General features: G+C 39.1%; 5 protein-coding genes across 8 annotated transcripts in view; 3 read left to right on the top strand and 2 right to left on the bottom strand.

Annotated features, from left to right (window-relative positions):
* gpib (glucose-6-phosphate isomerase b) overlaps window positions 1-3,136 on the top strand; it is a 12,014-nt gene extending 8,878 nt beyond the window's left edge. Inside the window, exons 14-18 of the mRNA XM_066684759.1 lie at window positions 445-521; window positions 1,005-1,133; window positions 1,288-1,363; window positions 1,876-1,942; window positions 2,746-3,136. Of these exons, the coding sequence (XP_066540856.1) occupies window positions 445-521; window positions 1,005-1,133; window positions 1,288-1,363; window positions 1,876-1,942; window positions 2,746-2,869 (473 nt within the window). The 3' untranslated portion in view covers window positions 2,870-3,136. The remainder of the gene's footprint in view (window positions 1-444; window positions 522-1,004; window positions 1,134-1,287; window positions 1,364-1,875; window positions 1,943-2,745) is intronic.
* Window positions 3,137-8,784: 5,648 nt separating this feature from the next.
* On the bottom strand, window positions 8,785-42,851 carry wtip (WT1 interacting protein). Its single transcript, XM_066684858.1, has 8 exons — window positions 41,449-42,851; window positions 30,908-31,009; window positions 18,336-18,403; window positions 14,810-14,872; window positions 14,336-14,466; window positions 13,862-13,913; window positions 13,707-13,775; window positions 8,785-12,255 (listed from the first exon to the last, which is right to left on the bottom strand). Exons 1-8 carry the CDS (start codon window positions 42,599-42,601, stop codon window positions 12,103-12,105), a joined length of 1,791 nt encoding a protein of 596 aa, XP_066540955.1. The 5' UTR covers window positions 42,602-42,851; the 3' UTR covers window positions 8,785-12,102.
* A 1,496-nt stretch (window positions 42,852-44,347) lies between these two features.
* On the bottom strand, window positions 44,348-49,172 carry sdr42e1 (short chain dehydrogenase/reductase family 42E, member 1). Its single transcript, XM_066685468.1, has 3 exons — window positions 49,140-49,172; window positions 47,238-47,338; window positions 44,348-46,225 (listed from the first exon to the last, which is right to left on the bottom strand). The coding sequence occupies exons 2-3, from the start codon at window positions 47,300-47,302 to the stop codon at window positions 45,142-45,144; spliced, it is 1,149 nt and encodes a 382-aa protein (XP_066541565.1). The 5' UTR covers window positions 47,303-47,338; window positions 49,140-49,172; the 3' UTR covers window positions 44,348-45,141.
* Window positions 49,173-54,905: 5,733 nt separating this feature from the next.
* On the top strand, window positions 54,906-93,396 carry nedd4a (NEDD4 E3 ubiquitin protein ligase a). Of its 4 annotated transcripts, none has more exons than XM_066684683.1 (29): window positions 54,906-55,117; window positions 56,641-56,714; window positions 59,838-59,916; window positions 60,014-60,052; window positions 64,389-64,442; window positions 75,277-75,327; window positions 77,916-77,977; window positions 78,612-78,711; window positions 80,972-81,135; window positions 81,761-81,875; window positions 82,045-82,197; window positions 83,069-83,140; window positions 83,698-83,817; window positions 84,106-84,417; window positions 84,780-84,857; window positions 84,964-85,018; window positions 85,189-85,247; window positions 85,535-85,600; window positions 85,804-86,033; window positions 86,517-86,638; window positions 86,836-86,906; window positions 87,050-87,145; window positions 87,512-87,585; window positions 87,763-87,823; window positions 89,732-89,791; window positions 89,874-89,981; window positions 90,826-90,922; window positions 91,262-91,334; window positions 91,806-93,396. In XM_066684683.1, the coding sequence occupies exons 1-29, from the start codon at window positions 55,079-55,081 to the stop codon at window positions 91,906-91,908; spliced, it is 2,787 nt and encodes a 928-aa protein (XP_066540780.1). In that variant the 5' UTR covers window positions 54,906-55,078; the 3' UTR covers window positions 91,909-93,396. The 4 variants fall into 4 exon arrangements, with proteins under 4 accessions (XP_066540780.1, XP_066540779.1, XP_066540782.1 ...); XM_066684682.1 differs by having other exon boundaries at window positions 56,638-56,714; XM_066684685.1 differs by lacking the exons at window positions 54,906-55,117; window positions 56,641-56,714 and adding an exon at window positions 63,508-64,295.
* Window positions 93,397-100,056: 6,660 nt separating this feature from the next.
* On the top strand, window positions 100,057-143,541 carry prtga (protogenin homolog a (Gallus gallus)). The gene is made up of 19 exons (XM_066684462.1): window positions 100,057-100,123; window positions 102,789-103,091; window positions 119,821-119,965; window positions 120,258-120,391; window positions 120,620-120,916; window positions 121,225-121,384; window positions 123,313-123,560; window positions 125,205-125,369; window positions 126,107-126,412; window positions 128,737-128,928; window positions 138,905-139,000; window positions 139,302-139,488; window positions 139,684-139,811; window positions 140,242-140,412; window positions 141,080-141,259; window positions 141,517-141,640; window positions 141,777-141,915; window positions 141,998-142,096; window positions 143,134-143,541. The coding sequence occupies exons 1-19, from the start codon at window positions 100,057-100,059 to the stop codon at window positions 143,539-143,541; spliced, it is 3,549 nt and encodes a 1,182-aa protein (XP_066540559.1).
* Window positions 143,542-144,179: the final 638 nt, after the last annotated feature.

The following is a 144,179-nucleotide window of genomic DNA, read 5'->3' as shown; positions in this document are numbered from 1 at the left end:
ATAGCAGGATAATGTCCAGATAATACACCTCCCACTGCGTAAACACTCAGAATACAACAGGTTAACAAACTGTTTTTACGCACTGTAGTTTGGGTTAGCATTCCTGATTTATAGATGCATTGTGTAACTTTTGGGAACCTGACTGGTGGAAATATATAACTGTATGCATCACATGGATGAAAATTTAGTCACATGGTCCCCTTCCTCATGCAGATTAATATAACCATTGTTGTTGAATTTGATGACTGAGGATGAATCTGATGATTGCAAATTAAGATGATGATTGTGGATAAAGCCGATGACGGAGAATAAATCAGATGATTGAGGATGAATCTGATTGTGAATGAATCTGTTTGGACCATTCTGATGATTATAGCTGTAAAGATTGTGGATGTGTTCTTGTGAGTGCTAAAACTATAATGCCCTTTTCACTCTGCTGTTTAGGAACTCGCATGGTTCCTGCTGATTTTTTGATTCCAGCCCAGACTCAACACCCAATCAGAAACAACCTGCACCATAAGGTACAGTCCCCGTGTAACATCCAGTGTACCCTGGGGTATGTTCAGTATGTCATTGCTGTCCAATGAAAATATTTTTCTCCGAAATTTCTTATTAAGTATTTATTTTTACATTGACTTCCATTGAATATTAAGTTTTTCTCCTTCTCCTGTATAGTTACTTGTTTTAGAGATACATGTTTTTCATTGGACAGCAACGATATCAGTGTTACTGCAACTATGTGTTTATATTATATGAATCAATTAACTGCCACTGGAATCATTGTTTTCAAAGTATAAAACCGGCAGATACATTCATACAATTGTTTTTAAAATACTAGCATTCTATTCTATAGCTTTACAGTGGCTGGATGCCAATCCAGTTATCAAATGATTTAGTGCATAGAAGAGTATATGCTGTATACAATATACAAACATATGTATACATATAAACTACATAGTGCATAATAATAGGTTTTGTGTGTGTGTGTGTGTTTGTGTGTGTAGATCCTGATTGCGAACTTCCTGGCCCAGACAGAAGCTCTGATGAAGGGAAAGACAACAGAGGAGGCCAAGAAAGAGCTGGAGTCTGGAGGACTGAGTGGAGAGAAACTGGAGAAGATCCTGCCACACAAAGTGAGAAAACACCTGGGATAACACAACGTCTACTGCCCTCTAGTGGTGCCCCTAAGGCTAACATTAATCAAGACACATACTGCCAAGACATCTTGATTTCTCTCGTTTATGAGCCTCAGTTAATAACACTTTTAAAACATCTCTCTGTTTAAAGGCGTTCCAGGGAAACAAGCCGACGAATTCTATCATTTTCAAGAAGCTGACACCTTATACTCTTGGAGTCCTTATTGGTGAGTTTTTAGACTTTATGAGAGTGTACCACTAATTTAAGGGGGTGTGGTTAAAGGCCTGTTTTTGGAGATTTATTACACTTGAATATATTTCTTAAAGGCCATGTTCACTGTTTTAATCCATTACACTTTTTTAAATAAAATTCAGGTTTCCTACAATTTGTGAGCTGGAAAAAGGTCTGGTGTTTATAAGCAGCACCAGCTCGGAAATGGGTAAACAAACTTAACATCTTGGTCGACTCCAGAAGCTCACTCGCTGTGTCAGGCACAGCAAAGAAATGTTATCTGGAGGCATTTGGACGTTAAAATGTATGAAAAGATATGCTTAAAAGATGCTGAGCTTCTGAATTAACACAAACACTGTAGGATGGGGGTGGGGTGTTTTGCTATGAGAACAGTAGTTCTTCAGAATCATCAATGTTGCTTTTAATTGCACACTCCTGATGTAAAATCAAGCCCTCTTTCTTTCTCGCTCTCTCTCTCTCTCTCTTTCCTTGTGTCTGATTCTGCAGCCTTGTACGAACATAAGATCTTCATCCAGGGTGTGATGTGGGAGATTAACAGCTTTGACCAGTGGGGGTGAGTTCACTGGACACTCTCTGCATATTTACTTTGCATTTTCAGCTTTTAGCAGACAGACACTCTTATCCAAGCAGCATGGTGGTGCTCTCACATCGCTCCAGGGCCCCAGACTTGAGCCTTACTTCTGGTCACTGTCTATGAGGTGTTTGTTGTGTTCTCCCTGTGTTTGTGTGGGTTTCCTCCCACACTCCAACACACTGGGTGTGCAGGCAGTGCGATGGCCCGAGCCTAGGTGAAATGGAGGGTCACATCAGGAAGAGAATCTGTCATAAAACCTGTGCCAAGTAGAATGTGTGGATTGTAATTATCCACTGTGCTGACGCCTAGCAGATACTTTTATCCAATGTGACTTACAAAAAAGCCTTCTGTCTACTCAGTTAGCACTGCTAGCAAGAGAAGAAAAAAGCATAAATGCAATGGACAACAAACAAGTCAGTGCTGATACTTAGAAACACAAATTACAGCTAAGACATTGCAATAAGATATTTCAAATCAAATCAAATCAAATTTATTTGTATATCGCTTTTTACAACTGATGTTGTCACAAAGCAGCTTCACAGAATTCCAGTGAGACAAAGATTTGACATGAAATGTAAAAAAATTTAAAAACCCCCAAGTGAGCAAGCCAGGGGCGACAGTGGCAAGGAAAAACTCCCTTAGTTGAGAAATAAACCTTGGGAGGAACCAAGGCTCACAAGGGGTGACCTATCCTCCTCTGGTCAATAAGTGCTAGATTAGTGTTTGTTAAAATCTGAAGTGCTTAACAAACTCTCTCTCGCTCTGTCTGTCTCTCTCTCCAGGGTGGAGCTGGGGAAGCAGTTGGCCAAAAAGATCGAACCCGAGTTGCAGGACAAGACTGAGGTCAGCTCCCATGACTCCTCTACAAACGGCCTCATCAATTTTATCAAGAAGAATTTTGCTTAATCAGACATACACACACACACACACACACACATACACACACACACACACACACACACACACACACACACACACACACACCACCCAAGACATGCTTCACAGGCCCCCTGTACTGACCCTCCCATCCCCATGGCCCAGTGGAGCATCTGAATCTTCCAGGAACTCATAAACGGGTGCTCCATTCACTTCCAGTGAGTCTGTATTGATGTGTATGTAATATATACCAAGACATTACATTTACTGGAAGAATGAAATCGAAATGAGGGCTAATAACACCATGATTAGTGAAACATCTCTGTATTGTGTTGTCTGTTTCTGTCATTTGTTAATGCAATGTATAATAAATGGCCAAAAGTTTGTGGACCCTCACTAGCCCAACATTGGTTATGCATTGAAGCTGGTCAGGAGTGTTTTTCTTTGCAGCAGGAGCATCTTCTACTCTTATGTGAAGGCTCTATACTAGATGCTGTAACATAGCTGTGAGGATTTGACTGCATTCAGCTATGAAAGCATTGGTGAAATATTTCAACTCATCCTAAAAGCTTTGAAAAGGGCTCCAGCACTGCAGAGAATGCAGTTCCACTGCTCCACAGCCCAATGCTGTTAGGCTTTGTACACATCTGGCTGGGCATGGTGACCATACATTCATGTGCAGAATTGGATGAACTAAAGGTTATAAAACTGTGTGTGCGCAACTGAACATCTCTGTCAGTAATAGATATCAATCGTTTGGACATGTAGTGGAGGTATGAACTCATGTGTATTACATCACAATGTGAAGTTCCTGAACAAACATGATACGAATGAAAGTGAAACAAATTGTTCCACTGACTGCACACAGTTGTGCCCGAAAAGCCCAAAAATATGTAGGAAATAAATCTTTAGAGCATATCAATAGAGCATTTTTTATTACTTATAAATATTTTAAATATAAACTAGGTATGTTTATTTAATTATTCCTTCATTCATTCATCTTCTGTAACCACATCATACTGCTCAGGGTCGCAGTTGGACCAGAGCCTACATGGAATAATCAAGTGCAAGGTAGCGACACATCTTGGACAGAGAACCATAGTCCATCACATGTCACACACACATACAGACAATTTCATATACTCACCCAGTCACTCGCACCTACAGACCGTTTTACACACACGTCTCACACCTGCAGAAACGTTTCACACACTCACTCAATCACACACTTATACCTGTTTCACACAGTCAGTCCATCCATCAACATTTTTACCTGTAGGATGAAATCAGAACATGTGGAGGAAACCCACACAGACACAGGGAGAACACACCACACTCTTCAGAAAAAGTGACCTGAGTATCAAACCTGTAGCTCCACCTTGCTCTGGACCTAAGATTGGTAGGCATTCAAATCTTTTTTTTTTTACAAGTCAAGGTTTTATTTATTTTATGCAGAAACCTGTGGAAAATTTAGTGGAATTAACCTCTAAGTCATAATCAGACCGACAATGATCCTCTCTTAGTTGACTAAGGGGGTAGGGTGGATTCCCCTTATGAGCACCAGGTGTCGCCAAGTTTGCTTCCTCAAAAGTTTGTACTGAGCGTTTACTGAGTTCCCACTTCTCCTTCTGTGGTCAGGGGTCACCTGTACTGTGTCCTTCCCCCCAGATCCCCAAGCTCTGTTTAGCATCAGAGAGAGAGAAATCAATAAGAAATTCAAGGAAAACTTCAGAACGAGGAAAAAGAAACAAAAAGAAAAAAAAATACATCCAGCAATTAGAAGAAGCCTGCACTGGACTCTGTGAGACTCTGTGTAAAATAACTCCACAGAATGAAGGCAGTTATGATGGAGCTCCAGGCAGATCATGCAGAACTATAAGGCGAGACTAATAGCAGACCGAATCCTTTTATTTATTTATTACTTTTACTTCAGAGGTGTATGGCGGCTCCTGGGTGCAGAGGGAAAGAGAGAAAGAGAGAAAGGAGAGAGAGAGAGAGAGAGAGAGAGAGAGAGAGAGGCTGGCTTAGAGAGCCTGTTGCCTGGCAACCAGCCTTTTTGCTTCAAACCCGACCGAGCCGCAGATATTTTCAGGCCTGTTTCTTGAGCATGTTCATCGAGCTTTTTTCAAATTCACTCTGATGTGAATGAACGAATGAATTTAGCAGAACTCTCACAAAACAGAAGCAGTATGCACACACGTGTTTGCACAGTTACAGTTTACTGAACTGCATCGTTATGGCTTTGTGAAGCATCTGTACATCTGTAATAGTCAAGCCCAGTAGTCAATGTTCAATGCCAATGACTTAAAGCCACGCTATGTAGTATATATACCTTAAAATTACAGCTTCACATCGTGATACCCCACTGACCTTTTAACAGTGAGAACAGAAACACTGTTGTTGCTACCCAGGGTTCAGGGCCGAAGAAACAACGCTGTGTATCTTTTGGAGGAGGGTAGGAAACCACTCCACTCCCACTTCCCACTTGATTTCAGGGAAGTGCTGTATAAATTAATTATCACTCTTACAAACTGTAGGGGAAGCCCTGGAGTAAAAATACCAAATCTTACCTATTGTCCCTTTAAAGTAGCTGTAAGAACCTAAGGCTGTAAAGTAAACTCCAAATACATAGAGCAGCTCAAAGGATGATTTTGCAAAACTTTTACAACTCCAGGACATCATCACATCCTGTTCGCTCAGAACCCAGACCCTTTAGCAAGAGTGTTTGCATCACACAGATCTCATTGCTTGTCACCATGGCAACTTAAACTTCCCAGTAACCAGTGTTTGTAGCATCTCTGAGTAAGTATGTGACTAATATAATAATGATGCACTCCTGATACACGGGGCATAAATGCACTATGTTTGAGGATACCGGATTGCTATATATTTTCTTTTGAAATCCATTCCTTATCCCAACCTGTCCCAAAGGCAGTCGTTACTTCAGAGAACACAGTTCCACTGTTCCACAAACCAGTGCTGGAAGTCTTTAACCCCTCTAGGCCACATTAGGCATTGAGCATACAGACCTCAGGCTGATGCACCTTTTGGCTGGAGTAGATGATTAATGTACATCCTGATTATTTACATCCTGATAACATTTAATAAAATCTACACATGAAAGTAACGACATGATTGGATGGTCTACCTGCTTCTAGCGTCCTTACCACTTGCCCATATTTGAATGCTCTGCTGTCTGTATATGTATTCGTTTGCACATATGCCCTTCTAACCTCTCTACACACAATCCAGAAATCTAGTGAACTAACTGCACAAGAACGGCAAACAAAGTTACACTGACACTTTCACCACCTCACACAGCTAAATAAAGAAGCACTCACCAAAGCTCACTTTCATGGACTCAGCAGCTGTAATCGGGCAGTGCTTGTTTGGAAGGAGAGCTGAATGGGTGGGATTTTATTGGCTGAATATTGTCACCCAAGTAATTGTAAATGACAAACATTCAATGTAAAAATGTTATTTATTTTTAGTAATTGTGGAGCGTTTCCATGGTCCATTCACCATGAAATTTTCTCATGCTGTGTTCAGTGACATTATTTTTAAACACTATCATATATTTATTGTTTTCTGCAAACTTACTCCAGCTTTAAATTGCTTAAATTAGCAGAATATAGGGGGTGTCCAGAAAGGACAGTTTATAAGTAAGCGGTATCCTTTGGCTGACTCTATACATTTGTCCTCGTTCATTCTTAAAATAAGATCATGTTGACCCTGATATACAGAGTTGATCCACATCCCAGAACTTTTATTCTCAGGCTCATGGTCTTCACTATGAATTTCCTCAGCTATATGGTTCTAGCACACAGATCCCCACGTCAGTATGTCAAGAAACAGAGTGAAACTGCATCCAGTTCCCACAGCCTGTGGAGTTACACGAAGGTCACTTCAGTACGTGGGCAGGACGAATAATTCTGCCAAGCCTTGCGGTCAGCAGTTGGGTGGTCTCTGACCCTTAGCTTGTAAAGAATGCAGAAACAGGCTCCTGCTGGGATTGGACAGTTTCTGCGTTGGAAATAGACATATTAGCCCCTCTGAAGTTTGGGGATGCTTTTGTGTCCCATATATGTTCAAGTGTTCATAGATCCTTTATAAATAGTGGATTTAGCTCACCAATTGTGGACTCTGATAGTCCACAGAAAGGCATGGAACAAAATGGGATTCAGCTGTAAATGAGCCTTAAGTGAACATACTCAATGTATACATGGACAAGAGAGGTATAAAGGCTCACAATATCAGATTTTAGAGTAATGGAACAGTGTTCTCTGAAGCAATGTTGTACCATGAGTACATTTGGGATGGGCTGGACTGGAAGGCAGCCACACATTATCGCTGTGTCTGAAATGGCTCCCTATTTTTTATTCCCATAATTATTCACTATGTAGTGTACTATTATAAGGGAAATGAATTAAGGAGGGTAGTGACTGATTTCAGACACTACCTCATGCAGGTCTAAACAACACAATAGATTATGGGTCATCTGTTATCTGCTAGTGTACAAGGGTTGTACACTAATTTTTGCAGTGCACTGTATTATTGTACTAATTTTTGGAGTGCACTGAATGTAGTCAGTTTTTGGACACTACAAAATGGTGGATTCTAAAATAGTGCACAATATATTTGGGCAGTTTTTGGAAACAGCATATATATCTTCAGTATGAATGATTGGGGCTAAACTGCTGCAGAATGAATAAGATGGATGAAAATATGTTGTTTGGTGCTCTATATGCTTTGCGTGTGTGTGTGTGTTTGTTTAGCCATAGATCCAGTTCAGCTCAGACACTAGATTAAGGCTGCAATAGGATTTTGGAGATTAAGATTATCTTCCCTATTGTCCAGCTACGTTCTGACCTAATTAACTTAGCAACACTCCCCTTTGAGTTCTCAGACAGAATTACAACCCCAATCATGCCCCCCTCCAACACTTTGAAGTTTTCTGGTGATTAAATCATAGCTGAAAATGCAGATTTTTGTCATTTTTCCTGTAAAGCTATTGTTCTGGAATACAAATATTTCTCTGGACATTGACAAAGCACAATAAAGGATGGAGGATAAAAACGAGCAGGTCTGTATAACATCTCCCCCCCTTCCAAAATAATTCCTCAGGCCACATCTGCAGCCTCCTCTACAAAGGCACATTTCACCTCCAGAGGATACAGTTGATGCTTGGTCTTGGGCTCCAGGGCACCCCACTCTATTGGTCCATGTTTTCTATTAAGAAAGAAAATACCAACCTGTTCCAATTAGGCGATCAGTGCTGGAACATTCCAGCAGATGATTGTGGTGTTTTAGCTGGTCCCTTGGGGACCGTGTTTATCGAGCGGGTGGGCAGTTAAACTCTCCCTTGCTCGGGAACTACGTGCAGGGTCTTGATTACTGCTCTGTAATAGTACCAGCTCTGATGGAGAGAGATAGCATTGTTGGGTAAACACTGATCTCACTCATACTCCAGAAACACTCAAGCACTTCTTAGAGAAAACATGGCACTGGCCATGTCTCGGGCCTAAAAATGAAGGAATGGAGCAGTTTTCATCTGCTCATATTTTTGGAATTGTATGCTTTCATCAGTTACAGGACAGTCATATGAGATGGTGTGTTTGATCCTCACCTTTGGTTCACTGTCTGTGAGGAGTTCTCCCTGTGTCTGTGTAAGTGTCCTCCAGGTGCTCTGGTCTCCTCCCACTGTCCAAACAAATGTTAGTAGGTGAATGTGTGTGAGACTAAGCGATTGTGTGAAACTGTCCACAGTTGTGGGCAGCACTCCAGACAAACAGCGACCCTGAACAGAATGAATGAATAAATTAATTCCTTTAAGCCATTTTCAATGTCAGATAGGCAGCAAAGTGTGAACACATTCAAAAACAACCACCTGGACGATCTGAAGTTAACTACAAAACCACTTTATTGAAAAAGCAGATTATCTCATCTACGGTTAAATGATATGTCCCAACTTTTAATACATTAAATAACTTTAAACTTTTTCCATGTTTAGATAAATAAATCTACTTTCCTTTTCTTATTTATGAAATATCTAGGAAATCAAAACATTGAATAATACAAAAAAAAAAAAAAAAAGTGATAAAACAGAAGGCGAGATGTGCTTTCTGACAACTACAGGAGACACAAAGCTACAGCTTACTGCCCTTTCCAACAGAAGCAGAAAAGAATACAAAAGCTAACATTGCTTATTTACAGGGATTCTAATGGTGGCCTATGAAATAGTAGTACATTTTAAAAGTGTATTAAGACATCTTGGAGAGGGAGTAAATAGCACTTCTTCCCAGCGGTACATTTCAGTTGGTCAGGGAATGATTCGAGTTCAGTGGCAGGTCTTGTGCATTTTCTTTTTTCATATTAACTATCTCAATTATATCCCATCTTCCTGGAGCACAAATCTTCTCCTCTGTAAAATAATGAGAGCTGGTAATCGTTGTCCATGTGGAAATCACTGGGCAGCCGAAGTGTGTAATAAAAGACGTTGGATGCAGTGAAACTTGCCTAAAGCCTGCTTCAACATTTCCTCCATTTCTGAGTGCCTGTGTCAGTTCAGTAGTATTACAGCAGAACCATGTGTGTGTGTCTGAGTGTATTCATGGTGAGACTGCCCCTTCAAACTCACACAACGCACATTCTAGAAAGCTGAGTTGTGTTTTGCCAACAGCACTCAAACCAAAAAAATAGGCACAAACAGTGGTCCTGCCACTAAAGCATGTGGATATGCTTGCTTCACACACACACACACACACACACACACCAAACCTGAGATTAGAAACATTTAACAGAAAACCACAAAAACCAATGATTTCAACAGAACTTGATGAAAACAGGAACAAAAAATTTGCACCTCATTTTAAAAAACACAACTCAGTAACACTACTAGAGGTGGGAGATATGGCCCTAAAATAATATCATGACATGAGTATTTTGGTGATAACGATATTTTTGGTGATATGACAACACACTAAAATATACTTTTATTAATTTCAAGAACAGACTATTACAACAAAATAAATGTTATATTAATATGAATTATATTAAATAAAATAAATGTAATATATATTAATAATATTAAAGGCTTCTTTTTCCTAACGTAATAACATGGTTTATTGTATATCTGATATTTTATAACCAAACCATCTCCATAATTCCTCCTTTTTGGACCAAATTCCTCAGAGCCACGTTCCACCATACTTCACTGTGACTAAATTACTCATTAATAGTACGTATGCTGTATTACAGGCAACTACATGACGTCGTTACTTAAACAAGTCAGAATATCACTAACAATACGATATATATATTTTTTATCATTTAAAAATTATGGCGATATTATTGAGAACGATATGATAGGGCACAGCCCTAAATGCTACCATTTCACTTTTAATAAACTTCTCTGAACAAATGAATGAATGATTGCAGTTATACCCATTTTTTTAACTTGCAACACTTTTGGCCATTTCTTGTTTCATCCACATTCTCACAGTAACAACAGCATGGTTTCTCTGTGCTGCTGTAACATTTTTATTTTTTATTTTGCAAAAGGCCTTTTTTCACAAATGAGTGGTGGAAAGTTTTCAATGGAAATCCAGGAAATCCATGAAGGTCACAGTTCTATAAAATTGAAGCAGGAGGAAAATAAAAACACTGTTAATATTGTGTAATTAACATTTACACCATTAATATTGTGTTAATACTGTGAATATTTTAAAAATGCTTTTCACTCATTTTTTCTTTCTGTTTTCTATGTTCTGTGAAACATACTGTTCATTGTCATTATAGTTTTTTCCCCTCTGTTCTGTTTCTAATCTCCATTAAACAAATGAGGATCAAAGGCAGGTAGTTTCTGTGGATCTAAGGTGAGTCCAGCACCTTTCAGCTTTCAACAGAAACTTCCAACATCAGATCCCTCCCTCCTTCATTTAAACAATCACTAGAGAACAGACCAAAAAAAACAACAACGCAGAAACAGCACCAACTTCTTCCAGACAAACCAGTGTCCAGCGTCCAACTCAACACACACAAGCATCTCAGACACATATAGATGGACTGGGACAGGTCAGTGCCAAGGTCAGAACAAACAAACGTACACTAACCAGCATCAGCCATAAACACAGTATTAGAAAAATATGGAATGTGTGTGTTGTGTATGTGTGTGTGTTAGACCCAAGTGACTATGGAATGTGCACCAAATATTTTTGTCAAACATGTGGCTATAAAGCATGTGCACACACAGACACGGTGCAACCTTGAAGGCAATGAGTGAAATCATTTCTAAGTGCGAGATTCTCAGTGAAAGGCCACTTCCAAGGTTTAAAATGTCACATTGTGTAGTTTATCTTTATTCCTTCCTCTCCATCTCTTTCTCGTAGAGTGTAGCTGTGTGGTGGCTTGTCCTTTAGATTTTCTGTTTGGAGGACTGGCTGGCAAAGTTGTCAACAGTCTTGCTTATGGAAATGTCAGTACATTAGCTGCAGATGGAGGCAAATATCATCTTGTATTAGGATTGATTACTGGCCTTTCATTGACTCCACATAAAGAGCTGGTTATGGATCCACCCAGGTCTTACATTGGACCCTTAGAGGCATTTGCATTGGTCCCATTATGGCCCTGCAATGACCCCCAAAGTAGTCTTGCATTGGCCCCATATAAGAACCTGCAAAAGCCCTGTAAAGGTGTTTCACTGGCCTATAGAGTCGCTTTACTGGTTATAGAGAACATGTACCTGTCCTGTGCTGACTGGCTGCATTGTACATTCATTGTCAACCCATCATTCTTTATTCATATTGTTCTTGTTGTCATTTTGAGTTTGTGCTCCCTTCAAGGTTTCTTCACCTTGTCTCTTGGGAGTTTTTTCTTGTCACAGTTGCTCATTTGGGCCTAGGATCCAGCTGTAAAATAGCTCAATGCAAATAGCTATGAACTGAACTGGTCCTCTACTGGCCTCCCCTTGGTCCCAACTCCATCCTATATGAGCTGCCCTCTGGGACTAGTCTGTAATGGTCAAATCTGTGTCGTAGATCCAGACCAGGCCTTAGGGTTGCATCTCAGAGAGAAGAAATGAGAAGTGTGGAGGATGGAGGGACGGAGGTGGTGACAGAAACCCAAGGAGAGAGAGCCAATCATGACTTTCTTGTACATTCACTTGTTTCAGAGAAGACGGTGGATGCTCGTTGCAGCACTGCCGCCACTTCAGGAAGAGAGAAAATGATGTTCCTCACTGAAACACAGTTGCATGGCGTGTGTGTTCACAACTCAGTGACGTGGAGAGGGTAACTGGGTGGTGGCTGGGTGGGCACAGGAGTTTTTAACCTGTGGAGATGACAGGTGTGGCACAGAAGGTGACCATCCAGTGGATAACAGCGGTGGCCCTCCTCATCGGTCAGCTGCAGGCTGCAGTCCTGCAACAGAAACAAAGATACTATAAAGGAGGAGAAGGGGAGAGTTTACAAGTTAAAAAAAAAATAATGGAAAAGTTACATGGCATTTGTTAACAAGGAAAATCACTTTGTTTATAGAAGTTGCAAGCTAAGAAAGTCTTCTCCTGTCCTGGATACATTTAAGGTGTACAGCAATAAAGATCTGAAATGGTACATAAGTCTAACCGTCTACAATATGGCAGTGTCCATTTATGAGCCTACACACAATAAAAATTCAAAAAAGAGACAGCTACAGATTTGATAGAGCCATTTTTGCACTGGCATCACAGTACACACTTACAGATGTGGCATGTTATTAATGCTATCTCTGTATACCAGCTACCAGTGTAGCTTGAGAAAGAGTTTGCACATTGTAGTCCTTGAAAATCAGGCAGTCATAAAACTAAAAAAGACAACTCCGCTCCATTATGTTCTCTTTCTGAGACTAAGAAATACATAACCTCCAAAAAGGTTGGGTTCACATTGCCTGCTGATTAAGGTTCATATATTAATTTTAAAATTATTTTGGAAAAACAACAAAAGAGTAAAATCTAATGTATAAAAAATAGAAAGCAATTTTGCATATTAATTTAACACATAAATTGTAGCTGAGATTTATATGTCTCTCCTCTTTCAAAGAGACAGGAACCAGATCCTTAACATTGCAGAAATAACTGTCCGAGTTTATTGTCAAAATAGCCCCACAGTGTGAACAGACTTCCCCTTAAGGACTTGGACAGAAATCACGCAAGTGCACATACAATGATGTCAAGCTCTGTTGTTGTCATAGTGATGTCTTTTTTTCTTCAGATACTAAACATGAACTGAAATCAAATAAACACACTAAATAAAATTATAGAGTGATGAGGGATGTTATGTATTTCACAAGAATTGAAAAAAACTGTAGTAAGACTCAGTGACTGTGGGTTTAACAGATTTATTAGGGGAGGGGGAACAGGTGAATATCACAGCCTTTTCAGCACTGGAATGCAAGGAATTGTTGTCCGAAGCTGAAATGCGTCATGCTGTTGTTGAGATTAAGCACGATTCAAAGTTTAACAAAGAGTCTGAACAGGGGGATCTGCTGGTAAATGATTTACAGGAGCTCTCACTGTGTTCATCCCTGCCCTACATACACAAACTGAACACAACAGCATGCACTCCTGCTGTTCTGAGCTCAGAGACATGCCTATAGACTTTAAAGTAAATTTGGCAGAGGAAGCATTTCCCATGTTATTTGATACAAGTGTAGACTAAAACCCCCTCAGTTATGATTATTCAGACTTTTTATTCAGTAACTACTGTAAATGATCCACTACCTAGTAACAAATATGAACATTCTCTAGTGATGAACGTGAGGATCTGATATGTGGGGTCCCACTTACAGGTTAACATGGGGACAGTGAAAAAAAAGGCACATTTTGCCTTCTTACCTCACAGTGATAGCACTCCACATGGTAGTCTTTGTCCATGGACACAACACGTATAGTCTCCTCTGATCCCTGTAAACACACACACTCAGTTACTAAATAGTGCGTGTAACAGAACAGAATAAGTGCATGTGAGAGTGTGTGTAGAGAGCACATACCTCAGCTGGAAGGATGGGTTTGTTACAGGAGGCACATTTTGGGGCAAAAACACTAGTAAAAGCAGAAAAAGAAAACAATTTAACAGATGACACTTGAATCAACCAACACCTGCAAACAATATCAAGCACAAGTCTTCAAATTATCTTTAATGCACTGGATAAGCCTGCATTTCACTTCATTACAAGTGGTGGACTCATACATTTCAACATACATATTTTATTCTTTAACAACACACACAGCTAGGCAGTAGTGATTTTTTTAAAATAAATTGAAATGGGTAAAAATATAAGCTGAAAGTTAAACGTGATATTGGTTATTGTTATATTTTTCCAAACCTCCATATTAGCTTTGGGCTTTGAGATCGGTTAGGGCTTTGTGCTTAGTAGTGTTTAATAGAGACTTATTTACTATTATTTAACAAGTGAGTGTTATTTAAGGCTGCTTTCAAGTTAGGAAGTGCCCGAAGCACTTACGTGTGGTAGTCTTTAACACAGTAGATGTTGTTCTCCATGTCGACGGTGAAAGGAACTCCATCCAATCCCTCTTTACATACCACACAGCGGAAACAGCCTGGATGATAGGACTTCCCCAGAGCCTGGAGGATCTGAACACACAAACACACACAAACACACAGACAAACACACACACACACACACACACACACACACACACAAACAAGCAAGCAAACAAACACACATATTTAAAGAGAATTATTCCGACTTAACTGCATATTGCCTTCAAAGCAATATGTAAAATATATATCTACTGTAAAAATGCATCAAAATAAGAGAAAAAAGGAGGCTGGGTCAGAAAATGGTCTCTGTGTGTGTGTGTGTGTGGGGGGGGGGGGGTTGCATTTCTATTAATTTATCTATGAGTCTGTGTAGTCTCATAAACTGTGTCTGAATGCTGAAAATGCTGATGAGCAGAAATATGATCTCGCATACCATCTCCATGATGAGGTGTCCACACACAAAGCATTTCTCTGCCGTCTGCTGGAACCCTGAGTACTGTGGAAGACACAAACTTTAGTCAGTGTTTACCTATAAGAACACAGACACATGAAGCAAAAAAGCTTGAGAACAACAATTCGCTTCCACTTCACATAATGAATGACAATATGTGTGACTTAAGGTGATTGTTATGCTATTTGTATTAATGTTTATTCCCTGTGTCTATGTGCACAATTTATGAATAAACTTTGAAGAAAACAAGCCACCTGTCTCAGTGGGAATTACCTGCTAATCACCCCTAAAAATAAAAATAATAAAAATAAAACTGCACATACTTTTTACTAATTAGCAATGGTCACATAATAAATTAAGTAAATACATAGCTGTTTAGGTAAACTGATCTGTCTCAACCTCTTGGAGGTGCAGAGTCTACAGTCTGCAGGGGTTTAAAGAAATAGTTTAGCAAATAACGTTAATATAGCTAACAATTAATACAACTACTGCAAATTCTTCAAATGATGTAACACAGACCGATAACTATCTTGTATTTATGGCTTGCAAATTCTGTTTATGGACGAACTCTTGGAAAGTATCAAAGTTGGAGAGACGAGGACAGCCTTAGGACGTGTGTCAGACAAATTTCTCTCAAGTTTCACTTGACCTCCAGAGAGGGACAATTTTACATAGGAATTGGAAAGGCTAGAACCTTTAAACCCATGTCAATACATCTCTTCCAATCTTACAAGAACCTGACTAGTTATGTAGTGATAGAGCTCAGTAGCAAATGCTTTACAATCATATACAATATGTAGTCACTAAAAGATAAGTCATCCATCAAGTGAACATCAGCTAAAAGATGACCTTTATATTCAGTATTTTCACTGATCATTTCTTTTGACAAATGCTCCCTGTAAATGGTAAACAATCCAAAAAAAAAAAAAAACTTTCCCATATCCCCACATTCAAATCCTACGGATTGTGTGGAGTTGCACAGATATTAAGCTGACAGGTTGCAGGTGTCTTAAAAAAGAGGATGACCCTGGGTGGCCATCTGCTTGCTCTCTCTGCGGGTGAGCTGCAGTTAGGCTGTGGTGCAGGGCTTTGACTCTGTTGACAGGTTACGGCTAGAATTCTATTGTTTGAATTTGTATTTTTCACAAATTTAAACACAATATTTGAGCTTGTATGTCCAGTAATAATAAAACATGAGCTTTATTCTAATTATAAAAATATTATCCCTTGTTTACCTTATGTTATTTAGCTTCAGTTAAAGCAATATTTATATAGTTCATGCCAGTAATATAATAATCCATTGTTCTTTATGGCCTGAAACCATTATGACATCAGCATTCTAAAACCGGAATTGTTTGAACCTATCCAGTGTAGGCTAAATGCAAGACGTATCCTTTATTCTAGAAAATAGAACACTGCATTGTTTAACTCTCATGGTTCCATAAAGTCTGTTGGGACCATTACACATATTGATCACACGTTCCACTCCACCCAGTTCAGCAAACACAGGGAATGCTCTTTGTAGGTGGGGGTCGAGGGCAGCAGGTGGGGTTTGAAAAAAGGCTGTCAATACCAGGAAAAAAAAACACCACCTACACCCCACCCTTCAATCCAGCAGACCATCTGTCAGACCCCCAACCCAATAATCAATTCAACTAGGAGGAGGCAGGGGACATAAACACCTACCATATGACCAGGATATCAGAGTAAAACATAACAAAGCAGTAAATACATGAAAGTGTGTCTATAAATTCCTGAGAAACTCTGGAGGGGTCCAGCAAACAGATTCAGTGATCAGTGAAAAATGCTTTTACAGAACCCAGAAAAATATTCTTTCAAAGACAGAAAAAAATACAGAAATCTTAAACATCCCTGAAAATAAAAGATCCTAGATTAAGATCTTCATTTAGTGGAATTAGAAATACATTTTGTTAGGCTTGTTGGGATTTCACTGTTTTGGTGGAATAATGGAAACAGACCAGAATAACTAAAAGCTGAGAATGTATTTTCCCATGTGTAAAAAATAAAGAAACTAATTCAAAATTTCAAATATATATGAGGCTAGTCTCACTAAGTTTAATGGGCTGCTCTTTCTCATCCCTGTTTCTGTAGTTGCGTGTGTTAGGATTGGGGGGGGCGGGGATAATTGTGGTCCGCAGAGAGACGTGGGCAAATGGGACTAAATTGTTCAGGAGGCGGAGTCCTATTCTAGTCAGTCATTACATCTGTTCTCCCTCGAGTGTTACAGAATGCGGAAAATGTACTTTATTCCCCTATCTGACAATCCATCTGTCTGTCTGTTTTAGCCTCTGTCTGTCATCCCTTCCACTTGCTCATTTGAATCAGTTTATACTTCTCCTTATCTGCCCATACACCCTCACTCTGTCGATCCTCACATTTCGTTACCCTGTGAGGAAAAATATAATGCTGACCAAAATAATGTGTTGCAAACTTGTTTTAAAGGGTCGTATACATATCTAATTAACTTATAAATCTAAATACTATTTTTTTTGTTTTAAATTCTGAGTTTGAACTTAAATTACCTATTGATAAGTCAACAGACTGAAAGACACTGTAGCCTTTCACTGACTCAACCCTGTGGTATCAACCAATCATGTAGACAGGAATGTGAGATATAAAGAGACCTGCAGTGGTAGTGTGTAAGACTCATGCAGATTTATAAGCATTTATTTGCAGTGGTGGTTCCTGCCAAATCTCTCGGGGGGCGAGTTGTTGCAATGCAATTTTTGCAATTGTTGCGATGACTGCTAAGGTGACACTGGACAATTGGCACATTGCACTGGACAAATGAATCAGGAATCTAACTGGACAGTGTCATCAAACGTTGAAGTGTATTATTTGTGTGGTCAGAAATATCATTAGAGCATTAGATTCATTAAGTATTCTCATTATCTACATACAGTATTTGTGGAGAGCTTTATCCAGGAGTTCATTATAAATATCTTTAATAAAGTTCCTTTGTCTCTAAAGCAAATCAACATTCAAACGTGGTCTTAAACAAATAAACTGCCATTGAGTTACCCTCACGGGTATTTTAAAGAGAGATCAGCTTTATCACTACAAATTCTACACATTTTTCACTCTTTAGTCTTCAGATATTTTATTTTAGGTGCAGGAGTTCAAGAATAAAGAGTATTGTTAAGTTTAAGGAAGTCGTACAGGGTTGTGCCCAAAATGAATCAGTGTCCTACTCACATTATACTTTACTTCATAGTGAGCAATGTAGGGAATAGAGTAGGGGGGGCATTTGGAACACGCCTCACCTTGCATATGACAAAAGTACATTGGGGCCACCAACTTGAAATTGCCCAAATTTAAGGATGAAAAAAACCCTAAAGCTGATTGCACTGTGATGCAATGGGGAACAATTGTCTGGCAGAGCTTGGTTAATACAGAACCATGGGCTTTTACTTTTGGTGATGCTTTGCCCCATCGCCCTAAGGAACTAACAGCCCCTGGTAGGTAGGCTCGTGGGCTTTAAACTCACCAGGAAGTCCTCCTCACAGTAGACCTTTCCATTCACGTTGTAGAACGCCTTCCCTCTCAGCCTCCTGCCTGAAGAAACAAAGCTTTACTTCAGAACAAAGGCATAAAATATATTTCATGACACAAACCACAGTCCTCATCCTGAGCCAAAAAGTGCCAACCCAGGTGTAACAGACATGATTCAGCTAATTAAACTCTTGCTGGGGGACAAGTTATGTCTTGATAGTACATGGCAGGTGTGTTACTCTTTGGGAGTAAACACTGGTTCAGTCCATATCTGTGTGTAGCCCATGCAGAAAAAGATTAGAGATAAGTTCTTTTTAGGCTATGTGTGCACTCTTGCATCAGGAGCACTGGGTACATTTTTGGAAGGAGAGATATTAGTTATAGGGGAAAACACTGTTGCTTTTTTGCAATCAGTTTCCCTTTGGGATCAATGAAGTATATTTATTATTAACTAAAGAATGCATGATGTTCTGGAACTCCAGCCCAGGAGTCAGCTTGGGAGCTGGAATCACTTTCTTGTAACTGCATAATGTTTTATGCTGGACTCAACCTCATATAATATAATATAAAACAATCAAATAATTAAGCAAACAATAGCTACATTTTGCAGGCTTTTCTCCCAAAATTTTCCTAGGAAAAGAGTCGTTACCATCTATAGATGGTACTCAACATAAGATCACTAAACTCAAAAGCACTCATCGTAAATGATATTATAAGTGATCATAAATTCAATGTTTTCTGTCTCACGGAAACGTGGGTTAGACCAAATGAATATTTAGCACTAAATGAAGCCACCCCCCTAGGCTATAATTATGCACATAGCCCAAGAATATCAGGCAAAGGAGGTGGAGTATGTGTAATTTACCAAAATACACTAGAAATAAGTCTTAAACAATGTGACACCTTCTCTTCTTTTGAGGTACTCTCCACTATTATTACAAATCCGGTCACAAAAAAGGACGCATTTTTATTATGCAACATTTACAGACCACCAGGGCCTTACTTAGAATTTCTGAAAGAATTCAGCGATTTTGCTACAAACCTAGCGGTGTGCAATCATAAAGTTATAATTGTAGGAGATTTCAATATCCATTTTGAGAAGGAAAGTGACCCACTAAAAAAGGCATTTACCTCAATCTTAGACTCTATTGGTATTACTCAAAATGTAACAGGGCCTACACACTACTGCAGCCACACTTTAGACTTAGTTCTGACACTAGGTCTTAACATTGACAAAATTAATATCTTACCGCAATCCTTAGCAATCTCCGATCATTACTTAATTTCATATGAGCTACGTTTTAGCCATAATATATGTAAGAACCCTCGCTATTCTACAAGGCGTATAATTAAACCATCTACCGCCCTACAATTTATAGAAAACCTACCAGAACTATCGACCCCAGTTCCAACTCCATCAGACCCAATGGACCTAGATGTACTAACTGATTACCTAGAAAATACCTGTCGATCTACTTTAGAAAAGGTAGCACCACTTAAACATAAAAGTATAAGACAGAAAAAGCTCGCACCATGGTATAATGATAAGACCCGTACTTTAAAACTAACATTACGAAAACTAGAGCGGAAATGGCGATCAACCAAGCTTGAAGTGTTCCATTCTGCTTGGAAGGACAGCCTTATAGAGTATAGAAATGCCCTCACTAAAGCTCGCTCAGCATATCTGGCCTCGCTGATCTCCAATAATAAAAATAATCCGAGAGCACTGTTTAGTGTGTTTTCTAGAATTACAAAAAATCAAGCAGGTTCTGAACAACTAATTCCAGCAACTCTCACCAGTAAAGATTTTATGGACTTTTTTAATAATAAAATTGAGAATATTAGACAACAAACTCAAGCCACATGATCAAATCCATCCTGGCTGCCACCCGATGTGAATGATATAAAACATAATATAACTGTAAAAGAAAGACTTGAAACCTTTTACCCACTCCCACAATTAGAACTAGAGAAGATTATCACCTCCACAAACTGTACAACTTGCACACTTGATGCAATTTCCACAAAGTTGCTCAAAGAAGTACTACCAGCTATTATTGATCCTCTTTTAACTATAGTAAACTCATCCCTTAGTCTGGGCCATGTACCCAAAGCTTTTAAACTAGCAGTTATTAAATCTATGATCAAGAAACCAAATCTTGATGCTAGTACACTGTCTAATTACAGGCCTATTTCAAATTTGCCATTTCAGTCCAAGATCTTAGAAAGAGCTGTGGCCCAACAACTTAGTTCATATCTACATAAGAATCATATATATGAAAAATTCCAATCTGGATTCAGGCAACATCATAGTACAGAGACAGCTCTAGTCAAGATAACAAATGATCTTCTTCTTGCCTCTGATCAAGGCCACGTATCCCTGTTGGTGCTTCTTGACCTAAGTGCAGCCTTCGATACAATAGACCACAATATTCTCATAGAAAGGTTAGAAAACATGGTTGGAATCACAGGGACAGCCCTATTATGGTTCAAATCTTACTTAACGGAACGTTATCAATTCGTAAAAGTAAACAATCTAAATTCAAATTATTCAAAAGTAAGATTTGGAATTCCACAAGGCTCTATTTTAGGACCATTATTATTTACATTATACATGTTACCGCTAGGCACAGTTATAAGAAACCATGACATTAACTTTCACTGTTACGCAGACGACAATTGTATATTTCAGACAAGCCCGATGACAAACACAGATTAAAGAAAATAGAGGACTGTGTAAAAGACGTGAAAAGGCTGGATGTTGCGTAACTTCCTCCTTCTAAACAGCAACAAAACAGAGGTCCTGCTTTTGGGTCCAAAAGTGGCAAGAAATAAATTATCAGATTTAATTTTAAATCTAGCTGACTTTCCAGTTAAACCTGGTTCAGCAGCAAAAAATCTTGGTGTCATAATTGACCCGGAATTATCATTTGATCAACACATAGGTAGTATCACTAGGACAGCTTTTTTACATCTTCGCAATATTGCTAAGATTAGAAATGCCTTATCCCTTCAGGACGCAGAAACATTAGTACATGCCTTTATTACTTCAAGGCTTGACTACTGTAACGCACTACTGTCAGGATGCACCAGCAGCAATTTAAGAAAACTTCAACTAGTTCAAAATGCTGCAGCTAGGGTCCTCACTAAAATTTGAACATATCAGCCCAGCTTTATCATCACTTCATTGGCTGCCTGTTAAATTCCGCATTGACTACAAAATTTTGTTATTAACATATAAAGCTCTACATGGGCTTGCTCCTGAATATCTTCAAGATACAATTTCCTATTATGAGCCTCCACGTTTACTCAGATCACAGAATACTTTTTTTTTAGTTGTTCCCAGAATTCAGAAGGCCTCAGCTGGGGGAAGAGCCTTTTCTTATAAAGCCCCCAGACTCTGGAATGATCTTCCAGAAAATGTTCGGGACTCAGACACAGTCACAATCTTCAAATCTAGGCTAAAAACACATCTGTTTAGTTTATCTTTTGGTAGCTAATGCTCCCCCATAGATAAAGGCGGCAGATCCGGGGGGTCCATGGACACAGGGAATTATAGTAAACTGAGATGCTGGTGCTGTCGTCCCGCCGCTTCTCGCGATCACTCAGGTTTGTTGACGGTGGAGCGGAGGGATGCCAGTGTTTCAGGATGCTCCCGTGTCTGTGTGTCCTTCTGGTTCTCTCCTTTTAGTTAAAGCTGTCATAGTCAGATCTGCCGGAGTCATTAGCCACACTCTGGAAATTTTCATATTTTCTACTTTACAAACACAAAACAGTTCAAAACTAATTCCATCCCTTTACATCTTTCAGAGTAAACAACTGCCCACCTGTCTGTCTGGACACTGATGGATGACTGTCGAGATCCTCCTCCACGCTTCAGACCAGCTGCCCACGCTCCAGCAACCACCAAGTGCCTTGAAGCTGTCCCTACACTGAAGTTCTCACGGACTACTAACTATCATCACCAGTAGATTGACCAGAGGAGGATGGGTCACCCCTTGTGAGCCTTGGTTCCTCCCAAGGTTTCTTCCTCAGCTGGGAGAGTTTTTCCTTGCCACTGTCGCCCCTGGCTTGCTCACTTGAGGGTTTTACATTTGTTTTTACATTTCATGTCAAATCTTAGTCTTACTAGAATTCTGTGAAGCTGCTTTATGACAACATCAGTTGTGAAAAGCGCTATATAAATAAATTTGATTTGATTTGATTTATAGATTGAGTCTTGTTTTCCATTTCCTACAACTAACTCCAACACTGAAATCACTTTCACCCACCAGAACAAAAGAATTTACATACTGAAGACATTTTCATGCATTCATGACACAAACAGAAAGCAGTTTTGCCACCTTTCCCCCAAATACAGCCTGGGACCAATAATGTACTCTGATGGACTGGCATCTTGTCCAGGGGGTGTTCCTGCCTTACACTCAGTGATTCCAGGTAGGTTCCGGAGCTACTGCAACACTGATCAGGGTGAATGTGTTTAAGACTATGAATTTATGCATTTATTTATAAACAAATAAGGTACATTTATTCATCTATACATGAATTTTTCTCTGCTCCTAGAGTTTTACCTCAGCGTTAACTCTGGAATCATTTTCATTCCTCACAAGAAATGGTTACATCCTGAGAGCAATTTTGTGTTTTCTTGGCACAAACATGTCTGACTCAGCTCAGAATGGGCCTGGCAATTACCATGGCGAGTTGAATCAGGTGTGCATGTGTTGGGGCAGAAGGAAAAGAAAACATGAAGCCCTCCAGGACTGCAGGTGAGTAACTCTGAACCACCGCAGGATGAGTGACAGTACCTTTGTTTCCATGCCAATGAGGAATGATACAGTGTGCATACTAGACAGAGACGTCAGCCATAATTCATAACACCCTACGAGAAGATACGAGAAGATATGTGGCATGTCTGTGTCATTTGTGCAATTAAGTTAAATACATTTGTAACATTAGTCAGAAAGTTAAACCACAGAAAATGAATGAGGCAATTAAATCACAGCATGTCACTGATGCGTAAATCAGCAGTTACCCAACAGCTGAAGGCATTGATGTGAATCCACACACGTGTTTTACTATAGTGTCAGGCTGTGGGGTCATACAAAGCTTTTATGTATTACATATACACTGATCAGCCATAACATTAGGACCAACTCACTTTCCATTCTCTCAGTTCCAATGACCATGCAGAAGCACTTTGCAGCTCTACGGTTTCAGAATGTAGTCTGCATACATTTTTGCTCAGTCTCATCCTTTTCTTCAATGGTCAGAGCAGGTATAATGTGGCAGGAGGATCATTATCAGTGCTGCAGTGACATCTGTGCTGTGTTAGTGTGTGTTGTGCTGGTATGTGCAGATTAGAGTTCAGCATCCACTCATAAAAGACTAAAGTGTGACCAACAGAAATTGTGCTGCAAGAGATAAGCCACTAAGCTAACATATATCTACAAGGTGGACCAATGAGGTAGGTGTCTTTAATAGAGTGGAGAAGATCCACTCTGTCACCACCACACATTTGGCTAACAAACATCTGCAGTTACCAAAAAGCTCTATGCGCTAAGGAGTCATCTATGGACAAAATAAGCAAAACCTCCCTGCTTTGTTAACTTTCAACTAACACAATTTAGTAAGGAGCGTCTTTCTCTTACTCTCCTATTTTTGTTATATACCCAACAGCAGCAAATTGTCTGAATGTGGATAGAGACCTGATGTTACACCCTCAAGCAATCTACACACACGTGCACCACACAACTTATATCTGTCTTTTTTATCTGTCCGTATATGTCCACACCAGCACACATGCGATCACACACACAGGCACGCAGGCGCGCGCACACACACACACACACAAACAAAAACACAAAAGTCTATAAATCAGTCGGAATAGTCTGCTTTTAACTGTCCCACTGAGCTATGTTTCAGTTCCTAGGGTTTGTGGTATAGACCCATCAAGTCTTTTTTACATCCCAAAATTTATGCCCTGGCCCCATTCAAAAAGAACACACACACACACACAATGCAGATGCGTGTTCAGTAGCAGGGGCCTCTCCAGTAGAGCCAAAGAATCCTGATTGGGATTTTAAGCACCAAATTTAGCATCACAGCACAATAAAACACTGCTTACACACCTGTAACAGAGACAAGACTGATAAACTGTGAAAACAGTTTCACGTGTTCTAAAATGTGGCAAGAGTTCTAAAGTGTAAAATTTTCAGCTCTCAAGATCAAACACATCATAGTTGCCACTGAGAAAACTTTCTAGTCCCAAATGTTATAAACAAAGAAAAACTATTCTTAAATTCAGACGGCAATATCTGTAACGTGTGACATTCTTGGTCACTGACATTATACAATTATAACAGTGTTTTATCCAAGATCATCCTCTGCTATATACCTCAATTCTGCATTTCTGTTTTTTTTTCTAATTTTAAGCAATTAAACAGAGTGAACTGGAAACTGAAGAAGAAATAAATAAGCACCAATACTGCATTTTTCTCACACTCAGCATATGACAAGCTTTAGGACCTGGAACTGACATCAAGTGAAGTAAAGCGACATTGGTGCATCCCTGTCTTTAATGTACATATTGACACAATTAGAGTTGACGTAGTTTGGAATCATTTCTTTTGACCTCTTTAATCTCGTCATAAATGAATGAGAATGAAATCCACAGAGGGTGCTTTGAAATATTATTTGACAATTAAATGGCATTTAGGCATTGAGCTGCAGGCAGTGTATCTCAGAAAGAGATGACAAACTGCAGGATGACTGGCTTGAAAACACCATGTAATGCTTACAAACATCTACAGGGTGGGGCTAAGAGTGAGTGAAAAGAAGAGAGAGAGCGAGACAGAGACAGAGAGAGAGAGAGAGACAGAAAGACTGAGTAAATGGGGACATTCTTTCGGCCTGAGGTCACTGGCTAGTCCCATTCACCCACCTCCATTCTCCCACCCCACGTAGAGCAAGAGGGAAAAGGGAGGGAAATAGAAGAGAGAGGGACAGGGAGAGAGAGCAAGAGAGAGAGAGATAGAAAGAATGAGAGGGAGAGAGAGAGAGAGAGAGAAAGAGAGTGAGAGAGAGAGAGAGAGAGAGAGAGAGAGAGAGAGAGAGAGAGAGAGAGAGAGAGAGAGAGACAATTTGTGAGCAAGGGGGATGGTAAAACGTGATTCTCCCGCAAGCGCCTTCAGCTTTTGTCACAGGCTTCAGGGCCATGTAACTCTCTATTCTTACTTCTTCTACTCCTCCATTGGCTCATCTTCTCTCCTCCTCTTTCACCTACATGTGTTCACAGTGGGGCTGTACCTTTCTCTGTGAGGAGGTCTAAATACATCACTACTGGAGTTGAATTCATTTAACCAGAGGAGGTTTGTTTTAGGATTAAAATATCTGTGTAATTTCCCAGAGATGGCCTGGATTGAAAGGTCATAGCCCCATAGTTCAGGCACATGCACAATTTAAGGTGGAACAGGAAAGTTTGAACAAAATAAGCACAGGAATAATAATAATAATAATAATGAATAATAAGAGCAGCTTTGTAATGTTAAGAAACCAAAAGCAGTTCTTTAGAGGTTTCCCGACATCCCAACACCACAGGGAAACCAAGCTATTATTTAACGCACATAAATAAAGAACCCAAAACTGAACCTGCACCTCATGTCCACTCATAAACAGAAGACGCTGAAATTACCATGCTTACCAATGAGTATTTAGTCCTTCTACACAGTGGTTCTCTATTCTGGTCCTGGTGGGCTACTGCCCTTGCAGGTTGTATCTTTCTCCTCGCTCCAACATACCCACTTCAACTTTGAAAAGGGCTGGTAATTAGCTCATTAGTTGCATCAGTTGTGTTGGGAGCAGAGGAATCTCTAAAATGTGCAATGTAGTAGCCCACCAGGACCAGAATTGAGAATCACTGCTATGATGTATATAATGCACTGGCAACATGAATAACTACATATATAAAATGACATTTGTTTATATTTTGCAACAGATCACTTTATTCTTATAGAATTAATTTGTCTATGTCTTGTAGCCACAAAATCTCAGACAGAATTTATCATTCAATACATATACATATGTATACGATACAATATGTCACTATCCAATGTATCTTAAAAATAGCAATTTTACAGTAGAGCAAAAAATAACACGTATCATGAAATACTGAACAGCTGTGTTCAAATGTACATTGGACACATAATGGATGGAAAAAATGGACATATGTGACACTCTGTATGTATAAGATACAAACATAAACACACATGGCTTTTCTTGAAACTTGGCCTTCTAAACTAGCCCTCTCTCTGGGGCTTCTACCCCCTTCTCTCTTTTTCTTCCTCCCCCCCTCTCTCTCTGTCTCTCTCTCTCTCTCTCTCAAACCCACCACATCTACAACACGATATAACAGCCAAACATCACACAGCTGGGCACTGCTGTGTAGAAATTTTCAGAATGCATTTTTTCTTCTTCTAAATTTATTTCAGGCTCTTCAAAATGTAACTCTATCATGACAAAAGCCTCGTGTTTTTTTTCACTGTGCCATGTCACCAGTGCACCTTGACTATTTAAAGGAAAGACGAAAATAGCATACAATATCTCTTGAACATTTGCATTTGCTTGTGGCTCGGTCTTAAGCTTTATTTCTGCACTTGTGCTCATCCAAACAACAGAGGCATGTAGAGTCTTTGTATTTGCCCCTTTAACTGATAAAAATCTGACCTCAGAGAACATTTGTTTGTATGCGTGTTCATACTGGTCACAGTAAAACTGATCACCGTGTAGAACTGAAGATATCTGGGAGTTCCTGTGTTGTATGAAAGGTTTTAACAATGCTGCCTCAATGGTTAAATAAACTGTGTTATTTTGTATAACTGTGTTATAAAAAATAATTATATGTAATACTTACGAAATTACTAAAATAATTCATTTACAGCTCTAGTTTACAAACACACTGCATGTAATGACCTCAGTCCACTTTACTTGAACCTTTCTCTTTTTCTTTTCTCCTTGACATCACATTTATCACTAACATATTTATTTTATATCAGCAAATGTGAATACCAAACACAAGTGCGATTAAACCCAGATCTTTGTCCATGTGAGCAGTTATACAAGCTTGCCTAAACATTAACATAGCTCTCTGTCCTTGCAGTGGAGCACATTTCTTATCTGCTTCTGTTAAATATAGGCTTTCATTCTACACCACTCAATGCTTGTGCCTTTGTCCATTGAGAAAAATGAGCTCCCACAGAACTGTGTTTTATTCTTTTCCAAAATCTATGGAAAACAAAAACAGGCTCACTGTTATTCTGACCCGCTCCACCTTTCCTGTGTGATCCCACATCCTCTCTCTCTCTCTCTCTCTCTCTCTCTCTCTCTCTCTCTCTTTCTCTCTCTCTCTCTCTCTCTCTCTCTCTCTCTCTCTCTCACACACACACACACACGCACACACACCTTAGTCTTAGTCACTTAAGATTTAAAAACAAAAAACATTGAGCTTACAGTAAAATTCACAGTACAAAATATACAGTGTATTAAATATACAAAATATATAAAGGGATATTTTACTCCAGACAGGGCATTTTTGTTCTAAAAATGTCACACGCATGCACACGCACAAAAATCTCTCTCTCTCTGCAAAGAGAACAAGCGGGTCCTTAATACCTGCAGGTGGGCTTGGTCAGGGTGCATGATGGGATGTTGGAGGTGATGACTCACTTAGTGTGTGTGTGTGTGTGAATGTGTGTGTGTTTGTGTTTGTGTGTGTGTGTCTGTTTGCGCTTGCTTGTATGCATTTTATTCGTGAGGGGAAATTCTAGTCTTCAGTTCTTGAGCATGTGTAGGCCTGCTGGTCTACACACTCTCACACCCTCTCATTCTCTCTCACATACACATATTTTTAAAGTCAATACTACAACAACAGCCCCAAACCCACAGAGGTGGTTTCTTCTCTTCTGTATTTTCTTCACCCTAGCAAAACCATTAATACACTGCTTGTCCTTTGTAATGTTTGTCTTCTTTAAATTTGCCCCAGAGCAGTCCACTGTGGTGACAGTGAAACAGATCGGCATGGAACAAAATGGACTCGCTAATCATTTTAGTGTGGCAAGATTAATTGAGAACTTTGGTTTCCCCCTGTTTTTTGTTTTTCTTTTGAGGTACGGGGCTTCGCTGAGATACTGACAATATATGAATAACATTGGGGCCGTATTAATAAATACACAGTTATATATATAAAGTAAAAATTAGATATTTATTATGGCACATCCTGACTTATACATGTAAATGTATGTGTTTATTTTTTACTTAAGCTCATACCAGGATTGCATGTGTTTATGTGATGTGTGTGTGTGTGTGTGTGTGTGTGTGTGACTGAAAAGAGGTCCATAGGGGAACCCAGTGGAGGGGGCATTCTTGGGCTTTCTGATGAGAAAAGGCTGCAGCTGTGGGCCAGAGCCAAGAGCACACAGCAATTACACAGATCTGCAGGGAGAACACAGCTCCTGTACAAAATGATCTGGGAGCCCGTTTGCGCAAAATCTCAGAAAAGACACACAAACACAAACACACAGCCCGCTATACGCTTGCTTTCTAAATAAGAGACATGCATCTCTGAACTTCTCCTGAAACAATATGTTCAAATGGGATATAGAAAAAATCTCATAACCATGACATAACATCAGCACGAGTGATGATAATCTCACTCATTCTTTCTTTTATGATATTGGTCAATATCAATTCGATATTTTTGAAAATGATCTACTTTTAATATTTTTAAAAGCTTTTAAAGCCTTTGACAAAAAATATAACCAACAACTAGTACCTTTGACCAAAAGGGACACAATGATATACAGTAAACAGTCACATACTCATCTTAAAATACAAGGCCAGGAAATTGTCAAACAGTGCTACAACAAAAACACTTCCTTAGGAAACAAAGCAAAAAGCTTGTTTTCAAAACTGAGAATTTCCCATACACTTGCAGTCTAAATATTTATCTAAATGTCTCACTGCTCTCACAGTGTGTAGAAGACACATCTGACAAGCTACTATTTAGCTTGATAAAACAAAATTGTTTTGTCATCAAACTAATATCAAATGTGTGGCCCAGTTTCACACTGAAATGTGGGCAGCCAATCAGATCATAACTGACAAGACTACATTGTTAAAATTCTTGATGTTAACCTCTAATACCTAGATTTAAACAAGCATGGACAAGGCTAACAGCTTTTTCAAGCAACACAGGGATGTTAACACATCGGCTCCGGTGCCAATGACCCGCATTCCTGCCCAGAACAATGCGTTTAGAGTGTGAGAGTCTGGGCTGAACGTAAACGATCTGTTCTGCCTCTAAAGGCAGAGGAAAGCGTATCTGTGTGTAGGAGAGAACTCAATGAAGGAAGAACCAGTCCACACTGACGCCTTCCACTTTCAAACTCACACATACACACTGCTGAAAGGGGACACCACCACAGCAGAGTCAGGTGACACAGCAGCCCCAGAATGGGTGTGTGAGAGGATACACACAATAGTTTTTATACTAGGTCATATGGTTGCTTCCCTATACATACTTATCACTATAACATATGTGTAAAGCTCTGTATACAATGATTTGTCCTGTATGTCATGTGCCATATATAAGGAGCTGAGCCAAAAAAAAAAAATGTAAAAATAAAATAAGAAAAAAAAAAAATCTGCCTTGCTGTGTCTGATTCCACTTGTACCAGCACCACACACACCATCACAATATCACTGTCCTGCAGTGCTGGGAAAGATTCACTACCAAAATCTTTCCTGTTCTATGATGGTCTTGTAGGGGTCCTGATCTTTAATGAACTGGGTAAAAAAGGGCCAACAATATATGCAGTTCCACAGGTGTACTATAGCTTGGAAATGTAGAACTACAAAGTGCACCAATGTGGTCAGCAGAGCTGAAAACAAGGATATTATATGTAGAATATCAGAATTTGTGACCTTTTTTGGTGTGGTGATCCTATAGTTTTTGCCAAGGGTTGTAGGCTAGCCAAATTTTGCAAAACATTTTCGCACCTAAAATGTAAGGAAACCAAAACACACCCACACAAGCACAGACATGGAAAGCTGCTTTTGGACAGAATTCGTTGTGAAAGGCAGCAAATTGTTCTCGAATTAAAAATGAAATATATTCTGGAACATCTGAAAATTATGCCACTTAAAAACAAAAGCTGCATTCTTCTATAAAAACAAAAGAAGGAATCACGTCTTCAACAATACCATACAACAAACACATGTGGAGGATTAGCTCTCAATCACTTCCATGAACATATACTCATAGGTGCTCATAGTTGGGTACGTGTGTACAGGTGTGTGTATATATATATATATGTGTGTGTACTGGTAGAAAGGACAGCTGTGTGTTAATGTAGGTGTATGAAGGCAGGTGTGTGTGTGTGTGTGTGTGTGTGTGTGTATACCGGTAGACAGGGCAGCTGCCTGTTTATGTAGATGTGTGAAGGCATAGAGGGCAGGTGTGTGTGTGTGTGTGTGTGTGTGTGTGTGTGTGTGTGTGTGTGTGCATGTGCTCACCACATGAACAGCAGGTGAAACAGTTTGTATGATACAGGTTCCCCATTGCCTGACATGCTTGACTCGCTCCATATACTCCTTTACCACATTTTACACATATACCTGGAAAAAAACACACATACACACACACACACGTTATCACACATGAACAAATGTTATCACATCCTTAAACAGTTTAATTTAAAATGACAACACGACATGCATAAATATAGTGCAATGATTAATCTTCAGTCATTGTCAAATAAGAACGCCACCATAGAGGCATTAACATCTTTGTTTCCTGATGCTGCACATGTGCATATGCTCACATTGCTCAATGCCAAGTGTTGCAATCTGTCAACGTCTCACTAACCTAGAGGTGAAGATAGGGTTAAATCATGTTCTCTACTCGAGTCTTATCTCCCCGTAACACATATGACCAGTGGGATTGGCTGTGCCTTTCCCTGCGGTCATGTGATTCTCTGTAGTTTGGTTGTTAGCAGCCCCAAAACTGGAAAGAAAACTTTCCAGTCATAAGCGAGTAATACTGTGAAAGACTCAGGTGCATCATGGGTGACATGTGGGTGTCAAAAGCGAGTGAGGATGGCAGCAAAAAAGAAGAAGGTGGACATAAGGAGCTATTTTTCAAAGAAACGTGCAAGTCACTTAAAGCCAAGTTCACTAAAGAAATGAGTCCATCATAATAACAGCAGGTTTAAATATTCTGTAGATTCTGTAGCTATTGTCAGTTCTCTTACATTGTTTTTTTTTATCACAGAGCAAATGTGGGGGAACCCACCAATGTCAAGAGCACATATACGCCATTGGCTAGAGGGGTATAAATCTCTGAAAAATCGGATGTCTTATAGTTGACCATGTTTGTGGGTCTGGACCATGAGTTGTGGTTCTGAACCAAAAATCATACAATGCCAGTACCTGAACTCACTAGTGCCATTAGATCTCTACTCGAACAGTAGACACCATTCCTGCAGTAAAAGAGAACAAACTTCCAATGTACATGTCCACAAACTCATGGTCATATAGCATAAGTTCTAAGGTGTGCTTTAATTCTAGTGTGTAAAATCTCATTCAATTAGTGTACACATTAATATTTTTCAAACCATAAAACTAGACATGAAATGGCCTGAAAAAATAATACCATGGTTATCGAGGCCAAAATTGAACAATGAACTCTTGTTTTTCTGTTAGCCTTCTGTATAGCTGCAAATGTTATGTGATGTTAATCGGTCATCATAACTGTATAAACTTCAGTTTTATTGTTTTTGTGGAAATAGAGTTTTGCTACAGGGACAAATCTATGGTCCCTTTTTAAGAGGCAGGTTTGTTTCAAACAGCTCTTAGTGTGCAAAGGAAAGTGTGCTTGAATTAAGGTTGTGCTTAATGGTAATGCAAAATGTTATCGAGCACCATTTAAGGGAGTAGGAGGCTCAGACTTTAATTTTAAATTTCAGGTGGGGGGGTGGGGGCACTCAGATTTAAAGTGGAACAGGCTGTGAATTTGTAATCCTGGCTAGAATGCTTGTTTTAGTCTGAGATATGCTTATTGTCATTAAAAATTCTACAGACACAAATGTGTTTACAAATCACCATCAATTTAAATTTGCTTACTTTTCAGTCTTCACTCACTCCGGTGTCACTTATGTGAGACATAAAAAAACTACTAAAATGAGTACTATAAGCAGTAGTTGTTATGTTAAAGTCCCAACTCTGCCCTGTGGAGCATGACAGTAAAGTGGTCAGTGTCCATGTTGGTTAAAGAGCAATCGCTCAGCATCATGGGAGAATGAGTCAGTGCTGGTCTCTCACGCATGACACGGCCTCGGCTGGGGGTCGCATTCCTGTGCGTGCACAGGGTCAAAGCCCGAGGTTGACCACAGGTCAACAAGCCTAGGAGACACAACTTTGTACTCAGGAGCCAGATCTCTCTCTCTCTCTCTCTCTCTCTCTCTCTCTCTCTCTCACACACACACACACACACACACACACACACACACACACTCTCTTAACATGAGAATTTACTTATGTTAACTTGTGAGAATCCCCACATAGGAGCATCTGTACCAAAGAGTATGGGGAAAAAAAAGAATTTTTTTTTTTTAAACTTCTTCTGCTCTTACCTGGCACACACTGGTACCACTTCCTGTCTGAGCCTCCTCTCATTCTGACTGTTAACAGCTGGGATAACAGCTCAGGGAGAGCTGCAGTGTTTTTTTATTGTTCTCTGCTTGGCCAAAGCCTTTTCCTGTTGCTATGCTATTTATTCAAGTTACCAAAAAAATACAAAGCCTAAAGCACACCAGCCCTCAGGAAAGGTTTGTCTACATTTTTCCCCTATCAGGATCAGCCTAAAAATGGTCTGAATCATCATTAAAGCAAAGTTACTGTAAACAGTCTGAATCATCAACCCAAAATACACCATAGCCTTCACTCCACTGCCTATCTAGCCTCTGAATCTGGACACAACATGGTCAAATCTACAGTTGAAAAGAGTCAAAGATAAGCTCAAATATTTTAACTCAGAGGCTAAAAAATTAGGAATTATTTACTGCATCATTTTATATTTTATTATATATAAAAATATACTAATAACAAAATGTAAACAAGCAGAAAACTGGACATTCTTAAAATTATACAGTTTCTCATTGTTTTTCTAATAATTCACAGCTCTGCTCAGCAACATGGACAACAATTTTTTTCTGTACTAAACATTTGAAATAAATTAGGTTGGACAATGGTATAATGTTAATATTCATGTTTCATGTTGCTGAAAACACAGATTCCACACATTTAATTAACTGTGGTCTTGCCATGGACAAAGAAACAAAAAAGAAACTCGAGACAGCCATGAGCCAAATGGTCTCGATATTTCCGAACTGAGGTTATGGCATTTGCTGATGTGGTCAGGGTTTTTTCGGTCAGCAGGGAGGGTTGTAGGGGAAGAATGAGCTTGTCCATTCTCAATTTCTGACCCCCTCAGAGCACCCAAAGATACACACATTGCTCAAACTTACCATTGCCAGGCATTTCTAAGCGGTCTGCGGGAGCAGGGAAAAAGATGATTTTCTCTATAACTAAGCGCCAATGCTTCATAGGGAAACATTTGTGAAAATCCACAACAGGAAAAACAGCCATTTATGATTTTGGATTTCTAAATGATAACACATCAATTATGGCTGCAATAAAACAGACACCTCAGGTTTATAAAGGAATGAAAATACTGGTGTACAACAAACAGTAATGTTCTCAGCCAAAACCATGCAAGAAGCAGGGGACCTGTGTAATCATTGTGTATGATAAATAGCCTAATTAGGTCTGGATAATAACTCAATATCAATATATAATGTGATTTTTGTGATGATTTTTAAACACATTTCCAATACTTCATAAATAAATATTTACAGGGTCTGTCACTGACTAACATTCATTAAAACGCACTGTTGTCAGTTCAGTGTTTCCTCTAGAATTTTTTTTCAGCAGTAGTGGCGACTCACACTCTAACTACAGAGTCTGTAAAAAGGGTGTAGTGAACAAGAATCAGTATTCAAGTGGCACTGGGCTTGATATGCAACGGGACCAGCAGAAACCTTATCCACTCTCACCCAAACTTTACTAGGGGTATAATGCTCTGCCCACCAAGCGCAACACACACACAAACACACAACAACAACACATCAAATAAACTGTGGATGCATTTGTTTCTCAACAATCACTTGTGGATTTTCTGAACCCCAAATGCAACAATTTTGACAGGTAAAGAAGCCATCAAGATGAAAATGGGCCTCATCGCTGAAGAGGATTTTGTTTGAAAAGTCGCCATCCACTTGTTGTTGTTCCAAAATCCATTCAACGAACTCTCTTTGCTGTGCGTGGTCAGTAGGTTTCCGTTCTTGACACAATTGAACTTTGTAAGCATGGAGGTGCAAATCTTTTGTGAGAATATGCTGTAGAGATATCCTGCAAATGTTCAATTCTTGACCATGTTTCCGAATTGATGTTCCTGGACTCTCATGAACACTCTCATGAACTGCTTCGATGTTTTGTGCAGAACGAGTCGTTGAAGGACGGCCAGAGTGTCTAAGATCACTCACTGATCCAGTTTCCCTAAATTTTTTAATTAATCTCCTCACAGTCGATGAATTTAAATCACTAGTCCGACCATATTTTGTACGAAAATTGTGAACTGTAGCGGCCAAACCTTCATTATTTGTTCAATATTGCTCAAAAATGTAAACATGTTGTTCTTTCGTGTAGTGTTCCATTTTTAATAACACTGAACTGTGAGCTGTCGCATTTTTTTTTGTTGACAACACTTTACATTGGCACCTCAATAAAAGACGAGACTGTCTTTAAGACACTTAGACCAATAAGAGTCTTTCACTTCAGATCGTATTGTAATTAATTAACAATAAACTCAACATAATATTAAACCCACTAGTAATAGTTATTTTAAACTGGTAATATATTAGTTGCAAAATACATGGACAGATTATGCTTTGCCATTGGTCAAAAAGGCTACTGACAGGCACTGACACTCCTGATGGCAGTTGGCTTAATAAATTTCTGATAACAAAAAAGTTTTATCTGAATGACTACAGTTGAAAAGGATTTACAAGTGCATACTGGTCCCATACTAGCCTTGTGTATTCATCTCTAGTGACGGCACTGATGGTGGCCTTAGGCTACTTCAGGGTCCCATCTATTGATCAGTGCATTTCTATGGACATTATAGAAGCTCCAGCTGTCTGTTTATTATTTAAGTAGTTTTCAGTTCAATTCTCAGTGCAGCACATCCACCCTTCAATTTGTTCATTAAATTGAGCTTTTAAACTATGTTACTATGTATCCTTCCGATCAGCACCCGCCACCTGCTTTTATTTACTTACAGGCGAGAGGAGCCTAGGGCTACGAGTGGGTGTAACAACACTGATATAAACACAGCAACACCAGTGTGTGTGTGTGTGTGTGTGTGTGTGTGTGATAGACAGGGAGAGTCACAGAGAGAGAGAGAAAGAGAGAGAGAGAGAGAGAGAGAGAGAGACAGAATGAGAGTCCTCATTATCATTCTGAGCAGATGATCAGAGTTTACCCCCACCAGTTGCGTCTGGAGGCTTAGCCAGCACCGACTGCCAAGATTCTAGTGTCAGGTAAAGAGACGAGGGGGGAGAAGGGAAAAGAGAGAGAGGGAGAAAGAGAGAGAAAATAATATATGAAAATAATGTTAGCTAGACTAAGAAACATCATGGTGATAAAAACTGAAAGAGATGTAAAAAAAAGTATGAGACAGAAAGCGAGAAATTGAGTACAAGAGATATGTGTGTGTGTGTGTGTGTGTGAGGGGGGAGAGAGAGAAAGACAGAGAGAGACAGTGAAAGAACGAAAGAAAGAAATAGCCTAAGAGCTGAAAACCCGGCAAGATCCTATCAATTATTAGGGAAGGCGTTGTCACGGTAACAGAGCAGGTTTTCTTTTACACTTAAGGAAAGGAAGTTTGTGAGCACAATTTTTATAGCAAAACTGCTGCACAGAGAGGACAAGATAGCATCCTTGTTAAAAGACTGAATACATGCAGAGCAGGGATGGGTATGATCCGTTGTTTAATGATTTTACACCTTACTCAAAAATCCAGAGCGTTTATATTAATCTGACCAAGCTTCCTCCACAATATTCAAGAGTTCTAATATTCTATCTGTATGATCACATGTATTCATAACCCTGCCTTGTCTGCTTAAAGATTGGATAAGACTTTATTGATACTGAGGAAACTACAGGAAAAAAGGCAGAATCCATCTGAATAAGCTGACAGTGGCCAGAGGGCAAGGTCATGGAATAAGAGATTTTGATCCTGATGTTCTGCAGAAGAACAGCTCTTACATAACTATCAACTCCAGCTGCCAACAGCCCAAACAGCAGCATCACTGCATCAGCTGGGAACAGCAGAGCCTTTATTTAGCTTTTACTGCAACAGGCAAGGAGTGAGGGGGTGTGTGTTTGTCTGACGGAGAGAAAGAATGAGAAGGAGAGGCAGGAAATGTGTGTGTGTGTGTGTGTGTGTGTGTATGTGTGTGAGAGAGTGTGCGTGAGTGACTAATTGAGTAATTGTATGAATGACTGTGTGTGAGAGAGAAAGCCACGTCTGTGGAAACAGCACCATCAAAATGAGGAATTAGGATTCCCCTCCGAAAGAAAACACTCATTTGCGTTGTTGCAGGGCGCGCCTGGTGATACATTTTGGGAAATAACACATACACATGTACGCACAACTATAGTAAGCTTTCTGTAACCACTTAGAAGTCTGAAGCTATTACTGATCATAAAAAGTAAAACAGGCTGTAATTTTAGATAAAATGATTCCTCATTTACTGCTGATTGGAACAAGGGAAATATGTTGTAGAAAGCACAGATTCTTAACTTTTAGTCAATACCCAAGTTGTGTTTCTAAACACAAGGACAGATATTTTATTTTGAACTTCAGTGAAAGGTCTGACCTGAAAAATGACCCACAGCTTTATTTATTTATTTATTAATTCCCTTGTTTGACACTAATGAACTATCCTCAGAACTAGAGAAAAGCCCAGCGGCTTGTAGGCTCTGTAGGTTAATTTTTGCTACTACCATATTGAATTTGTTTATCACTGAAGGACCCTAAGTGTTAGGCAAGTAAAAGTCAGCACTGATGCCCAAAACAATCAGTAATGTTAGAGTTAGAGGACGCTAACCACAGAGAACTATAGGTAAATCAACAAAAACTAACAAATAAGACACAACGTAGGGGTATTGAATGAACATTGCTACATGAAGGAATTTGAACATGCAGCCACTTCTTTTGTAGTTAATGTGTTCTTCGTGGGTTGTAAACACTCCATCGGCTCATAGCTAAAACAAAGCACTGTTTTTGACCTGTTCTTTAGGTTCATATGGGACTGTACAAAGTATATAAACTTGAATGTACAGTAATACAACAGCAGTAACTCTAAACCTCTATAGTTTGCACTGTACAGTAATGACAGCAGTCATTCTGAAGAAGAAAGCCTGAAATACTCTCTCCAAAACAGAGCAGCTCCCTCATTAACAGGGGGCTGATTGTGGGGAGGGTGTTGCCCACCAAGGGTGATGGCCCTTTTCAGACGTGCCAAGCGGGATGCCAGCCGTCTCTTCTGTGATTGGTAAGTTTCCCTGCAGCCGTGGTCTGGTGTGATTACAACCAATCAGCAATCAGTTGGTTACGCACGCAAAACGGGCCACAGCATTCAGTTAATGCCCCAGTTAGTCCCTGCTAGCAGCTATGGGAAACTCAACAACACAACAACAACAACAACAACAATAATAATAATACACCTTTTTATGTAGGAAATATAATATATGAAATGTTCAAATTAACCTCTACAACAAAAAGAAATGGTTTACACTTTTAAAAAGTGTTTTTACGTCTTAAAAAATTATATATATATATATATATATATATATATATATATATATATATATATGCAAATAAAAATACACTCTCCCATTTTTCTCTGGTCCGGATGAGTGAATTGTTTTAAGGTGCATAGCTCAGCTGCTTTAAGGAGCACCCACTGCTGATTCAAGTGTTCAGTTGTGCATGCACCATTGTATAATCTCCACAGAAATGCTCTAACCAACCAAATTATATTCTCTGGTGCAGATGCATAAAGCCTTAGGTCCGTATGCCTAGTGCCAATCAAGAACCAGAGGGTTCTAAAGCCCACCTACCACTGTGCTGTGGAGCAGCAGAACTGTGTGCTTTGGGATGATCAGGAGTAGGAACAAATCGTCCAGCATCAGGACCTGACCATACAAATGTTCTCATTGCTGAATGCCTTCAAATCCTCCCAGAAACGTTCCATAACCTAGTGTATAATGTTTTCAGAAGAGCAGAAGCTGTACTGCAGCTGAGCGGGGGGCTTATAATACCCAGAAGAAACACTGGATGAACTTTTGGAACCAGAGCAGTGTGGATGAGTGTGATATGAGGTTACAAACATTTGTGCAGCCCTTTAAAATTTCCCCAAGAAATAATATGTGAATCAATTAATTACCCACGTCAGCAAAATGAGAGAGGGTTTTTTTCTGTTTGGCTCAGTGAGATAAGAGTCTGGCAGAGTGCCCTCAGGTGGGCCAAAGTCTGGAAAATCCCATGATTCACAGAGCTCAGCACACAAACCCTCAGCTCTGTTTGGCACTGTTTTTCCATTTAGACCGGCCCACATTCTCTTGTTTGGCACGGAGACTCTACTTTAATACATAATATAACCTTAGTGCGGAGGTTGGTGTGCTTTCCCAGACAGAGATTAAGCCTATTTCACTGCAAACATTTATAACGGAGAGTCAGCGTGAACAATATACCTTAGACCCATACCAGGCTTGATCCGGGAAATTACCCCACCTGGTTTTATGACTCAGATCCACCCATTGGGATGCACAAAACAGGGCTTTGTTTCAGTCCCTGCACTGTACAGCATCTTGACCAGCCTGCTCAGATATATAACACACAAACCCTGTAATCAAGGAAAATCTCCCAAACTACTGCTTCCTATACTGCAGGCAGCTGACACCCCTGATCCCTTTAATTCCCAAACAAATGAGCTCCAACTGGAGGGTTATTATCAAGCGCCTGTTCTTGGGACTGTCCCAAACGTTTCTTCTCAGTGGATGGAAATACAGTAGCATGATTTAACACCCAGTCTATCCCCTAGTCCAGTGTTTCCCAGTGCTAACCTTGCCCTTTATTTGAACTGCACACACTGTTTTCCCCAAATCAGGAGAATTAAAGCAGGGAGAGCAGCTGACTTTTTCAGATTAACATACTGGATAAACTCCTGTTTACAATACAATGCAATAAAAACTGAACCACTAAGCTGTGTCCAGAAATTTCATCTAGACACACATTTGATTTCCATTCTTCATTTTAACTCTGCTTATTAGATCAGTTCTCAGAATTGGTGTATGGGTGACTGAAAACTATGGATGCACTGATACAGAAACTGTTCACATAAAAAAGTTTCACATATACTGTCTTATGTACATATTTGAGATGCTGACCCGCAAACCTTCAACATTCAAATGTAGAAACTGAGACATGATCCAGCCAGCAGGAGCAATTTCACACAGAAAGACACATCTGTGGTGCAGATTTAATGCAGTGCTGCCTCAACATTACTCTTCAGTGCTAAAATAAACATGTCTGGAAAATACTTTTGATGAAAATATACTTTAAAGCAAATCCTACACTGTGATTCAGATATCACTGTGTATCCCTGATCGCATGCTCTAACATCAGCGTAAGGTTTGTGTTTCCGGCTGAGAACATGTGTTAATCTGTGCATGTTCCCCAGAATGCTTTGTCCTCAACTATGGCCATACTGTCTTTATCCCACAATAATCCTGTCCCTACACGTGTTAATGACACAGGGCTACCACTACCTTTGAGGGTCTGACACCCTGTAAACTCAGTTACAACTCAGATACACTTCTAAACCAACACATTCAATCTGAAAGCAAACACTAAAGACAAACACAAACAATCAGTAAACACACTCAAACAACTTCGAAACAAACCAACAATCTGTAAACAAGCTCAAACACTCAAATTAAAAACCACACCTGTATGCAAAATTCAGACACTCCTTAAAAGAAATGTCAATCTATAAACAAACTCAAACGCATCTTTGGGTGGGTGGGGGGCATTCAACAGAGGGGTGTACAACAAAGCAGGATTTCTCCATTTAGCCAGATAACCTAATCCCAAATTCAAGCCTGTCCAAGAGGAACAGAGTTGGGTGAGATACCTATTGGACAGCCCTAATCTTTGGGCTTAATTTAGCTGGCTGAGAAATGATGCTTTGTGGAATACCAGTCATGAATTTTCAATTAGCCGGATAACTTGAACCAAGATTTGAGAATTATACAACAGAAACATCCATCAACACCCTTCATACTGGACAGGCTTGACTTTGGGTTTAATTTATTGAGCTAGGCTGATAAATCCTGGGGTTATTCCACAAAGATTTCTCACTTAGCCAGCTAACTTAAGCTCAAAATCAAGTCTGTCTGAGGGTGATACCTATTGGACAGTTCTTAACTTTGGGCTTAAGTTAGCTAACTGAGAAATCCTGATTTGTGGAATACCCCCCGTAAACCAAATCAGGCATATCTACAAAACAAACTGTTAATACACGCATATACCTATAAACAAACTAAAACTATAAACAATCTCAACCTGTAAACAAACTTTAACACAGATATAGCAAACTCCATCACAGGTGTAAACAAAGTAAAACACATCTCTTGTTTCTGGCTGAAAACAAAAATAAAAAAAAAACTATTGTTCATAGAAAGTTAAACACACTTCCTTGGTAAACAACCTCAATATATATATACACGCAGATACACCTGTAAGAAACACAAAACCTGGAAACAAACCTAAATATTGTAAACAATCTCACAAATTCAAACACAACTGTAAACAAGCTCATACACAGACCCGCAGAGATCTGTTCCAGACTCACACCTAGGTCACTTACCGAAATACTCCTTCTTCACGTGCATCTCGAGCTCTCTTTCCAGCTCGATCGTAAGGGCCTCGAGCCTCCTCTCCGCCTGGCTGGGGCCGGTCTCGCGGCTCGGAGTCACCTGGTAAGGAAGCTTCAGCTTCTGTCCCGCGGGGCTTAGGTCTGCTCCCTCTCCTGAGCTGCTGTGCGCATCCTCGGGCGCGGGGAAACCGTGAACGTGAAGCCGGTGATGGAGCCCCAGCGCCTGGAGCCCATCGGTCTCGAAGTCGTGCAAATGCAGCGCGTCCTCCAGCACCGACGCGCGTGGCGAGGGCAACTGCAGCTCAGCGCCTGCACTCATGGAGCCCCGCGAGCTGTGGCTCGAGATGCTGGAACGCGGGCTTGCCGTGGCAGCGACAGCTGCACTCGAGCGCGGGCTGGCATGCCGCTGGTCGTAGCCGAGGCTGACGCCGCTGGTCCGGTTACTGCTCGGTCGGCTGCTCGTGCAGTCGCAGCCGCTCAGGCTCGAGTGCGTGCTTGCGTAGCTCGAGCGAGGGCTGAGCGCGCTGCTCACGACGTCGCCGTACCTCTCCGAATGCGGCACGAGCACACTGCTCCGCGGGCTCCCGCCGCTGCTGCTGCAGCTCGAGCGAGGGCTAGTAGTGGCTCCCGTGTTGCCAAACCCATTCCTGACACCGGAGCACAGCTGCTTTCCCGTTGCCGAAGCTTCATACGCGCTGTACCGGAGAACATGAGCTTCTTGCGGGGAGTAGCGCCGGTGCCGGTCTCCGGTGCCGTAGCATGGCAACGCCACTTCGGAGCGCGCGCAATAGCCGCCGCCGCCGTCGTTATCGTCGTCCGCCCCGTTGATAGATCGCACGGTGGACACGGGCATTGGCACCGGGACCGGTACTGGAACGGGAACCGGCGCTGCTCCGTGCACTTTAACGTTAGTCATATACGCCGCGTCCACGCTGTGAAGCTGCGGCACAGGCACCCCTCCGCCGCTCGTGCGTTTAACGTTTACATTAGTGTTGCTTTTGATCCCGTGAAACATTATCACAGCGGCGGGAGAGAACTCCGTCTCGAGCGGCGCTCTCCCGCCGTCTCCGTACGAGTCGTAGATGGAGAGGTTTTCCACCAGTCTGCTCGCGCGATGGCTCAGATCCTCGCCGTAGCGGTGCATGGCTCAGACCGGGAGCGCGAGCCACGGCGGTTAGTGCGCGCGTGAGTGAGAGAGCGAGAGAGTTAGCAAATTAGCATTTCACTCAGAAATCCCCACAAAACTCCAAAGGTCCTCCGTCTACTCCTCTGCTTTCAGCGTCGATGTATTCTCGGTGTCCATTCACATCATACTCCTCTGTGTTTCCGCGCGCAGAACCGTCCGCCACAAACGTTTACTTAAGTTTTCTTCCTCTTCTTCCTCCTCTCCTCTCCTCTCCTCTCTCCGCTGGTCAGTGGCGCTCGGGTTTCAGTTGGAGCTGTTCAGACTCTCTCTCTCTCTCTCTCTCTCTCTCTCTCGCAGTCAACGGCGCGCGCGGCGCGGAGGAATTTATCCTGGCTCTGAGACAGACAGAGAGACCGGAGGGGGGGAATAAGTAGTTTCACCAGAGTCTGTATTTGTAAATGAATACATGATAAAGAGAAGAAGGGAATGTTTCGTGTGTAACGAGGAAAATGAGTGCGGTATTCTCGACGAAAGAGGAAAAGAAATGAACGAGGGTTAACAGCGGAAGGCGGAATGGATCTACTTCGCGAAGAGAGGAATGTGCGGAAGGACACGCCGGAGGAGTGCGGCGGCGCTTTGGTATGCGCTTAATGCCTGAGAGAAACAATGACTGCCACCAACTCAGCAAGGGGGTTCTGACTAAATAATAATAAAAAAAACTCCTTTAGAGAGAGAGAGAGAGAGAGAGAGTGTGTGTGTGTGTGAGAGAGAGAGAGAGAGAGAAAGAGAGAGAGAGAGAGAGAGAGGGAGGGAGAGACTCTGTGTGTGTGTGTCCGTCCAACATTTATACAACGATTTAAAGACTGAACAAAACAGGCCAGAGCAAATAAGTCCTGCTTTGGTGTGTCCACTGGGTCACCATTAAAAGTGAAAGAGAAATGAAGCCTGAACACAATGCCTCTGGTCAACAGTCTCACTGCTCTGCTCCAAATGTTTATGGATTAGATTTTACTGGAGAGGGATTAAGTCTAGTCTCAAACTAAAATTATTTATATGGGAAACCTCTGTACCAGACAAGGTTTCCAGAAATAGATAATATATTTTATTTGTAATGCACTTTACATTTCAAGGAAATCTCAAAGTGCTAAATCTAGATGTTTCTTGATTGTCTGGAAGGAAAAAATACTAAGGCCTTTGCTGCTGTTGGTAAAAAGTTAATGCAATGCTAAAACAAGTAAAATAAGCATGGATGAGGGACTTTGAGGGCCAGACTGACAGGTTTGTATATCTGTAACTAGAGCAGTTTAAGCAAACACTGACTATAACACAGTCCAATAGGGGTCATGGATTAATGCCTGTGGTCATTAGCAAAACACATTCTCTTTCTATTGGACATGGAACTATTAATGACAGCTCAATGCTAATAGCTCATTTTGACGATGTGCGCTCAGGTTTCACTTAGCACTGGACTCATGAGGAAAGGCAACTCTTGTGTTTTTTGTTGTTTTGATATTGTGTTTTCCTTTTCATTTAACTTTATCACTACACACACACACAAGAAAGAAGGAAGTAAAAAAAGTAATGTTCATAAATATTCAAATACCTGTTAACTTCAGGAAAGCAGACACATTCCATTTTTCCAATTTGTGTAATTATTTTATTATTACTTGTAAATGGTCTTCATTGTATACACTATATCTAGATATATCTATATCTATATATAGATTTTATACAATCTAAAAAGCATTGTGAAAAGGAAGCACTTTTATTTTGTCCTTTTTACACTAAACTTTCTTAACACAGGGCTCCAAACAGCCCCCTGACATCACATGGCTGTTTCACTCGGCTAAACTTTATTGCTTACGATTCCATGATTACTTATCTTAAAATAGATAAATGTCTCTGTAAAGAAAAACATATTTCTGTAGAAGAGGTAATGTGGGTCACACTGTGTTTCTATGGTCATATTAACAATGAAACCTTGTTCATTACAGTACATGAGCTTAGACCGTAGCTTTAAAACACTCATGCTCATCCTTAAGAATGAAAAGAATGGTAAGAGTTACACTGAGGCGTGGTTCCTGATTTGTATTCAGACATAAAATAATAAATAACATTCACATATGTTTAATTTCTGAAGAGTTCTGAACAGGCCAAAATAAAACACTTTATCCACAGTTTTTTTTTTTAATAAATCAGTAAGGTAAACTATTCAATGAATACATCCATGGCTCATCATAAGCATGAAAGAATGCACAGTACAAAAATGTATTTTCAAGTTTGCAGTGATGATCTCACTGGCAATAACCACAGAAATTTCAGTTTAAATCCTATTCAAATTTTATCAAAGAGTAATGTGAAATATCATTGTGGCAGACTGCAATACACCCCAGGAAATGTTAGGGGTAATACTACTACTACATAATACTACAGCATAATAATGGGCCAATTAGCTGATTTATATAATTTATCAACTAGATTGATCAAATTATTCAATATTAGACATGCCCTACTTAACACTATCAAACACTAGCCATGATAATCCTACATTGCTGCGGTTACTGACCCACGACTGGCAGAAAGGACAGTATTACAGCAAAAATGACAACAAAGAGCGCCACATCAAGAATCAGCTTTTTTATCAGGGAAGCAGGCTTTCTGCCGTGTCCTCTACTCCTGAACCACTCAACCACTTCTCTCAGGTCATACTCTCTGGGCTTATAGCCCAGCTCTGCCCTGGCCTTTTCAATGCTGAAATAGTGGGTGACCCCAGTCTTGTAGACCTCAGTTCGAGTCAGAAGTGGCTGGAAGTTGTAGAAGTGTCCGACTGCACTGTGTATCATCTCTGTGAGGAATGCAAAGAAGTAAACAAGAGATATTGGTAGTCTTAGCTTAGGGAAAGTATAACCAAGTCCTTCTACTAGTGGCCTGAAGAACTCAAAGTTGTTAACTGGCCTTCCATCTGAGATGAAGTATGCTTGACCAGCAGCTTTTTCTGTTAGTGCTTTCGCAGCCAGTATATGAGCAGAGACCAAGTTATCAACATGAACAAATTCAACAAGACTGTCAGGATCACCATAGACAAACCCGAAAAGGCCTTTTTCAATGTACTCCACAATCCTAGGAAGATGCCTCTGTTCCCCTGGGCCGTAAATTCCAGCTGGACGCAAGGCACAAGTCCTTAGCACACCATGACCATTTGTAAGGGGTGAACCATTTGCTCTTAGGACCTGCATTTCTGCCAGAGACTTGGTTCTGGAGTAGTGGTCCGGAAGGAGATGTAAGGGGAGGTAGGGAAGTGTCTCGTTGCCATTTTCTATGACCTGCCCACCGAAAACCACATTAAAGGTGCTAGTGTAAACCAGGCGTTTGACCCCAAGTGCTACACAAGCCCTGAGAACGTTTTCTGTTCCCTGAACATTCACCTCCTTGATCAGATTCTTACTGAGCTGCTCTCTGCCTGACATCCCATATGACGCGATGTGGAAGACACAGTCCACTCCTTTCAGCACTTTCTCCACCTGAGCAAAGTCCCGCACATCACCATGAACAAAGTCCACACCCTCTGGCAGCTTCTCGCTTGGAGGCCTAACATCAAACAGGAGTACTCGGCATGATTCCTTCAGGAGGGTGCAGGCAAGACTACAAAAAACCCCACAGAGAGTTGCACTTAAATGTCTGCATTTTAAAGTAATTAATCATAGCTTCTGACTATCTAAATCTGAAAATCTGAAGCTTTTTTATTTTCTTATTACTCTTAAGGCTTATTTACATTAACCTTTCTTTATTAAAAAATTGAAATAAATTAAAATGATATAAGGGCATAAAATGTATAGTCATTAGAATAAAGAAGGGAGATTCAGTTAGATAAATTTGTTTTTAAATTAATTCTAAAAGAAATTTATTCATAATATAACACTTCTGCACATCGTTAATTCGGGTAATTTAATGCTAGATTTGCTGTAATGGGTCAACGCAGCAACGCAAACTTCACAGAACTATGAATGCAACAAGTGGCATGCTTTGCAAAAAGAAAAGTCTCCATGGGAAGGAATTTGATGGGCTAGTGTCTCCCTCTAGTGGTCTAATGCAAAAATGTTACCATTTAAATATATATTCATTCATTCATTCATTGTCTGTACCTACTTCTCCAGTTCAGGCTCACGGTGGGTCCAGAGCCTACCCAGAATCATTGGGCGCAAGGCAGGAACACACCCTGAAGCGGGCGCCACACCTATGGACACTTTTGAGTCGCCAATCCTCCTACCAACGTGTACAAACGTGTCTTTTTGGACCATGGGAAGAAACCACATACATACATACATACACATATATATGCATTATATTATTACTATTAGTAATAGTAATAATATAATAATATTACATATTAATTAATATTAATAGTAATATTATATATAATAGTATTATTATTAGTATTATTATACTATTATATTATACTATTATACATACATTTTTTTTTTATTAATAAGAGTTTATATTACACTTAGATGCATAAGAAGATTTGAGAAGATTTGAACCAGTTTCCTGTAAATGTTCTAAGTTGAAATACTTTGGTGGGCTATTGTACTGTGCCCTACTATACTGTAGTGTATTTTCTGTCTATTTTTGGGGGCCCTGTGTCTGTGTAACATACCGAAATCCAAAGTAACCTCCTCCACCAGTGACGACATACTTGGGAGCTCCTGTGCTTGTGCTCATTGTGGAAGCTGAGGAAAATGTTGTGAAGCCTGATTCCTGACAGAAACAGGGGTGGTGGGAGAGAGAGAGAAAGAGAATTAAAAGAGAGTAACACCTGTCCACATTTGCTGTTGAAACACTAACTAAACGCTTTGGTCAGAAATGCAAAGACTCTGTATGAAAGTAGTTCTTCATTCTGATTCAGACTGGCAGCCACGCAAGGCAAAAGGCAGCGCGTCTGCTCGATATAACATCAGCACATTTAAATGGGCTTAAATGGAGTTCAAACAGCCTTGTGAAGGACTGGTGTCCCCTCCATGATGTGTTCTCTTGCATCCAGTGATTACGAGTAGGCGCTGGACCCACCACAACCCTGAATTGGAGAAGCGGTTACAGACCATTAATTAATTAATCAATCAATCAACCACTTAATGGATTTGTGGCTTTCCCTGTGTGGATTTGATGGAATTCATCTAACACCTGTGCAGTGATTCAAGAAAGGACGTTGCCGTACTCCTTTGGACATTCTACCTCTGTTGTTACTAGTGCTATAATCTATGTGGTTGTGTGCTGCTTAATAAGCCATTGATTCATGTGTGCACAATGTGAGGTCTCAACAACATTTCTCCTTCCTGTAAGTACACTTTTGATCTCCTGCAGTCTGAACTGTACAGAGCTACACCATACTCTTAACTGTCCAGTTCACATTATTATTATGCATTATTTGCATTCATGCACTCATACATTGTTTGTAAGCGCATATCAAATTCAGGGTCCCAGTGGGTTCGGAGCCTACCCGGAATCACTGGGTGCAAGACGCAAATGCCTATGGATACTTTTGAGTAAGGAAACTAGAGCACCCAGAGAACATACCAAACTCCTCACAGACAGTCACCCGGAAAAAGAAAACCCCACAGAGAGTTGCATTTAAATGTCTGCATTTTAATGTAATTAATCTTAGCTTCTGACTTTCTAAATCTGAAAATCTAAAGCTTTTTTTATTTTCTTATTACTCTTAAGGCGTATTTACATTAACCACATTGTAACCAAAATTAAAATTAAAATGATATAAGGACATAAGACGTATTGTCCTTAGAATAAAGAAGGGAGATTCAGTTAGGTGTTCAAATTAATTCTAAAAGCATTCATTCATAATATAATGCTTATATATAACAAACCAAAGTGGATTTATATCCTTCTAGCCTACGTTTGTCACTGGGGAAAACATGTGTAACCACTCCAGAGCTTCCCATTTCATTAAACATTTGTGTCCACAGTGGATGCATCTACAAAATTGACTGATCATAAGGGAATTCTACAAACCTGTGGGAATTAGTGTACATTACCTTAGTTTATACCACACTTGAAAGAGCAAGGACAATTATTTTCCAGGATACAGGCCTTTAAAAGTTAACGGCAAAAGCCTTCTGTCCTGAGGCTATTACTTATGGGCTGTTAGCAATGACAGGGTACATGCAGATATTTTGAATCATACTCTATATGCAATATTAATGAATATTGGGCCATATGCCTTGTATGAAACAAGGATAAATTTTAGAGTCAAACACACTAATGTATCTGCCCCAGGGGTAACAGAACAGCCGCAGAAGCAGTCAATAGAAATGCTATTGAAACAGTACACAAACACTACTTGAGGAGTATAGAAATACTACAGCAGGACTGTGTAACAAGTTACCACAACACACCACGCATCATATGGCGGATCTGTATATAAAACAGCATTTTTTCCCTCTAACCTGTGCTCAGAAACATTCACAGCCACGACACAAAACCACACATACATGCGAACAGTCACAAGCATGAAGAAAACAAATCAAAAGACAAACAAAAATCGCACCTTTAACGTGGGTCACTGCGCCTTAACACAAGCACTTCCTGAGAAACGCACGATAGGCGGAGCTTTAAATGCTGATATCTGATTGGCTGAAGCGCTGCAGCGGTTTTTAAATAAACAAAGTATATTAAAGTATTGATAAAATACTATATCAGTTTCTATAAAGCTGTAGTATATCCGTCTGAATTATTGCATTGTTATAAAACATAAAATATTACTTAATACTCATTATTTATTCTATTTCTATTTTACACAAGTATTATTAACACTTAATAATACTTGACATTTCATTATTAATTATACACAAGATAAGATGTAAAATATCCACTCTTCCTACCTGCAGCCACAAAATTCCCGGCCGTTTATGATCCGATCAGCAACCAGATGATCAGCTATCCTTAACAACTACGGTTACTCACTGAGCCCAGCCCATGAGTACCCAAACCACCCACTGCATCACTAGCTCCTCATAGGGTTCATCATGTAGGCACCTCCTCTCGTTGGTGTTTCGCTGAATTAAGCTCACGACACCTCCAGAAGTCTCAACAGTAAAGTCTGGCATCCCAGACCCACCCCCCTTCAAGCCAGCTTTACAGTCCTACCTTATCCTTTACCATCAACAACCATGAATCCACACTCTACAACAGCATCTCATCAGTGCATTTCCTCAAGTAATCTGTGCTCTCCTTATCTCCTTCACAGATGTCCTTAGTTTCCGACACCTGATGCCGAATTGCACAAGCAGGGATGTGGAAGACTTGGCTATAAATCCCCTAACACCTATCTCCACTGGTCTTACCAGTGCCTGCCACCCGCGTTCCCTCACCTCAGCTGCCAAGTCTGCATACTTCACCTTTTCATTTAAAATGCTTCATTTATTGCATCCTCAAATGGAACCGTTAACTCTATGAAATAAACTATACATTTACTTTCAGAGCAGAGCACCATGTCTGGCCTCAGTGTAGTTAACACAATACATTCTGAGACCTTCAGTTCTTTCCCTACGTCCACCAACAATTTCCAATCTCGTGCTTCACCCATCTACCAATATTTGTAGCCTGTGAATGTTCTTGGAAACATTACCCTCACGCACAAAGGTAACACTTTTATTACTACAGCCACTCATCAATGCATTAACCTCTAGCTGTTTGCTGTCCAACAAACATGCTAAAACCCTTAGCACCTGATTATGTCTCCATATATCCATATATATCGACCCAGTGACAAACTAACTTTACAAGCTGATAGAATATGCTTCAGTGTTACAACCCCTGTACATAATACACAATTAGGGTGATCACCAACCCACTGTCCAAGATATTTAATAATACCATCATGAAAATGTTTTTCCACTACACTGACAAACATTACTTATTAAATGTAGTCAATGTATGTCCAGTGCTTGCATGAATTTAATTTATTTCCAGATTTAAAGTTTGAGAATGAGTACATCTTATTTAAATTTATATCTGGTTGTAAATAATTTAATTTCATGCAACCTTTTGATGTAAACAAACAAGCATAAATAAAGTATTTTTCCCCTTGTGTGTTTATATTATTTTCAAAAAAAAATATTTTCATTCATTTATTCATCCCCTGTAACCACTTCACCCTGATCATGGTAGCATTGGGTCCAGAGACTCTGGAATCACTGGGAACAAGGGAGGAACACCCCTTTTACAGGGCACCATTCCATTACAGGACACCATGCACTCACACATGTGGAAAAGTTCTCACCCAAAACACTCACCCAGTCCCTCACACCCTGTGGACACTCACCCAATCATTTTCTCACACACCTGTAGGTAGTTTCACATAGCTAATCCACCTACTAACATGTCTGTTAGGATTGTGGGAGGAACCCCCCGCAGCCATTGAAAGAAAACACCATATTCCATACAGTCTATAGACAGTGTAACAAAACAGGAATCCAAGACTCTGGAATTGTGTGGAAGTGACATTGTTCCACCCATTTATTCATTCATTCAGTCATTGTCTGTAACCATGGTCTAATGGTTAGAGAAGATTCTCATGACCGGCAGGAAAGTTGGTTGGAGTGAAGGAAGAGCACTATTCTCCTCCCATGGCCAAGGTGCCTTTGAGCAGGGTACTGCCTGTTGCTCTGGTGTGTTCACAACCCCTAGTGCACTAATGTGTTCATTGCCATGGATGGGTAAAATGAGGAAGACGTATTTCATTGTACATTAAATAAAAAATTACTCTATGTTCAAAACTGTGGCATTCACTGTGAGAGAAACTATCATAGTTTCATGTCTCATCATGTTCCTTATTTCCTTGACCATCACCCTCATCACACCTACCCCTCCTTTCACCCCTATTCTTCCTCCTATCCCTCCCCTGATTTCCATTTTCTATCACCTTTTCCTCCCTTCCTCTGTCTTACATGTTCTTCATCACCCTCATTCTACATACCCCTCCTCTCACTCCTCATCTTCCTCCAATTCCCTTCCCCCACTACTCCAATGTATATAAAGCCCTCCTAAAATATTTGGTGTTAGACTGGATTGGGAACAGACTAGACTGGCAACACAGTCACAGACTGGATTGGGAACAGACTGAACTGGTGACAAGCTAATGACCAAGCTGTGCCCGTGCTTTTCTGCATGCACGTGAAGGAAACCTCCACCTCTGAACCTCCAGTTTCTAAACCTCAGATCATCCTGAGATAGACTGGGATCATCCAGCTGTACTCATACATGGTCCTGTGTATGTGTAAATAAACTTCAGACAACGCCAAACTCCAGTCTCCTGACTCTTCAATGCCGAATTTCTAACAGTTGGTGCCGTGACCCGGATGGCATACTGAATCCTTCTTGGTGAGTAACGCCATCACAAACTAAAGAGAAATTCTGGCAGAACCTTCTCCTATGCAGACTAGGATATAAGGAATAAGAGTCAGTAAAATTATCCTGAAATTGTAACTGTGTTGTTACTGTTATCCCCTCAGGTGAGGGAAGACCAGTAGTTTGTAACTGTTGTTACTGTTATCCCCTCTATATGAGGGAAGACTGGTATTTTATATGTATTTAGATTTTCTGATCAAAAGAGGCCTGTTTGTGTTTTGTCGAAACCCTGGCGTGTCACTGGTAAAAACCTAACGTTTTGTGGCTGTTTTATATTCTTTGATCAAGAAAGATCTGTTTGTGTTTGTTGAAACACTAGTGTGCCACTGGTAAAAACTTACAGTTTTGTGGCTGTTCTCCTATACTTTGATTGGAGGAAAACAGTACTTAAAGTTACTTTTAACTATTGAGGGAAGCTTTTGCTTTGTTTGTTTGTTTGCTTGTTTTGTTGTGTTGCCTCACCATGACTTCAAATGGCCAAAATGCTCATAAATATTGTAAAGTCTCCTGGAAGCCTATTAACTATAGAAATAGCACATTAGTTAAGGGTGGGACTGAAATGCCTCAGTGGACTGAACCAGATTTTGAAAAGGTAATAGACAGCATAGTCAATAAGCACATCAATGAGCAAAAGAGCAGTCAGTACTTTTTATCTAAAGGCTTTTCTGCAGACACAGAATGGAATCTTGAATAATGTAGATCAGCTTTAGGATATGGTATCAAACATGACTCTGCTAAAGAGTGCCTTTATGTCATTAAGCAGTACTGGAAGTACAAACTGAAGTCCATGGAACATAAGCTAGGAGAATCTAGGAGAAGATCTCTGAACTAGCTGATGAGTGTAAAAAGCATAAACAAGCTGCTATTAATGCACAGAAAACGTGTGAAAAACTTCAGAGATCACTGAAATCTCTTGAACTGAAACATGCCAAATGTAAAGGTCAGTCTTGTCCTTCACCAATAGGCCATCTACAAAATAAGTGTTGTTACTCAGATTTAAATCCTCCAGCAACAGCCAGATTGTGTCCACAAATGGTTGCAACCAGCATGGGTGTAGAGACTGACTATTCTGATGGCAGTGACCATTCATCTTCTGAAGAGGACTCTGAGCATGGGTTAAGTACTAGCAATGGTAAAGTGATTGTCAGAAGGAAAGCTGAAATGAGGCCAGTTACAATCACATCCGCTGAGGTACTTCACAAGAGAGGTGAAGTTAATAAAACCAGGCTAGACATTGGCCATGTTCCTTTAGATGCAGCAACCCTGGACAACCTGTCCAAGGAGTTTAAACCTCCAAAGCATATGGGTCTTGAATTTATAGATCTCATGCAGAAAAAAAGAATGCTGTACTCTTTGCACCCCAGTGATGCTGTGGCCATAGCAAGCCAAGTCCTCAACTTAACAGACAGCAGACATCTTTCTAAAAAGGTGTCGGATGGTTTGGGTGACAAAGGTTCAACAGGTAACAACTGTACCACACACAAAATGGGAAATTAAAGGGCAAACCTCTCCAATGTTGTTATTGTTGTGTTACTGATGCTTTGTTTTTTCTGTTTATTAGATTTGTTTTGTAGTTCTGTGTACAAGGATGGTTTTCTGTGTTGTATAAGCAATCAGCTGGGAGCTACCTGAATTTATGAAGACTGTTTGAAAGGCCATTCCTAATAAATGTATTCTAGCTCTAAAATGTCTGTATGATCCTTCATAACCCTTTAAGAAACACATTTAATACTAAATCTAGGAAATCAATCATAAATATATGCAACAAACCTCTGTATTCAGAAGTGTTTTCTAAACAAAATTATGACAAGAAAACTAGCTTCATTTCATGAGTGACACTGGCATGGGTCATAAATGCAGGTCATAATATCTCTATGTCAGTTCTAGTTCAGATCAGAAATTGACTTTTTATTAACAGTATAATCCGGCACTCTTCTCTGTTCACAGTAATAGTTAGAGATAGATTCTGACTAAAGGTTCATTATCTATAATTTTATGTAATATTTAATAATAAATTATATAAAATAATAAAATTAAAATATTGACAGCCTTTGACAGTTATTTATTGTTGTTTTCTTAACACTTTATTTATCTAATCAATTCTTCAGTACATAATATTTAAATAAAACACACATGTTGCTTTTCTTTCTGAGAGATCTACTTAAGTATCTGTCTCGAAAAATAGTAGCACTGTGTTTTCCCATGGCCTCTGACATGCAAAAAAAGTCATGATGTGGATGAGTTATTCAAGATGTAATTCAGATTTAGTACATACTTGCCAGTGGTTAAGTTACAATGTTTTCAGGTCAGTGGTTTGTATGACATGTATTGTGTGAGTTGAGACGTGAAAATAGTTTCATGGTGGAAAATGTTGGCCTTGATAATAAAATCTCATCATTACTTGCTGTTAATTAAAACCCCCCACATAATTCAGACTACCATTCTACTTAAACACACATGTGACTGGAACATCTCTCTGATTAAAATGTAAGACTTAAAAAGTAAGATGTATAACTCTATAAAAATGATAAAGTAATTTACATTGTAAAACGCCACATTAACAAAAAAAAAATATGTATTTAATATACAAAAATCTAAATTACTACACCGATAATTTAATATATAAAAATTGAATGCTTATAAATAAATATTCTGTCATGAAAATGGAATAATTAATGATATGTCTTACATGAAATTCCCATACTACAACATCTAACTGGCCTATTTCTGTATTCCACGTTTAGGTATTTCAAATGTTTTTACTCTTGTTTCTACTTTTTTTACGTTTATTTTGTATATGGGAGGACGCTTTGTGACCGTAAATTGGCATGGCTTTTGCGCGTGGTGGGCGTGACTTAATCGTAAGTGGGCGTGTTGTGTAAGCGGAAGGAGAGAGACGGTAAGATGGCCCGCTCAAATGCTGCGACACACTCGAAGCTTTGAGAAGTCAGTACGATCTTAGGCGGGGATTTTAGTGCGTTTTCACTTTTTTACAACCTTTGGCTTTTTAGAAGCCCGCTGTGCGGCGTCAGGAGAGCGAGTAGATTGAAGGTAAAGCCCAACAATAAGAATAATAACATGGCTGCAGGAGAGGTGCGGGGACTTCATACTGAAGAGGTGAGTTACAAAAACTCCACACAGTTCACATTAATAAGATCTGTTAAACATTATAGTACAATTTATAATGCCACAGAGAACGTATTTGTACATAAACAGTAGGAGCAGAGCTCTGGTAAGGTTAGCTGGCCTCGTAAAAAAGGACGAAGTACTGTCTGTACTTTCGAATGTGTCAAACATAAAATTAATCATTTTGTGTCAAAACCGAATCACTCCCATATGGCATTTCCAGGTTACGTTTAATAGCTCTGTCTGATAAGTATTTCCAGTAAAATATGCTTTATTTACCTATTCTCATTTTGTAATTGTGAGGATTAAGTGATCTAAAATTGTTCATGATACCACATTACATCAAAGAGCTTATTGGTTTGTATCTTGAGCTAATACAAAGATTAGATCTGTTAAAACAGGGTTGTTGTTCATGTTGTGATGTTTGGATATATATGTCATGGTAACAAAGATCCGGGAATAAATGGTGTAAATATAAAAAATCTCAGGTTATGATTTATAGCTAAAATGGGCAATGATTAGATCAGACATGTCCTTTACTTTTTAAAATGCTCTTTCTTGCTAATTATTATTGTTTCATTTTTATATCTAAATGTCTCATGTGGAGCTTCACTGGTGTTAAAACAACTTAAAAAGACAATTAGATCAAATGGATGCTGGCTTATTATTTACCATTGGGGACCAATATTATTTAATTTGCTGCACATCATTTCCTGTTAGAAAACAAATGCATCTTTTACAATTAGGATAGTTGACACTTCAATTTCAAGGCTTGCACAACTTTCAAAACCACAAGTAAATTACTGAGAACTTTTCAGATTAAGAACACAAAAAAATTATATTAGTGACTATTTGACATCATTACACAACCATCAGGAACCAACAGAAAGCACACCTAATTTCATTCCCTACCTTTTTCAAGATGCTTATCACTTTCCTCACTTATCTTCTCTCCAGTGTCTCGTGACTGTGACTCACTTCACATACACACACTAATATCTGCACACTCAGACACACACATGTAAGAGTTAACAAATCTTATTACAAGGATTACAAGACATATTTCATTTTTATTGTTTTTATCATTTTTTTATTGTTGTGTCTTTATTAACCCACAGATAAACCTGGGAAAACCTAAACATTTCATCAGTTCGCTCAGGTTACATTTTTTAATCTGTTGGCCTGTTAAAGGACGCAGATCATGGGAAATCAACATTCACTTATCCGAGGCAGGCAAATATAAAGTTTTAAAATATCCACATAGTCCAGATATGGAAGCTATGCTGCTTGATGTTTTGAATTTGAAATTACAGCTGTAATGATGAAATGCTTTTTGAACAAGCACAGCCAATCAAGACAGCCATTACAAATATCAGTCTTAATAACACAATCTGTTCAATTGTAGGAAGCTGAAAACTGAAAATACAACCAAAACTGATGTGTGACCTCTGATTTTCTTTGGTATGATTGTTGGTCCTACTCTATAATTAAGTAATAACTGTTTTCTCCAGCAGGATGAAGCCAGGATTCTAAGAGTTAAAGTCATTGCTGGAATTGGATTGGCCAAGAAGGATATCCTGGGAGCCAGGTCAGTTATTCAAACAGTCACTATCTCATGTGTCCTAGCCATAGTCATTGTGTTTTTGTTCTACCTGGTCTCCATAAATACTGCTTGTGATACAAATCATTGTATATGTACAGGCCCTGAAGGCCTTGTCATAATTATCAGTTTTGACAGTCATTTCTGCCTAGGACTGAAACTAAACATTGTGTTTGTACTCTTTATCACTTGTCCAGTGGGTGTTTTTGGTTTATGGTGATGTTTCCCTCATCACAAAACCACAGCAACACGCTCTATACTTGTTTTGGAAACATTAAGCTTGGTCAAGACTATGAGGCATCTAAACATGTGATGAACCTGCTGAAATTGACCCTGGCTGTATTCTTCTTTAATGAAGCAGTGTCTGGTGTCTCTAGTTAAAGAAAAGATATTAATCTAGTCTTTCTAGGACTTTTCTATATGTGCATCTTGTAGAGTTGACCCAAGCTTTGATTTTATTAGTAGGAATTAAATGTTTATTTTATTGCATACCTTTTTATTGCTTTATATATGCTTTATAGCAGTGGTGGATGCTGGTCTTTCAAGGAGGGGAAGCTCAATTACGGCCTACATCATAAAATGTGTCGGTTTATTTATACATAAATTCTACCCTCCGTTCCTTTTCAAGAAAATGATTTGTGACCCTGTCGTACTAACAAGGCGTCTTTTCCAGGGACTTGACTAGTGTCCTCTCAATGGCCAGCAGAGCTAGGCTACTTAAATGGCCTTGGCCCATGTGAAGTGTGTCTGCCTGTGAGTGCTTTGTGTCAGTGGAGGGGCTCAGCAGCTCCCGCTGGACAGAAACTGCGATAGAAGTTAGAAAGAGTGATAGAAGTCAGTCTCCAAACACAAGCAGCTACAAAAAAACCCACCAGAAATAGAAGCTCGATTTGTTGCTAGTCGTTTTTAACAAAGAAAATACCGCTAAGAGGTTTAAGAAAGTCAACGGTTCAACTCAGAACAGAATGAAAATGTAATGCTTCCATGGATCTTTACACCAAAGGATCGCTGATTCGCTCATTTCGCTGTCAATCAAAAAGGGATTCAGCCTCAGACAGATCATCCAATCATAAGGCAGAAGCTGAGCATCCGGGCCAGCCGAGGCCAGCCCACTGCCCCATAGACCCCCAGAGACGCTGAGCGTCCGATGGGCGGGACAAAGCCCAGCATTTATCCAATGACTCGTCTTGTTTCGCTGCACTTCTCTGCTTCGCTATTGAACTCTGTGGACGCGCACTGTGAGGCTGCGGGAATGATTGAGAGGAAAGCCGCGTCTTTAACATTTATTTTTGATAAGAAGCTGATTCTGAACAAAAGTTGAGCGCGTTGTAGTGCAAATTTTTCAATGACATGTACACACAACAGTATTCATTTGATCACTCATTTTTTGACATTTTAGGGGAAGCTAAGCTTCCCTTGCAGTCTTAGAGCAATCGCCTCTGCTTTATAGAGCCTCTACTAGAGACAGGCTTGTGACATTTTCTGCAGCACATCATACCCCACTTCTGTAGTAACTTACACTTATATCAGCAGAACATATAATTGGGCCAGGGATGCAGTGGAATATGTACCTATGTATGTGTGTCTGATTATGTAATTTGCCCAGTCCAGCTGGTCCCTGATAGAGAGTCTTCTATAGTGTGCATATATATTAGCATTATTTACTGTAACTGTTTTTTTTATGTCAGGTTCAGTTTAGTCAGTGTTTTACTAACCATCTTTAGACATGAAATGTCATTGTTATAAAGATTTCCTGGTTAAAGAATATTTGTGGGATCCAGCATTATCATCAAGTACTTTTTTTTCTGTATAAATTCATATGTGATTTGGATGGCCACTGAGACTCAGAAAATTGTGATTGTGTGTGTATATATATATATATATATATGTATATGTATATATATATATGTATATGTATATATGTGTGTGTGTGTGCGTTCCATAAGTGCACTCTAAGAGTCTGCATGCTTTTCATTTCTGTGGAATCTCAACAAGCTCTTAACCTTCAGTGCAGCTCTGAATCACATTTTTTCTTGTCTTTGATGTCCAGTAGATGGCAGCATGATCAATAGTCTTCTCTGTCCTTGAGAGAGCCTCCTTTTCTCTTTTGACCTAAATAAATGTGCTCTAGGTATGCAGGGATATCCACATCTGATCACCATGGCTCTGCTGATGAACTTTTTCTGTATGCTTTCTTTCCTCTGTTTGAGTTCAGTCATTGCGGAGGTCATTGTTCCCACAATAAACCAGGTCTTTTGACTGGAATATAATAATGCAGTCTAAAAAAAAAACAGCCTCCACTATCAGCTTTCATGCACATACTCAAATATGCTGCCACTATGAGAATTAGTTACTTTCCTACACAACAGGCAGCTAGGCTTCAGACAAATTTGTGCATTGTTTTCTTATCAGAGTTTTTGTGTTTATGGGGACTCCCACCCATTTTTGTGTGTAATAAAATGCTTAATGTGTAAAAAAATTCACTGAGCGTAGATTGACATGAAATGCCCTTAAATCAGAATATGTTATTATAATAGTTTATAAATGTTATTATTATTATTATTACATGATTATTAATGTTTCTATAAAAAAAACTTCACTGAATGACTATTGTCATGTCTCCGTGACTGAACAACTTTGGTAACTCTAATTTGTGCAGAAATATTCCATTGTATATTGCATTGTAGTAGGAAATCATAGTATAGGACAGCAGTAAATACACTGTTAACATGCACAGTCATGCTTTCTTTGCTGAGTGTCTGTAGATCAGATCTGAAAAAGATCTGCTTCTGTAGCATTTACTTTCACTGCATTTGTGATAGACAAGATTAGCCACATGTCAGTTAACAGTGTAAACAAGTGTGCCACAGCTTAATGACAATGCTAAAGAGATTGTTAAGGTTTTAGGCTTTTTCTTTATCATCGTTTTAGGCTTCCTTTTCATCATGAAGACCAGAGAATGGCTGGCCCTTTAAGTAGCTCCTCTGGTGGGTCAGATCCAATTAGGAAATGCGTCAGGGAGGATGTAGTTAACGCCTTACAATTGTTTCTAAATATGTGTGTAGATATCCTTTCTGACTCAAGCCCCAGGATTTTACTTTTGTTTTACAGTGATCCATATACAAGACTGACCCTCTATGATCCTGTCAATGGAGAACTGACCAGCCTTCAAACGAAAACCATCAAAAAGGTGAGTGAAAATATGAGCAGAAACGAGGCTCTTTCTTTAGGGTATGTTTTATATTGTGAGAGTCAATGATTGTATTTTTATTATCATTTTCCCTTAGACTTTGGATCCAAAATGGAATGAGGAATTCTTTTTCAGAGTAAGTGTCCACAAACTAATTACATTTCTTTTTGTATGTGAAAGAGTGATTGTCCAGCATTTAAAAAAAACACTGGCATCCTATCATCACTGGAGTCAGCATCATGATTTTATAAGAAGTTCTAGGTTTTTTTCTTCCATGAAATGAATGGGATTTTCTAAAAACACTGCTTTTGCTCTGAAAAAAATAATTTAACATTTACTCTAATTATGTATTTGTTTATTATAATTATATACAACTTGTATAAGTAATAATAGGTGCATAAAACTTTTGAACACTCGCGAAACCCGCAGCACCGCACATATTTAATCTCTGAAAGTTTTTCTTTTTTATTCCTTTTTTGTGCTCATATCTTTTTCTACTGCACACATACAGAAGGCTGAGTAAACAGACTTTAGTTAAATGTTAAACCCGCAGCCATATGGAGGTGATTTATGGAGCTTGGGCTCGATGAGTTGTGGCGACAGTGTGGCTGTTTTGTTTGTTTGGTTTGTCCCTAAGGCATTACTCAAGTAATAGCTAACAATATCATAGTGTGATTACTGTAATGGGTTATTACCTCATACATCACCTGTATCCACAGTGAGTGATGCCTGAAGCACATAGATGAACATTGAATAGTGAAACTGCAGGAGGTAAATATGGGTCACATATTGTGGAACTGAAAACTGTTTATATTTTGTCACAATTAAAAGAGAATGAAGGTAGAATAAAAGCAGATGCCACTGAGAGTGTTTTTGTGTAAACAACATTATAGAGTAATTTACTCTCAATTTCTTAAAAGCAGTAGTGATAGGAACGAAGAATCTGGAAAATCTATTAGTATAATTTTACATTATTTTTTTTATGTTAGATCTTCTCAAAACTATGGTAAAATTCAGTGTCATCAACTCCTCTCATGCATTAACATTGGCTGTAAATTTATACCTTGGCATAATTCACTATTTGAATTAGGGGTGGGCGATATGACCCTAAAATAATATCATGATATTTTAGGGCATATTCATGATAATGATATCCTTGGCAATATGACAAAACAATGAAAAATACTTTTATTAATTTTAAGAACACACTATTGCAACATTTTTTATATAAATATTAATTATATTAAATATGTGTAATGTTTATTAAAAGTATTAAATGGTTTTATTTTATTATAAATGTAATATCAATCAGTAGGTAGTGTCGCAGTCACACAGCTCCAGGGACATGGAGGTTCTAGGTTCAAGTCCCGCTCCAGGTGACTGTGATTAGTTTGGTGTGTTCTCCCTGTGTTCACGTGGGTTTCCTCCGGGTGCTCCGGTTTCCTCCCACGGGCCAAAAACACACATTGTTAGGTGGATTGGTAACACCACCTTCAGGGTGTGTTCCTGCCTTGCGCCCAGACATTCTGGCTAGGCTCCGGACCCACCGAGACCCTGAATTGTATAAACGGTTACAGACAATGAATGATAAATGCGTGACGTTGTTATGTAAACATGTTAGAATATCACAATATTGACTTTTTAAAATCGGTTTAAAATTATATTTCTGCGAACGATACGATATGGCACCCTAATTTGAATATTGATTCTGACTGTTTATTTTGCTTGTGATATGACTTATAGTGTATAAACAACACCACAAAGACATATTAACAATGTGAAACACTGGATTGTCACTAGTGAAGGTTTGTACAACTTGGCACAGCTTGAGGGTTGCTTAAAGTACATATTACAATTAAGTTAAAACAAATAAATATCTTTTTATCACATAGTCCTTCACAGTACTGATAATACACCTGATTTAGTGTATAGAACACTTTATAGTTCCCTGAGTTCACTCAATAGACAGAAACAAACCATACCAATTGTGTGCGTCTGTTGTAAGTGTTTCTGTCTGATTTCTCCTGAGCTGTGTTTTGTATTGTCTGGAATATAATTAGAATGCCAGTGGCTGTTTCCAGTCCTTTTAAGGATAAATCCAGGCTCTGAATTCTTTGTGTTGTTGTGAAAACACCTCACGCAGGTGAGGTACATGCTGGGATGCAACACTCTTCTCCTCCCTCACAGTTCTCTCTTTCCAAGCACTTCTTTAAGCCAGCAGCTCTATATTACACAGGCTTCTCAGAACACATGTGTTCTCTGGGACAGGTCATGGAAGAAGGGGCTGAAGGCTCCAGTTGCTCATAGCAGTGAAGGTTGTTTCTCTTATGCCCACACCCAAATATCTTATGACATTCAGAGAGGCCTTCATTGATGCCATGACATTAAACCCTTGAAACCTGACAGTGAACCAAGTGCTTAGTTAGTAGCCCCTGAATAAATCATTATAGATACTGCATAATTCATAATAATTGTCATGTAATTTATAGTATATGTTCAGTATTTTTGTAGGTGCTAAAAAATTCTTGGTAGTTATGAAATAATTAATACTATATGCTGAGTAATTTGTAGATAGATTTGTAGTAGATACTGAATAGTTATAACCCCCAGGAGATTGTACACCGATCAACCATAACATTATTAACACCTCCTTGTTTCTATGCTCATTGTCCATCTTCACTTCTATGGTCAGGACTACAACAGAACAGCTATGATTTTTGGGTGGTCGATATTTCTCAGCGCTGCAGTCCACACAGGTTCATATCCACATTGTTTTCTGGATATGTTTGTTTGGTGGAGCAGTGACGCAGAAGGGTAAAAAAAAAACTCCAGCAGCCCTGGTGTGTCTGATCCACTTGTGCCAACACACAACACATTGTCACCAAATCAATTACTGAAGCGCTGAGAATGGTTCACCATGAAAATCAAACCTGCTCTTAGGTCTTAGGGGTCTTTTGGAGGTCCTGACCATTGAAGAACAGGGCTACAGTTTGTAATTGTAGAACTACAAAGTGCTCCTGTGGACAGTGGAGCTGAGAGTATGGACAGTGAGTGTAGAAACAAGGAGATGGTCATAATGTTATGGTTAATTGGTGTGTGAAATTTATATTACTAGTTTCATAACAGTGAAGTCATTAAACGTGCTGTATAATTCATAGTATTGTTTTGAATGAGCAGGTGTCTATAATGTTTTTGCCGCTGTAGTATATGTAGCTTGCCATGATACAACGCCAGTATGTGGTGCGATTCAATTGAATATAGTACTAGGACGTGTTGTATTGTTACATCACTTTTAATTATGGAGGTAGCTATATAATCGTACATAGTTTATGTATTTGTCAATTGGAGCTTAGTGAAATCCATAGAGTCTATAAATGACAACAAAACAAACTAAACATAACATCTCCTGGGTGTGCGTGTTTGAGCAATGCTGGACGTGTTGGAGCAAAGTCTGACACACGGCTTAAGAGCTAAAACAGACTCCACACTGCCTTAACAGGACAGAGCTTTTATGAGTCACTGTCCATTTACAGTTTTCTCTCTCTCTCTCTCTCTCTCTCTACCACCCCCCCCCCCCTTCCTTAAACACAGACTCAGATCAGCTGAGCATCAAATCTCCCTCCAGAGTGAAACCAGAGCGGACCCCCAACTGCTTCGTTTATCCACAGCTCACGTTTTACTGTCTTCTAATCCAGTCTTTCTCTCTCTCTTACTCTCTCTCTCTCACTCTGTCACTCTGGGTGATGTTTTTTGTGACCCTAGACACATTGTCTGCTGCTGTAGATCCCAAAGGATCTGATGGCCAGCATTCACTTGAGACTGATTTTAAAATCTGATGTGTTTCATGTATGCATACTTTTATAGTTACTGTTGTCAGCAGACAAGCTTGATATAAAGACTGGATGAAATCATATTTTTTCTAATGTAAAATGGAGCACATATCTTAAATGATATATTCACTTGCACATTTCTTGCAACATTCCACTGTATGGCACTGCTCACTGCATGGGTGTTTCTCTGATAACATGGAAACAAAGTAAAGGGTCTGCTGCATTCCAATCGGATCCATGCTGTGTTCGGTTTGTTTGTGGCTGACTGGCTTATCGTGTCCACTTCACTTATTTCAAAAGTTAAAATGAACTTGGCTGAAGTTTCTTGCCATATGTTGTGTCCACATGTTCACCTGAAATGGTTAAAATGTAAATGGATGCATACACTTAGTGTACATAATACTTTTTTTTAACAGAATATTCTTCAACTATGAAAACAAAAGTCAAACAAATGTAATGTATTCTCTCTGTTTGTGTAAAATGTTGTTTGCAGTTTGATGCTTTAGTTGTTCAAAGAAATGGGGGAGCGTTAAGAAATCAGGAGGAGAGGTTGACTGCTTCTCGAACGTTAATTATCTGGATATGGCATAGTTTCAAAATGAAAACAATTAGAAAAAGTTAATTGCTTTTCTTGTCTTTTAGGTTCATCCAAGGAAGCATCGCCTGCTTCTTGAGGTTTTCGATGAGAACCGTTTGGTAAGTGTTTGTTTGTTTGTTTGTTTGGGGGTGCTTGGTCAGATTTATTTTGGTGTGAAGGGTTTAAAGTGTTGGCTAGAGGGATATGAAACCCCTAGCATTTGTTTGTGGAGCGGTTGAACGGTCTTCTCTGAAGTGATGGAGCTACATTCACTACATTTTGAAGGATTCAATTTGGCTTCTCTACAGTTCTGTAATTATCTGCCATTAAAGATTTTGCAATAATGTTATTTGCAGCTAGTTTAAAGCTTTTACTCTAGGAGGCATTTACTGTAATGAGGGACAAAATCCCATTTAATACACTTAATTTTAGAGGAAACTTTGGGTAAACGAATGTCTGCAAACATTTGGTCATGTAGTGCATGGCTAACTTGGACTTGATGAATGCACCCTTTATACTGTATCTACATTAGTCTAAAACCAAGTAGAATGGGTTAGGTCTTAATCAGGAATAATAAAACTTAATACCTTGACCAGTATTTCACAGGTTAAATTACTGATTTGGAATCGGCTCCATTAAATGATTTATTTTATATAAAGGGCAACAACTGATCCTAGATCAGCGCTCATAACGTGAAAAGTCTAATAAACTCAAACTCAATACCTCACTGCATAAAGCTCTAAAGCCCAGTCGTATTGTTAACTTTGGGTCCAAGCCTAAATGCTGAGCTTCTACCTGTGCCTTAATTTGTAGTGAATGGACAAGCATGCCTTTTTCATAAGCAGCTGCTATAAAACACAGGTCCTGGAAACAAAATATACCCCAGGGTGGCTTAAAAGGCGAAAGTAATCTGTCTGAAATGCTGTAAAAGCTGGTCAGGTATTTTTTTTCTTAAATCACATGTGGATGGCTTCCTCTCTAAATCATAGAGAAGGTTAAACAAACTCCCACATAATAGCTCTAGTGTTCCCTTTCCCCTCTTTTATAAAAGTGAGTGTGTGAAAAAGAGAGGGAGAGAGATAAGCATGTTTCCAGATAATTGTAAAACAGTCCTATTGTTAATAAATGTTACATGTATACTGCAAAGCTAGAAATAATATTTGATGTATTATGCAGTGTTTTTAGCATCTTCAGAAGTATATATATAGATAGTGATGGAAAAATGGATGCAATTGTATTTCATGAAACAAGGGCTGTTCAGTGTGGCCAAAATGTATATCACAGTATATTTCTCAATTTTAGACGATATGATATTCCGATATCAATAAGAACAATATAATAATCACAGAAAACCTGCCAAGAACAATCAAACATGATATTACTGTCAAACATAAACCTCTTGTCTTTGTCAATATTAATATTTTTTATTAATTTATATAATTCAATGAATATTGAAATATTGAAAATGTGTTTAAAAATCATATAACTTTTATTGAAAAGATTTATATTCCAATATATATTGATATAGAATTACTGTCCTGCCATACATGAAGCATTTCAATCTACTGACAGCTCCATTCAAGCATGCTGTCATATCATTTTTAAACTGTTTACATAAACAGGTTAAAATTTAGAAATGTAATAAACAATCTCATAGTTTTCTGATACTAGTCTCAGAATGAGGCATTATAGTGTGTTTGGATATGGGATAATTTCACTTGTTTTGCAGTGAAACGGAGAGGCGTATGAGGTCTGTCAGTAACAGTGTAGTGTCCTGAAAGTAATTTAAAACACTAAATAAAAAGCAATGTGAGGTACCTTTTGTATGACTCTATCATTCATGAGGCCTACTAATGTCATTTTCAATAAATTATTAATTGCATTTTTAATTAGGGGGTTGTTTACTGACCCTGGTGTTTCGGAATATCTCTGCCTTGTGTGATTGTTTCTGATTGATGTTTTGGAATGGCATTGACAGAACGACAGGCTTTTCACTGACAGCAACAGCATGGCTCAAATGACAAGTGAGGTGGCCCTCGTCCATATGGGCAAAGGGGATAGTCCTCTTTTAAGGGACTTATGCTTACTAAAGGCACCTTTTTTGAGGAAGTAGTCAAGTGTCTGTAAAATTGTATCTCTTCATTCATAGAGAAGTGTGATTCGCTTTCTTTTGGCTTACATGCCACTCAGGCATTTGTTGGTGTGTTTTATTTTTTTATTTTTTTATAATGGTGCACAGAAACCCACCAGCAGCTTCCAAAATATTTCCACAACCCAGGTGGCATCCAAGGATGGACTCTGTTTGAGAACCTGAACTTTGGTTTGACAAAGGCTCACACAAAACCCATTCCTCTTCATTTTCTGTAATCCTGTTCCAGCGGGGTTAAAAATATTTGTAGCTCTTGTGGGGAATCACCAGAAGCCGAAGCAGTGCTGAATGAAGAGGCTCAGACTTTACAGCATGTGGACAGTCCCAACACTCCTCTGGCCATAATGCACAGAGGTTTGTTGTTTTTGCAGTGGGGCTGACCAGAAGCTGGGTTTTTAGAACGGGGGGGGGATGGGTTCAAGGCTCTGGGCTCAGGATCTGTTCTTTCAGAACTGCAGAAGGTGCAGTTAAAGTAGTTGATGTTTGCCTGTGGTGTGTTTTTGCAGAAAGGAGGGGAACTTGGTGGGGGTTTCTGCCTGCCCACAGTGGTTGCCTCCAAGATACGCAAAGCCAGAGTGTGCTCCAGCTCCTTAAAGAGAGGCTCACAGTTTCTCTTCACTGTGCATTTGACCTGCAGTGGCCATTAGCGTCAGAGGAACCTCGAGAGGAATGCAACTTGTCACTGGAGCTATTTTGGTTATGTGCAGGCGCTAACGATTGTAATCACGCTGTGGGACTCGGACCAGTTGGTTTGACGCTTGTTTCTTCTTCCAGTTTTTTGTGTCTTTTCCTTTTTCCATGAGCAGCAAAAATATTTTCTTGCCATGCTTTGCCTTTCCTTTCAGTTACACTCAGGATTAGAGAGTTAGGCTGAATGGCGAGGCGTCTGCGCCTCCATTTTGCAGCGAGGAGAAGCAACACCGACCCTCTTTCAGAAACCCTGAGCCATGGCAATGAGGACGGTCTGGGGATATCCTCCCACAACCCTCCGGAGGGCCCTGGTGTCCTCAGCTCATTTCACATGAAAGTGACTCCAGGGCAGCTGGCTGTGGCTCTGCCGCCACTTTCTCAGGATTACGGAAGTTTGCAGCGGCACACTACTGTGTTTGTGCCTAAAGTGAACAGTGGTGCAAGCAAGAAGAGCATTCTGCAGATTTCCTTGCAACCTGGCAACAAACATAATGGGGACACGGAGAGCAGTGTTAGTGCTGGGGATGAAACGGATGCTGGGATTAGCTCTGATGCGGGATCATGCAGTAGCAGCACAGCCAGTGATGTTGGCTACTGCAGCAGCAGCAGCAGTATTTTTGAGTCAGATGTTTTGGAACATAAGGCAGCCCAGGAGAAGGGCACGTGTCGACGGAAGGCGAGAGTTCCTTTACGCCGCTGTTCCTCTCTGGTCATTTTCCCAAGGAGTCCTTGCACCACTCCTCCAGCATCTCCTGTGAGTCCTGTGGTGTCTCCTTTGATTCCTCCTCTCCCTCCATCCAACCGAGGGTCGTTCCAGACCTCGCACCAGCTGCAGCTGTCCACAGCCGATTCCTCACAGGACGAGGCACAGCCCAAGGTTTCCGTGGCCTCTGCAGTGAACGGCTTGCGGCTTTCCAAAAGCAGCTGTCCTCCCATCGAGTTCAGGGATGCCAAGCCCATCCTCCATTTTAATGTCTCAACAGAGCCTTTAGAACAGACTGAAAGGCACTCCAGCATGCCAGTCCACTATGCTAACCAGCCTCCACTCCCTCCAGGGAAAGGTAACAGAGCCATGCTCAACACTGATGCCTCCAGGTCTCAGGAGCAATCAGAGGGACCCATCACAAAACCGTCAAACCGTAATCCAAAGCTGTTCCGAAGCACCTCAGCCTGTGGGCTGCCCACAGGGAAGATTTCCACGGAAAAGAGACACCACACTTGTCCGACCATAGGTAAATCAGACACGCAGGATTTCTGTCGTGGATTACAGAGGAGCATCTCCTTAGAGGTACCGGGATCCAACGCTGAGATTTCGTGCCATATGTTGAACACAAAACAGCTCGGCTCCCTGAATGGAATGACACATGTGCATATACATGTGTCTAGAGGCAGCACTGCAAAAGTGTCCAACTCTCAAACGGATACCTGCCCCAGTGACAAAAAGGATCGGACTCACATGTACTCTGGGGATACCACCACAGTAAGCATTCCTATCCTGGCTTTGAGTTTGTCAGTTTGTGTGCAAAGGAATTAAAGAAGCCAGGTTTGATTTATGAAAATGGCAACGTGAATAAATGTAGGGGAAAGTCAGTTGTGACAACCTGAAATTTTAATCTTAACTTTCCGATAGCAGGAACATTTTATGACTAGCTTGACTTGCTAATGTAGTTTGGGTTGTCCCCAGTTTAAAATTCCTTATGTATTTTTCTTTTATAAATATACGTCTTTATAACACATTTTCATCTCATAGTGAATATAAGATTATGGTTTAGTATGACAAGTAGCACCACCCTTACACAGCCAGGATATTTAGGGATAGATCCTAAGAGACTAGAAATAGTGCATCCATTTACCTTTAAATTTGATATTTTCTTATGTCCAAAGCAACTGCAAATTGTCACGCTCTAAACAAAAACATCCATCCATCCATTATCTGTAACCGCTTATCCAATTTAGGGTCGCGGGGGGTCCAGAGCCTACCTGGAATCATCGGGCGCAAGGCGGGAATACACACTGGAGGGGACGCCAGTCCTTCACAGTGCAACACAGACACACACACACTCACACCTACGGACACTTTCGAGTCGCCAATCCACCTGCAACGTGTGTTGTTTTTTTTTTGGACTGTGGGAGGAAACCGGAGCACCCGGAGGAAACCCACGCGGACACGGGGAGAACACACCAACTCCTCACAGACAGTCACCCGGAGCGGGAATCGAACCCACAACCTCCAGGTTCCTGGAGCTGTGTGACTGTGACACTACCTGCTTTTGATGCAGTAGCTGTCCTTCACATTGTGTAAAAAAGTTGGAGTGGACCAACAGAAATGCTCCACAATTCGTTGGAATAAAATTCCAATTCATTGAGAGTTGATGCTTTGCTTTGATGCATTGTGATTAATGGTAAATTCCCATATTTAATGTGGCATAGGCTTTATATTCTCATATTTATCTCTTATCTGATGTAGATAACACTAACCAGTGTTGCTCATGTGACTGGCATTGCTCAGTAATATTTAGTGTCTGGTAATGACTAGTAGACATGTAACTTAACAAGTCCATGTGGACAAACATTCAGAATTATTGGCTCACAACACTGTAATAATTATAGAAGCTGAGATGTGGATCAGATTACACTGTATTTTTCTAGTTTCCCCCCCAGACTGTGTGTGTTTGCACACATGTGATGTAGAGCTGGGGTTTGTTTCTCTGTTTTTATTATTCTTTTAGCACTTAGGGTAATCCATTTAACTGTTTACCTTTGGGCTAATTATAGCCATGGGGCCAAGAGGGGCTCCAGCAAGACTATTAATACCAGCACCAAAAATACTCGGACTGTCTCCAGATAGTCTGACGCCCAGCGACTTTTAACGCCACAATTTGAGAAGAGCGCTCATGGCTCTCTGTCAGCTGCTGGGGTCTGGGGTGTGTTTGTGGAGGTGGCAAAGGGATATGGGGGTTGGGGGTTTACTGCATGCATTGCTTTATTCAGAGTGAAAGTGTGTTCCTGTCCCAGTGGGCTCTCTCTCTCTCTCTCTCTCTCTGTGCAGTTATATAATCTCCTTTTAAATGTTAGACTGCATGCAGGATGGTCGTGTGACGCTTGTGTTTTTAGGCCTAGGCTGAGAGTCATATGCAGAGAATGACATGCTCGTAACCAGCAGATTTACTGAATTATTTTTGTTTGACTCAAGTGTGTGACACATTTTCACACATTACTGGCTCTAGAATCTGGAGCTTGGTTTACTTTCAGAACTAGTCCTTGGCTGGGAACCTCTGCTTCATGGCCTTTGCTCCAAAGAACATCCTTTAATATGTATAACATCCTTTAAGAACATAAGAAAATAAATCAGTTAATGTGGCGATCTGAACATCCTAACCCATGTCAATGTTTTGTAATCGTTACTGGAGTATCTCAGTGACATAACATACTTCACTGAAACTTTTGCACATTTATCTGTTTGAGGAAATTACGGCTGCTATGACAACTTACTCATAAAATTAATTCAAAGATTCATAAAACAATCTATCTAGCTAGCAACCTGCTGGAAACTAGTTATTAATTAGGCAAATGTTGTTACATGACGTTAAAAAAAACGATATAAATAGGAATGACATTAAAAACATATATTTCTGTTGTCTTGAAGTGAGTATGTATTCGTGTATTAGTAGACAGCACTTTGCAGTCTTCCAGTTTGCAGAAGAAGACTGTGAACTGGAAGAAAGCTAAATGCTGTCTACTAAGGGTGACTCACTGACTAGGCATAAGTACCTCATACATAGACAGAAATATCCCTTTAATAGGAATATGATGTTGAATGTAGCATAGACATACAATTTCAAATGCACAAATTTTTACTTTTACTTGAGTAAATTTTTAGATGGATAATTTTACTTGTACTTTAGTGGAATTTTTTCAAAGTAACAGTACTTTTACTTGAGTAGAATATTTTACTCTTAGTTATATATAGTACTATAATATAGTACTCTTTCCACATCTGGCTGTGGCTCATTCTGATTTAGAGAAACAGGTGCTGAAAATGATCATTCTGAACAGGCTATTAAGACAGAGGGAGAATGCTACTGTGGTGTTGAATCCTTTGTTGTATTTTGACCAAAGCATGTTACAAATGTCTCATTAAACCCCCAGATCTGTGTTCACTTGTGGAAAAGGGGATAATACGCCCTTTAAGAGTGTAGGATCAATATGTTCTTTGGAGAGATTATTTTATTGGCGCCAGCTTTCTGTACAGAGCAGTCTCTTCTCTAAGCTCAAATATTTAGCACCTCATTCACACTTTTACCAGGAAAAACCAGACAAGTGTGTATGTGTGTGTACGTGTGTATTTATGTGCGTGCATTTGTATGTTATCTGTACTCGCAAGATTGTGTGTATGGAACTCTGTTCCAGTCTCCTAGCTTCCAGCAAGTTCGTTCCAGCACCTTTCCATCCACAGCAGGATAGGGCACACCACTGCTATTTGTTTTCTGAAGGACCCAGTACAATCACTGTGCTGTAAATAGGTACCAGATGACTCTGTGTGTGTTATTCTGCTGTAGCCACTGTGTTGTGGAAGATGTCCATCACTCAAGCTGGAAACATTTCTCCAGTCTCTGCAGTGATGGAGGCTGATTGAAAAAGCTTTGAATCATGTCCCATTATAATAATTACCCTCCTCCAAAGAAGTTTAGAAATAAAAACAGCTGTTGTATTTTTCAAGCATTTTCAATCAATATCATATTAAAAGCCTGAACCTTTAGGTTTTATTTAGAAAATGCAGCTCAGAATGATTTATAACACACAGAGAATAAATGAGAAAGTAGCAATGTGAAAAATGTATGGAATGTAAGGAATAACTAATAAAAGGTGGAAATTGTTGTACAGGTGCACCTATTTGTTGTATAGTGATAGTTAATAATAGGTGTAAAGACTGTTGTACAGCTGTTGCTCTGTATAAATTTTTTGCCTTTTCCAACCTGCTCTTCAATGCTAAGGACCCGCACAGAAGTAGTGGATCATTCTGCTGGAGTTTCTGAACACTGGTGTCCACTCACTTAAGACGCACCTACATTGTTGGTTTACCTTCTAGATGTAATATTTGTCGCTGCACAGTTTGTGTTGGTCGTCCTCTAGTCTTTAATCAGTGGACATTTTTGAATAGTGGACTACTTAGTCCAGCAGTGACAGTGAGGGGCTTAAAAACTCTAGCAACACTGTTTTGTCTGATCCATTCATACCCTAACACACCACCGCCACCACGTCAGTGTCACAGCAGCGCTGAAAATGATCCACCACCCAAATTATATTTGCTCTGTGGTGGTCCTTTGAGGGTCCTGATTATTTGAAGAACAGTGAAACAGGGTAAGCAAAGTATGTAGAGCAACAGCTGGACTACAATCTGTAGTTCTGTAGAATTAGAAAGTGCTCCTGTAAGATCAGTGGAGCTGATAACCTGAGTGGTGAATGTACAAACGAGGTTTTGTACTGTTATGGCTGTTCGGTGTAGATAAGTTGGAGTGGACCAACAGAAATGCTCCACAATTCGTTGGAATAAAATTCCAATTAGATTTGTAGAGATACGGTCAATAAGCCACATGCACACACCTTTTGGAGAGCTGTGATTATATAGTGTGTGCACCATGATAACAGAGCTCTGTTGCTAGTTCTTAAGCCCCGCTTGAATCTTTGAGTAGTGAGATAATTTAGCTCATTGGTTTAGTATAGTGCCGGAGAGTCATCATTTCAAACAGAAGACCAAATGGAAACAGACAGGAATCATACATGTCCCTCAGTAATCAGGAACACTTCTGTCTGCACTGAGGTCTTTAAATTTGTGCTTCAAAGCTTTGGCATCCCTGGGCTTTTCCCTCTTGATTTATATCCATGTAAACCAGGCTGAATGGCTGTGGATAATTACACAGAGCATTTTTCTGCAGTTGTTGTTGATTTTCCTTTAAAAGAAATCGGCCAACCGCGCACTCTGATAAAGTCTGGGGGAAATGTGAGGTCATGTGCTCCATGTGGACTGTTCTACTGACCTTCATGGATGTCCTCTACACTAGTTTCTCTTATCCAATTTACAATAGATGTTGGAATAGTCAGTGAGGAATTCAGTGCATTCAGCAACGAATGAACATTAGTGAGGTCAGGCACTGATGTTTGAGGATTTTTGAATATCGGCTCATCCCAAAGGTATTGTATGAGGTTCCATCACTCCGCAGCATGCAGTTCCACTGCACCACATTATTTCACCTTCACTTCACATTCCTCTTGTTGTGATGCTTAGCTATGGGCATTGTGAACATAGGCTAATGTGCAGCTGCCCCAGGTTATCACTTTTTGTTTCATGCTCTTCTGGGAGATTTCTAGATGAAAACAAATATTCACACATGGGTGAGCCTAGATTCAGTTGTTATTATAAGTTGTGTTTACAGACATGTGGGACTTTAGGGGTGGTTTCCCAGACAGGGTTTAAGCCTAGTCCTGGACTATATCTTTGATCCAATGTAAAATCACAATTCAAAAAAAAAAACTATATACACATACACTTTCTCAGCTCTTGTTCTTATTGTGTTTCTCTCAGCCATGAGCTTTCAGGCTTTTTTTTTTTTTTGACACCAGTAGCTGAATATGTGGCTCTTCTGAGCCAAGGAAACTGAAGAGCCTGCATTCCTGTTGCTTTGTGGTTTGACCCTATTTCTCAGCAAATGTGTGCCTGCCCTGGAAAGAGAAAACCAAAAAGGGAAAGGACAAGTGAGAGAAATGGGCACAGAAAGAGGGCAAAGCATTAGTTTTTTCATGTCAAAGAGGAACTGCCTCTGTGATTAAAGCTATGAAAAGACTTGTTTTTTTCCCCCATGGAACATAATAGAGATGTGTTTTGTAACATGTTGTGTGAGTTTTTTTAGCATCTGCTTATGTACCACCAGTTTGTTTTTAGATGAGAACAAAGAAAGACATTCTTGAAGTGCAGGAACCTGGCAGGAAGAGGCGCTAACACAGTTAACACTTGCCATTCTGCCAAACAAATGGTTAAACTGGAGTTTAATAATAGCATAGACCTGCTGAGAGCTTTATGCCAAAATTTGAGACTCACAAAGCCACTGGAAAGTAGAGCTTCAGCTGAGGAAAGAAAATGTCTTGCCTGGCCTCCTCCTGCTGTTCATTACATCTTTTGCAGCAGTTCTAGCGGCACTCGGGACTTATTTTGATTTGTAAAAGCTCTCCCAGCTTAACTGAATTCACTAAATTAAACCTTGTACAGTTGTCTGAAAATGTGCAAAATTTGACAAATGACCAAATGTCAAAACACGTTTCAGCACATACAAAACCCTTACTTTTTTTTTACTGCCGGAAAGGCTTTTTGTTTGAATTTTTGTTTATAAAAAGTCAATAACAATATCAATAGTGTTAGTTCAAATTTGATTTTATGGTCTTTTATTTTATATGAAACACAACAGTTGATGTTACTTTCTTAGTCACTGACTGACAACCCAGTACTGGAACTCAAATGCAAAACTTTTGCCACACTTTGTAATTACAGCTAATGTTATGAGATTTTATTCCAAGTCATTTTGTAAGTATTTCTACTGGTCTGACTGTTCTAAATTTGTGAGCAGGCAAAGTGTTCAAACAACCATAAAAATGTATATCTGTTAAAATGAAGGCTTTTTTTGACAGGACTGGACCATTTAACATGCAGAGGGTTTGAAATTTATGTGAGATTTCTCATTTCAAAGTATATCTTTCTGCATGCTAATATATTCTGTAATATTCAATAAGCTAACTGAAGATGTTTATGGAATGTTTACAGTAATTATGGGAAAGCGTGCCAGAATATTGTGTATCAGGTAACAGACAGAGAATGGACTGTAATGGAACACGTGACCGTTAAACCCCCACCTCTGGAGACAGCAGTTCACAGAAGCGATGGAAAAATAGACAGTGACCAGCATGAGAGGCAGCAGTCATTTCAAGAGGGAGAGATTGAGAGAGAGAGCGATTTTGTGTGTGTGTGTGTGTGTGCGCGAGTTCGTGTGAAAGGAACAGAGTTATTTTATTTAAATTAAAACTGTTTTTTTTATTTTTGTTTTATCTTTTATCCTTCTCCTCAGACAAGAGATGACTTCCTGGGGCAAGTGGATGTTCCTTTGCACCAAATACCAGTGAGTTATTATAGCACAAATAAACTTCACATTTTCACACATCTATATCCTCTTTAATAGTAACTAATTTTTAACTCTTGTTAGAGCAATATTTAATTTTAAAATGTATGTGCTTCCTTTAACCATCCCATATTCTGGCCCACATTCCACTCATTGCCAGTCACACCTGGAACTTGGCACACTTAGAGAAGAACACTGACCTCCCAATTTTGTTTATTTATTCATTTTATTCCCTTATTCTTTTTATTGAAGACTCAACAGCAGGAAAAAAATATATAAATCAGCATACAATTCAAGTAGTTATACAGTCATCCGTTCTCTCACATTAGTCAAAGAGAGACATAAACACCCAAATATAGATTAAATTCACAAACAGTAAATAAATAAACACACACAATGAGATGGATAAAATTATTTAAAAAAAAAAGATAGATTAAAAAAAAAACACAGATTAAAGAAAAGTTTAATCCTCCCCCTCTATAAACTCCTCAACTACTACCTCGGTAAGATTTTTAAAAATAAATAATAAATGGCTGCTATATCTCAAAATTTATTGGCAGAACTCCTCAGGCTAAACTAAAAAAAGGCATTTAAACAAAAAGAAAATTTTAGGTAAAATGTTCATTTTCAAGCATTGAACTCTGCCGACCAATGAGAGTGGGAGGCTATTCCTTTTCTGAACATCGGCATTCAATTCTTCAATCAAAGGAAATTTGCAAAGGGAGGGGAAACAACGCTCTAAAACAACAGAAACGTCTCCCCACAGCAACCCCCGCCCCACATCCCACCCAACACACAACCATCTTGAACATTCTTCTAACATTCTGCTAATCCCTATATCTAACCCCCAGCTTGCACAGCTATCCACAGCATTGCACACAAACTTAAGTCATGTGTTTATAAATATTGCAAAGTGTAAACAACTCAAACTCTAATAATGTTAAACATTCTGAACAGAACAATTTAACAAGTATTTTTACCACAATTAACCACCCAGAAACCCAGGAACAGTCCCTACCAGCACTCCTGGAAAAAAGTCGGAGCTGTTTCTTGCATGTCAAAAGTTATTGGATGGCCTTCAAAGGCGACTCGCAAATGCGCAGGAAAGACGAGCCTGAAATAAGAACAAATTCTGAGAACAAATTAATTGTCCTGGAAGTTATGAAACAGGATGATGAATGCTCTGGGCTTGTTATTTGAACCTTCATTAGCCGTCATGCAACCCAGCCTGTGTGCTCTGTCCAGAAGACAATGTCGACAGAAGGTCGACATTGGAATTTCTCAGCACTGAAAACTTCAAAAAGGAGATAAGTTCGTAAAGACCATGGGATTGTCCCCCCTCTATTTTTTCAGGAATCCCTATTACACGAAGATTAGTTCTCCTCAAACTATTTTCCAAACCGTCCAATTGGTCCAGGAGTTCAGTATTGTGGGCTCGGAGAGATTCACATTTATTTACCAGTGTAACAGTCCTGTCACTGTGGTCAGATGCTGCATCCTCTAGGGCTTTACTGCTACCTGCATGTGAGTCCAGAATCTGTTTGATGGAGTTTAGTGAGTCCTGGATTGGTTGTAAGGCCTTGTTCAGTGTGCTCATGTGTTCTTATAAAAGTGATTGTTCCAACTTTTTTAATGCTGCTAAAAACCATGATGGAGGCACATTATCATCTGCAGCTCATCTTCCTCTGTTGGTTTTGCTGAATGGAAACACTCCGGGTACTCTGAAGGGGCAAAACTATGCTCGATAACCGACCGAGCATTTCCCGGGGTAGCTGCTTTAGCCAGAAACATTCGCTCAAGGGCAGGAGTGTGGGTTCCAGAAGTAGTCTTCAAAGTTGTTTTCTCTCTCAAATTGCATGTTGTTTAATGTTCCATTACACTACCATAACTTATCTCCTACTTGTTACTAAATAAAAGTGTATAAAATGTGCTTAATTATATTAAAAGGTGCACAATTTTCAGGAGCAGCAAATTGGCTCTGACATAACCCGGAAGTTCAGTTTGGTTTTTTTTTTATTGACCTGCAGTGTCACTGTATTAGCTAAATTTAGAAAAATATGTGGTTACTTTAATCTCCCAGTTTTGGAGCATTGTGTGACTGAGGGAGACGTACCCAGCAGCTGGAGTTAAAATTGGACTAAATTTGGTTGAAAATTTCCTTTTTAAGGTAAACTACAATTTGAGAATTCATTTTTCCATTGGAGAGTTTACTGTTTTTAGTCAGTACATCATGTCATGAGTTTCACATGTTCTTATTTTAATTTTCTTATGAAAACTAACCCAAAATATGACCCCACATTGTTTAAAAAAAGTTTTTTGTTTGTTTGAGCTTTGGCCAAATTTCCAGCCGAATTCTGAGACCCATATTTAGCCTAGCGTCGTGTACGGCGCTGGTGCTGTTGTGTAAATGACTCCTCCATCATGCTCGCAGTGGTCATTGTCAACATAACCGTAAATATATACACAGTCAGACACATGCCACTGCTGATGATTTTTATATGGAGTTACATAGTTTTGCAATAAGTTTTTCTTCCATTTATATATAAAATGTATATAAAATTATTAGAGATTCTCTTTTGTTGTTCCAGACAGAAGCACCGGGCAGCGAAAGACCATACACCTTCAAGGAATTTCTTCTGCATCCGAGAAGGTTAGCAGTTTTGCTTGTTAAATAATAAGGTAATTTTTTGTTTGTCAAAATTGACCAATAATAAGGTAAATTTTGTTTGTTTATACACACTTAAAAATTATAGTTCTACAAGTGTTCTTTAGTAAAGAAATTGGTTCTGTATAGAATCCTGAACAACTGAAAGGAGGAGGTGTTTGATTGTTCAGGGTTTCTTCAAATTGATGGAGAAGGTGATATACATTGTGCTGTTACAATAGAAAAACCTTATTTGGTGCCATATAGAACTCTTTTCTAAAAGTGCTATATAAAGAACCATCTATAGCACAATTCTCCATCAATCTAAAGAACCCCTGCACAATCATGCAAATGATTCTTCAAGTGTTCAGGTTTCTGTATAGAACAATTTCCTTAATAAAGAACTCTTGTAGAACCATCGTTTTTAAGTGTGCAGATTTTATTGAGATCCAGGACTGATGTTGGATGATTAGTTTGGTTCAGATTTGTCACTGCAACAAAGAAAGTTCCATTGCTCCACAACCCAGTGCTGGGGGGCTTTAAACCCCTTTAGCTAACACTTGGCATTGTGCATGGTAACCTCAGGCCTATCTAAGATTGATCCCTGATCCTAAGATTTTATTCATTTCCTTTTGTTCAGCCACAAGTCGAGGGTGAAAGGTCACCTGCGCCTGAAAATGACCTACCTACCGAAGAATGGCTCAGAGGAGGAGCAGACCGAACAGACAGAGGATCTGGACGTAAGGCTCTCGCTTGGATTATATTATGCTTTTGTTTAATTTTCTCTCTCATATCGGATCATATCTGGGCATGTCTAAATTACAGTAAACTGCACGGAACTGGATCTGATCATGTTTCATCTGGACAAAGCTGCAATCTGAAGTGCCCTCACTGCAGTGTCTGTGAATGAGATCTGTGTTTTAAAATGCAGCTAATTTAAATAATTAGCATTTCAGTGTTCCATGAATATCATTAAATAACATCTAAATTTCCTTCCATCAAACCCACACTGCTGGAGAATTTGGCAGGGCTTTGTTCTTGTGTCCCTGTGATTAAAAATTGAGGTTTTGTATTGCGGGATTTAAATCAGACCTAAAGGATCCATGCATATCACCAATTCCAGTTCCCTGTGTAAGAAAGTACTCCATCTGTTTTATTAAAGTTCAGAGAGTGTTTCAGCAGAAACTGCAAAAAAAAAAAAAGTGTTTATGTGGAGAGTGCTTGCCTGATTGAATAGCTGTTCTTATGCATGGTTTTATTCAAACTCCACCTTCAGCACACTGTGTCCCAAAGTCCAAAGTTATATTTGGGAGCATGGCCTCTGAGGGAGAATCCCTGCCGGCCCCAGCCAAGATAGACCCCACTGCTTTCAACCTTTAAGTCCTTCAGGAGTGAGCACTAACCAGGGGGCTGTCATATTATAAAATACATCAAGTGCGTAGGATTGAGTTTGATATTGGGGGGACATATTTGCTGAGTCAAAACCCACCCCATGGAATGGTATGTTATTTTTTTAATATTTTTTTTACAAACTATGCAGTGCAACAGTGTGCAGTTTGGGACACAGCCAGAGACTAATGTTAACATGTATGTTTAGAGCGCTTTCTCTAAGTCAAAAATCAAAGTGAACTTTATTGTCATTTAGACAACACACAGCAGTGCACAGCTAAACGAGATTACGGTTCTCTAAACTCTAATGTGTTAGGCAAAATAAGACAATACTAAGACATAACCTGAACACAGCTAATATTAAGGTTCACTAACTCTCAAATCCTCCTGTGTTTCCCTAACAAGGGAATCATCTGTAATTAGTCATCATTGTTATCTGTTTTGCTCGTTATTGACCTTAAGCCCAGAAGAAACGAACTTTATAAACCAGACTTTGACAGAGACCAGTGAATCTGATAATTGGCTCTATGTTTGAACAGGCACCTTAACAAAGACTGAAAGAAGACGCACTTTCTAAATAAATGTTTGCGAAAATAAAGCATATTTTTCGTTCCATAAAATTGTCCAATTTTGTGGGGGACGCGTTCCCCCCATCCCCCACAGTTCCTATGCCAATGAAATAGATTACAGGGCCATTTAATTATTCAAATAGATCATATCTTATTTCTAGAACTGCAAATTTAGAATCACATTATAATTGTATTATATATATGTATATGTGGTGTGTGTGTGTGTGTGTGTATTCAGTCATTCAAAATGTCGTCATGTTTCACAGGTTTGGTTGTTTAAATTAGATTTGTGCTGTGTGCTTAAGAAACATTGAGTTTGAGCTTGTATTCTTTGCGCAATATCACTCCAATAAAATCCTCAGCCAATCAGAAGGGGTTATGGACATTTAATGAAATTGTAAAGGATGCTTCTGTCCCCTTATTCATTGGTTGAGAACAATGCAGGGAACTCACCCATATTTCCAGCCTGTTTCAACATTGACATTGTCAACAGCTTCAGGTCATGAGGAACGGAAGTAACAAGAATTTAAAATTTTTGTTAAAGAGCGAAATGTTATTTATGTTGCAACATGTGGCTAATAAATGTTATTGGTGTGTTTCATGCATATATTTTAGTCCATAGATATCATGCAAATAAGAAAAAAAATCTGTCATAAAAATGAATGAGCACCAATATTAAATAGTTTGTGCTTTTGTGCCTTTTAGTAGACAAATACAGTCTCTTTCGAGTTTGTTATGATCTTGTTATCCTTCACTTAGTATTGGCTTCAGTGCAAAGGTGAACAAGCAATCCTCAGGCACCAAAAATTGATTTGACTATGTATGCAGTAAAAAGAAATGCTTTGTAAGTTAGATTTTTAAACACATTAAAACATGTATTGTTGTCACTGTACAACAAACTATGTCTAATGCATTTAACCAATCCTTGATTGTGACCAAACACCTTCCAATCCTTGTTCTAACCGTAAGGCCACAAGACTTAACCAGACTTGCGCACACTTTCTTCACGGTATTTCTTTGATGGTTTGCACTTGTGTTTCAGCCTGGTTGGGAATTCCTGGAGAGTCAGGAGATGTGTGGACCTCGACTTTCACTCCAGCTGCCTGCACTGCCCCCTGGCTGGGAGGAGAGGCAGGACAACCTTGGACGCACTTACTATGTCAACCATGAAAACCGGACAACACAGTGGCACAGACCCACCATACAGTAAGACCAAGCTTGAGTATCCACTGAAACTGAAACAACTCTTCTTTTTTGAAAACACCATCTTTAGAATGAGCTATTATTTAACTCGTTGATGTTGATTGTTTTGATTATAATATGAGCAGCTACTCAAATTCTCTAAAGCCTCATAAAAAGAAATGCATAGTTACCATATTTCACCACACTGTTCAAGGGAGCAATATTTAAGGATAGATGTGTTTTAGCACAAGCTCATTTATTTTACCACATTTTCTGTTTGTTTCTTTTGAAAATTTTTATTTTTTTGTGTTTGATTTGTGTTTCTGGCCTATACATGAGATAATCCTGTTGGCAAAAACAAGCACATTTGCAATGGGCTTATTAGTGTGCATTGTACTTATAAATAAACACAACTATATTATAAGATGTGTTTAAGCTCATTTCTGAATAAGTGTATGCTAGTCTAATATATATTGTATAAGGCTGCCCCCTGCTGGTGCACTACATATTTAGAACTCTTAATGTAAATATTTAGATTGTTTTGTTGTTGTTGTTTTTTTAAGTGGAACAACTTACTAATAAACATATAATGCCTTATAATTTTCAGTTATCTAATAAAAATGTTTCTTATTGTAACTGTGTGGTGTAGGGACGTTCAAAGGGAGGCGGATCAAAGACAGAGCACACACAATCAGCACCCGTTCATCACACGAAGACAAATCTCGGAACATGAAGAGAGTAATGACTGCAGAGAGTCACCCGAGGTGTGTACACATACAAACACATTACTTTTTATATATGCACATGAAATCCCTTAGAGAAAAAAGCAGATGTGCACAGACAAACACACTTGGGGTTTTTATAATCTGCACAATTGGCTCAGCTGTTGGGCTTGGCTCAATGTTTACCATATATATATTTGTCTGTGTTTAGAGCTGGGAGATTATCACTGAGGATGATGGTACTCTGTACAGTAGTCAGAGCCAGGTCTCTCCTCCTCCTCCTCATTCTCCACTGGAATACACGTCATTCTGTGAGGAGTTCGGCAGACTACAGACCGGCAATGAAAGACGCACTTCACTCACAGTGAGCGCTCGCACAAACACACACGCACACAGGCAACCTTTATACCAGATGGTCATGATTTTACAAAAAACAGTACAATTAATTGGTAAACATCTGTTTGTGTGATCAAATTGAAAATTAAGCTGTCTGTTTATATGTGTAAAGAATGTAAAGAGAGAAATAACATGTGACAAAATTGTAATACACATTGTATAAAGAAAACAGATCTGAGAAAATCTGTAAACACTGACTTACTATTATATCCTCAAAAGGATTATGATTCTGCGACTATATATTTGTATTTAATGGTTATAACACTGTGTTTATTTGTTTACACAGCAGGCGCTTTTCTTGATCGTCTCCCAGACAAAAATCACAAAGGGTAACCATAGTAACATCGAACAAAGTTTGGGTGAAAACAAAAAAAGATCTAGATTTAGTTCATGGCTTTATAAAGTTTATGAACTTTATGGAGAGTGCATCCTGTCCACAAATAACACCCATTTGGGCATAAATATATATATATATTTTTTTTTAACACACCCACACACACAATGGCAATATTAGCCTTTATACATTTCACATTGTTAACATTTGCACATGCTGACAGTTTATTTTGCTATCTTTTATGTATTTTAATATATAAACTGTGAAAACCCCTTTCACAGTTTAATATTGCACTGTTCTTTGCCCTTGCATCTGTAGTCTCCACAATATATTTTTATTTTATTTCTGTATGTCCTTATAGCTTGTTATATCCTTTATTTTTTTTACTTAATAAATCTTCTTTTTATTCAGATTTTAAAAACACGAACATGCAAATTTCAGGGTGGCTGAAGTAGATTGTGTGCGTGTGTGCGTGTGTGTGTGCGTGCGTGCGTGCGTATTTTAGCCCCAGGGTCATGGCAGTCGGAGAGGGAGTACCCAGATGCTTACTGTAGAGGAGCACCCTGTCCATCCTGTGGTGAGTCACGTTTATGATGTCATCAGTAATTCCTCTAGTGTTCAGAGGTCAATAAGTAAAGAAAGTGTTGGAGTGTTATCTGATGTGAAGTGTTTTATTGTAGAGAAGCTTCTGAACTCAGATTCAAGTACAGTGGTGGTAAATAAAACTAGGGATGTCATGTCAGAAACACAGCATTTTAAAATAATGGGAAATATTGTTTACAACTAAATGAGAGAATATCTGGTTCTTTCCACCACCACTATCATCAATTCAGACTCTTAAGTTGTCTATAGAACATAGGGGTTCACAATTTAGTTGTAAAGAAATGTATATAAATGTTCCCCTTGATATATCTGAGTGTATTTACAAGAGTTGAAGGATGCAGGTATGTTGTTTATGTGTTATTTCCGTCTCTGAAGCCAAAGTCTTATTTTTTATACCAAACATGATTTATCCTTTTTCCCAAACTTTCAAGTTTCTTGTATTGATGTATTACTACTAATAGTTACTAATACTACTAAACTAATAGTAATTGCTAAACTAATAGTAGTTTCACCCTCCCTCCCTTTCTGTAGATGTTGCCCACTACACCAGGTCTGCCCCCTGGATGGGAGGAGAAGCAGGACAGCAAAGGCCGAATTTATTACATCAACCACAACAGCAGAACCACCACTTGGACCCGGCCACTCGTCCAGGTATGTGGTGTTCAAGAAAACTATAGCTATATAAAATGTGATACACCATGCCTAATCCCAGAGGGGTTGTGGGACTGTGAAAATAGATTCTCTGCAATGATTGACCCTTTGGGCTGAGTGGGAGTGCTATTTGTAATCCAGAACTAAGCATCCAACAACCATTTCCTGACCTCCCTTATGTTTATGGAGTTTAGTAAAACATCCAGATATGCAGTATAGGTGTTCTCCTGAGAAAGTAAACAAAGTGAACAAAAATGTACCTGCATCTCTTTCTTCCTCTCTCTGCAGTTGATCCAGTCGTCTGATGGAGCTATGTCCACTGCTGGAGCAGGAGGAGCAGCAGGGTTTCGTTGTCAAAGCCCCACAATATATGCCCCTCCACTGCTGTCCCCTGATGCCTCACCCCTGCACTCCCCAGCACCTATACACTCACCTGGAGCACATCACTCCCCTGGCCCCCAGCACCCGAGTAGCCCTCATGCTCATTCACACACTCACACCTTTGAGTACGCAGGCTGCATGCCCACTGGCTGGGAGGTGAGGAGTGCGCCTAATGGACGGCCCTTCTTCATAGACCACAACACCAAGACCACCACATGGGTGAGAAATTTGACACAGTTTTTTTTGTCAGTAGTGAGTAACAATTAGCATAATTTCCAAAGAGCCTCAGTTACGACATACACATCTACATATAGTGAAATATATTTATGCCTTTGATTTTTGAGCCTAATTAAACATGACCTATAAGTGGGAAAGGCGTATCCTTCACCATGTCTCTCACATCAATCTGCTCCTGGGGATTAACAGAGGTAAACAGAGTTGCAGTGTGAAATATATGGGCAGAATGTTTTGACTTACAGTATTGGCCATCGTATGTGTTTCCTGTAGATATTTGCCTCTACAGAAAAATGTAATAAAATATATATAAATAAATAAATTTATGCCCCTCTTTCTGTGTGTAGGAGGACCCCCGGCTGAAGATTCCTGCTCACATGAGGAGGCGACCCTCACTCGACCCAAATGACCTTGGCCCACTTCCAGTAAGGACACAGAGCTCATATCTCTTAAGAGGATTGATGATTGATGAGCTAAAAAGAAAATTGAGATCATTATTGGTGTGTGTGTGTGTGTTTTAACCTCCTGCAGCCTGGCTGGGAGGAGAGAATTCACACTGATGGAAGAATCTTTTACATTGATCACAGTAAGTAGATAGAGAGAAATTTGCCCCCCCCCCAATACAAAATGACAAAATGGAGTACAATTAAATTACATATACAAAACAGTACAATATAATACAACACCATAAAATGCAATAAATTATAATACACACAGTACATTACAATGCAGTTAAATTCTTTAATTCTTCTGTAGACACAAAGACCACACAATGGGAGGACCCCAGACTTCAGAACTCTGCCATTACTGGACCAGTGAGTGAAATATTCCTGTCCTGCATTTTTGTGTTTAATATTTTTCTAATAATGTCCTTTTAATATAATTTATGTGGTTGGTTTTGTGAACTAAAAATGACTGTAACATGAATTTATTTTAATTACAGGTTTATTAACTTTTTTATCTCTTAAAGATAAAAGATTTCTAGTGATCTTTGTTACTGATAAAGACAAAAAAGCTCTGTTCTTATTGACAGTCCTCTACTGACTCATTCAAAAAGTACTCCTATTGCTGAATACCATATAAGCAGTTATTATACTTTCAGGCTGTGCCTTACTCCAGAGATTACAAGCAGAAGTATGAGTATTTCCGCAAGAAGCTCAAGAAACCAGTAAGTTTCCTTTCTTTAATTTGTGTCATTATTATTACTGCTCTTTCCTTTATAATATTAATAATTATAATATTGAAGTTATACACAGATAGTGACAATATAAATCACAGAAAAAACCTTAAGGCACTTAAACTTTAACACCTCTTAACCTCACATCCTCACATTTCTTTCTTACCTCTCTATCTCCCTCTTGCCCACTCTAGGCAGACATCCCAAATCGTTTTGAGATGTCAGTAAGGCGGAACGCAGTTTTGGAGGATTCGTATCGCCGTATCCTGTCCGTGAAGCGCCCTGATCTGCTAAAGGCTCGACTCTGGATTGAGTTTGCAGGAGAAAAGGGGCTGGACTACGGAGGTGTGGCCAGAGAGTGGTTCTTCCTCATCTCCAAAGAGATGTTCAACCCTTATTATGGGCTGTTTGAGTATTCAGCCACGTAAGTGAGGAGTTTCATCAGAGGCATTACACACATGGAAAGTTTTTGTCAGATTATATCAGTGATTAAAATTTGTTTTTGCAATTTAATTTTAAAGTCTGAGTATTTTGGTCTCTCTCCATTTAAAGATACAGGTGTCTGATCTTGTATGACTTGAAATAGCTCCCTGGGCATTGCCAACATGGCTGTTATGTGGACAGACTTGTCTATAAGGAATTTGATTTCATTTTCTATATCATTAGTTTCTGAATATAGATTAAATTAGGTTCATCAAGCACTACTAATATTTTGCAAAGAAACATCACATAGAATATAAAACATACAAACTATGGGCTGGGACAGAACCGTTTTTAAATTTTAGCCAATAAACCAAAATTCCCCTTAAAAGAAACATCTAATGGATTTTGATTGGTTGTTTGATTTGATTGTTGTCTGAAGGGTCTGAAGAAACAGATTTTTAAATTGTATCGTGTTGTTTTTCAGGGATAACTACACACTACAGATCAACCCGAACTCAGGACTCTGCAATGAGGATCACCTTTCCTACTTCAAATTCATCGGCCGTGTGGCTGGGATGGCTGTCTCTCATGGGAAATTGTTGGATGGTAGGTAGAGTCTTGCAGTCTTTTTGTATTTGTTGACACATTCCCAATTAAGGATTTCTTTCCAAAATGTCTTATTGTTTGCAGTAACTTTCTGTGGTGAAAAAAGCCTTAAAGCCCTTAGTTGATGATAGTGTGTGTTTCAGCAACAGCTATTTCTTTCATTATTCATCTCATCATTTATCATTTATCATCCACAGCCTTCTTCATTCGTCCATTCTACAAGATGATGCTGCAGAAACCAATCACATTACAGGACATGGAGTCTGTGGTAAGTGACAGGTGTCCATAACCAGTCAGCCTCAACTTGAATTTGCATTATTGTTGTATTCCTTTCACACAGTACGAAATATGTTGTATCAGTGAACAAAGTAGCTTTCTGGGCTAATTTAATGTTTTTTTGATTCAATGCAGGACAGTGAGTACTTTAACTCTCTGAAATGGATCCTAGAAAATGACCCTGCTGACTTGGACCTCCGGTTCACTATCGATGAAGAACTCTTTGGGCAGGTACTGAAGTCTGATCTGAGCCTAGATTTCTGATTAGTTTCTTATAACATCAAAACACTCTCAACTTATTAATTGAATTATGCAGACATTCAGAGTAATCTATGGAATTTCAGTATATGTATAATGAAAAAACCTTTCTAACAAATGACTAAATCATAACAACAGATCTGAAACTGGCCAAATAGGTGCTATGGGTTAAGATGTCATTCCTAGGGCAATAAACTCCACAGGCAAATGTGTGATCAGAGCAGAGATGCTATCCCAAAAAAGAAATGTGACCTTCTTATAGATTATTTATTGATAGGTCTGTGTCAGGTGATACAATTATAATGTTCTTGCTAGTTAGTTTTTTTTTTTCTTCTACAGACACACCAGCATGAGCTAAAGCCAGGGGGTGCTGATATCATCGTCAACGACAGCAACAAGAAGGAATATATTCAGTAAGCTCAACACCAAATAAATGTGATGAACGGGGCAAAGGAACTTTATTATGTAATAGATACTATCACTCAGCATTCATGGACAGATTAATGTTGTTTAATACACAAGTAATAGCTGAAAGCAATAAAGATTGCTAGATCTTAGAGAAGGTAATAAACCGTGTTCTTGTTGTCCAGCCTGGTGATGCAGTGGAGATTCGTTAACCGGATTCAGAAGCAAATGACTGCCTTCAAAGAGGTACATTTTAGATCAGTTGATTTTGATGCAGCACTCTTCTGAATGCAGTTTAACTCATGTGTTATCTAAATCTAGTTTCATATACGTTACTGGACAGAGACATAACAATATATATGTGGGCTTAGGTCTTTTCCTGTTGGGTGGAATGAAACTAGTCACACACTGAGGTCAATCTGTAGCATCTCGTGAGAGTTGCAGTCCAAGTAAAGAAACCCAGAGCTCTCACCCTGTAGCCACCACGTCCAGCTTTTCCTGGGGAGTAAAGAGACATTCCCAGGCCAGTTGAGACATATAATCTCTCCAGTATGCTCTGGGCCTTCCCTGGGGCATATTCCTGTGGGACATGCCCAAAACACCTCACCAGGGAGGCTTCCAGGAGGCATCTGGACCAGATGCCTGATCCATCTCACCTCACTATATACAGTATTTGTAGAAAACTACTTCCTCTCCTGAGCCATGTGACAGTTTGCCAGAATCTTCTTAGAGCCGACCAAAAGTCATTCTCCATGTCCTCACCAAACTCCTCCTAGACCTGTGTTTTTGCCTCTGCAACAGCCAAAGCTGCCATTCGCTTGGACCTTTAGTACCCATCAGCTTAGAGCCCAAGCTCTATAGGACTATTTCTTCAGCTTGACAGCCTCCCTCATCTGAGGAGTCCACCCCCGGGTGTGAGGATTGCCACCAAGCACCAAAATCCTTGTGGTCACAACTCCAGTCAGCCACCTCAGCAATGGATGTATGGAACGTGGCCCATTTGGACTCACCAGCCTTCCCTGGAATGCAGTCAAGTTCTACCGGATGTGTAAAGATCTTTTTCACAGGTTCCTTTGCCAAACTTTCCCAGCAAATCCTCCCCACATGTTCGGGCCTGCCAGGCCTGACCGGCATCCTCCACGCCATCTGATCCTATTCACCACTAGGTGGTAATAAGTTGATAGCTCTGCCCACTTTTCCTGAGTTTCCAGAACATATGGCCGTAGATCCAACGATACGACTATGTTGTCAATCATTGAAAAGCGTCCTAGGGTATCCTGATGCCATGTGCCCAAAAATGGTGTTATGGAAAGACTGTGATGAGCACAGAAGTCCATTAACTGAACCCCACTCAGGTTCGGATTGGGGGGGTCACTCCTTCCAATCACACCCCTCCAGGTCAAACTCTCATTGCCCATGTGACGTTGACGTGTCCCAGTACAACAATGGAGTCCCCAGAGTGTGTGCTATCCAGCATCCCCTCTACGATTCTCAAGAAGGCTGGGTACTCAGAACTATTATTTGGTGCATAAGTACAAACAACAGTCAGAGCCCATTTCCCACCCTTAAGGCATAGGGAAACTGGCCGCTCATCCACTGGGGTAAACCCAAACATACAAGCATTTAGCCGGGGTACTATGAGCAAACCCACTCCTGCCCTTCGCCTCTCACCCTGGGCAACTTCAGAGAGAAAGAGCATCCAGCCCCTTTCAAAGAAATTGGTTCCAGAGTCCATGTTGTGTGTCAAAGTGAGCCTAGCTATATCTATACCCTTCCCCACCACCCAATCCACACAGCACCGGACCCCGATTACTACCTCTATCAAAGGTGGTTGGCCCATGGGAGAGTGGACTACTCCAGGCAAGGGAGACTCCGTCCTTGCTGTTACCTTTTCAATGGGGGTCTTGTAAATCACTGTAAATCACTGGCCCATCACATATTTGCCTTAGAAGACCCTACAAGGAGCTGGACAACATAGCTCTTAGACTCACACAGGCACGCAAACCCCTCCACTGAGTTAAAGTGTTGATCCAAGAAGGGTCTACATTAGTATTTATCTTCAATTTGTTTCAGACAGTTTTAATGAAAACAGTTCAATTGTGGTGAAAGGCTGTACCTGACCTACTTCTCTATCTGTCTTTCTCTCTGTCTCAGGGATTTTATGAGCTTATCCCTCAGGATCTGATCAAGATCTTTGATGAAAACGAGCTGGAGGTGAGTCCTGCTACTTTGGTAGAATGATGTTAGTTATTTGCTTTCAAAGTTGAATAAGTCTCTATCTCTCTCTCTTTCTTAGCTGCTCATGTGTGGATTGGGAGATGTGGATGTAAATGATTGGAGGGAAAACACAAAGTATAAGAACGGCTATGGACCCAATCAGCCTGTGATCCAGTGGTTCTGGAAGGTAAGCATTGCTTATTTCCAAAGTAAAAATGTATTTAAAATAATACTTAAGCAATCAGCACTCTAGATACACTGAGCGTTTTTCTGCTACCAGAATCCCTAAAATCAGTTTCTGCGGGGTTGACTCCTCCTGTACAGGTGCTTTAAATATTTTAGAGAGCTTAATTTATTTGGGCCAGTAATGAAATATATTACGTATACAGTCTCTGTAACTTTTGGCAGAACCATTGCATTAAAAGAACAAAAAGTTATCTCCCATTACTATTCTTCATGTTATGAAATGTACCCCTGAGTGTGTTTGCATACACTTAATGCATATCTGATAATTATAAAGTGGGTTAATGTTTATAAAAAGTCATTGCAGGAAGTTTGAAGTTTAACTCACATTGCTCTCTGAGAATATTGGCAGGTTGCAAAGTAGAAATGCGATCAATGTCTCATGAGTCATGACACATGTAAACTTTGAGATTTCACCAATATTTGCCTACCTAAGTGCATCTAAATGTGTTGATCATATCAAATCAGACAAAAGTTTGTTGATCAGACAAAATCTGTTTATCTGAGGTCATTAATTAAGTGAAAAAAAGTCATTTACACCTAGAGGCCTGGATGTATCAGACAGTCTGTTAAACCTGTTGAAAACATGACTGCCGTTTTAAAAGGGTTCATTCAAACTTGCGACTTTTGATTTGGTAAATATGCCTGCTCCGCTTGGAATGGTTATTTATAATCAGCTGAATAATGGACTCTCTCTCTCTCTCACTCACCCACTCACCCACTCACTCACTCACTCACTCACTCACACACACACACACACACACACACACACACACACACACAAACAGACGGTTCTGCTGATGGATGCTGAGAAACGAATCCGCTTGCTGCAGTTTGTGACTGGCACTTCCCGCGTCCCAATGAATGGCTTTGCTGAGCTCTATGGTCAGTTCTTCTCTCTCTTGCTCTGTCCTTCATCTTTTATAACAGTCAGATGTAATAAGTCTGCCATTTTTCCTCAAAATTAAAATTCTTGTAAAAAATCTTCTATTATCGTTCTCCCTTTAGATCTTGTATTCTTTTTTTTTTACTGTAGAATACAAGATTTAAAACAACTTGAAGATTGATAGTGACAGGAATTTAAACTCTTATGGTTGTTTGATGGAGGAAGCTCAGGAAAATAGCTCCTCAGTTTGAAGACCCTCAGTGTATTGAAGCTCTGTGTTGCAGTGAGGGGTTAATGTTTAATTTGTGAAAGCTTATAAGTGTTTGTTTGTTATTTAGGGTCAAATGGGCCACAGTTATTCACTATAGAACAGTGGGGCACACGGGACAAACTGCCCAGAGCTCACACATGGTAAGTATATTCATGTGCAAATACATACAGATCTATCTGTCTGTCTGTTTATGTAGTACACAGGGAGAGGTATTCCATAAAGAAGGATTTCTCAGTCAGCAAGATAATATACACCCAAAATTGAGGATTGTCTTATAAGAATGTAAGCTTAATCTGGCTAAACTGAGAAATCCAGTTCTGTGGAATACTTCCCAGGTTTAATGCATCTAATTTTATTATTATAATTTAGTTTATACTTTTAAGTATTTTGCCCACCGTGACCCTGAACTGGATAAGTGGTTACAGATAATGACTGAATAAATGAATGTTCGTTTTTAACTCTGTATAATGATAGCAGTAAAGCCTTTACTGTGTAGTTCTTGAATTAAAACCGCTTGTTATCAATTATTACAACTGTAGATATAATTTGATTATGAGCATAAAAATCAATATCTTCCTCCCCTCTCCATTTTCCTTCTCCCTTTCTCTCAGTTTTAATCGTCTAGACCTTCCTCCGTATGAGTCATTTGAGGAGCTGCGTGAGAAGTTAAACATTGCGATTGAGAATGCTCAGGGCTTCGATGGTGTAGATTAGATGGGAGAAAGTCCCACTAGCAGTGGCATTACCATGGAGACGGAACCCCAGCCATTAGGGTGACTTGAAGGAAAAAGTGTGTACTGGTTCATTAGATCACACACGACGATCCGACTTTAAACTTTGGGTTTAAACTTTAGACTCACCCAGAAAAAGCATGTGAAGAAGCCAGAGTTTTCTCCCATTTGAGGAAAAACTAAACCCTGATATTGACTGCTTAAGGCTCTGTATCACGAGCTTCTTGTCTATGAAGTTTACAGTGAAATTAGGTTTTTTTTTATTGTTCAAGTCTAAATAACTATGTATGTATAACTAAATATCTGCGGATTTTATCAGTCATGTTTCAGCACAAAAACCTATCTTGCACATTTGTATGATTTGTAAGCTCATAAAGCTTTTTTGATGTATGTTCTCTATTCTATAAACAAATTATTGCAATATAAGAAAGGTGTGCTGTCTACAGAGCTTTGTTGAAGAACTTCAGTGATTTTTATTTTTAAAAAATATCACACACTTTAACAGCCTGTAAAACATGCTCTTATCATTTTCCATCATTGTGTGGATTCAGGACTTGTGGATACAGAAGTGGTTTGTAAGTCTCTCTGTTGTTGCTCTTGATATTGAGAGCCTCTTTGGGTCGTATTTTGTATGAAGTGTCCAACTTTGTAGCCTCAGTCTCAGGTTCTGGTGGCAGTATTTACTTAAGACACACTGATGTGCCCTTTTGTTTTATTTTTCTCTCGTTCTTGGTAATTTATTCTTTATACTCAAGTTAAAAAAGTGTGTTTACATTGTTTGTTTACTGGTCGCCAACTTGAGAAAACTCTGAAGTCTAAAAATGTTCTCTTAAATTTTGTACTTTTATGTTTTCCAAGGATCTTTCTTTCTTCATTTTTGGAAAAAAATGTCATGTCTTAACTGTGTTGCTCTTTTCCAGTGATTCATTCAGTTGTTTTTTAAGGGATCTTCTGCTTCACCTCTTTATCAAATGTGGCTAAATGTTTACATGAAAACATTGCTGAACGAATGCACATTTCTCTTTTTTCTCTCTTTTCCCTCAAGTCTGTCCTCTCACACCGTTTTCCTCTTTCTCACATATATATATATATATATATATATATATATATTTATTTGTATCTTTTTATATGACTGTTAAGTTTCAATACAATGCCTTCATTTGTCTTGTTGATGAGTGATCAATTTTTTTTTAAATCTGGGAAGTGAATCCTGTTTAGAGGAGATATGTTTAAAAAGTCTATACTCTAGAGCTAATGGTGAATATTTAGAAGCTATATCAGAATAATCTGCCCTTTATCTTGAGGATTAAACTCTTTTGGCACTCTTTAATTAACCAATTTTTTAAAAGATCTTAATTAATTTTAAAGAAAAAACTTGCCTTTAATCTGGAATATAAATCATAATGGTTTAATCAAGACATGTGCCATGTTATTGGCAACATATTTTGGGGAAGAAATAAAAAGAAATGGAAACGTGTTTTCATATGTGTGGTTTTATGTATATTTTACTTTACTGTATGGTTTAGGAACGTGCAATGTAATAAGCTTATACATCATTCAGCCATAACTTTATGGTCACCTCCTTGTGACCTATTAACACTCACTGTCCATTCTCTCAGCTCCACTGACCACACTGATAGTTTTACATTAACAAATGGATCAGGACCACCACAAAGCAGGTGTGATTTAGGTGGTGGGTCGTTCTCAGCTCTGCAGTGACACGGACACGGTAGTAGTGCTGTTGTAGTCCAGTTGAATTAACACACCACCACCACATCAGCATCTGAGAATAATCCACCAGCCAAATCATAATTCCTCTGTGAGGGTCCTGACAATTGAAGAACAGGGTTAAAGAGCAGTGTGTATGCAGAGCAACAGGTGGACTACAAGGTAGTGTAGTCAGTGGCACTGAGAGTGTAGAGATAAGGAGGTGGTCTTGATGTTACGGCTGGTCGGTGTACACACTTGTCAACCAGTAGAGGGCACTTTAATAACATTGTTATAATATCCTCTTAAAAATAAAGGGGCTACAAAGGGTTTTTTTGGGCAATGCCACAGAACAACCTTTAAAAGGTTGAAAATTCTTTCACTCCATCTTAAGGCTCTTTACCCATTTACAGTTTTTCTCAGTCACTTTGGAGCATTTTTCGATTCGTCATTTATATTTGCACAACATTATGTGCATTTTTCAAAACATTTCGTCAGACAAATCAGAAACATATACCTGGGGAATACCCTTTAGGCAGACATGCTCATATAGGCCTACATGGGGAATTACAATTTCTAGGGCTTATAATTCTCATAGACATCACATGTGATATATTCCCTTGCAGTGCAATGTAGAAAGCTTTTTGAATGTCTTATCCAGTCTATACGGACATCAGATGTGATGTTCTCACATGCTACATCCTTAGCAGCCAGCAGGGTCATTTGAGTATGTGGCTGGCTTCTTGCACATTTTTGGCTATTGAAGCTGGTTGTATCTTTCTTCTGTTGTCATAAATTGTAACACTGTGTTGTGCTGTTTCTTCTTAGCAAAAGAAGGGTCATGAGATGCACTGTTGGGCTATTTTAGAGTACTGGTTGATCAATGGTTGATGTACAGCTTCAAGTCCAATTCCAATTCAGGGTCGCAGTGGGTCTGGAGCCTACCCAGAATAATTGGGCGCAAGGCCTGTTACACCCTGGAGGGAGCGCCAGTCATTCACAGGGCAACACACACACTCACACATATGGACACTTTTGAGGTCCCAGTCCACCTACCAACACTTTTTTTATTTTTTTTGGACCATGGGAGGTAGCTGGTGCATTCAGAGGAAACCCACAGACACAGAGAGAACACACCAAACTCCTCACAGACAGTCACCCGGAGCAGGACTTGAACCCACATCCTCCAGGTCACTGGAGCTGTGTGACTGCGAGACTACCTGCTGCGCCACCATGCCGTCCTGATAAAAGCAGTTGATAATGAAATAAAGAGCAGACATATGATTGTGCTGATGTTAAAAATGAATGACAAACAACTATTATGAGGTGTACAGTTAGCTAAATGATGTGGAGTTTGAACAAGTAATTTTGAGAAATTCAATGCTGATCTGACAAATGTTCCAAAGCGACTGAGAAAAACAGTAATTAAATTACCAAAAATCTTTTTTATGGAACCAAAAGTGGTTCTCCTATGGCATCGCTCAAAGAATAGTTTGCAACATGTTAATTTTTAAGAGTGGAGCACATCCTAAACCTAGTCCCAAATAGTGCCCTATTAAATGCTGTCCTCCTTAAACTTCATGCTTTGATGTCCAAACCCTAAAGATCCACAGGCCAAAATTCTTCAAGGATGCTTGGTTTATATGTTTGCATTTAGGACAGAGCTGTGTGATCTGCAGGCTGCAGGCACTACTTAATACCTATCTCTCCACAGTGTTGGTCAGAATGAGAAATGGGATCCTCTACATCCTTGCAGTATTTCTATGCTTGTGCCAGAGCCAGGGTGGGCCAAGCATCTACTGCAATAAAACATCATGACAACAATTTACACATACATAGTATCAGTGCTTAGTCCTGTTGGGCCACATCCCTGCACAATTTAGAGATTCCTTTGTTCCCAACATACCTAATACAACTTATGAACTAATTAATAAATCCCTCAGAAATTAATGTGGGTGTGATGGAGTGAGGAGAAAATAACATGCAGGACAGAGTCCAACCAGGACCTGGACTGACACCATTTGGACAACTGCTCAACATTTCTTCTGAAATGAAGGCTTTACTGCAGCCTCTCAGCCTCTCTTCTGGGAAGGCTTTTCACTCTTCCACTACTCTGCTCGACTTGGCTTTTTTGCATTTTTATTAGGCAAATTTGGTCATTTTCATGGTTCCAAGCCAACCATGATGTGTAAAACTAGTTGAGTCCTGATTGGCTAGAGAGACCTGTCAAAATGCAGACATTCAACACAAACTAGCCATTTGTATCTTCTCCAATAAGGACACCATGGAGGTCAGGTGCTGATGTTAGGTGATTAATTCTGGATAATATCCACCACTCCAACTCATCCTAAAGATATTGGAAGGAAACCCATCACTCCAGAGAACACACCCCCACCAATACATAGCTTGGCGCGTTTATACACTCATTATTATTCATTCATTCATTGTTTGTAACTGCTTATCCAGTTTAGGGTTGCGGTGGGTCCGAAGCCTTCCCAGAATCACTGGGCGCAAGGTGGGATCACACCCTGGAGGGGGTGCCACTCCTTCACAGGGTGACACATTCACTCACACACTCATACTTATGGATACTTTGAATAGCCAATCCACCAACCAATGTGTTTTTTCAGACCATGGGAGGAAGCCCATGCAGACATGGGGAGAACACACCACACTACTCACAGACAGTCACCCGGAGCAGGACTTGAACCCACAATCCCCAGGTCCCTGGAGCTGTGTGACTGCGACACTACTTGCTGCGCCACCACACCGCCTGCTCATTATTATGCTATATTTGTGTTTATTTCCAATAGTAGTGTTTTTTATTTCTTAGCCTTTTTAATAATAATTAATGATTTATAATATAATTAAAGCCCTGTGGTTAGAAGGAAAGTTCTCAGTAATTTGAAGTCCCTCATGCTTAAGTAACCTGTAAGAGCTAATCGGAATTAAAACCACACATCCAAGCAGCTCAGTGTCCAAACTCATGTCAGTGTTGTTCTTTTCAACCCGAATTCCGCATTTTGCGGGGTAGAAACACACCTTATATAATCAGCTTTGTAAGTCTTGAATGTCTGAATGCTTCTGTGAGCTCTGTATACCGTTAGAAAGCGCAGATCCTACCGTTTCTAAAAATAGCGCTCTCATCGCGGTGCTGTGAAGCCTCTGGGAGTAATCCAGTGTGAAAAACCACCTAAAAATCAAGGCGCTCCTTCAAAATTTTGGTCTTATGTCCTTGTCATGAAAGACTAATGATAGGCGCTAAAATCAGAAAAAAAACCGCTGAAAAAGGGACAAGAAAGACGCTGTTTACTTTCAGTTTCGTTTTGACTCACATAACGTCAACCCACGCTGTCTCTGGGCAGAAAAATATGAGTCATCAGCAAAAACATATTTCTATTATTGATTTATAGTTTTTCAAGGTTTTTTTTAGGTTTCACATCAAATAACACTGCATTAGATCAACAAATATAAACTAAAAAGCTTAAATAATTATTTATTGTGTGTTTTCTAAATAAACAAGTATTATTTCATCATTTTTTAAAAAGATTATAATAATAATAATAACTGTAAACATTATCAGCATCTGAGAAAACTGCCAAAGTACCAAAATGTTTTTATTTGTTGGGATATTGTCCATATTTGCCCTGAACTAAATTCCTGAAAGTCTGGGCCTGCTGTGACTGTCAGAACTTTATCAGTCATACATCCCAGAGCTTAGAATATCAAGAAAAATATGTCCGTCTGATGCTACAAATTTATTTTGTCACAGTAATATGACATGTAATAAATTAGCATCAAAAATGCTTATGTTTTCAACTAAAATACACCTCACACTAACAATCTGTGTCAAGATATCCACTGTGGGAATATTATTTCAAGGCTGTACATTGAGAAATATGAAAAAAAAAGCAGGCGCTAGGTAAAATTTTTGGTCAAAACATGACAAATTTATAGAAAAATTGATTTATCGGTCAGCATGAAAACCTCAAGTGATTATATATTTGAGTAGCTAAGGTTCTTTAGAAAATAAAACAACATAGCCATATTCAATATGTCACATAATTACTGTTTAAATGCAACTGAAAGAGGCACTGACAAATAAACGGAATAGCAAAATAACTATATATATAGGGTCCATCGAGTTAAAGCTAAGTGAAGCCCATTCAAGAAAGCAATGAGTGACATGGCTCTTGTTTTCTCTTCACTTTTTCTCTACTCCCATCCCCCATTTCTCTTTCTCTCTCTCTCTCTCTCTCTCTCTCTCTCTCTCTCTCTCTCTCTCTCTCTCTTTCTCCCACCCCCAAGCCCAAAGGTCGGCTAACAGGTCACATACTCTCCCATTCAGACTCCTGGCCCTGAAGGGTCAGTGGGGAGGTGCTTAGTCCAGGGGGTGGTACCCAGTATGAAGATTGACATCCAATTCTGACCAATAGATATGCTTCTGGACAAGGGTGCCGGATCTCCTTTCCTTTAGCAAGGTGATGGTTGATTATGACTTGCTTGTATTGATCTGTATTAGCATATTGGCAGCTGTAGGGGCAAAACCCAATCACTCTCACACTGGCAGCATGTGATAAATGAGGATTTATGTTGATGAGATATTTTAGAGGGTAGTTATTAGACTGAACGCTTAGTAAAAAAATAATGATAATAAAAGCCTTGATAGTGCAGTTAAAAATTGCTAAAAGTAAAATTAGTAAAACTTTTGGGAAACAAAACACCATAAAATAAAACCAAGAAAAGTAATTATGAACTAAATAGAACAGAGGAAAACTTGAGAAGAAACTTCAGAAGCTTGAGATCATAAAAATGTTCATTTGAGTATACTCAAGAATGCACTAATGAATCAAACTGTATGCAAGTATATGGAACTGATCAAATTGTGATGTATGATGTGTCTGTAATATGGTGTAACATACCACATCACTCATCTGTCAGATTTAAACAGGAATGCTTACTAGGTGTTTGATTATTATAAGGTTGGAATGGCTACAGGCATGGTTCTCTTTTGTTTAATGTTGTTTATTCTATGAGGTTTCACATAAGATGCTATTTTTCATCCATTCTATCCATAGTAGATTTACAAACTAGTTTTTTCAGATGTTTCAGTTGTTCTTCAGTGGTCAGTTTTGGACAAATGCTGAACTGAATGATTAATACTAGTCACTGCTTTTTCCTGCTTTTTTTTGCATAACCTTTACATTTCCATTAAGTGAGTGTGGGAACCTTCTCTTATTTGTCGAGCATAGGACAGACCTGCTCCCCTCAGCACAGCTGGACCTTTTGTCTGAAGGTCCGAGGGTCCGGAGGGCAGAGGTGGAGAAAGGGAGGTCACTCTCCTCCTCCACCAAAAGAGAGAGTGGATCAATATTCCTGTGGTCTGTACAGATGTCCAGCTGCCCTTATCGATAAGGCCACGGGCCAGTTATTCTTCTCAAAAAAAAAAAAAAACCACACACACACACAGTCATGGAGAGCTGAGCTTCTGTACTTGGTCATGAAAAAGTTCATTTTTGAGTTAAGGTCAAATTCAGCCAAACCTCTTTAAGTTGTTTTATTAGATAGATAGATGTGATTTACATATTTCATTTCATTTGCATATGTATGTGATTTATTTGCTTTCTTGAATCTCTTCCTTTCAGACTAAATGTTTTTCAGTTCATGCATGTGCTTGAGGTATTGATTTCTTAAAGGGAAAATGTCTTTGAAAATCAGCATTATCATGCCCAGCATTTTTCAAACCAATGTTACCCCAGTAGAGTTCGCTACACATCATGACAATACATGCAAATAAACAATAATTCAGCATGTTCCCACATAGGGCACATATTTGCTCAATTACATCACCCCCTTCTTAATATGGACAAATTATTTGTAGCTAAAGCATGTATCACTACTGTATAAAAAGATGAGAAGATGATGACATTAAAATGTTTTGTTGGTTTTCTAAGTGAATTAAAGTTAACACAGGCATAAATGTGCCACATTCTCTGCAAATGTATGTGCAGTCTCTAGCTAGTATACTTGCTTTATATTGTTCCAAAGATTAAGTGTTTTATTTATTTATTTATTTATTTATTTATTTATTTTTGTGTTAACTTTACGTTAAATCCATTTAATTACTAGGGCATTTCATGTTAAAATAGGCTGATATTCACTTATCAGCAACACATGAAATTTCCCTTAAAGTTACTGCCACACTGTGAGTGTAGACTGGGTATTACTCCGCTCAGCGCCGAGTTTAGATGCTGGAGGCGTTTAACACGTCACTAAAAGGCGGTATCCATCCGCTGTACAGCATGGAGAATCTAGTCCCTGTCCCAGGTTAGCGATGTTCAGTGAGCCTGTTTCAGAAAGCGTTTCGGGGAGGCGGCAGCCTGCAGGCTTAGCGAGCATGAAACGAACAAACCTCCGATAAATAATGTGTTTCAAAAGGAAATTCTATCAGCGTTTGCTGTTTTTTACAGTGTTTCTTCTGCCAATCTCAGGTAAGATATTCTCTGCGTTATCTGTAGGTTAATGTCGGGTTTTCTTCTCATGACCTCAGGTTCTAGTGTGAACGAAACAGAGTAAGTAGGTATCTAATTAACTCCAACCGTTAATTGTAGCGGTTATACACTAGCTATCACTATATAACTAAATCTAGCGTCGGTTTAGCATTCGGTCCGAGTTCAGTGAGAGCAATGAATTAAAGGGGTGAGTTTTAGGAGAGTGTCTGAGTTGAGTTAACTTAAGTCAATAGCTAACGAGCCGTTATTAACAGACTCTCCGGTTAAAAAATAACGGTCGTGTCTGATTTAATCCCACGCATACCACTCGAGCTTGGACTAACGTTATACACTCAGTTTACCGGTGGATATATGCATCTCCTGGAAGCAGATCGGCTTGACTTTATTTTAACTCCTCTTCTTTTAAACGTCTGTGAAAGAGGGTATAATCCTGAACTGTGTAAAGGCTGGCATATTTTACTCCTGCATTTTCCCTCTATTCACATGCAGTTCTGTTCATTTGACCAGTAGTTACAAATGACCTCACTATATACTTAGTTATGTGACTTTAATCCTGATATATAAATAAGGATGTGTCTTATTTTTGTGATGTAGTCTGCTTTTTCTTAGTCCTAACTCAGTCTTATGCTGAGTGGGACAATATAGCTTACACATGAACTGGAAACACGTTTATTAGACTAATTTTGGGGACTTGTGATGTTACTTAAAACCTTTTTATTGGCTAATACTATTCATTATGGTAATTTCTTTTATAGTTCTTCACATTCTTTGAACTTCCTTTTCATTTTCTGTGTCTAATTTCGTGCAGTTTTATGGGTGATGTGATCTTGGATGCATTGCAGTTTGTCACACCTCTCAGTCTTGAGATTCATAGTTTAAGACCAAGACTGATGATAGATGCTCTACATAATTCAAGTTCCACTACAGCTCTGTAGATTCCTTAATATTTTGGTAATATGTACATATCTACTTCTTTTGGTAATACATTCTTACCTGTTTTATAATTACAGCGATAAATACAGTTAATTCAGAATAAGAATATTTTGCTTTAAACTAGTATAAGTAACCGATTATACTTTGTCACAGGTCTTAACTTTATGCATGCTTTGGAGTCTGTGAAAAATTACCACGTACTTTAGGTGTTAAGTTTTCATAGCTATGTAGGCTACATGTTCAGAAGCTTTTCAGATGAAGACAAACACTGTGCAGAAGAGATTGCTTTTGGTGGCAATGCAATAATGGTTGATGTGGAGGTCTTATACTTTTCGGTTGGTGTCTCCCCCTCCCTTGTTCTGTTGTATGTGAAGGTTCTAAGCAGCCTGCCACTGTAGGATCAGTGCCTTTTCAGATTTCATGCAGGGGGGCACACTTAAGCATTTAAGAACTGGATTGAGTTGCTTTTATCCCAACTCCCTGACTTTTCAAGGCATGAATAACTGGATTATGCCAAGATAAAGCATAATCTGCAAAGAAAATATGATTACTGAAACTTAGCCAAACATGCTGCTAGGATGATGCCAGCAATCCGAACACTTTATTGCAGAAGTCAAAGTTTGCCAGATTAATTTTCTTTTAGGGCCAAGCTGCATACCTTGTTAAATGAATAGTAGGCTAGGTGTGTGAGCCCTGTCTGGTGTTGATATTATTCTCAGCAATAGGCCTAAATCTTTTGTCATCTGTTCTTTCAGTATAGATTTATTTTACAATTATTGAAAGTGTAAAGATGACCTATTATGTTTTTTGTTAATTGTACAGTTTATTTGTAAAGTATTGTGGCAAACGTAAATAGGCCACATTTGTTGACTAACTGTTCAAGCTCTCAATATTCATTAGCAATCCATTCAAACATCGCGCATAGGGTGGCACACAGCTCCAGGGTCCTGGGGTTGTGGGTTCAAGTCCCACTCTAGGTGACTGTCTGTAAAGGGTTTGTTCTCCCATGTTCGCTTGGGTTTCCTGTGGGTGCTCTGGTTTCCTCCCACAATCTCAAAACACACATTGGTAGGTGGATTGGAGACTCAAAAATGTCCATAGGTGTGATTGTGTGAGTGTGTGCCACCCTGTGAAAAGACTGGCACCCCTCCAGGGTGTGTTCCTGCCTTGTGCCAAGTGATTCCAGGTAGGCTCTTGACCCACCGTGACCCTAAACTGCATAAGCAGTTACAGACAATGAATGAATGATCACACACAGCTTTTGCTCATGTAAACTTACATTACTCACTGCAACCATCTGTAGGAGTTGTAGCAACAGTTAGAGGTTAAATTATCTGTTGTATTCATACAATGACCCATGATGTGTCTCCGTAAATGGTTCTTTTATGATTTACTTACTTACTTAAATGTTCATTAGCCCAAATGGTCATGTCACACTCTGTCCTTGGTGATATAAACCTTTGATTGAGAAATCAACTGTGGAAGCCCTTTCAATTAGCCAATTGTGTAATAATGGTGACAAGCATATTATGGTAGACACTATGTAGGGAAATGTGAGGAGGTTATTCCAAAGATTTTTGTCCTGTTCTATCTAAACAAAAAATGCATGGAGGATTATGCAGGAATCATCACCTTTCTGTCTGTTTATTCCTTCTCCCATCTCTCTTTGATCATCCTTTCACTCACATATATCTCCTTTCTCTTTCTGCAGGTGTGTTGTGTTTTAGTGAGTTATTTTTTGTTAAGGAGCCTCGTGATGTGACAGCGTTGCGTAAGGATGCGGTAATTTTGGACTGCCAGGCACAGGGAGAGGTTCCTGTCCATATTCGCTGGATGAAAAATGGATCACCTCTGGCAGAGACAGACCGCATCTACCCTCTCACAAACGGGTCGCTCTTCATCTCAGAGGTGGAGAATCGAAGAGGAGAGAAATCAGATGAAGGGTCATACCAGTGCCTTGCTCAGAATAAATACGGTGCTATCCTGAGCCAGAAAGCTCGCCTCACCATTGCAAGTAAGTTCAAATGCAATCTTATTGTTCTTAAACGTACCTTTAAGCACTGTCAAGTATCCAGTTTTCCCACGTGAAGACATGATACCCAGTATTATCCAGAGAAAACTCTCCTTGTTAGGTCTAGTGATTACTGTAATTGTATAGGATACTCCTTAGCTGCCCTCATGCATATTAAAAACCACATAAAAAATCTAGTGTTGTCCCGTGATGCCCTGCATGATCAGAAATACCGCATCAGGTCAATCTTGATTTTCCTGAATCCCCAAATAACCTCAAAAAGGACACCCTACACGGGCAGTTAGGTTACACTCTGTAAAAGTCTGCTTTATCTCCCTGGCTTCTTGCTGTGGCTCGGATTTCTTCCTGATGAAAAGCATGTGTGTCACGTAACAGCCGTGAACCAGGTGAGAGAAAAGGTGCAGAGAGTGACATATGTTATATACAGTAGCCTATACAAGTATTGGGACATTGAGATGTGTAGGTTTAAGTGATGCATCTATTCAAATATATTGTAAAAGGTGAGAAAGGCCTGGTGGTTTGTAATTTGATTTCACTTTGGGTCATTTGAGTGGCCCTAACTAAATGGAAATACAAAAATTCCAATTGAAACAGAGCAATTATGAAACGTAAAAGCTCTCAAGTCTTTCATATTCCATAGGCTATTAATGTCTCTGCACATATAGAGTATTTTAATTTGGGTTTTAAGTGCATTTTTGTATGACACGTTCCACTTGGAAGAGCACAGGTTTCAAGCTTCACCTGGGGATCATATTCAGTCTTGCTGACAGCAGCTGATTTTGCATAGCAGGCATAATACCTGGAGTGCATTTGAGGGAGTTAGTCTTGTTGAAATTGTCCTTCTATAGCATTAATGTTCTAAAGCCTACAAAACTGAAAGGTTTGTAGGACAGAGTGTCTCAGGCCTTTAATGTTTCTCTTTATCACTTTCATTTCCAGTAAATTTCCACCTAAATGATTCAGAGTGATCAGTTACTGCAGTATAAAATGCATAATTTGCAGGGATATCTGTTTGTGGTTTTAATTGTGATAAAAATATACCAAAAGTGACTGACTGGTTCTCTTTACACAGCTGAAATGCCTTGATTATTTTAAATTTTACAGATTAGTTAAATGAAAGAAACTGGATCACAACTTCTTGTGCTAAAAAGTCTCTAGTTAGGCCTGGGTGGTGGATAAGAGCGTTCATTGCTGGAGGCCAGTTTAAAGCTGGGGGGAGATACTTAGAGAATGCATCTATTGGTGTGTAAATGAGGGTGGGCAGGTTTGAAAGGTTAGTAGCCAGGTCCAGGATGTGGTCAGAGTGCTCTGGTTTAGAGTAGGTGACCCCTATTCACAAGCATGGGGCTTTTATGTTACTACCTCATGATCAGGGAGGAGATCATCTGAGGGAATGCTTTGCTTTCTATGGAGTGATGCATTGCAGTGCATATGTGTTCTTGGCATTTAATAATTACAGGAATCAACTGGTATCAACAGATGCTTAATTAAAAATGTTGGATAATTTTTTTTAGATTTGTCAGATATTTTAAATGAATTAATGTCGTGCTAATGCACTTAAAAACAACTGAAATACAGCTGTAGAAACAGAAAAAATTTACAGCCTACAATGTGGATATTGTCACATTTTAGGTCAGGTTTATTTGGCCCACACTTTTCATATTGGTGCATCCCTGTATAAAAATATATTCGCCTTATATGTAAGGAATCTATTAATAACATTTTAACATTTTTATTTTAGTTAAATGTTTGTATGTAAATTAAGATGTATTTAGTACCATTTTAATTTGATATTGTTCCAGCTGCATTCTCACTGATACCAATAAAGTCGTGTGATATTAATGTTGGCTGATTTTATCAGATGGAGGATATATCGGTTGAGCTCTACTAGGATATGGTGTGTTTGCACGTGTATGTGTTTGTGTTTGTATGCATCCTCTTCTGTGGTCAGAGGAGCAGGTCCAGCAGGCCAGGATCTGCAGGGACATTTCGACTCCATTCTGTTTAGTATTGGTCAACTGTCACTCAGACCTGTGGGGGCAGATGTTGTAAAACTGGGGCAGAATGAGCCTCGGGTTGCATAACAACTTGGTGAGGAACGAGGAAGGGGAGCAGCAAATGTTTTAAAGCAACAACTCAACCCCCATCCCCCTCCAAAACATCTCAGTGATGCTTCAGGCCCCACTTTTCTTCAAGCATGTGATAGTGTTTTGGTGTGTTGAACTGTTTGTATTAATTGTGTGAACTTTTGTTTACTGCAATGCACTGTAGCTGAAGTAAATGTTTTAAGGACACGTTTAGAGCTGGGCTGCTAGCTATCTATAAGCTCATAAAATTGGCAGCTACCTGAGAAATAGTCTGTGAGGGTAAAACGAAGGTGGTGGTGGTGGAAGATCATAGATGTTACCAGGTCTCTCTAAGAACCTGTAAACAGAGGGGCTAATGAGTAATGTACACACACACACACACACACACACACACACACACACACTCAAATGAAGAGACACATGTGCACACATTCTCTCTCTCTCTCTCTCTCTCTCTCTCTCTCTCTCTCTCTCTCTCTCTCTCTCTCTACTCCCTCATGCTACTGAATGGCTAACTTTATTGTGGAGTAGTGGTCCCGGAGTGAAAGGGGCTACTGGTCTCCATGCGATTGCTTTCTGCTCTGCTGCTCACCAGGACGAAAGAAAAGCCTTTCTCTACGGACCCTTTTGTCCCTTTGCTGCCCCAAACTGCCCTCAACTGCCCCCAACTGCCTCTGCTAAGAAAAGCTCTCCTTTAAGGGGTATTTGTTTGGCCAGAGATGACTGACCAAACCGGGACATCTGGCCTTTCTTCACTCAAGGAAGGGCAATTATGCAAACGATACCTTTTTTTTGGAGCCACTGATGTTTTTTTCTTTGCTAAAGAACTTAGTTTGGTGTGAGAAGTTCTAGGAAAAGTCATGTGTTAAAAGTTGCTAAAGCTGCATGAGAACATGTTTTGACATGTTCAAAAGTCTCTCACTTTAACCAGAGTTAGAACCTCTGTTTTTGGCTTTATAGATGTGTGGAAAATACATTCCTAACAGGGCTGAACTGTATCCTGGTCAGATATGTGTGTCTGTTATCACTCTCCTGTGTTTGTGTTTTTAGTAGCACGTGTTGGTGGAGTGTTATAAACAGATCTTAGAGTATTTTAGAGAGGTGTGTGTGTGTGTGTGTGTGTGTGTGTGTGTGTGCAGACAGTTCTGGGGGTAAGGAAGATTGATGGTTCCATATGTGTGAACCTTTTGGACCTTTTGCTCTGTGTCTTCTCACCTCCAGCCACTCTACTTCTGCTGGAGATTTCTCTCAGCTGCTGTTGTGCCTGGATAGGCTGCTATATTATAAAATGTGGAAAATTGCTTTCTATATATGTTGGCTTATTTTTTTTTACAATTGTAGTTAGGACCAGCTCCAGAAAACACCAATTAATATTCTTTTAAAACGTACTAATCAAATTCATTTGCCTTAGAATTAGAACTGAATTAATTTCTTGTAAAATCTGCCTAATGTTAAAGGTCACATAAAGACATTATGTTAGCTGAAATTATAATAATGCATGTAAGATAAGCTGCACACAGTATTCACTGATGAACTTTGGCTCTAGGGCTTGAATGTCATGTTTGGGACCTCTTTGGAAAGGTGGTCTCCTATATTGGCCCCTGAATGCTCTTAAAGTGTTCCTAGAATTTCAAATATGCTCTTTTCCATAACTCCGGATGTTTAGAGCCAGAGGAAATACTTTTGCTGATCTTTTGAGGGCAATTTGATTTACACATCACAGACCTTTTAACAGATTCTCTTAAAGTAGTTTACAATTAAAGGATTACATGTTCAACATTCCACAATCAATACTGCATTTAAATATATTTTAACATAAAAAGGTACAAAGACATTTCTTATTTTTAACCTTTTTATTGTTGTTGTTTTATTTGTTTATTTGTATATGATTAAAAACACTGCCATTTTGAATTCATGTCAGCAACATATTCCAAAACCTACTAAAGATTTGTGTAATGCTATAAAAAATTAATTAGCAACAGGTCAGTGACATGATTGGGTTTAAAAAAAGCACCTAAGAGAGGCAAACCATTCAGAAAATCGGGAGTAGTTCACCACTCTGTGGGCAAATATTACAACAATTCAAGAATAATATTTCCTAGCTTAAAACAGTAAAGAACTTGGGGATCTGGACAAATTTCTATATGCAAGGGACAAGGCTGTATATATTAGTTATATTAGATATATTAGCTGGCAGTGATTTTTGGCCCTCATCTGGTACTGAATTGGAAACAGACATTATTCTACAGTGGAAATCACTGCATGGGCTCAAAAAGGCTTCCAAATGCCACTGTATTTCAATAGAGGTTAAAGCTCTATTACATAAAAGGATCTAGAAACACTGCAGTCTTCTCTGAACTTCAGCTTATTTAAAAAAGTCAAAGTGGAAAACTATCCTGTGGTCAGACAAGATTTACATTTTTTTTTAGAAATGATGGATGCTGCACCCTCCAAATTAAAGAAAAGAGGGACCATCCATATTGTTATATGCACACAGATCAAAATACAGCATTAGTGATTGTAAGAGAGTACACTGGTGCACATGGCATGGGTGACTTGCACATTGGTGAAGGAACAGTTAATGCTAATGTTTTTGGGAAGGTCTTGCTTACGGGTGCATCTCAATAAATTAGAATATCATTTAAAAGTTAATTCATTTCAGTAATTCAATTAAAAAATTGAAACTCATATAGATTCATTACAAAGAGAGTGATCTATTTCAAGTGTTTATTTCTTTTAATGTTGATGATTATGACGTACAGCCAATGAAAACCCTAAAGTCATTGTCTCAGAAAATTAGAATATTATATAAGACCATTCATTCATTCATTCATTATCTGTAATAGCTTATCCAGTTCAGGGTCGCAGGGGGTCCAGAGCCTACCTGGAATCATTGGGCACAAGGCAGGAATATACCCTGGATGGGGGCGCCAGTCCTTCACAGGGCAACACAGACACACACACTCATTCACTCACACCTCTCACACTCACAGAGGAAACCCACGCGGACACAGGGAGAACACACAAAACTCCTCACAGACAGTCACCCGGAGCGGGAATCGAACCCACAACCGCCAGGCCCCTGGAGCTGTTTGATTGTGACACTACCTGCTGCGCCACCGTGCCGCCCTATATAAGGCCAATTAAAAAAAGGTTAATAATACAGAAATGTTGGAGAACTGAAAAGTATGTACAGTATATGCACTCAATACTTGGTTGGGGCTCCTTTTGCACGAATTACTGCATCAATGTGGCATGGCATGGAGGTGATCAGCCTGTGGCACTGCTGAGGTATTTTGGAAGGCCAGGTTGCTTTGATAGCGGCCTTCAGCTCATCTGCATTGTTGGGTTTGGTGTCTCTCATCTTCCTCTTGACAATACTCCATAGATTCTCCATGGGGTTTACGTCAGGTGAGTTTGCTGGCCAATCAAGCACAGTGATACTGTGGTTATTAAACCAGGTATTGGTACGTTTGGCAGTGTGGACAAGTCATGCTGGAAAATGAAATCTGCATCTCCATAAAGCTTGTCAGCAGAGGAAAGCATGAAGTGCTCTAAAATTTCCTGGTAGACGGCTGCGTTGATTTAGGACTTGATATAACACAGTGGACCAACAGCAGCAGATGACATGGCTCCCAAACCATCAATGATTGTGGAAACTTCACACTAGACTCAAGCAGCTTGGATTGTGTTCCTCTCCACTCTTCCTCCAGACTCTGGGACGTTGAATTTCAAATTAAATACAAAATTTAGTTTCATCTGAAAACAAGACTGGACCACTGAGCAACAGTCCAGTTTCTTTTCTCCTTGGCCCAGGTAAGATGCTTCTGGCATTGTCTGTAAGGCATAATTATCAACATTAAAATAAATAAATGCTTAAAATAGATGACTCTGTTTGTAATTAATCTATATAATACAAAACGGATTCCAAAAATGTTGGGACACTAAATAAATTGTGAATAAAAACTGAATGCAATGATGGAGATGCCAACATCTAATATTTTATTCAGAATAGAACACAAATCACAGATCAAATGTTTAAAGTGAGAGAATGTTTTGTTTGAAAATATTTTGTTTCAAAATTTCATGGTGTCAACAAATCCCCAAAAAGTTGGGACAAGGCCATTTTTTACCACTGTGTGGCATCCCCCCTTCTTCTTACAACACTCAACAGACGTCTGGGGACAGAGAAGACCAGTTTCTCAAGTTTAGAAATAGGAATGCTCTCACATTCTTGTCTAATACAGGCCTCTAACTGTTCAATCGTCTTGGGCCTTCTTTATCGCACCTTCCTCTTTATGATGTGCCAAATGTTTTCTATAGGTGAAACAGTGGTGGATGCTGGTCTTTCAAGGAGGGGAAGCTCAATTTTGCCCTACATCATAAAATGTGTAGGTTTATTTATACGTAAATTCTACTCTCCGTTCCTTTCCAAGAAAATGATCTGTGACCCTGTCGTACCAACAAGGCGTCTTTTCCAGGGACTTGACTAGTGTCCTCTCAATGGCCTGCAGAGCTAGGCTGCTTAAACGGCCTTGGCCCATGTGAAGTGTGTCCGCCTGTGCTCCCATGGATCTTTACACCAAAGGATCGCTGATTCACTCATTTTTCTGTCAATTAAAAGGGGATTCAGCCTCAGACAGATCATCCAATTATCATACAGAAGCTGAGCGTCCGGGCCAGCCGAGGCCAGCCCATTGCCCCATAGACCCCCAGAGACGCTGAGCGTCCGATGGGCGGGACAAAGCCCAGCATTTATCCAACGACTCGTCTCGTTTCGCTGCTTCGCTATTGAACTCTATAGAAGCTCAGCGTCCACACTGTTTAAATCACTGTGAAACTGCGGGAATGATTGAGAGGAAAGCCGCGTCTTTACCAGTGATAAGAAGCTGATTCTGAACAAAAGTTGAGCATATAGTGTATATATATGTAGTGCATATTTTTTCAATGACATGTACACACAACAGTATATATTTGATCACTTATTTTTTTGACATTTTAGGGGAAGCTGAGCTTCCCTTGCAGTCTTAGAGCAATCGCCACTGAGGTGAAAGATCTGGACTGCAGGCTGGCCATTTCAGTACCTGGATCCTTCTCCTACGCAGAATGTGGTCTGGCATTATCTTGTTGAAAAATGCAGGGTCTTCCCTGAAAGAGATGATGTCTAGATGGGAGCATATGTTGTTCTAGAACCTGAACATAGTTCTCTGCATTAATGGTGCCTTTCCAGACATGCAAGCTGCCCATGCCACAAGCACTCATGCAACCCCATACCATCAGTGATGCAGGCTTCTGAACGGAGCGTTGATAACAACTTGGGTTATCCTTGTCCTCTCTGGTCAGGATGACATGGCGTCCCAGTGTTCCATAAAGAACTTCAAATCGTGACTCATCTGACCACAGAACAGTCTTCCATTTTGCCACACTCCATTTTAAAAGACCCTTGGCCCAGTGCAAACGTCTGAGCTTGTGGAGCTTGCTTAGAAATGGCTTCCTTTTTGCACTGTAGAGTTTCAGCTGGCAACGGCGGATGGCACGGTGGATTGTGTTCACTCACAATGCTTTCTGGAAGTATTCCTGAGCCCATTCTGTTATTTCCTTGACAGTGGCATTCCTGTTTGAGGTGCAGTGACGTTTAAGGGCCCGGAGATCACGAGCATCCAGTAGAGTTTTATGGCCTTGACCCTTACGCACAGCAATTGTTCCAGATTCTCTGAATCTTTTAATGATGTTATGCATGGTTGATGATGATAACTTAAAAGTCTTTACTATTTTACGCTGGGTAACACATTCTGCGCAACAATGGCGGAATTGGTGATCCTCTTACCATCTTGGCTTCAGAGAGACACTGACACTCTGAGAAGCTCTTTTTATAACCAATCATGTTGTCAATTGACCTAATTAGTGTTAATTGGTCTTCCAGCTGTTCATTATATGCTCAATTTTCTTTTTCCAGCCACTTATTGCTACATGCTATTTGTTGACACTGTGAAATTTTGAATCAACATATTTTTCCTTTAAAATTTTACATTTACTCAGAGTAAACTTTTGATCTGTCATCTATGTTCTATTACAAATAAAATATTGGCATTTGCCATCTCCACATCATTGCATTCAGTTTTTATTCACAATTTGTTAAGTGTCCCAACTTTTTTGCAATCCGGTTTGTATATGATTTTCACTTTTTTAGTTGAATTTCTGAAATAAATTAACTTTTTGATGATATTCTAAGTTATTGAGATGCAGCTGTATTTCAGTAAGACAAGGCCAATCCACATTCTGCATTGATTACAATTGCATGGTTCCATATGACACTTTCCCACATGATCTCCGGAGATTTTCTAGAGAAACTCCAGAGTATTGGGTCCAACGATGTTCCGAAGTATTCTCTCACACATGTAGTGCACAGTGTGAGGTTTTCTGCTTCAGGTGCGCTCTCACAGCATGAAATGAAACATGCTTTAACCACTTTGGCAGCGCATGCAGGAGTAACTCTGGAACATTTCCAAAGGGGAGTCTTTATTAAGGTGCGAGAAGGAGCAGTGTTGCAGGTGGTCTCGTTCACACATACAGCTCCTCCGGGTAAACTCCAAAACGTTTCTGGATTACCATGTATGTGTGAAAGGGGCATTAGTAAAAGAGTCTGGTTGCTAAACTAGTCCAGGCCTGTTACTCATTGACAAAACATTAGGTGTGTTTATATATATATATATATATATATATATATATATATATATATATATTTAACATCAGTTCCTGAGTGTTAAATGAGTTTTTAAAAGGAGAGGTAATGTAAACTGCATTGGAACATGTTGCTGGCATCACATTCAATATATTTTGAAAATATTTTTCAAGAAGCAAAATCTTTCTCAGTTTCAAATTTTAAAATGTAGTGTTATCATTTATCTGGCTACAATGATTAGCAATTTTTACCATTTTGTTTTTGTTCTGTGTGTGTTTGTGTGTGTACAAGCACTCTTATTTATACAAAACGATTTCATTACTTTTGAAATCTGCTTTATTATGGGGAATGACTTCCTACTTTTCACACTGATATTGTGTGCGTTTTGTGTGTCTGTGGTTGTTAAGCATTATTTCAGACACTCCAGGACTCTGATGTTTAATAACAGAAAAAAAATAGCAGAGCAAACCTGCCCAGTTTGTGCTGGAGATTAAATGTTTGACAAATTCCAAAATGGAGAGAACCTCCAGGCAGCCACCCTGTTCCCTGGTTTATTTCCTTGTGTGCCGGACATGAAAAGTTTCCATGGTTTCCTTAAGCAGCGGCCGGAAAGGTCGGAGGTCATTGTAGATTGCTGAAGGGGCTAAAGGCTGGGAAGAAAGAAAGAGAGTGCTATTGGGACACTCTTAATGCACTACAAAAAACAGGTTGGGGGGAGAAGTTTGTTTCTCACTGCAGATCTGTGCTGAAATTGCAGTAAAGCGAAAAGGTGATTATTAATTACGACTAACTAGCTGTGGAGCATTTGAGAATAATACACATGGAAAATATTAAGGCCAGATTGAGTGAATACTTAATCTCAGAAACAAGAAGGCGATTGTTAATGAGCACAAGTCTTGTCAGCAGTCAGAACCTGATATAGGTACCTTTATATAGGTTTGGTTTGTGCATCCTGTTTACAGTCTGATCCATATGGGTTTGGTTCACTCTGACAACAATGTGATTTGTTTTATTTAACAATTCCTAAATGGCTGAATTCTGTTCTTTCACTTATTTTACATCAGTGACACTGACCGTTATGAATGTTTATTTCCTTCTCCTGAAAAATAGTTGACAGTGTTCTTGTCTGAAATGTCCCCCATCCTGTGTTTTTGTTCCTCCCTGATATATGGGGGTGCATTTAGCCTGCCTGTGCCCTATGGCAGAATTTCATACCACTGTTCCATTGGGTATGTCATGCAACCTACAGTTCTATTTGTGGTGTAACTATGGCTTGTTGTAAGTTCTAAGTATAGTTACCTGTGTTCTAGTACAGCACTGATAATTCTAGAACCACACATTCCAGAAGTCTGGGAGGGGTTTGAGGCAGAGAACACTCCCTGTAGGTGAGGCTGAGATTGAGTGATTTAAGAAGATAAGGCTTTAAGGGAGCTCTGTTGCCCTTTCTGACCCATCCCCCATGCCGGCCATAAGGCTGGGGGGCAAAAGGGTGTGGGGAGCAGGGCATTGTCCAGCCTGTGATTGGCTGCTGAGCAGCTCTTTGGTCAGTGTGGGTCCGTAGCGGTCACTCGCCCTGTTGGCTAGCTGTGCTCTGATTGATTTGTTGAGCTTCTCAGTGCTGCATTCTTTTCCTCCATCAGAGAGCTCTTTCACCCTCAAGACTGCTGCTCTTTCTGAAAAAGGAGAGTAGGAGGAGGGAGAAATGGAGAGGAATGGAGGAAGCAACAGGGAAAAAGATAGAGGGAGAAAGTGAAGCTTCTCATTTTGTATTTAATCACATATTCAATAGAAGAATTAAAAAGGCATTATTCGAATACAGACTGTTTAAAATGTCCTTGAAAGAAAGGACGACCAAAGTGCAGTTTAAGCTTTTCTCAGAGGTGAATCAGCACTGACAGTGTAATTTAGACCAGGTTTAATCCATGTCCAGAAAACTGACCCCTTACGTTCTTCTCTGCAGCACTAAGCTAAATAGAAACATGATCTAGTCTGTACATCTTCTGATCTGGGTACAGTGTTAAAGCTCTGGTCATAATGTTTCAGATGAGGCAGATTAGGAAAACTGATCATGGAGCTGTAAGCAGATCTCCACCACTGTGGATTATCTAGAGTGCAGTTTTTCCGCTCAATCTCCCAGCAGATCCACACACGCACGCACACACATACACACACACAACTGACTGCTCTCATTAAAACAAACTAATGAGGTTGCACGAAGTGGCCAATGTTTCTTGCTCTATGCTGTGCATTTGCTCTAGGGGCGCAGGAATCAAAACAATGGAACTGAAGTGAAATTAAAGGTAACGAAGTACCTGAAATGCAAGTGATATGTTTCCTTACACTACTTAAAAGAACTACAGACCATTAAAAAACCTGATAGCCAATCAAAGATGCATTTTAAACCTGAAGCCCAGGACTCAGGCCAAGAAAATGCAAAATATACAACTTTTATAAATTATAAACACACAATAAATACAAAGTAAATACAAATACACAGCTGGCATAAATGTTAAATGAAATTCTGTTTGTGGACAGTGTGTTCTTGTCTTACTGTGGTTTGTTGAGTAGGCTAGTACTCTGCTTTGAGATACAAGAAATCTGTACTCTATTCTGGATATCTAGGAGATATGTTTTTATTGTAATTTGTCACAGAGCTTTTACTTGATTAATTTGTGTACAATGTTTTCATATCTGCTGTTATTTCACATATTAAAAGTCATAAGTGTGGTTAAATGGCTGTGTTCTCTTATAATTAAATTGCAATGTTTTATCTATACAGAAATGGTGTACACACTTGAAGTATGTCCATATCATCATTTTTAAGTGTAAGTGAATGACGGGTGAACTAAGCAGGTCCTATGTCTAAGTAGACACACATCAGCTCTAGCTCTGTGCTCCATGTTTTATTATTCTTGACCTCAGTTTCAAAAGCACTGCATCTTTTACTGTTTTCTGTGTTCTAATATATCCATTTTAAATTCATGAACAGCTTGTAGCTTAGATGATGAGCTGTGTTAGAGCAGATTCAGCACTCAGAAACATTATTTTGCTGTGTTACTGTGCAGTTCCAGTGAGATTTAACTGAGGTAAAGACTTAACTGATCTGTGGTAGGTCCATGATGCTGATATAATGTCTGTATCAGGATTAAAGCAGTGCTGTCCCTGTTGTACTGTGTTAAAATAGTGTTGCCATGATTTGTGCTAGTGTTTCACTGGTCTGTGATCATTGTGTGTGTTGTTACTGTGGCAAACTGGACTGGCTAAGCTGGGATAGCCTGGATTCGGCAAAGGTCTGAGGCCAAAGGGCAGGTCAGCGGGAGGGGCAGATGGCTACACCGTCTCTATGAGCAGCTGTAAGGCAGCAATGCAGCACAAGCTGTGGAAATTAAAAAAAATGCAAGAATACCTCAAAAAAAAAAAAAACATAAAAAAACTTTTCATAGGCTATTTCAGCATGCATGGTAATCCAGAACTTTTCCATACATTATCTAGAGGAGCTGTATATATAAACACAAATGTCTAACTCATATGTACCAGACATTACACATGGATGTTATCCTGCCAAACCCCTATGTACAAATACAGGTAATGTCAGAGTAAGTGCATATGTCAATAGAACAAGTTATTTTCTGGAGATTTCACAATGAATTCATGCAGTGCCTACTTCACATGCTACATAGGCACCACCCCATGCCTAAACCATATGGAATATTTCCTGTGGTGGGCGGCACGGTGGCGCAGCAGGTAGTGTCGCAGTCACACAGCTCCAGGGGCCTGGAGGTTGTGGGTTCGATTCCAGCTCCGGGTGACTGTCTGTGAGGAGTTGGTGTGTTCTCCCTGTGTCCGCGTGGGTTTCCTCCCACAGTCCAAAAACACAGGTTGCAGGTGGATTGGCGACTCGAAAGTGTCCGTATGTGTGTGTGTCTGTGTTGAGAGTATTTAGTGTCTCTTATCAGTGTATCAGAGCTCTGCCCACAAATGCCATTGTGTGGTTAGACCAGTTTGCAGTCTGGCCAAAACACCATTCAGCAAAATGATAAATTCCAGCTCAAAACAGATATGTCAAAATATGCATATCTTTTACTGTTTAATTTTAGTTTACGTTTAGTCAATTTTAGTAAATTTTTTATGAAGAAACGGGTTGTATGTTGCACTATCCTACTGAGTTGAATGGCACTATTTCCAGTTTGTCCATTTTTTACAGCAATTGCATTGATATATGAGCACTTAATGGAAAGGTTAGAGCTCAACATAGCTGTACAATAGAAACATATCTATGCACCCTGACCCATTTTGATACAAAGTCCTGTAGCCTTTTTGAGGGAGTCAACAAGAGAGGAAATGTACATAAATCTTGCCACCAACAACCAAACCCCCTGTTGCTCAGTTTTAGCATTCACTCATGTCTTTTCCCAATAATCAGATAACATCATTGCTGTTTTCCAAACTTTTACCCATGTCGAGACAAAATAAGGAAGGAGGAAGGTGTGAGAGTAAAATCAGAAAATCTTTTCAGTCAGGGTAGCAGTGTGTATTGCAATGAGAAAATATGTTCTTTCTTTCTCTCTGTCTCTATAACTCTGTTCTCTTTCTCTCCATCACACATGCACACACAAACTATCTATTTCTCACTTCAGCGCAGCCACACACAGCTAATTTGTCTTTTTTAGTTTAAGCTTTATCTGTTTAGTGAAAGCCTCACATTTGTGGATGGAGTGGAATTCCACTGACCTACTACAAGTGTCTCAACTGCTCAGAAGTAATTTGATTAAATACATCTCCTTGAGTTAGGACACAGGTTTTGCGCACACCAGAGGTGAGAGAGAGAGAGAAGATGTCAGTGACAGTGTGAATGTATTCTTATAAAAGCACAACTCAATGTGTAGAACACTCAGTAAAATATTTATTATTTATTAATATTTTGAGTACCTTTATAGTGTCATTTTCATATGTATTTAATATGTAACAAAAAACATAGAGAGGCAAAAGGGATGACTTTTTGTTGTTTTACAAGTTAACACCTGGCAACCCTGCTTTAAATGTCAATATATCATCACAAACTACAGTGAGACTATACTGTGTAGAAAAATCTAAATCACTTTTACAGGGTTTCAATGATTACTTGTTTAACACCAATTTGCATGATAATAGAGCATCATTAAGTTCTAGTTAAATACTTGTCTCTCTGACAATCAGAGCCTGATGAACATGATGTGTTTTTATAGTGGTTATGTTTACTTTATGTACAGTTTTTGAATATGTGGAAATTAAATGTATTAGCCCTTAGCTTGCTAAATAGATTAACTAACAAAAACAATCTTACATAACCTTATGTAAAGTTGCTTTGCAGTCACAGGAACCACAAATGGAGGTTCAGGTGGTATCACATCTCTTCTTTATGTCACCCAATGCCTGTTGGTCCAGAGACTCCACATGCTGCCAAAGGTCAATGTAGTGTTTTCGTCTTGTTTATACTTAGTCCCGAGAACCACATTTTGACAGAGTTGTTGCTCTCGTCAACTTTTTATCTTCCATTACATGTCCATGCAAACAAACTTAACGTGCACACACACACACACACACACACACACACACACATACACACACACCCAACAATCACAGATACACAGGGAGTTGAGAAACAGGGCTTAGAATCAACTGAGAGGACAGGTCAGTTAATTTGATCAACCCGGCTCATGTTAATAATTATTGCTTATGGTGCAAATCTGTTTTTTATCAAGATTCCTCAGCAGGGTATGCGTCTTTAATGGGCTGAGGCCTGCTTTAAATATGTGCTTTAAATGACACATTAAAACACTGGAACCAAAGCAAATATCTGCCAATATAGCAATGTAATTTTTATATCATTGTGCTTTACTATAAGTGTTAAAGTTAAACAATGCTTTATAGCATAATATGCTATTAATCACTTTGGGTGCATTTTAAAATACATTTTTTATAGATACCAACCAAGATAAAACAGGCTTTCATTCATTGTTAGCCATAAACTGTTTGGTTAGTTTGTCCAGTTTAAGGACCTTCAGTTAGTATCACTTTTCTCTGTGGTCCATCTCCTCATTGTTTTAGATCCCACTCAAATAGACTTGTGAGATGCACTGATTAAATACTGCCTGGGTTATCACACTCTGAAGCCCCAGGCAAACATTTCACTCATCTCAGCCATTTCCAAAATGTGATTCATAGTAAAGTCATTATCAGCCACAGCGCTGGCATTGATTTGTGTTAACTAATCATTGACCGGGGCTTCTGTGAGGCATTTTAAACTGAGGAAAGAGCAGTGGGGGGTGAGGAGAGACCACTGATTGTAATGGTCTGTGGGGGTTTTATAGCTCTCAGCTTGAAACAGGACAGAAGAAAAAACAGCCCTCTTCTATACACAAATTCATTTAAAAGATTCGACAAAGACAGTGACCTTTTCCCCTTCGTTATGTAAAACAAATGCCACTCCAATATGAACACCTTCCAAAACATGCTCTGTTTATTGGTTGTTGTACGTGTGTTTGTTTCTGTTTGTTTATGTTTTAAAACGTGGTAAATGTCTTGTTAAAAATCTACTTTGTGCTTTAGTATTAGACCTTTAACTAAAGTGATGGTAGGTCCATAGTAGGTCATAGCAGAGCACTTGGTTAGAGAGGAATATGAAATAAAACGAGGGAAAGACTGTGAGTTTCTAATTACTAAATAAACAGCCAGCTTAGGGCAGGAAGGCCTAGATCAACAGTGAGTTGCCTTACAAGGATCCCATAAACAGCCAGAACATATCTTTAGCTAGACACATTTCCTCACAGCTCATGAGGTTTTTAAGGGACACCTTTTTCCATATGGCTCTAGATGATTTGTGACTTCAAGATGCCACCCATGCCATTTTTTCACAAAGCCTAGCAGTCTCCATATATTTGTTATTTTATTTTATTTATTTATTTTTATTTTGCAAAGAACAGAGTTTGTTGGTACTTGGTGGTTTTGAATACTAAACAGCTTGATGTAGAGTTTGACAGGATTCAGGATAAAGGGTCTCAGATCCAGATCATGAGTTAGCATGCCAGACGTGGAGAAATGTGGTGAGGTGCTACTTTGGTCATACTTTAGAAGCTGAAAGTGAGGAGAGAGTGAGCCTTGAAAGAGAGAAGGATTTCACTGACCTTTTTCATAGAGCAAGTGCTTTTATTATTATGAGTATAGGACCTCGGTGCAGTCAGTATGCTTTTAATTAATTAAATTATATCGCTTTCAGGCTATCCACATCTTTATATTTTCTTATCAATTTTAAACCGTTTAATTCCTTTTGGCAAGAAGAGTGCTTCTTTTTTTGCTGAAATTTTTATTGATTGATTGATTCACATTGTTCACATGTCTCTGGACAGATGTTAATAAAAACAGCTTATATTAAAACAACAAGTTTAACACCTATTATAAAACAAAGGAAATGTAGCTTAGCATGCACAGTAACCATCATGAGATGAACACAAATACAGGTTTAGTAGTCAACAACTAGACAGTGCCTATGGTGGTTAATAATTGGGTGTGGTTAAAAATACTGTGATAAATATGCTCATAATTGTCATCCTACGCAATCATTATCATCATTATCATTATCACCATTAATCACACACACACACACACACACACACACACACACACACACATATATATATATATATATGATAGTGGTGGTTGTTACCAAAAGGAAAGCAAAATGTTGCTGTGAAGTCTGACATGTTGATGTTTATCTAAAGACCTTTTGGCTCTCATTGTTCATCCATTTGATACTGTCACTTCCACAGTTGTATCACCTTTCACTGAGCCTGTCTATCTCTCTCTCTCAATATCACTTTTTTCTTTGAATATGCTTTGCTTTTTTTGTTGTATTGGAGCACATTACTTTTTAGTAAATAATGCAACTTCATGTATCTCTCTTCAGGCATTTCCACATTCACACAGCAGCCTTCCTCTATTGTGGTGATGGAGGGTTCTGTCGCACGCTTCAGCTGCAAAATCAGTGCCACACCTCCACCAATCATCACCTGGGAGTTTAACAGAGTCACTTTACCACTGGCCACTGACAGGTACACAGCACGGGACTGACAGACGTTCTGAAATAGAAATAATATACTAATGCTAACAGATATGAACTAATTCTGAATACTAAACTAAAATGTCAGAAGAACACTTCTGACTAAGATGCACTCTTTATGTTGATATATACATTTAAATGCATGCAGCTATCTTGCTTGATGAGTGCTTTTGCTGTTAAAACATAAGGAGAGTTTTTAGGAACAGAGGGTTTTTATTTAAATCTGTATATATATATATATATATATATTTATTTTATTTTTTTTTTTTTTTTTTACTTTTTAGAATCACAGTGCTGCCTAGTGGAGTGTTACAGATTCAGGGAGTAGACAAAAAGGATGCTGGGAATTATCGTTGTGTGGCAGCAAACATTGCTAACCGTCGCAGGAGTATGGAAGCAACATTGACAGTTACACCAGGTGAGCAGGAGAGAGTAAACTAAAGAAGACCAGTTCATTCAGTTCATTATTGTTCCCTCATAAGCAAAAAAAAAAATATATGATTACAGATTATTTCCACTGTTGAAAAGGCACCTTCTGAAATTCCTGCTAATTAAAAACTTAATGTTTTTACGTTATTTTTGTATTTGGAGTGTAGTAGTAGATATAATTTATATTATTTGTAATGATTGTTGTTTCTTGCTCTAGCTCCATTTTTAAGAATTCCACAGCGACCTCGTATCATTGCTGGGCCTCAAAACATCACTGTGGTGACTCACGACAGCGCTCTTCTGGAGTGTATGGCAGTGGGATATCCTCGTCCTCTGATCTCTTGGAGTCGCGCAGATCAGAAGCCCATGGATGTTTATAACACCAAAGTGCTTGGCAATGGCAATCTGCTAATTTCTGACATCAAGCGGCAGCATGCTGGGGTTTATGTCTGCAGAGCTACAACTCCAGGAACTAGAAACTATACAGTCGCTATCGCTAATGTCACTGTGCTTGGTAAGGCCTTTAGAAGTATGAAACTAAAGCATTTGTGTGAATGAGAAATGAAAACAGTGAAGAAGTATTTGAGTTGGAGTAGTTTATCAACTGAAGGTGCTGTAATCTGAAAGATACTAAATGGCTGATTACAATATCCCTAAATATTCAGCATTATAATACCCAGATATTAAGACATCAGCTATCACTTTATTTATGTAGCCACCTTGGGAAAACTAACCCAGCTTACCAACTCCACTTCTTAGATTTATCAGTGCAATGGCTGCTGTGTTTTTTGAGAAACCTGAAAAAAAACCCTCTTATTTCAGCTCCCCCATCCTTGGTGGAGTGGCCAGAAAGTTTGACCCGCCCTCGAGCTGGAACTGGACGGTTTGTTTGCCAAGCCGAGGGGGTGCCCACACCTCGCATCACCTGGCTCAAGAATGGAGAACCTGTCCATGCTAACGGCCGCATCAAGATGTACAACAGGTACAATTTTTAACACTGAGGAATCACATAAGGCAACCATTTTAAAAATTATTTGTATAATCTGTTGCTACAAAATTGTATAGAAATGTTAGCTTCGTCTTATAGTCTGAAATCTTCCAATCTATCACATTACTTGTAATAATGTTTAGCCTACAAGGAAAAACATTAGAATATTTTTCTAATTATTTAGCTATTTAGCACATTTTTAAAATTATAAAATGATGTGCTTTACATGCACTTATTAAATATGGAGCAGGAGGAAAACATCATATCTTACATTCCAAGAAACATAAGATGGATATCTCACTGCAGATGACATGGAATGTCACAGGAGACGTGGGAGGAATGGAAAGTCATTTTTGATTCTATGCGACTTAAAGGCTAAGCACCACCTATATGAAAGTGTCAAACAAATAAATACAGTGGAATTTGAGTTCCTAACTTGTGTTTATTGATAGTTAGAAAACAAACCGTTGGTCCCCCTCCATCAGTTTTCGGAAACTCTAATAGGCGTCTTGCATGTGACGTAGATGGTGGACAACAACTCTAGAAGTTGCACTTAATTTAATGCAAAATGACGAAAAGGTCTGTTGTTTTTGGCTGCAATAATTCAATGTACAGTGGGACATCTGTGCACAAATGGCCCAAAGATTCCCAAATATCCAGAAAATGGACTAAATTTGATGAATTCGAGTTCGACTTCGATCACATTTACAAGAATAACGGTACCTCTAAATTTGAGTTTAGCTTATTGCTAGGCTATTGTCATGAATAATTTTTGTTATTTAGGTAGCTAGATACTGTCAGTCATAATGGTGTTTTACATGGTTGCGTTCAAGAATTTCCATAGCGAGCTCGGGTTTTTCCGTCAATTTAATAAAATTGTCAGTTTTAAAGCAAATTAAGCATGCTATTTTCATTTTAATTCATACTTATATATGTCAGTAACTAAAATAATGTGAAATATTCATGGAGTTCCATTAAGTGGTGCTTAGCCTTTAATGCCTTGATGAACACACACGTTGTAGGAGCCATAATAACGCGTTGCGGCAGCCATGACGTGCAAAATGTACTTAAACTTTTATTTTTGGGGAGTGCAATTGGTCTGTACTCAGTGCAGCCTTAGTCAGACCAGTCTGTTATGATTGAGTGGGGCTCGTGAAGGTATACTATTCCTGTTAAGCAATTGGCCGCATTATTAATGATTATCAAGCTGCATGCAAACATGACTAGTGACATCTTTAAGCTGCAGGCATGTAAACAGGTACTTTCTAGAAAAAATGTGTAGTTAATTGCTCAGAATACATGCCTCAAACAGTCTTCAGAATATATAGCTTTGAATGGAGTGAACTGTAAATAAGTATAATTAGTAACCTGCTACCAAATCAGCCTTGGGATACTCAGCTCCTGGGGTTTAAATTGGCTCATTTGTCTTCTGGAAACTCTGTCTCACTGAATTATTCATTAGCTTCTTCCCTCAGTGAAATGAGAATGGCGTTAATAATTTAGTGGTTTGCAAATGGCATTTTAGTTGATTTTCCTCTGTCCTTTAATCTGGAGTGTACAGAGACCATGTTTGTTATAGGATCCAGTTTCAGACGTGCTAAGAATAGTGTTTACTGTAATACATGGTAAAAAAAAAACTTTACAATAATTATAGAAATATGGAAAGTCAGATGGAAGGGTGGAAAGGGCTTGTTCATGCTCTCAAAATGTAATTTTTCATAATCTTATAGCCATATGATTATTGATCTAAAAATGTTTTATACTGTTTTAAAAAGATCTGCTCTGTACATTTGGCACATTTCACATATAATACATGATGTCTAAAGGATTTATTATTGCATTTAAGTCAGTGTCCATGCTTCCTCAATATCTGTATTTCAAGTTTTTTTTATAGCTTTCAAATATATTAATCTTGTTTTCAGTAAACTGGTGATAAACCAGATTATTCCAGAGGACGATGCCATCTACCAATGCCAGGCAGAGAACGACCAGGGCTCAGTTTTGTCCACAGCTCGTCTGATAGTGGTGATGTCAGAGGATCGTCCAAGTGCCCCCAGAAACATCCGTGCTGACACGGTGTCCAGCTCAGCCATCCTCCTCGCCTGGGAGAGACCTTTGTACAATGCAGACAAAGTCATTGCATACTCCATCCACTACATGAAAGCAGAAGGTAATTGAAACAATATTCAGTGTCAGAGCTCGACTTTAAATCAACATAGAATTTGAGTCAGCATCTTTACAGGCTTAACATCAATCTTCTGTTTCTCATTACTGTATACCATGACACAAAACTGTGCCTTCCTATTCAAAAAAGTTGATTTGTGACAAAATATTAACTTAGGTAATGTTAAAATATGAAAATAAGAGTAAAAGGTTTTTCATGTAGGCATAAAAAAAGCGTAAATTAAGTGTTGTGGTGTTCTTTCTGTTTTGCTGTTGTACTAATTCATAGAGAGAGAACCTTATTTTGACCATAAAGTTGGTGTTCAAAGGCGTTAAAAGACCAATTAGGGATGTAACCCATAACCAAATTTGGGTTAAAAACTACAGTTATTTGCTAACTCTCTTTTTGATGTCTGGAATAGGCCTACAATAAACTGCCTCTGGAAGAACCTTCCTGACTTCATGAATCAAATAAAAGGCCAGCTATGGGAATGCTGCACTGACATAATTGAGGAGCTGCAGCCTGCTGGGCACAATCATTGTTAATTAAGAGGCAGGAAAAGTCACTTTTTGACAAGAATATTCCCCTTTTCAGCCTAATTATTTCTGTAGAGTTCCTTTAAGCAGCTTTAACGTGTGAAAGAAAAGTCAGAAAAAGAAAACACCTGCCGCCACTTACAGACACAACTAGAGAGTGGAAAATAAAGAGAAAGAAAACAGGTCTGAAGAATTGGAACTTTTGCTCAGGACTGCTCATTTTAGGTGCTCTAGACAGAGGAAACAGGAAGCCTCCCAGGATTGTTCTGTAATTGCTTGGGCAATAATGAAGTGAGAAAATGTGCAAGAGTGAAAAGAAGGGAGAAAGAGAAAAATTGATGGGAAGCAATGGAAAAGTGAGTGAAAAGTTAATTAAATTGTGTTACTTTGTTCAGTCCTGCCCTAGAAATACATGGTGTTTGAGGAAACATTTGCCTGTCTTTGTGTTTTTCTTAAACTTTGGTTAAATTCTAGTAGAGAACAAGGCCTTTTCTTTTCGTCTTTAAGGATTTTGTTTGGTTGGTCAGTAAATGTGAATTCAATTCTTGTGAGGCTCTAAGGGATTCTTTTGTGTGAGCTGCCTAGTCCGGACTAATTAAAGCCTTATCAGACACATTGGCTGTGTGAGAAAATCAGCATGTGGAGCTTGGCTTTAGTCGTGACTATAAAATCGTCCGTTGAAGGAGGCGTGACCAATTTGATTGAGTTGACATGTCTGTTGTATGGTGGGCCCCATTTAGAATACCCATACAGGTTCATTACTAACAGAACTGAATGAAAAACATCAAGGAGATTAAAAGGGATCTTATTAAGCAATTATGTACTAATTATTGTGTGAAAGGGGGGCATTGTGCAGAGGAAGCAGACATTTTAAATTAATTTTTAGGGTTAGATAAAAATGTAGTGGTTTGTGCACAATTGTGAAATACTTAATTTCGCATTTCCATACAGATGTCCCTTTCCAGGAATAGATTCCAAAATTAAAAAACGTCTGGCAATTAATACTGAAATTATCACCTTGCTTGTACCATGGTTATACCTGTTAAATAATCTTGATGTGAATTGGGATATTAACATGATAGTTTAACCAGTCCTGTGCTTTTGACATCTACAGGTCTTAATAATGAAGAATACCAGGTTGTAATTGGCAATGACACCACCCGTTACATCATAGATGATCTGGAGCCTGCGTGGAATTATACCTTCTACATTGTGGCATATATGCCCATGGGTGCAAGCCGCATGTCTGACCACATCATACAACACACACTTGAGGATGGTGAGTGTGATATATGTATCCTATAACATGCAAAGACAGAAACACACTACACTTCGGATCTGTCTTGGAAGTCAATGGTTGATCATACTCTTAACCATATCACCTGAGGTGTTGGATTTTAGTAAATGATCTTGCATTCATAAGGGATGAACAAGTGGTCTGTTCTGGGAAGATGAACAAAGGATTAAAGAGAGAGGAAAGGGGGGCCACGGTGGATAGATGAAAGGATTCTGGTAAATTATTAGACAGGGTGACTTTGAGAAGGGTTGTCCACTTAACTAATAAATCATTTTCAGTGTTATTTAACTTGCTAGTCCTGGATGTTGCTATCCAATATCTCTTTCAATAGATTTTAAAATAATCCTTGAGTTTGCATATTTGTTTTTGCCCTCCATTTTATTTAGCAATTTTTATTTTACATACTTTCTAGCCCTTTTTATTTACCATTTTATTTACCAATTTACCAATATATACAAAATATTTTTACACATAACTAATACACAAGTAAATTTTTTTATTTATATTTTATGTACTGTAGAAGACAGTAATAGAGTACAATAATATATTTTAAAAACTTTTACCTTGTTTGCTTTTGTGTCTTTACTTTGTGGCCCTCTGCCAGCAACAACCATTGTAGTTTGGCTTCCCTAGACAAAATCTTCAAGCACCCATTAGATTACCGTACGATTTCTTAATCTAATCTCTCTCTCTCTTCTCTTTCCCATTCTGTTTCTCAGTACCTGTGCGAGCCCCTGAGTTATCTCTCACCAGCCGCAGTCCAACAGACATTCAGGTGTCATGGCAGCCCCTTTCTCAGAAACTGAGCCGTGGTCATATCTCTGCATATCGTCTGTGGTACAGACCCAGCTCAGATGGACCCATGAATCAGCTGGAACTGCCGGGAGACCAAACCCAACACTTGCTGGAAGGTCTGCTGCCAGATACGGTTTATCTGCTCCGGATAGCAGCCTCCACCGCTGTGGGTTGGTGTGAGCCATCAGCCTGGACCTCACACAGGACTCCCAAAGCCTCTAGTGGGCAAGGTGAGGCATGCAGAGCCTGTAATTCAGAACTATTTATTAGTAATGCACAATATATCCGTGGCCGATATATTATTTGCAGATATGTCGATTTTTTACTTATTGTTATTGGTCCGATATTCAAAGTTTAGCCAATATTACAACCGATAACTTGGTGCCTTTTTTGTGCTTGAGCATATGCAAGTGTAACCACCCATAACTGCACAACTATGTCTGCAGTGTGGAGGATTTTCACAGTTTCTGCAGAGAACAGTCACTTGGATTAAAGTTCTTCGTCGCTATGATATTATTTACGATTTTATTGTCATTCTTGACCGTGAAAACTAATTTGAAATATCAGCGATGCTCAGTACACGCACACATAGATAGCACACACATATACAGCAGGTTAAAACAACAGAAAATACTCTCAATCACCAAAGTGCAGGAGCCTTTATATAAAAAACATGAAAAGAGATGTAGAGTCATTCAGTGTTCTGAATTTATTATTGAAACACAATGAAAATTTATCACACACACTCACTCTCCCTCGCTCTGAGCCACTTAACGTCGCTCTCTCCCTCACTGTGCTGTCCAACCCCAGTGCTGCACTAATTAACACCCCTCTAGAAACCATTCATGTGGACCAGCAGTAAATCTTTGATAAAAATATAAATGAGCTACAAAAAATAATAAACATAAAAGATTTATTAAAAGTGTATATGAATATTATTGAAAGATTTATTTAAAATACAGAAATGTACAAATACTGAAGAAAAGTCTTGTTATATGACAACTTATGATAAAAAAAAGTTAGGTTTCAGTCCATTGTGGATATGCTTTAAATACAAAAAGATAAAATGATCAGTTATTAATATCAGTATCAGCTACTAACTAACAGTTGTATCTTATCTGCACAAAAAATTAAAAATGGTGCATTCCTACTATTTAACTTTTTAAACACAAGGTGCATTATTCCTTTAGACAAGTTTTAAAGTCATTTTCTTGAAATATTCTGATACATCAATACTTTACATATAACTGTGAATGGTGTTTATACTATAATTTATAAGGGTATACAAAAAACTTTAAGGCTTAACACTATCGTACTGTGCATTATCTGGTAACTAATATAAAGTTCTGTATCAGTGAGAGAGAGGAATTGAAGTGTGAGCTCACATAGAGATACACAGGGGTTAAGATGTTTCTTTCAGTTTATCACTCTCCCTGTCTTTTTTCACTCTCACTGTCTATGTGCATGTTAAGTGCTTGCTATAACAGTCTTGTTAAGGCATTGCATTTGTTACTGCAGTGCACTCTGACCCTGGCTGTAGGGCACATGGGAAAAGCCTCAGTCATGGGCAATAAACCCAGAGGCTTCAGGCCCAAGGAGGTCGCAGGAACATAATAAACGTGTCCACTGAATCCAGCTGGCATTACTGCTGGAAAAAATGCTTAACACTGATCTTGCACCAGTTACCCTTTACCAAATAATAATAATAGTCTTTATAAGAGACAAGGCTGAACTGGTGTCAGATCAGGATATAATAGTGATTATGTTCAAGAGCACAAGCGTAAGGAGGCCTCTGAATGTGTCATCAGTCAAAAGCCTTTTATGAATGGGGCACTAAAGTTTAGCATCTCCATAAAGTGACCCACAAACCAAATGCTCATCAAATGAAATGTTAGACATTTCCCTTGAAATGTACAGGAAAGAACTGACTAGGCAAACAAATCCAATTTGGATTTAATGTTATTGTACTTATTTATGAGTGTATAGTACTAATTAAAAGCCTTGTTAGTGCTGTTGTACCACTATTAAACTATTAAACATAGCTGTACGTTTAGTACCAAGTAAACATATAAAAAGTGAAAATAAACCAGTATGCAGTTGTATAATCAGACACTTGTCAAACAGGATAAAACCGTATTAACCAAAAAATGACTTGTGTCTGATCCACTTGTAACAGCCCAACACTCCCCGACACCAATGTCACAGAGGTTTTGAGTATGATACAATACTAAACTTATACCTGCTCTGTGGTGGTCCTGTGTGGTCTTGTCTGTTTAAAAAAAAGGTTGAAAAAGGGCTAGAAAGTATGAAAGTATGTAAAGTAAAGTATGTAAAGTATGGTCCTACTACAGTGGATGTAAAGTATATGTACAAATATGTATATGTAACACCAACCAAAAAGAGAACTTGAAATATGCATTAATTTAGTCACTCCTATCAAATTATCCTACTGTATATTAATATGATCAATTAATCATGTTAACAATACTGAGATAAATACTACTGTATCTTATCAGCTCCCTCTCTTTCTTCCTGTGTTTTTATACAATGGCAGTTCCACTGGCACCAGAGCTGCAGCTGGAGCCTTTGAACTGTACAACTTTAATAGTGCGCTGGCGTCTGATTGTGGGCAGCTCAGTGGCTGGACTGCAGGGATACCGGCTCTTTTATCGTGAGGAGAGCCAGCCAGAAAGTGCCCCTATCCAGCTGCCACCCCACCTCAAACAGTACACCATTGGAGGCCTGGGTGAGTGGATACATTTTTATATTGTAGTGAGAAATACCAGTGCAATTTGCACAGCAAGCTGGTGTTCAGATCCCAGCTCATGTGCCACACCATACCAACAGAGGTCCTTAGTCAAACTTCATTATGCTACATTACCCTACATCTGTAACAGGAATTGAAGTCAATTTCTGATGAGTGAATAATGAAGCGATATTTGCTCTGTAAGTTGAGGGGTTCAAATTCAGACCATTTTAAACAGAGCTGCTCAGTATGTTGACCTGTCTGTCAGGCTTTGTTCTGATGTCAGTGATTGACCTGAAGGTTTATGAAGTAGTTTGTTGTTCAGTGATAGATTGAAAGACAGCTGGATTGATGAATAAATGGATAGTGTTGGAAAGATAGTTGGTGAAAATTGTATTTGATAGTAGTGTTTTGATACACATTTACATTTATTTATTTTAAGTGTTCTCTGCATTAAATATATTTAGATTTATGATATGAAATTCATTCATAATATTAGACATCCTGAAGTGAATGGGATTTATTTCTACCCACATCATAAGTAATTTATGACAAAAAGTTCAACATTTCCTTTTATTTCAAATTTTTTATATATACAAAATACATGAGGATATATTACAAATATTACTAAACTAAACCAAATTCACTTTATGGTAGAATTCAGAGCAAACCAGCTAGAGCCAAGATTTTTTAATGATCACAAAGGCAGTTTCTATTGGCTGGGAGAGGACAATGCCTGTGAGGGGGATGTGAGTAGGTATTGGCTCTGTTGACAGTGAAGCTGTTCGTTGATTGATAGAAGGGCTCTTTTCCAAGCTCAACATGGCTCCTCTTCCCCAAAAACCCCAATGTCCACTGTCTCCTCCCTCTTAACTGACCTCTCATAGTGACCTGCCTGACATCTGACCTCTGGACCTAAATGCTGGTCAGCCCTTTGGCCTTCCCATGAGCCTTTGCGGTGACCGGAGAATAGGGATGGGGATATCTTAGTGTTTGCTGTGCGCTTGGTCTCTTCCATGATCAGCCATAAGGTCAGACCATCCCATAATGCTTTGCTGAAGCAGTGGCCATCTGTGGCTAGAGAGAGGTCAGACAGCTGGCCAGCAGCTGACTTTCAGATCAGTTTGGAATCATGTAAGTTTAAATGTTTGTGAATAAATTCTAATATGATAATATTACATGGACAGTGATCAGTTTTATAGCACTGATAAGATTTTTGTCTTTTGAATATACAATTTTACATACAACTTTATTGTTGATTATAATAAACACCAGAAATACACAGTATATATATCATTAAGTAATATAAATGCCATGTAATTGTAGAATAAATCGTGAAATAGAAACTGTGTAATATAAAAAATGACATTAAACACCGGTGGTTTATCAGTAGCAGTAAATTAAGTCAGTATTATCCAACATATATGTTAATTAATATGTTGGGCTCTACTAGTAAAACACAAGATTGTACATATCAGATGTAGTTTAAGTGTGAATGGTATCTTGTTATTTTAAAATAGTTAAATCCGAATGTAAGCAGGACAGTAAGAGAACACTCTTAATGTGCTGTTAGAGATCTGGCTGAAAATGTTCCCCCAGCAAGGATCTCTCGGGAGGTAATGTGAGTTTGGAGAAAATGTCAGGAGTGGGAGGGGAGATATATGGGTGTCTTTGTAGGGAGGGTAGAGAGATGCGGCAGAATAGAAATAAGGGAGGAGGGAAGAAGGGGAGAGAGAAAGAGTGTTGTTGTGTGAGAGATTTACGGTGGGTTTTATGGTTGCTGTGAGCTTTTGCTGGTGGGGGATTTTCTCTTCAAAGCTGCTGGCTGTGCTGAGTCTCTGACGATTGTCCTGAGAGTTTTAATGACCAGAGAGACAGCTGTACACATCCCCATGCAGATAGACATAAACAATATGCAGTCAGCTTTCAGGAACTTTCCTTTCCAAAACTTTACACAGTTAAATCTTTAAGTCTTTGATATAAACCACAACATTCTATGGAAAGTGACCATTACTCATCAAGTTTCTGTGACTGAATTTTGCAGAAATTTCCCTTTAAAGTAATACTATGGAAGAAACTATGTAAGAGCTCCCCCTTCATGCTTACAGTACTGTTGTGAAATCAAGTCTCACACACACCCATCTCTCTCTCTCTCTCTCTCTCTCTCTCTCTCTCTCTCTCTCTCTCTCTCTCTGTCTGTCTGTCTCTTTCTCTCTCAATTCAATTCTTCAATTCAGTATGCTTTATTGGCATAATCATATTCAGATACATTATTGCCGAAGCATAAATACAAGAACATTGATTATATATAAAAATAAAATAAAATAATGATAATATTGATAAAACAGCAGTCTAAAAAAACAGTAAGAATCAAGGAACATGTTACACATTAATGTGTAATAATTAGAATTTAACTTTGAATGAATTTAAATGAATATGTGAACAAGGCAAAAAACATTTCGTGTGGGTGTGTGTTGGTGTGTGTGCATGTGTGGTTAGGTGAGTGCGTATGTACCTGTGTAGGAGTGTGTGTGTGTGTGTGCATGTGTGTATGTGTGCTTTGTTAGAGAAGCTTTGGAATTGTGGGCGAATTTTCTGTCTCTCTCTCTCACTCACATACAAACAACCGTCTCTCAGGGCTTCTACTAACACACATTCTCCCTGTCTCTCTCTTCTTGTAGCAATGTAAACACCTGTGAAATTTATGCTGTATAGCATTATGCATTTCTTGACCCCTGTGATTCAGAAGTTGCTTAGTCCAGTAAACCAGTATTGGACCCAGTGTAGCAGCCACAGAGGCTCTGTTTTCTCTGTTACAGCTCAATGGAATATCACAATCATTTAGAAGCTGTAATTTTAAAGTAGAAATGTTACATGGTCTTCCTTTAGCATATACTAAGGTTCAAATTTTGCTACATGCTACACTTTTGATAACTTTATTCACCATGTCACTGGTTTTCAATGTTTGAATCTATATTAAACTTGATTCAGAACCTATCAAAATTTTTCCAGTACAACTGTTTCCCCCCCCATACTGCTTTACATGCTCTTCTGAGCTCACAGGTTACTTCATACGTAAAGTTGACGGTCACACACTGCTTTCTACTTCAGTCCTGTCAGCAGTGTAAAATATCCAAACAGATTTGGCCAGGCCAAAAGGTGACATATCTGCTGTCAATGTGTGTAGAGACTTCCCTGTAAGATGGACAGTGATGTATTTATGGTGTCGGTCAGTTTCTTCATTCACACTGGCCTGAGATTGGTTTTGTTTATTCATTCAGATCTGGTCATACAAAATATAAAATCATTCCGGGAATTATTGTGCTTATGTATTATTTTATTTATATATAAGTGATGTAGAGTGCAGGTAAAATTCTTTAAATTAAGCATGAACTGGTGAATCTTATTTAAAAAGTGGTCAGTAAAATATGCTGTTTTATGATATATTTCAAAGGGGTCTTGATAACTCTTAGTACGTTTTCTCTTTGTCTCTCTTTCATACTCTACCATTTTGTCTTTTCCTTTCCCGTCTGTCCTTTCTTTTTCTTTTTCTCTATCATTTTATTACCACTTCACTGAACAATTACTGTATCAGTTGCTGTACGCTTACAGAGTGGTAATGCTCATGATATTGGCCCCTTTTAATTAAAGCTGTTTGTTCCCATCAGTTTAGGTCAGCTATAATACAGAGTTTTAACTGTAATTCACTAATCCTCTTTGACCTCTTAAATAGGCAGTGAGTGGAGAGGGCTTCTATGTATTGATCCTTTTCTTACTGACATTCGAATGACACAGCGTGAATTATGATGCACAGTGTTCTGATTGAGCAGGGCTTAAAGCGTAGTTTTGGGGTGATAAATGGAGCCTCTTAATTTGCTGAGGTCAGTTAACACTGTGTAGGGAGGGAGAGTAACACAGCATAAGAATGAATCAAGTTTTATTAGAATTACTGAATTAATTAATTTTATGATTGTATTACAAATACTCATACATCATATAACACAAATGTATATAATTTTAAAACACAATAAAACTTGAGGCTCTGTTGTGGTTCTCATAAATTTGAATAACATTGAAATTCATTGATTAGAACTTCTATTAATAACATTAGTTTAATATAGTGATGTGAACTTAAATATAACAACATGACTTTTAAATATATTGAAGTCTTTAAAATGGGTTGAAATATACATTTCTTCAGAATGTTATGTTGTTCACAGTTTATTTCTGAAAATATTTTATTCAAACATTTTTTCTGATGATATTGGTCATATTATTATTTATTTGTTCGTTAATGAGTAATCGTTAACACTATGTTGCCAAAAGTGAATTCCTTTCTTTCTCATTCTTTCTTGCCCCTGTTGTCTCTATGGTATGTTTCTTTCTGATGTATGATCGACAACTATGTGAGGGAAGGACATCTGAGACATGGAGTATGTTTTGAGTTTGTGTTTGTGTGTATGCGCATGTGTGCGTGCATGCATATGTTTGTGTGTGTGTGTGTGTGTGTGTGTGTGTATGTGTAGGCTGAGCATGTGTAGGCTGTACAGTAGTTTTGAAACAGTGACAGCTGTATTTTATTTTACTGTTAGCACAGAGGTGGGATGGATAATTAAGACTTTGTAGAATTTATTCTCTGTGAACTGTACCTGTCTGTAAGATATATAGTTTGGCAAATGGCCTGGTTGGGTTGTTTTTGCCTAATCCAAAGGATTACCGTGGGATGCATGTGTACCGAAGATGAGTGAAAAGCCATCCATCCCTTATGGATTTAGTTTGTCCCAAATGTGATCAATTCAGACCAAATATAAGAATTAATATATGTATGTTTGTGAGTTTGTATTTACATGGAAGTCCTGCATTTGGACAGATATGTGTGTCCAGTGCTACAATAAGGGGATCATCTCCATGATGAAGGCATTTCCATGCACAAACACGTGCCACATGACTATTCAGTGTTTTGCAGTGTCAGTTTATCAGGAATGTTTGTTCATTTTCCCTCTGTCACACATACGTTTTAACACAGGATTTGGCTTGTCCATTCTATGTCAGAGGTTACAGCCCAGATGTCAGCTCTGCTTCAGTCTCCCCCACAACACCCACACATACAAACACCTCTCATTCCCTGTCACAGTGTGTGATATATTGACTCCAGGCAATTTTGTACTGGGGATAGGGATAGGCCTTTTGCTTGTGAGCAATGTGGTATTACTAGAAATCTTAATGATTATAATGAATAATGTGTAGGGACAGCTTACTCTTTCATTCTCTAAATAATTTAATAACAACAAGAAACAAAGTTGCTCCCAGTCAAACCAAAGCAGTATTTTTGCAGCTGAGATTAAAAAATCTAAGCAAAGATGGTCTTAATTAAACTAAAGGTCATATAGACCCACCTGTGTATACTCTGAACCCACCAAATATGACAAATTAATTAATTAATTCTAAGGTTTAAAGACAGGCTGGAAATTGGCCATGGAAATACATGCATCATTAGTGGAACTGAGGGAAAAAATAAAATACAAGAGCTCTTATATAGTTACAGACAAAATATTTATTAAAAACCTGAAACATGAAAACACTGCATTTACATCCAGAGCTATTAAATGAATAACACTCTGTCATACTGCAATCTAGAAGGAGGTGGGACTTTTGAGTAATGCCTTAAAGTCACAAAAGGAGTGCAGGTTGAGAGAGGACATCCCTCTATTCTCTCCCTCCCCCACTCTTTCTGTGAGGGCTAGTGAAGGCAGAAGCCCAGCTCGTGTTCCTGACCCCTGACCGCAGATTCTGTAGGAGTTTTATCTGAGCTCCAACTTTGACCTTTGTTGGGCTCTACCGAATTTCCTCAGAATTCAGAGGCCACACCCCTTTTAATCCAGACTTCCTATCATTGGGTCCAAAACACATAAACGTTTTAAACAAATGTATCTACTGTGACTAAACAAATATTCTAATCCACCATGTTAAGGTCACTTTATACTTTGTCAGTGAATCTTTGCCATAAGTATGCCATAGGTATTGTATGAAGATGTATACCTGTAAACTTATAAAGGTAATCTCTGCCCATTAGAATTACATATAATTTATTTCCTGTGTTCCTGTGCAGTTTGAGTTTTGCTAGAAGGCCCCATCTCACAAATGGACGGGGTTGTTCGTTATGTTTGTGATGTAAGAAACCCTGGCTGTCTGAACGTCCTGTTTGATTCTTTGAACATTGCAGTATTAAAGTGGAAATACTTAGCCAACTTTATTTTAATAATAATGCGTCTGTGTATAAACACCATCACATGGACATGTTAACAAGGTAAATTATTTTCACTAGAGGTGATTTTTACAATCTGTATCTTTTCTATTCATTGTAATTACTGATTAAATCATGTCATATTTTAGTTTTTACCTTATTAATTTATTAGAGACAGTATACAAAAAATGGCCAAACATTTGTAAGCAGCTGTTTACAAAGTTTTTTCTAAGAAATGAGCAAAATCAGGTACTAATGTTGGATGACTTTTATTGAGTTTTGTCTGTGAGTTTTATTGGTCAACAGTAATTAAAATTTGATAAATAAGCCAGATCCAACTGCAGAGCATGTAGAAGGTGTATGTAATGAGTTCATGCCAGAGATGTTCACTTATTGCAACACTCAGCATGTACTCCATCTATTGGTCAGTGTGAATACTGCACACAGCTGGTAGAAAATTCTTTAGAGCTGGGATTCTTAAGCGTTTTTCACAGTCTAACCACATTCTGAGCTGAAATACTTTTGCAAACCCCCCTCCCCCAACAACTTGTTTAATTAAATGACTATAAGCAGGAAACTGATCATTCAATCTGCAACAATGTCTACAGGAGCAGACACTGTTGTGTGCAGATCTGTAAACTGGCTATCAACTGACAATATTATCTGTGCAATATTAAGTCTTTAATATAGAAGTAGTTTTGGAAGACATAAAAGCCAACATTCACATATAAAACAAACATTTTGGTTAAGCTTTTTATACATACGGCTCCTTATAAAATAAGGCCAGTACAGAGTAATATAAACAAATGCTTCTATTAATGGAATGTAATACAGGGAGTGTGTTGCAGCAGGTGCCAGCATTGCATGCACAGTTTACTTTCACTTTTCACTTTCTTGGAATAAAATCTTAATTACATTAACTTCCCATTAGAGGTTAGGGATACATTTGGCTCCTTGCTCACCATCAAGGAGAAACATTTCTGGAGTATCAGTGCCGTGAAATGTTTAACCACCTGTCATTGCAATGCAGCGCTGCTGTAAGAAGTTGGGATGTGTGATATGCAGAAGTGATGTATATTTGTGAACTTATCTGTGTTTCTGGATGTATGTATGCATATACACTGGTGTTAAAAAGTGTTTTCCCCCTTCATGATTTTGATTTTTTTTGCATGTTTGTCACTCTTAAATGTTTTAGATCATCAAACAAATTTAAATATTAGTCAAAGACAACACAAGTAAACACAAAATGCTGTTTTTAAATGAAGGTTTTTATTATTAAGGGAGGAAAAAAATCCAAACCTACATGGCCCTGTGTGAAAAAGTGTTTGGCCCCTAAACCTAATAACTGGTTGGGCCACCCTTAGCAGTAACAACTGGAATGAAGCGGTTTGCTGTAACTTGCAATGAGTCTTTCACAGCACTGTGGAGGAATTTTGGCCCACTCATCTTTGCAGAATTATTGTAATTCAGCCATTGGAGGGTTTTCGAGCATGAACTGCCTTTTTAAGGTCATGCCACAGCATCTCAGTAGGATTCAGGTCAGGACTTTGACTAGGCCACTCCAAAGTCTTTATTTTGTTTTTCTTCAGCCATTCAGAGGTGGACTTGCTGGTGTGTTTTGGATCATTGTCCTGCTGCAGAACCCAAGTTCATTTCAGCTTTAGGTCACGAACAGATGGCCAGACATTCTCCTTCAGGATTTTTTGGTAGACAGCGTAATTCATGGTTCCATTTATCACAGCAAGTCTTCCAGGTCCTGAAGCAGCAAAACAACCCAGACCGTCATGCTACCACCACCATATTATACTGTAGGTATGATGTTCTTTTTTTGAAATGCGGTGCTACTTTTACGCCAGATGTAATGGGAAACGCCTTCTTTTGTCTTGTCAGTCCACCGAGTATTTCCCAAAAGTCTTGGGGATCATCAAGATGTTTTCTGTCAAAATTGACACTAGCCTTAATTCTTTTTGGTTAGCAGTGATTTTCGTCTTGGCACTCTGCCATTCAGGCCATTTTCTCAGGCCTAGTCTCTTTCTTATGGTGGAGTCATGAACGCTGACCATAACTGAGGCAAGTGAGGCCTGCAGTTCTTTGGATGTTGTTGTGGGGTCTTTTGTGACCTCTTAGATGAGTCATCGCTGCACTCTTTGGGTAATTTTGGTTGGGAAGGTTCATCACTGTTCCACGTTTTTCGCCATTTGTAGATAATGGCTCTCACTGTGGTTTGCTGGAGTCCCAAAACTTTAGAAATGGCTTCATAACGTTTTCCAGACTGATAGATCTCAATTACTTTCTTTCTCATTTGTTCCTGAATTTCTTTGGATCTTGGCATGATGTCTAGCTTCTAAGGTTTTTTTGCTCTACTTCGCTTTGTCAGGCAGGTCCTATTTAAGTAATTTCTTGATTGAGAACAGGTATGGCAGTAACCAGGCCTGGGTGTGGCTAGTGAAATTAAACAGCATATAGTCATGCTGTTGGTTTTGGACATTATCCTGCTGTTCTGATACACCAGGTTGAAATATATATGATTACTACACCCGATACCAGCCTTTTTTCATGAGTCATATTAACAGTAAATTATATATTACTACAGAAATTATTCACTTTCACTTCTTTTCCTGCTGTGAATTCCAGCCTTTTGTCATCTGTGTATGTATCAAAATGAGAATGAAAGCATCAACATAAATAGTCCAAACTATTTTAGATTTATGTTACATTAACTTACAGTTCCGAAAAGTTAAATTAATGTTTTTTATTTCCATTAGGTTTATGTTGGCACTGCCAAAATAAATCTGTATTATTTTCAGATATTTACTGACATATAGAACAAGAGAAATGCAAGAAATTATATTTAATAATCTTTTCTTTTCAAATATGAATGAGTAATTTGTCTGTTTGCAGCCTTTAATTTTCTAGGTATTTGGCATCTTACTAATCAAGGACTGACCACTTTAGTAATTATTAAATCAGCATATGTGAAATGGCCTTTGTTCCCTTTTCTGAGGTCCTGATTTTGGCCATGTTACTGACCTCTCTCAGTCTGTCTATCCTTCTGTCTTTCTCTTTCTCACTGGTTCCCATTATCTTTTGTTCATTTATTTAACCTCTGTGACCACTTCATGAAAGCAGAATGACCAGTGACCATGTGGGGTGTGTGTATGATTTGAGCTCACGTGTGTGTGTGTGTTTCATGTGTATGTGTGTGTTAGCAGGAGGGATGATAAAGTGTGTGTGGAATACATAGTAGATTTATGAATAGCGGAATATATGCTTTTCTTTTGCTTTTTGGGAGGGAGGAGGACACTGTCAGGTCTGCTGCCTCTCCTCACTCATGATTGTGATACTTGAGTTTGTTAAGATGTAACCAGACCTTTCAAAAGAACATGGGAAACATGCAATTTATATAGTTGTATATATCATTTATATATTTGTTTATATAGTTATGAAATGATGCAGTTGATCTGAGTCATGATCTGTTCCTTGATCTATTTAATGTGGTGATATAGCAACTGATACTCATTCATAAGCTTTATCCTATTGGTCTCAATCACTTATTTATGAGGTGTGCAACTGACCAGTGTATAAATACTGAGCCTCTCTGTGATGAATTCAGGAAACAGTATCATACCTGTATTTATGATTTATTGTGATATATTACATTTATTGTGATAACATTACATAATGCTGGCCTTTCCTTTGGCAACATGTAAATTCTTTCTTTATCTAATTCAGATCCAAGGAAGAAATACCATGTCAAGCTCCTGGCCTTCAACTTTATTGGTGAAGGCTATCAGGCCGACCGGACCATCAGCACTCCCGGATGTGTCTGTAAGAAACACTGTGTTAAGAAAACCACTATTAATATAATACTATTGAATACAAAAAAGTCTCTTAAGTAGAAACTTACATTAGTCTAAATGTTTCACTTTAAGATGTACATTGTACACATCTATTTATAGACAATAAAAGCATATGGCATTATCACACTGCAATAGAATTAAACAGCTTGAATTGTTTAGTGCCTTACTCACATGAGATCTTGTATGCTTCTTTATTTATAGTATATATTTTTTTCTTGTTTACTTATTTTTTCTGATATAATGTACATGTGTATGTATTTGTGTTTAAGCGGTACGTGATCGTTTGGTGCCGCCACCACCACCTCCTCACCACGTTTATGCTAGGACAAACAGTTCTTCCTCCGTCTTTTTGCACTGGGCTCGACCTGCTTTTACCGGTGGACAAACGATCAACTACACGGTCCGATGTAACCCAGTCGGCCTCCAGAATGCATCACTGGTGGTGTACCTACAGACGTAAGTATTGCTGACATCTGAGTACTACTGAATACTACCAAAGGTAGGACACCATTTAATATCACAAATGAAACCAAGGAGGACTAGAATTGGAATTTCTCTAGAAACAAAAATGAAGACATATACAAGGGATGGTGTATGAAACTCAGCCCGTTCACTTCAAGCCCTCTCCATATTTTGCTCTTTTTGTTGCAGGGGGGATCAGAGTTTGCTTGTGAAGAATCTGGAGCCCAACACCCGCTATGAGTTTGCTGTGCGTTTGCATGTGGACCAGCTCACCAGCCCCTGGAGCCCTGTGGTGTATCAGAGCACTCTGCCAGATGGTGAGAACTAAACAGTAATGATTATTAGTAGCAGTAACTCTGCAATGTTTATTCACATTCATATTTTGTTGGTCATATAAGTGTTATCAGTGTTTTCATGTTACCATTTATTTATTTATGCAGCTATTCAAAGCCGTTCAAATTTATTGCCCAGATATAATAGTACAGTAATGAATGTAATCTGTTTTGTTGTTGTATATTTATTACAGGCTGCTGGGTTTCAGAACCTGGCATGAAAACTTAGCATGAATAGTTCCCACCCACAAAAACAGTTTTTGAGTTAAGAGTTTTGTTGTGATCATCTTTGGTTATTCTGTTGTGCATGCTGAGCTTGTTGAGACTAATTCCACCTAAAGGATTTTGAATGGTAGCTGTGAGGGTTGTTATGTTTTTGGCTGATGCTGATGGGGCCCTGTGTTGTGTTTCCCAGTTCCGTCTCTGCCTCCAGCAGCAGTTAAAGTGACCCTGATTGAAGGAGACACGGCACTGGTGTCATGGAAACCTCCTAATGAGCCCAATGTCGCCGTGACTCGTTACACCATCTTGTATGCTTCGCGCAAAGCGTGGGTCGCTGGAGAGTGGCAGATCCTGCAGAGAGAGGGTGAGAAGTGTGTGTATATGTGTATGTTTGTGAGGGCAGGCAGCCCGTATTGTGTTTGTAATTTATAATATACAGCTTCCTTATAGGGCGTGTATGCATGAAATCCATCTGTGTAAGACATTTGTGTTTTGCTGTTGAAGTAAAACACACTAATCTTTTTAAAATGTGCCACCTTCGATAAAGAGAATGTGGTTTAAGGAGCTTTTTTTTCACAGCTCATTATGACTACTGCTAAACAGGCACATTCAATAGACTTCTATTATAAATCACGGTCCACAGCTTTGGACCTCAGCAAATTCTGCAGAGCTTAAGTGTGCAAATTCACTGATTTTAAGGGCTAAAAATGTCATGATTTATTAGAGCATGAATAGGCCAGAACTGCCGTAACAATATTGGGCAGGTTTACTTACATCTGTTTCTACACGAGCTAAGCTATATGTGAGGGAAATTCTCTAAAAGTGTAATTATATGAACTATTCACTGATTCTTGATAGAACATTATCTGGTATGGTTTTGAAGTCTTTGAAGTTTTTTGTCTTCTATTTCAGTGATCTTTTGTTTGTGAGATTTAAATAATGAAGTGATGGGAATGCTCAGGGAAAATATAGCAATGTATTTCACAATTTGATTGTCAATTTACTTATTGATTTAATTTTCTTTTGTGCAGGGAGCATCACAATGGCTCTTCTAGAGAACCTAAAGCCTGGCAATGTGTATTTGGTGAAAGTGTCTGCATCCAATCAGATGGGAGATGGGCCTTTCTCACCTGCTGTAGAACTCACTGTTAGTGCAGGTGGCTACTCCTCTGGACACACCTCTCGCACTCACAACTCTGCCCAAGCCACTGGTGTGTACAAAAACCTGCAAGGCATTCCCAATGGCCTTTTCTATGCTTTTTTTTTCAGTTTTTATGAAGGAAAAGTTTGTAGTCTTTGTGAATACAACAGTTTTTAAAGGCGTGCTGGCCTCCTTTTGATTGGATGTGTTTGTCGCCATGTTATTGTTGCTGCAGAATGTGCCTAATGTGTCTGTCTGTGTGTGTGTGTGTGTGTGTGTGTGTGTGTGTGTGTGTGTGTGTGTGTGTGTGTGCGTGCGTGAATGCAGTGTTTTTAGATGGCTTTTATCATCTGGACCAGCGATCTGTGACGGGTATCATTGTAGGCGTGTGTATTGCATTCTCCTGCATCATAATCTGTGTTTTCATCCTGATGTGCCGAGGGAAGTCCAGGTAGGTGCTCACCTTTTTATTAATTAATGAGTCATTTGTCTGTGAAATTAAAGATTAATTCAGTGATTCAACTTATGGAATTGATTCAGTGAAGATAACTTGGTGATTCAATGATTGACATGTACACGTCACATAGGAAATCATGCACCAGCAAAGACATCAGACAGGGAAGAATGCAGGCCCTGCCCACTTCTGTTCTCCGAGACAATGAAAATCAAGCTGAGAGTGCTGATGTAATGGTGCCCATGATGAGAGAACACTTTATTGATGCAAAGGTAAACACAGTCAGTACAATCTGTTCATAATACAATGTTGTTTCAGGAGAGAAGTGCTGAAAAAATTGTCTTTAATTCTCAGGGTGGGACGGATTTAATCATAAATAGTTATGGCCCTGTCAGACTCACAGCTGAGAGGAAGAAGGAACAAAAATGGAATTTATTTACGAAGAAAAAGAAGGTATGGCACAAATGTAAAATTCCTTTCTTCCTAACTTCCCACATACAGCGTATCATAAAGGATGTTGAAGTTGTCTGGCAAGTTGCTGGGCCCACTGTAGTCCAGGAGCTTGGAGTTGATCCTCCTTCATGTTGAGGTGTTAGCTGAGTTGGTTCGGTCATATCATTAGGATGCCCTCTGGAAGCTGGAGGGATACCAGGCATGGCCAACTAATGGCAGACCACAAGATAGACCCGAGGATTCCTGGAGAGACTATATATCTCGGCTGGCCTGGGAGAGACGGGGGATCCGCCAGGAGGAGTTGGTGGATGTTGTGAGGGATAGAGATACCTGGGTTACGTTGCTTGCCTTCTTGCCACCTCTGAAATGGATTAAAGCCTGGCACACATTAGAAGATTTGTCAGATTTGAAAATCAAAGCATATTTTCACACTAAACATCCACAGATATATACATCATTGCTAAGCACACATACTACAGAACTTAAAGCTAAGTTTCCTACAATGCATACATGAAATCTCCCACACCCCAAATCTCACTTGAATCAGTATCTTGCTTGTGCATTTAAACATGGACACAATTCAACATGAACCTGGCTGCGTTGTTGGTGCTATTATATGTTCAGAAAAGCATTGAAAAAGTGAAAGCCAAGTGAAAATTATGGATTAAGTTCTGGCTGAAAAAAAAAAAAAATTTGCAAATATTATATACATATATATATATATATATATATATATATATATGGAGTGCTGGAGGTATGTAATATTATATATATATAATATTTGCAAATTATATAAAAAATGTGTTTTTCCAGCCAGAAGTGCTGGAGGTATGTAATATTTTTAATTGAACTATTTCAGTAATGTCAGCACATAATAAACTTATATGTTGGGCTATAATGTCAAACTAGCTTGGGAACTCAATCTGAATTTTTAGTATTGACTCGTTGCTACTATCACAGTACAAGATTATAAAACTGAATTATGTTGTGGGTTTGAGGCTTTAATAAAGTCTCCCTTTTGTATTCAGTCCCAGCAGGTGAAGAAGGTCCCTGGCTCCTGTTCCATGTATCAGCCAGGCACTACACTGCTGCATTACTCAGATGAGTCTCCAGGCGAATCTACTCTGCAACAGCCTACCTCGCTTCATGCACTGCTGAGTCCATCAGGGGGTGACACTGAGGGCTCCCACTCAAGCGAAAGGAGCCATGAGACTGGAGACTCAGGGCGATTCTCTCATGATGAAACAGAGATGACCAACCTTTCAGGAGCAAGCAGCCATCCTGCTTCCCTCTGTAAAGACAATATCAGCAGGTCTGAGGGAAGTCCAGATCTTATGATAAAGGAACGTGAGTCCTATCTCTCTGTTGAATTGGGAGAGATCACATCTGGTGATCAAGACGTCATGAGAAGTGGTGGTGATATTTCTGTGAGCTGTCACAAATAAATTCTCACCCTGGACCATACTCTCATCTTCCCTCTACTCATCTCTGCTTAAGTGGACTAGTAAAGCAGAAGTTCCCAAACTTCGAGGCTGCTTTGAATCACAAATTTGCTTATTTTTCAAAGCCCCCTATTTCACTGAATGTGTTCTTTTCTTTTCACTTTTATTTAAAAAAACAAACATTTTATTTGAAAGAAGAAAAAAACCCTCACCCACCATGAATGTTTCTAAAAAGATTATCCAAACAATGTGAAGTGTGCAAGGTTGCATTCTCAGACATTATTTAAGAGAGTTTATCACTGGAGGAAGAGAGGTGAGAACCTTTCTTTACATTATTAAGTTCATAGTTTCAGCCAAAGAATGACAATGTGGTTAACAATGAACGGAGGCTTGTGTAGTGCTCATTGCTTTAGTTTATTCTTAGCCTTGCCAACATTTGTGGCTGTTGAATTGTTGTAGCCTGCCACAGTACTGTGCAAATGTTAGAGACAATGGTTTTCTTTATTTACCTTCCAGTTATAACAGGCGTAATCTGGCTTTTCAGAATCAAGTGAAAAAAAAAATAAAAAAGAAAGAAAGATGAAGATCACACAAACCTTAACAGATAAATATAGTGTTTTTCAACGTTTTGGGTTACAGTT

This window comes from Hoplias malabaricus, chromosome 11 (assembly GCF_029633855.1).
Source record: "Hoplias malabaricus isolate fHopMal1 chromosome 11, fHopMal1.hap1, whole genome shotgun sequence".
Lineage (NCBI taxonomy): Eukaryota > Metazoa > Chordata > Actinopteri > Characiformes > Erythrinidae > Hoplias > Hoplias malabaricus.
This window is presented reverse-complemented; position numbering and strand designations above follow the sequence as displayed.

Coding starts and splice junctions, on each gene's coding strand:
- wtip (XM_066684858.1), bottom strand. CDS start 42,601: ATGCACCGCTACGGCGAGGATCTGAGCCATCGCGCGAGCAGACTGGTG. Junction 31,010..41,448: donor CGTGAAGAAGGAGTATTTCG/GTAAGTGACCTA, acceptor GTTTTTTTCCAG/GTATATGTGTAAAATGTGGT. Junction 12,256..13,706: donor TGGAGTGCTATCACTGTGAG/GTAAGAAGGCAA, acceptor TTTCTGTTGCAG/GACTGCAGCCTGCAGCTGAC.
- sdr42e1 (XM_066685468.1), bottom strand. CDS start 47,302: ATGAGCACAAGCACAGGAGCTCCCAAGTATGTCGTCACTGGTGGAGGA. Junction 46,226..47,237: donor GGAGGTTACTTTGGATTTCG/GTATGTTACACA, acceptor GGTTTTTTGTAG/TCTTGCCTGCACCCTCCTGA.
- nedd4a (XM_066684682.1), top strand. CDS start 55,079: ATGGCTGCAGGAGAGGTGCGGGGACTTCATACTGAAGAG. Junction 75,328..77,915: donor TTCCTTTGCACCAAATACCA/GTGAGTTATTAT, acceptor TTGTTGTTCCAG/ACAGAAGCACCGGGCAGCGA. Junction 83,141..83,697: donor AGCACCCTGTCCATCCTGTG/GTGAGTCACGTT, acceptor CCCTTTCTGTAG/ATGTTGCCCACTACACCAGG.
- prtga (XM_066684462.1), top strand. CDS start 100,057: ATGTGTTTCAAAAGGAAATTCTATCAGCGTTTGCTGTTTTTTACAGTG. Junction 128,929..138,904: donor GTACACCATTGGAGGCCTGG/GTGAGTGGATAC, acceptor TATCTAATTCAG/ATCCAAGGAAGAAATACCAT. Junction 141,916..141,997: donor AACACTTTATTGATGCAAAG/GTAAACACAGTC, acceptor TTTAATTCTCAG/GGTGGGACGGATTTAATCAT.